We start from the raw sequence: 144,179 nt of genomic DNA on the forward strand, positions 1-144,179 counted from the left end.
TTGTGTACTGTCAGTGGTGTGCGGTGTGCTGGGTGTCTGATGGGGGTGTGGTACATTGTGAACTGTCAGTGGTGTGCGGTGTGCTGGGTGTCTGATGGGGATGTGGTACATTGTTTACTGTCAGTGGTGTGCGGTGTGCTGGGTGTCTGATGGGGGTGTGGTACATTGTGTACTGTCAGTGGTGTGCGGTGTGCTGGGTGTCTGATGGGGGTGTGGTACATTGTGTACTGTCAGTGGTGTGCGGTGTGCTGGGTGCCTGATGGGGCTGTGGTACATTGTGTACTGTCAGTGGTGTGCGGTGTGCTGGGTGCCTGATGGGGCTGTGGTACATTGTGTACTGTCAGTGGTGTGCGGTGTGCTGGATGCCTGATGGGGCTGTGGTACACTGTGTAATGTCAGTGGTGTGTGGTGTGCTGGGTGTCTGATGGGGCTGTGGTACATTGTGTAATGTCAGTGGTGTACGGTGTGCTGGGTGTCTGATGGGGGGTGGTACATTGTGTACTGTCAGTGGTGTGCGGTGTGCTGGGTGCCTGATGGGGCTGTGGTACACTGTGTAATGTCAGTGGTGTGTGGTGTGCTGGGTGTCTGATGGGGGTGTGGTACATTGTGTAATGTCAGTGGTGTGCGGTGTGCTGGGTGTCTGATGGGGATGTGGTACATTGTGTACTGTCAGTGGTGTGCGGTGTGCTGGGTGCCTGATGGGGGTGTGGTACATTGTGTACTGTCAGTGGTGTGTGGTGCACTGGGTGTCTGATGGGGGTGTGGAACATTGTGTACTGTCAGTGGTGTGCGGTGCGCTGGGTGTCTGATGGGGGTGTGGTACATTGTGTACTATCAGTGGTGTGCGGTGTGCTGGGTGTCTGATGGGGGTGTGGTACATTGTGTACTGTCAGTGGTGTGCGGTGTGCTGGGTGTCTGATGGGGGTGTGGTACATTGTTTACTGTCAGTGGTGTGCGGTGTGCTGGGTGTCTGATGGGGGTGTGGTACATTGTGTACTGTCAGTGGTGTGTGGTGTGCTGGGTGTCTGATGGGGGTGTGGTACATTGTGTACTGTCAGTGGTGTGTGGTGTGCTGGGTGTCTGATGGGGGTGTGGTACATTGTGCACTGTCAGTGGTGTGCGGTGTGCTGGGTGCCTGATGGGGGTGTGGTACATTGTGTACTGTCAGTGGTATGCGGTGTGCTGTGTGTCTGATGGGGGTGTGGTACATTGTGCACTGTCAGTGGTGTGCGGTGTGCTGGGTGCCTGATGGGGGTGTGGTACATTGTGTACTGTCAGTGGTGTGTGGTGTGCTGGGTGTCTGATGGGGCTGTGGTACATTGTGTACTGTCAGTGGTGTGCGGTGTGCTGGGTGCCTGACGGGACTGTGGTACATTGTGTACTGTCAGTGGTGTGCGGTGTGCTGGGTGTCTGATGGGGGGTGTGGTACATTGTGTACTGTCAGTGGTGTGCTGTGTGCTGGGTGTCTAATGGGGGTGTGGTACATTGTGTACTGTCAGTGGTGTACGGTGTGCTGGGTGTCCGATGGGGGTTGGTACATTGTGTACTGTCAGTGGTGTGCGGTGTGCTGGGTGTCTGATGGGGGTGTGGTACATTGTGTACTGTCAGTGGTGTGCGGTGTGCTGGGTGTCTGATGGGGTTGTGGTACATTGTGTAATGTCAGTGGTGTGTGGTGTGCTGGGTGTCTGATGGGGGTGTGGTACATTGTGTACTGTCAGTGGTGTGCGGTGTGCTGGGTGTCTGATGGGGCTGTGGTACATTGTGTAATATCAGTGGTGTGTGGTGTGCTGGGTGCCTGATGGGGGTGTGGTACATTGTGTACTGTCAGTGGTGTGTAGTGTGCTGGATGCCTGATGGGGGTGTGGTACATTGTGTACTGTCAGTGGTGTGAGGTGTGCTGGGTGTCTGATGGGGCTGTGGTACATTGTGTACTGTCAGTGGTGTGCGGTGTGCTGGGTGCCTGATGGGGGTGTGGTACATTGTGTACTGTCAGTGGTGTGTGGTGTGCTGGATGCCTGATGGGGGTGTGGTACATTGTGTACTGCCAGTGGTGTGCGGTGTGCTGGGTGTCTGATGGGGATGTGGTACATTGTGTACTGTCAGTGGGGTGCGGTGTGCTGGGTGCCTGATGGGGGTGTGGTACATTGTGTCCTGTCAGTGGTGTGTGGTGTGCTGGGTGTATGATGGGGCTGTGGTACATTGTGTCCTGTCAGTGGTGTGCGGTGTGCTGGGTGTCTGATGGGGGTGTGGTACATTGTGTACTGTCAGTGGTGTGTGGTGTGCTGGGTGTCTGATGGGGGTGTGGTACATTGTGTACTGTCAGTGGTGTGTGGTGTGCTGGCTGTCTGATGGGGGTGTGGTACATTGTGTACTGTCAGTGGTGTGCGGTGTGCTGGGTGCCCGATGGGGGTGTGGTACATTGTGTACTGTCAGTGGTGTGTGGTGTGCTGGGTGTCTGATGGGGGTGTGGTACATTGTGTACTGTCAGTGGTGTGTGGTGCGCTGTGTGTCTGATGGGGCTGTGGTACATTGTGTACTGTCAGTGGTGTGCGGTGTGCTGGGTGTCTGATGGGGGTGTGGTACATTGTATACTGTCAGTGGTGTGCGGTGTGCTGGGTGTCTGATGGGGGTGTGGTACATTGTGTACTGTCAGTGGTGTGCAGTGTGCTGTGTGCCTGATGGGGCTGTGGTACATTGTGTACTGTCAGTGATGTGCGGTGTGCTGGGTGCCTGATGGGGGTGTGGTACATTGTGTACTGTCAATGGTGTGCAGTGAGCTGGGTGCCTGATGGGGCTGTGGTACATTGTGTACTGTCAGTGGTGTGCGTTGAGCTGGGTGTCTGATGTGTCTGTGGTACATTGTGTACTGTCAGTGGTGTGTGGTGTGCTGTGTCCTGATGGGTCTGTGGTTCATTGTGTACTGTCAGTGGTGTGCGGTGTGCTGGGTGTCTGATGGGGGTTGTGGTACATTGTGTACTGTCAGTGGTGTGCAGTGTGCTGGGTTTCTGATGGGGGTGTGGTACATTGTGTACTGTCAGTGGTGTGTGGTGTGCTGGGTGTATGATGGGGGTGTGGTACATTGTGTACTGTCAGTGGTGTGCGGTGTGCTGGGTTTCTGATGGGGGTGTGGTACATTGTGTACTGTCAGTGGTGTGCGGTGTGCTGGGTGTATGATGGGGGTGTGGTACATTGTGTACTGTCAGTGGTGTGCGGTGTGCTGGGTGCCTGATGGGGGTGTGGTACATTGTGTACTGTCAGTGGTGTGTGGTGCGCTTGGTGCCTGATGAGGGTGTGGTACATTGTGTACTGTCAGTGGTGTGCGGTGTGCTGGGTGCCTGATGGGGGTGTGGTACATTGTGTACTGTCAGCGGTGTGTGGTGTGCTGGGTGTCTGATGGGGGTGTGGTAAATTGTGTACTGTCAGTGGTGTGTGGTGTGCTGGGTGTCTGATGTGGGTGTGGTACATTGTGGACTGTCAGTGGTGTGTGGTGTGCTGGGTGTCTGATGGGGGTGTGGTACATTGTGTACAGTCAGTGGTGTATGGTGTGCTGGGTGCCTGATGGGGGTGTGGTACATTGTGTACTGTCAGTGGTGTGCGGTGTGCTGGGTGTCTGATGGGGGTGTGGTACATTGTGTACTGTCAGTGGTGTGCGGTGCGCTGGGTGCCTGATGGGGGTGTGGTACATTGTGTACTGTCAGTGGTGTGCGGTGTGCTGGGTGTCTGATGGGTCTGTGGTACATTGTGTACTGTCAGTGGTGTGTGGTGTGCTGGGTGCCTGATGGGGGTGTGGTACATTGTGTACTGTCAGTGGTGTGCGGTGTGCTGGGTGTCTGATGGGGGTGAGGTACATTGTGTACTGTCAGTGGTGTGCGGTGTGCTGGGTGTCTGATGGGGGTGTGGTACATTGTATACTGTCAGTGGTGTGCGGTGTGCTGGGTGTCTGATGGGGGTGTGGTACATTGTGTACTGTCAGTGGTGTGCGGTGAGCTGGGTGTCTGATGGGGCTGTGGTACATTGTGTACTGTCAGTGGTGTGCGGTGTGCTGGGTGCCTGATGGGGGTGTGGTACATTGTGTACTGTCAGTGTTGTGCGGTGTGCTGGGTGTCTGATGGGGCTGTGGTACATTGTGAACTGTCAGTGGTGTGCGGTGTGCTCGGTGTCTGATGGGGGTGTGGTACATTGTGTACTGTCAGTGGTGTGCGGTGTGCTGGGTGTCTGATGGGGGTGTGGTACATTGTGTACTGTCAGTGGTGTGCGGTGTGCTGGGTGTCTGATGGGACGGTGGTACATTGTGTACTGTCAGTGGTGTGTGGTGTGCTGGGTGTCTGATGGGGGTGTGGTACATTGTGTACTGTCAGTGGTGTGCGGTGTGCTCGGTGTCTGATGGGGGTGTGGTACATTGTGTACTGTCAGTGGTGTGCCGTGTGCTGGGTGTCTGATGGGGGTGTGGTACATTGTGTACTGTCAGTGGTGTGCGGTGTGCTGGGTGTCTGATGGGGATGTGGTACATTGTTTACTGTCAGTGGTGTGCGGTGTGCTGGGTGTCTGATGGGGGTGTGGTACATTGTGTACTGTCAGTGGTGTGCGGTGTGCTGGGTGTCTGATGGGGGTGTGGTACATTGTGTACTGTCAGTGGTGTGCGGTGTGCTGGGTGCCTGATGGGGGTGTGGTACATTGTGTACTGTCAGTGGTGTGTGGTGTGCTGGGTGTCTGATGGGGATGTGGTACATTGTGTACTGTCAGTGGTGTGCAGTGTGCTGGGTGTCTGATGGGGGTGTGGTACATTGTGTACTGTCAGTGGTGTGCAGTGTGCTGGGTGTCTGATGGGGGTGTGGTACATTGTGTACTGTCAGCGGTGTGTGGTGTGCTGGGTGTCTGATGGGGGTGTGGTAAATTGTGTACTGTCAGTGGTGTGTGGTGTGCTGGGTGTCTGATGTGGGTGTGGTACATTGTGGACTGTCAGTGGTGTGTGGTGTGCTGGGTGTCTGATGGGGGTGTGGTACATTGTGTACAGTCAGTGGTGTGTGGTGTGCTGGGTGCCTGATGGGGGTGTGGTACATTGTGTACTGTCAGTGGTGTGCGGTGTGCTGGGTGTCTGATGGGGGTGTGGTACATTGTGTACTGTCAGTGGTGTGCGGTGCGCTGGGTGCCTGATGGGGGTGTGGTACATTGTGTACTGTCAGTGGTGTGCGGTGTGCTGGGTGTCTGATGGGTCTGTGGTACATTGTGTACTGTCAGTGGTGTGTGGTGTGCTGGGTGCCTGATGGGGGTGTGGTACATTGTGTACTGTCAGTGGTGTGCGGTGTGCTGGGTGTCTGATGGGGGTGTGGTACATTGTGTACTGTCAGTGGTGTGCGGTGTGCTGGGTGTCTGATGGGGGTGTGGTACATTGTATACTGTCAGTGGTGTGCGGTGTGCTGGGTGTCTGATGGGGGTGTGGTACATTGTGTACTGTCAGTGGTGTGCGGTGAGCTGGGTGTCTGATGGGGCTGTGGTACATTGTGTACTGTCAGTGGTGTGCGGTGTGCTGGGTGCCTGATGGGGGTGTGGTACATTGTGTACTGTCAGTGTTGTGCGGTGTGCTGGGTGTCTGATGGGACGGTGGTACATTGTGTACTGTCAGTGGTGTGTGGTGTGCTGGGTGTCTGATGGGGGTGTGGTACATTGTGTACTGTCAGTGGTGTGCGGTGTGCTGGGTGCCTGATGGGGGTGTGGTACATTGTGAACTGTCAGTGGTGTGCGGTGTGCTCGGTGTCTGATGGGGGTGTGGTACATTGTGTACTTTCAGTGGTGTGCGGTGTGCTGGGTGTCTGATGGGGGTGTGGTACATTGTGTACTGTCAGTGGTGTGCGGTGTGCTGGGTGTCTGATGGGACGGTGGTACATTGTGTACTGTCAGTGGTGTGTGGTGTGCTGGGTGTCTGATGGGGGTGTGGTACATTGTGTACTGTCAGTGGTGTGCGGTGTGCTGGGTGTCTGATGGGGTGTGGTACATTGTGTACTGTCAGTGGTGTGCCGTGTGCTGGGTGTCTGATGGGGGTGTGGTACATTGTGTACTGTCAGTGGTGTGCGGTGTGCTGGGTGTCTGATGGGGATGTGGTACATTGTTTACTGTCAGTGGTGTGCGCTGTGCTGGGTGTCTGATGGGGGTGTGGTACATTGTGTACTGTCAGTGGTGTGCGGTGTGCTGGGTGTCTGATGGGGGTGTGGTACATTGTGTACTGTCAGTGGTGTGCGGTGTGCTGGGTGCCTGATGGGGGTGTGGTACATTGTGTACTGTCAGTGGTGTGTGGTGTGCTGGGTGTCTGATGGGGATGTGGTACATTGTGTACTGTCAGTGGTGTGAAGTGTGCTGGGTGTCTGATGGGGGTGTGGTACATTGTGTACTGTCAGTGGTGTGCAGTGTGCTGGGTGTCTGATGGGGGTGTGGTACATTGTGTACTGTCAGTGGTGTGCGGTGTGCTGGGTGCCTGATGGGGCTGTGGTACACTGTGTAATGTCAGTGGTGTGTGGTGTGCTGGGTGTCTGATGGGGGTGTGGTACATTGTGTAATGTCAGTGGTGTGCGGTGTGCTGGGTGTCTGATGGGGGTGTGGTACATTGTGTACTGTCAGTGGTTTGCGGTGTGCTGGGTGCCTGATGGGGCTGTGGTACACTGTGTAATGTCAGTGGTGTGTGGTGTGCTGGGTGTCTGATGGGGGTGTGGTACATTGTGTAATGTCAGTGGTGTGTGGTGTGCTCGGTGTCTGATGGGGGTGTGGTACATTGTGTACTGTCAGTGGTGTGCGGTGTGCTGGGTGCCTGATGGGGGTGTGGTACATTGTTTACTGTCAGTGGTGTGCGGTGCACTGGGTGCCTGATGGGGGTGTGGAACATTGTGTACTGTCAGTGGTGTGCGGTGCGCTGGGTGTCTGATGGGGGTGTGGTCCATTGTGTACTGTCAGTGGTGTGCGGTGTGCTGGGTGCCTGATGGGGGTGTGGTACATTGTGTACTATCAGTGGTGTGCGGTGTGCTGGGTGTCTGATGGGGGTGTGGTACATTGTGTACTGTCAGTGGTGTGCGGTGTGCTGGGCGTCTGATGGGGGTGTGGTACATTGTGTACTGTCAGTGGTGTGCGGTGTGCTGGGTGCCTGATGGGGGTGTGGTACATTGTGTACTGTCAGTGGTCTGCGGTGTGCTGGGTGTCTGATGGGGGTGTGGTACATTGTGTACTGTCAGTTGTGTGTGGTGTGCTGGGTGCCTGATGGCGCTCTGGTAAATTGTGGACTGTCAGTGGTGTGCGGTGTGCTGGGTGCCTGATGGGGGTGTGGTACATTGTGTACTGTCAGTGGTGTGCGGTGTGCTGGGTGTCTGATGGGGGTGTGGTGCATTGTGAACTGTCAGTGGTCTGCGGTGTGCTGGGTGTCTGATGGGGCTGTGGTACATTGTGTACTGTCAGTGGTGTGTGGTGAGCTGGGTGTCTGATGGGGGTGTGGTACATTGTGTACTGTCAGTGGTGTGCGGTGAGCTTGGTGTCTGATGGGGCTGTGGAACATTGTGTACTGTCAGTGGTGTGTGGTGTGCTGTGTGTCTGATGGGGCTGTGGTACATTGTGTACTGTCAGTGGTGTGCCGTGTGCTGTGTGTCTGATGGGGCTGTGGTACATTGTGTACTGTCAGTGGTGTGTGGTGTGCTGTGTGTCTGATGGGGCTGTGGTACATTGTGTACTGTCAGTGGTGTGCCGTGTGCTGTGTGTCTGATGGGGCTGTGGTACATTGTGTACTGTCAGTGGTGTGCGGTGTGCTGGGTCCCTGAAGGGGGTGTGGTACATTGTGTACTGTCAGTGGTGTGCGGTGAGCTTGGTGTCTGATGGGGCTGTGGTACATTGTGTACTGTCAGTGGTGTGTGGTGTGCTGTGTGTCTGATGGGGCTGTGGTACATTGTGTACTGTCAGTGGTGTGCCGTGTGCTGTGTGTCTGATGGGGCTGTGGTACATTGTGTACTGTCAGTGGTGTGTGGTGTGCTGTGTGTCTGATGGGGCTGTGGTACATTGTGTACTGTCAGTGGTGTGCTGTGTGCTGTGTGTCTGATGGGGCTGTGGTACATTGTGTACTGTCAGTGGTGTGCGGTGAGCTTGGTGTCTGATGGGGCTGTGGTACATTGTGTACTCTCAGTGGTGTGTGGTGTGCTGTGTGTCTGATGGGGCTGTGGTACATTGTGTACTGTCAGTGGTGTGCGGTGTGCTGGGTGTCTGCTGGGGCTGTGGTACACTGTGTACTGTCAGTGGTGTGTGTTGTGCTGGGTGTCTGATGGGGGTGTGGTACATTGTGTACTGTCAGTGGTGTGCGGTGTGCTGGGTCCCTGATGGGGGTGTGGCACATTGTGTACTGTCAGTGGTGTGTGGTGTGCTGGGTGCCTGATGGGACTGTGGTACATTGTGTACTGTCAGTGGTGTGCGGTGTGCTGGGTGTCTGATGGGGATGTGGTACATTGTGTACTGTCAGTGGTGTGCGGTGAGCTGGGTTCCTGATGGGGCTGTGGTACATTGTGTACTGTCAGTGGTGTGCGGTGTGCTGGGTGTCAGATGGGGCTGTGGTACATTGTGTACTGTCAGTGGTGTGCGGTGTGCTGGGTGTCTGATGGGGGTGTGGTACATTGTGTACTGTCAGTGGTGTGTGGTGTGCTGGGTGTCTGATGGGGGTGTGGTACATTGTGTACTGTCAGTGGTGTGCGGTGTGCTGGGTGTCTGATGGGGGTGTGGTACATTGTGTACTGTCAGTGGTGTGTGGTGTGCTGGGTGTCTGATGGGGGTGTGGTACATTGTGTACTGTCAGTGGTGTGCGGTGTGCTGGGTGTCTGATGGGGCTGTGGTACATTGTGTACTGTCAGTGGTGTGCGGTGTGCTTGGTGTCTGATGGGGGTGTTGTACATTGTGTACTGTCAGTGGTGTGCGGTGTGCTGGGTGTCTGAAGGGGGTGTGGTACATTGTGTACTGTCAGTGGTGTGCAGTGTGCTGGGTGTCTGATGGGGGTGTGGTACATTGTGTACTGTCAGTGGTGTGCAGTGTGCTGGTTGCCTGATGGGGCTGTGGTACATTGTGTACTGTCAGTGGTGTGTGGTGTGCTGGGTGTCTGATGGGGGTGTGGTACATTGTGTACTGTCAGTGGTGTGCGGTGTGCTGGGTGTCTGATGGGGCTGTGGTACATTGTGTACTGTCAGTGGTGTGCGGTGTGCTGGGTGTCTGATGGGGGTGTGGTACATTGTGTACTGTCAGTGGTGTGCGGTGTGCTGGGTGTCTGATGGGGGTGTGGTACATTGTGTACTGTCAGTGGTGTGCGGTGTGCTGGGTGTCTGATGGGACGGTGGTACATTGTGTACTGTCAGTGGTGTGTGGTGTGCTGGGTGTCTGATGGGGGTGTGGTACATTGTGTACTGTCAGTGGTGTGCGGTGTGCTCGGTGTCTGATGGGGGTGTGGTACATTGTGTACTGTCAGTGGTGTGCCGTGTGCTGGGTGTCTGATGGGGGTGTGGTACATTGTGTACTGTCAGTGGTGTGCGGTGTGCTGGGTGTCTGATGGGGATGTGGTACATTGTTTACTGTCAGTGGTGTGCGGTGTGCTGGGTGTCTGATGGGGGTGTGGTACATTGTGTACTGTCAGTGGTGTGCGGTGTGCTGGGTGTCTGATGGGGGTGTGGTACATTGTGTACTGTCAGTGGTGTGCGGTGTGCTGGGTGCCTGATGGGGGTGTGGTACATTGTGTACTGTCAGTGGTGTGTGGTGTGCTGGGTGTCTGATGGGGATGTGGTACATTGTGTACTGTCAGTGGTGTGCAGTGTGCTGGGTGTCTGATGGGGGTGTGGTACATTGTGTACTGTCAGTGGTGTGCAGTGTGCTGGGTGTCTGATGGGGGTGTGGTACATTGTCTTGTACAAAATCTTTGGATTTCGGCGGCAGCGGTGCGCAGGGGCCTACTGGGAGGTGAGTAGTGTGTTTAAAAACCTTACCTTTACAGGAGCAGCCCTTTGGATTTCGGCGGGAGCCGGAAGTTCGACCTCTGGCAAGTTCCCCCCCGCCCAACCAATAAATTCTGGTGGAGAGGAAACCCGAGACATTACACGTGTAGTGTCTCCCACCCACCCTCCTCCTCTAACCTAATAATAAGACCCATTGGTGTAAGGTAAGTGCCATATTATATTATTATATTATTAGCATTGTGCAGGTCAAGGATTGGAGGTGGAGGAGCAGTCTCTGTCAGCGAGAGAACCTGAGAACATCTCAGAAGGTAAGCAAGTGATTTTTACTTTTATACCTTTTTTTTCAAATTGTGTGTGTCGGGGGGAAACTGAAGTGACATCACAGAAAAGCTGTGACCTGAGTGGCTGGTTGGGATTCGAACCTAAATTTTTTTGAGTATTTGGGAACTAATTAAACATAATAACTTAATTATAATTTAGAGGATATCTCAGCCAGAGATCGGAGAATATTATAGTTAGCTATCGCATTTCTATTAGAAATCTAGTGCTAGGAAACAGATAGTTGACAGTAACTTTGTAATTTAAAAAAAAAGTATTTAAAAAAAAAAGACAAATTTTAATTTTAATTAATTGACGCAATGTCAGTTAGAGGGGTGCTGTGCTCTGACTGTGAGATGTGGCAGGTCCGGGAGGCTTCCAGCGTCCCGGATGGCTTCATCTGCAGAAAGTGCACCCAACTGCAGCTCCTCACAGACCGCATGGTTCGGTTGGAGCAGCAATTGGATGCACTTAGGAGCATGCAGGTGGCGGAAAGCGTCATAGATCGCAGTTATGTAAGTGTGGTCACACCCAAGGTGCAGGCAGAGAAATGGGTGACCACCAGAAAGGGCAGGCAGTCAGTGCAGGAATCCCCTGTGGTTGTCCCCCTCTCGAACAGATATACCCCTTTGGATACTGTCGGGGGGGATAGCCTATCAGGGGAAAACAGCAGCAGCCAGAGCAGTGGCACCACGGCTGGCTCTGATGTTCAGAAGGGAGGGTCAAAGCGCAGAAGAGTAATAGTTATAGGGGACTCTATAGTCAGGGGGCACAGATAGGCGCTTCTGTGGACGTGAAAGAGACTCCAGGATGGTATGTTGCCTCCCTGGTGCCAGGGTCCAGGATGTCTCCGAACGGGTAGAGGGAATCCTGAAGGGGGAGGGCAAACAGGCAGAGGTCGTTGTACATATTGGTACTAACGACATAGGCAGGAAGGGGCATGAGGTCCTGCAGCAGGAGTTCAGGGAGCTAGGCAGAAAGTTAAAAGACAGGACCTCGAGGGTTGTAATCTCGGGATTACTCCCTGTGCCACGTGCCAGTGAGGCTAGAAATAGGAAGATAGAGCAGACAAACACGTGGCTAAACAGCTGGTGTAGGAGGGAGGGTTTCTGTTATCTGGACCACGGGGAGCTCTTCCGAGGCAGGTGTGACCTGTATAAGATGGACGGGTTGCATCTAAACCGGAGAGGCATAAATATCCTGGCCGCGAGATTTGCTAGTGTCACACGGGAGGGTTTAAACTAGTATGGCAGGGGGGTGGGCACGGGAGCAATAGGTCAGAAGGTGAGAGCATTGAGGGAGAACTAGGGAATAGGGACAGTGTGGCTCTGAGGCAGAGCAGACGGGGAGAAGTTGCTGAACACAGCGGGTCTGGTGGCCTGAAGTGCATATGTTTTAATGCAAGGAGCATTACGGGTAAGGCAGATGAACTTAGAGCTTGGATTACTACTTGGAACTATGATGTTGTTGCCATTACAGAGACCTGGTTGAGGGAAGGGCAGGATTGGCAGCTAAACGTTCCAGGATTTAGATGTTTCAGGCGGGATAGAGGGGGATGTAAAAGGGGAGGCGGAGTTGCGCTACTTGTTCAGGAGAGTATCACAGCTATACAGCGAGAGGACACCTCAGAGGGCAGTGAGGCTATATGGGTAGAGATCAGGAATAAGAAGGGTGCAGTCACAATGTTGGGGGTATACTACAGGCCTCCCAACAGCCAGCGGGAGATAGAGGAGCAGATAGGTAGACAGATTTTGGAAAAGAGTAAAAACAACAGGGTTGTGGTGATGGGAGACTTCAACTTCCCCAATATTGACTGGGACTCACTTAGTGCCAGGGGCTTAGACGGGGCAGAGTTTGTAAGGAGCATCCAGGAGGGCTTCTTAAAACAATATGTAAACAGTCCAACTAGGGAAGGGGCGGTACTGGACCTGGTATTGGGGAATGAGCCCGGCCAGGTGGTAGATGTTTCAGTAGGGGAGCATTTCGGTAACAGTGACCACAATTCAGTAAGTTTTAAAGTACTGGTGGACAAGGATAAGAGTGGTCCGAGGATGAATGTGCTAAATTGGGGGAAGGCTAATTATAACAATATTAGGCGGGAACTGAAGAACATAGATTGGGGGCGGATGTTTGAGGGCAAATCAACATCTGACATGTGGGAGGCTTTCAAGTGTCAGTTGAAAGGAATACAGGACAGGCATGTTCCTGTGAGGAAGAAAGATAAATACGGCAATTTTCGGGAACCTTGGATGACGAGTGATATTGTAGGCCTCGTCAAAAAGAAAAAGGAGGCATTTGTCAGGGCTAAAAGGCTGGGAACAGACGAAGCCTGTGGCATATAAGGAAAGTAGGAAGGAACTTAAGCAAGGAGTCAGGAGGGCTAGAAGGGGTCATGAAAAGTCATTGGCAAATAGGGTTAAGGAAAATCCCAAGGCTTTTTACACTTACATAAAAAGCAAGAGGGTAGCCAGGGAAAGGGTTGGCCCACTGAAGGATAGGCTAGGGAATCTATGTGTGGAGCCAGAGGAAATGGGCGAGGTACTAAATGAATACTTTGCATCAGTATTCACCAAAGAGAAGGAATTGGTAGATGTTGAGTCTGGAGAAGGGGGTGTAGATAGCCTGGGTCACATTGTGATCCAAAAAGACGAGGTGTTGGGTGTCTTAAAAAATATTAAGGTAGATAAGTCCCCAGGGCCAGATGGGATCTACCCCAGAATAATGAAGGAGGCTGGGGGGAAATTGCTGAGGCCTTGACAGAAATCTTTGGATCCTCGCTGTCTTCAGGGGATGTCCCGGAGGACTGGAGAATAGCCAATGTTGTTCCTCTGTTTAAGAAGGGTGGCAGGGATAATCCCGGGAACTACAGGCCGGTGAGCCTTACTTCAGTGGTAGGGAAATTACTGGAGAGAATTCTTCGAGACAGGATCTACTCCCATTTGGAAGCAAATGGACGTATTAGTGAGAGGCAGCACGGTTTTGTGAAGGGGAGGTCGTGTCTCACTAACTTGATAGAGTTTTTCGAGGAGGTCACTAAGATGATTGATGCAGGTAGGGCAGTAGATGTTGTCTATATGGACTTCAGTAAGGCCTTTGACAAGGTCCCTCATGGTAGACTAGTACAAAAGGTGAAGTCACACGGGATCAGGGGTGAACTGGCAAGGTGGATACAGAACTGGCTAGGCCATAGAAGGCAGAGGGTAGCAATGGAGGGATGCTTTTCTAATTGGAGGGCTGTGACCAGTGGTGTTCCGCAGGGATCAGTGCTGGGACCTTTGCTCTTTGTAGTATATATAAATGATTTGGAGGAAAATGTAACTGGTCTGATTAGTAAGTTTGCAGACGACACAAAGGTTGGTGGAATTGCGGATAGCGATGAGGACTGTCTGAGGATACAGCAGGATTTAGATTGTCTGGAGACTTGGGCGGAGAGATGGCAGATGGAGTTTAACCTGGACAAATGTGAGGTAATGCATTTTGGAAGGGCTAATGCAGGTAGGGAATATACAGTGAATGGTAGAACCCTCAAGAGTATTGAAAGTCAAAGAGATCTAGGAGTACAGGTCCACTGATCACTGAAAGGGGCTACACAGGTGGAGAAGGTAGTCAAGAAGGCATACGGCATGCTTGCCTTCATTGGCCGGGGCATTGAGTATAAGAATTGGCAAGTCATGTTGCAGCTGTATAGAACCTTAGTTAGGCCGCACTTGGAGTATGGTGTTCAATTCTGGTCGCCACACTGCCAGAAGGATGTGGAGGCTTTAGAGAGGGTGCAGAAGAGATTTACCAGAATGTTGCCTGGTATGGAGGGCATAAGCTATGAGGAGCGATTGAATAAACTCGGTTTGTTCTCACTGGAACGAAGGAGGTTGAGGGGCGACCTGATAGAGGTATACAAAATTATGAGGGGCATAGACAGAGTGGATAGTCAGAGGCTTTTCCCCAGGGTAGAGGGGTCAATTACTAGGGGGCATAGGTTAAAGGTGAGAGGGGCAAAGTTTAGAGTAGATGTACGAGGCAAGTTTTTTACGCAGAGGGTAGTGGGTGCCTGGAACTCACTACCGGAGGAGGTAGTGGAGGCAGGGACGATAGGGACATTTAAGGGGCATCTTGACAAATATATGAATAGGATGGGAATAGAAGGATACGGACCCAGGAAGTGTAGAAGATTGTAGTTTAGTCGGGCAGCATGGTCGGCACGGGCTTGGAGGGCCGAAGGGCCTGTTCCTGTGCTGTACATTTCTTTGTTGTTCTTTGTTTGTCAGTGGCGTGCTGGGTGTCTGATGGGGCTGTGGTACATTGTGTACTGTCAGTGGTGTGCGGTGAGCTGGGTGCCTGATGGGGGTGTGGTACATTGTGTACTGTCAGTGGTGTGCTGGGTGCCTGATGGGGGTGTAGTACATTGTGTACTGTTAGTGGTGTGTGGTGTGCTGGGTGTCTGATGGGGGTGTAGTACATTGTGTACTGTCAGTGGTGTGCAGTGTGCTGGGTGTCTGATGGGGCTGTGGTACATTGTGTACTGTCAGTGGTGTGCGGTGAGCTGGGTGCCTGATGGGGGTGTGGTACATTGTGTACTGTCAGTGGTGTGCTGGGTGCCTGATGGGGGTGTAGTACATTGTGTACTGTTAGTGGTGTGTGGTGTGCTGGGTGTCTGATGGGGGTGTAGTACATTGTGTACTGTTAGTTGTGTGTGGTGTGCTGGGTGTCTGATGGGGGTGTGGTACATTGTGTACTGTCAATGGTGTGCGGTGTGCTGGGTATCTGATGGGGGTGTGGTACATTGTGTACTGTCAGTGGTGTGCGGTGTGCTGGGTGCCTGATGGGACTATGGTACATTGTGTACTGTCAGTGGTGTGCGGTGTGCTGGGTGTCTGAGGGGGGTGTGGTACATTGTGTACTGTCAGTGGTGTGTGGTGTGCTGGGTGCCTGATGGGACTGTGGTACTTTGTGTACTGTCAGTTGTGTCTGGTGTGCTGGGTGTCTGATGGGGTAGTGGTACATTGTGTACTGTCAGTGGTGTGTGGTGTGCTGGGTGTCTGATGGGGCTGTGGTACATTGTGTACTGTCAGTGGTGTGCGGTGTGCTGGGTGCCTGATGGGGGTGTGGTACATTGTGTACTGTCAGTGGTCTGCGGTGAGCTGGGTGTCTGATGGGGCTGTGGAACATTGTGTACTGTCAGTGGTGTGTGGTGTGCTGTGTGTCTGATGGGGCTGTGGTACATTGTGTACTGTCAGTGGTGTGCGGTGTGCTGTGTGTCTGATGGGGGTGTGGTACATTGTGTACTGTCAGTGGTGTGCGGTGTGCTGGGTCCCTGATGGGGGTGTGGTATATTGTGTACTGTCAGTGGTGTGTGGTGTGCTGGGTGCCTGATGGGACTGTGGTACATTGTGTACTGTCAGTGGTGTGCTGGGTGTCTGATGGGGGTGTGGTACATTGTGTACTGTCAGTGGTGTGCGGTGTGATGGGTGTCTGATGGGGCTGTGGTACATTGTGTACTGTCAGTGGTGTGTGGTGTGCTGGGTGTCTGATGGGGGTGTGGTACATTGTGTACTGTCAGTGGTGTGCGGTGTGCTGGGTGTCTGATGGGGGTGTGGTACATTGTGTACTGTCAGTGGTGTGAGGTGTGCTGGGTGTCTGATGGGGCTGTGGTACATTGTGTACTGTCAGTGGTGTGCGGTGTGCTGGGTGTCTGATGGGGCTGTGATACATTGTGTACTGTCAGTGGTGTGCGGTGAGCTTGGTTCCTGATGGAGGTGTGGTACATTGTGTACTGTCAGTGGTGTGCGGTGTGCTGGGTGTCTGATGGGGGTGTGGTACATTGTGTACTGTCAGTGGTGTGCGGTTTGCTGGTTGTCTGATGGGGGTGTGGTACATTGTGTACTGTCAGTGGTGTGTGGTGTGCTGGTTGCCTGATGGGGCTGTGGTACATTGTGTACTGTCAGTGGTGTGTGATGAGCTGGGTGTCTGATGGGGCTGTGGTAAATTGTGTACTGTCAGTGGTGTGTGGTGTGCTGGGTGTCTGATGGGGGTGTGGTACATTGTGTACTGTCAGTGGTGTGTGGTGTGCTGGGTGTCTGATGGGGGGGTGGTACATTGTGTACTGTCAATGGTGTGCGGTGTGCTGGGTATCTGATGGGGGTGTGGTACATTGTGTACTGTCAGTGGTGTGCGGTGTGCTGGGTGCCTGATGGGACTGTGGTACATTGTGTACTGTCAGTGGTGTGCTGGGTGCCTGATGGGGGTGTGGTACATTGTGTACTGTCAGTGGTGTGCGGTGTGCTGGGTGCCTGATGGGACTGTGGTACATTGTGTACTGTCAGTGGTGTGCGGTGTGCTGTGTGTCTGATGGGGGTGTGGTACATTGTGTACTGTCAGTGGTGTGCGGTGTGCTGGGTGTCTGATGGGGGTGTGGTACATTGTGTACTGTCAGTGGTGTGCGGTGTGCTGTGTGTCTGATGGGGGTGTGGTACATTGTGTACTGTCAGTGGTGTGCGGTGTGCTGGGTGCCTGATGGGACTGTGGTACATTGTGTACTGTCAGTGGTGTGCGGTGTGCTGGGTGTCTGATGGGACTGTGGTACATTGTGTTTAGTCAGTTGTGTGTGGTGTGCTGGGTGCCTGATGGCGCTCTGGAAAATTGTGCACTGTCAGTGGTGTGCGGTGTGCTGGGTGTCTGATGGGGTAGTGGTACATTGTGTACTGTCAGTGGTGTGCGGTGTGCTGGGTGCCTGATGGGGGTGTGGTACATTGTGTACTGTCAATGGTCTGCGTGTGCTGGGTGTCTGATGGGGGTGTGGTACATTGTGTACTGTCAGTGGTGTGCGGTGAGCTGGGTGTCTGATGGGGCTGTGGAACATTGTGTACTGTCAGTGGTGTGTGGTGTGCTGTGTGTCTGATGGGGCTGTGGTACATTGTGTACTGTCAGTGGTGTGCGGTGTGCTGTGTGTCTGATGGGGCTGTTGTACATTGTGTACTGTCAGTGGTGTGCGGTGTGCTGGGTCCCTGATGGGGGTGTGGTACATTGTGTACTGTCAGTGGTGTGTGGTGTGCTGGGTGTCTGATGGGGGTATGGGACGTTGTGTACTGTCAGTGGTGTGCGGTGTGCTGGGTGTCTGATGGGGGTGTGGTACATTGTGTACTGTCAGTGGTGTGCGGTGTGCTGGGTGTCTGATGGGGGTGTGGTACATTGTGTACTGTCAGTGGTGTCCGGGGTGTCTGATGGGGGTGTGGTACATTGTGTACTGTCCGTGGTGTGTGGTGTGCTGGGTGTCTGATGGGGGTGTGGTACATTGTGTACTGTCAGTGGTGTGCGGTGTGCTGGGTGTCTGATGGGGGTGTGGTACATTGTGTACTGTCAGTGGTGTGCGGTGCGCTGGGTGTCTGATGGGGCTGTGGTACATTGTGTACTGTCAGTGGTGTGCGGTATGCTGGGTGTCTGATGGGGGTGTGGTACATTGTGTACTGTCAGTGGTGTGCGGTGCGCTGGGTTCCTGATGGGGCTGTGGTACATTGTGTACTGTCAGTGGTGTGCGGTGTGCTGGGTGTCTGATGGGGGTGTGGTACATTGTGTACTGTCAGTGGTGTGCGGTGTGCTGGGTGTCTGATGGGGGTGTGGTACATTGTGTACTGTCAGTGGTGTGCGGTGTGCTGGGTGTCTGATGGGGGTGTGGTACATTGTGTACTTTCAGTGGTGTGCGATGTGCTGGGTGTCTGATGGGGGTGTGGTACATTGAGTACTGTCAGTGGTGTGTGGTGTGCTGGGTGTCTAATGGGGCTGTGGTACATTGTGTACTGTCAGTGGTGTGCTGGGTGCCTGATGGGAATGTGGTACATTGTGTACTGTCAGTGGTGTGTGGTGTGCTGGATGCCTGATGGGACTGTGGTACATTGTGTAATGTCAGTGGTGTGTGGTGTGCTGTGTCCCTGATGGGGGGTGTGGTACATTGTGTACTGTCAGTGGTCTGCGTGTGCTGGGTGTCTGATGGGGGTGTGGTACATTGTGTACTGTCAGTGGTGTGCGGTGAGCTGGGTGTCTGATGGGGCTGTGGAACATTGTTTACTGTCAGTGGTCTGCGGTGTGCTGGGTATCTATTGGGGGTGTGGTACATTGTGTACTGTCAGTGGTGTGCGGTGTGCTGGGTGCCTGATGGGACTGTGGTACATTGTGTACTGTCAGTGGTGTGCGGTGTGCTGGGTGTCTGATGGGGGTGTGGTACATTGTGTACTGTCAGTGGTGTGTGGTGTGCTGGGTGCCTGATGGGACTGTGGTACATTGTGTACTGTCAGTTGTGTCTGGTGTGCTGGGTGTCTGATGGGGTAGTGGTACATTGTGTACTGTCAGTGGTGTGTGGTGTGCTGGGTGTCTGATGGGGCTGTGGTACATTGTGTACTGTCAGTGGTGTGCGGTGTGCTGGGTGCCTGATGGGGGTGTGGTACATTGTGTACTGTCAGTGGTCTGCGGTGAGCTGGGTGTCTGATGGGGCTGTGGAACATTGTGTACTGTCAGTGGTGTGTGGTGTGCTGTGTGTCTGATGGGGGTGTGGTACATTGTGTACTGTCAGTGGTGTGCGGTGTGCTGGGTGTCTGATGGGGGTGTGGTACATTGTGTACTGTCAGTGGTGTGCGGTGTGCTGGGTCCCTGATGGGGGTGTGGTATATTGTGTACTGTCAGTGGTGTGTGGTGTGCTGGGTGCCTGATGGGACTGTGGTACATTGTGTACTGTCAGTGGTGTGCTGGGTGTCTGATGGGGGTGTGGCACATTGTGTACTGTCAGTGGTGTGCGGTGTGCTGGGTGTCTGATGGGGCTGTGGTACATTGTGTACTGTCAGTGGTGTGTGGTGTGCTGGGTGTCTGATGGGGGTGTGGTACATTGTGTACTGTCAGTGGTGTGCGGTGTGCTGGGTGTCTGATGGGGGTGTGGTACATTGTGTACTGTCAGTGGTGTGCGGTGTGCTGGGTGTCTGATGGGGCTGTGGTACATTGTGTACTGTCAGTGGTGTGCGGTGTGCTGGGTGTCTGATGGGGGTGTGGTACATTGTGTACTGTCAGTGGTGTGCGGTTTGCTGGTTGTCTGATGGGGGTGTGGTACATTGTGTACTGTCAGTGGTGTGTGGTGTGCTGGTTGCCTGATGGGGCTGTGGTACATTGTGTACTGTCAGTGGTGTGTGATGAGCTGGGTGTCTGATGGGGCTGTGGTAAATTGTGTACTGTCAGTGGTGTGTGGTGTGCTGGGTGTCTGATGGGGGTGTGGTACATTGTGTACTGCCAGTGGTGTGCGGTGTGCTGGGTGTCTGATGGGGCTGTGGTACATTGTGTACTGTCAGTGGTGTGCGGTGTGCTGGGTGTCTGATGGGGGTGTGGTACATTGTGTACTGTCAGTGGTGTGCGGTGTGCTGGGTGTCTGATGGGGCTGTGGTACATTGTGTACTGTCAGTGGTGTGCGGTGTGCTGGGTGTCTGATGGGGGTGTGGGACATTGTGTACTGTCAGTGGTGTGCGGTGTGCTGGGTGCCTGATGGGGCTGTGGTACATTGTGTACTGTCAGTGGTGTGCGGTGAGCTGGGTGCCTGATGGGGGTGTGGTACATTGTGTACTGTCAGTGGTGTGCGGTGTGCTGGGTTTCAGATAGGGGTGTGGTACATTGTGTACTGTCAGTGGTGTGCGGTGTGCTGGGTGTCTGATGGGGGTGTGGTACATTGTGTACTGTCAGAGGTGTGCGGTGTGCTGGGTGTCTGATGGGGGTGTGGTACATTGTGTACTGTCAGTGGTGTGCGATGTGCTGGGTGTCTGATGGGACTGTGGTACATTGTGTACTGTCAGTGGTGTGTGGTGTGCTGGGTGTCTGATGGGGGTGTGGTACATTGCGTACTGTCAGTGGTGTGTGGTGTGCTGGGTGTCTGATGGGGGGGTGGTACATTGTGTACTGTCAATGGTGTGCGGTGTGCTGGGTATCTGATGGGGGTGTGGTACATTGTGTACTGTCAGTGGTGTGCGGTGTGCTGGGTGCCTGATGGGACTGTGGTACATTGTGTACTGTCAGTGGTGTGCGGTGTGCTGGGTGTCTGATGGGGGTGTGGTACATTGTGTACTGTCAGTGGTGTGCGGTGTGCTGTGTGTCTGATGGGGGTGTGGTACATTGTGTACTGTCAGTGGTGTGTGGTGTGCTGGGTGTCTGATGGGACTGTGGTACATTGTGTACTGTCAGTTGTGTGTGGTGTGCTGGGTGCCTGATGGCGCTCTGGAAAATTGTGCACTGTCAGTGGTGTGCGGTGTGCTGGGTGTCTGATGGGGTAGTGGTACATTGTGTACTGTCAGTGGTGTGCGGTGTGCTGGGTGTCTGATGGGGGTGTGGGACATTGTGTACTGTCAGTGGTGTGCGATGTGCTGGGTGTCTGATGGGACTGTGGTACATTGTGTACTGTCAGTGGTGTGTGGTGTGCTGTGTGTCTGATGGGGCTGTGGTACATTGTGTACTGTCAGTGGTGTGCGATGTGCTGGATGTCTGATGGGACTGTGGTACATTGTGTACTGTCAGTGGTGTGTGGTGTGCTGGGTGTCTGATGGGGGTGTGGTACATTGTGTACTGTCAATGGTGTGCGGTGTGCTGGGTATCTGATGGGGGTGTGGTACATTGTGTACTGTCAGTGGTGTGCGGTGTGCTGGGTGCCTGATGGGACTGTGGTACATTGTGTACTGTCAGTGGTGTGCTGGGTGCCTGATGGGGGTGTGGTACATTGTGTACTGTCAGTGGTGTGCGGTGTGCTGGGTGCCTGATGGGACTGTGGTACATTGTGTACTGTCAGTGGTGTGCGGTGTGCTGTGTGTCTGATGGGGGTGTGGTACATTGTGTACTGTCAGTGGTGTGCGGTTTGCTGGGTGTCTGATGGGGGTGTGGTACATTGTGTACTGTCAGTGGTGTGCGGTGTGCTGTGTGTCTGATGGGGGTGTGGTACATTGTGTACTGTCAGTGGTGTGCGGTGTGCTGGGTGCCTGATGGGACTGTGGTACATTGTGTACTGTCAGTGGTGTGCGGTGTGCTGGGTGTCTGATGGGACTGTGGTACATTGTGTACTGTCAGTTGTGTGTGGTGTGCTGGGTGCCTGATGGCGCTCTGGAAAATTGTGCACTGTCAGTGGTGTGCGGTGTGCTGGGTGTCTGATGGGGTAGTGGTACATTGTGTACTGTCAGTGGTGTGCGGTGTGCTGGGTGCCTGATGGGGGTGTGGTACATTGTGTACTGTCAGTGGTCTGCGTGTGCTGGGTGTCTGATGGGGGTGTGGTACATTGTGTACTGTCAGTGGTGTGCGGTGAGCTGGGTGTCTGATGGGGCTGTGGAACATTGTGTACTGTCAGTGGTGTGTGGTGTGCTGTGTGTCTGATGGGGCTGTGGTACATTGTGTACTGTCAGTGGTGTGCGGTGTGCTGTGTGTCTGATGGGGCTGTTGTACATTGTGTACTGTCAGTGGTGTGCGGTGTGCTGGGTCCCTGATGGGGGTGTGGTACATTGTGTACTGTCAGTGGTGTGTGGTGTGCTGGGTGTCTGATGGGGGTATGGTACATTGTGTACTGTCAGTGGTGTGCGGTGTGCTGGGTGTCTGATGGGGCTGTGGTACATTGTGTACTGTCAGTGGTGTGTGGTGTGCTGGGTGTCTGATCGGGTGTGGTACATTGTGTACTGTCAGTGGTGTGCGGTGTGCTGGGTGTCTGATGGGGGTGTGGTACATTGTGTACTGTCAGTGGTGTGCGGGGTGTCTGATGGGGGTGTGGTACATTGTGTACTGTCAGTGGTGTGTGGTGTGCTGGGTGTCTGATGGGGGTGTGGTACATTGTGTACTGTCAGTGGTGTGCGGTATGCTGGGTGTCTGATGGGGGTGTGGTACATTGTGTACTGTGAGTGGTGTGCGGTGCGCTGGGTGTCTGATGGGGCTGTGGTACATTGTGTACTGTCAGTGGTGTGCGGTGCGCTGGGTGTCTGATGGGGCTGTGGTACATTGTGTACTGTCAGTGGTGTGCGGTATGCTGCGTGTCTGATGGGGGTGTGGTACATTGTGTACTGTCAGTGGTGTGCGGTGCGCTGGGTTCCTGATGGGGCTGTGGTACATTGTGTACTGTCAGTGGTGTGCGGTGTGCTGGGTGTCTAATGGGGGTGTGGTACATTGTGTACTGTCAGTGGTGTGCGGTGTGCTGGGTGTCAGATGGGGCTGTGGAACATTGTGTACTGTCAGTGGTGTGCGGTGTGCTGGGTGTCTGATGGGGGTGTGGTACATTGTGTACTGTCAGTGGTGTGTGGTGTGCTGGGTGTCTGATGGGGGTGTGGTACATTGTGTACTGTCAGTGGTGTGCGGTGTGCTGGGTGTCTGATGGGGGTGTGGTACATTGTGTACTGTCAGTGGTGTGCGGTGTGCTGGGTGTCAGATGGGGCTGTGGAACATTGTGTACTGTCAGTGGTGTGCGGTATGCTGGGTGTCTGATGGGGGTGTGGTACATTGTGTACTGTCAGTGGTGTGCGATGCGCTGGGTGTCTGATGGGGCTGTGGTACATTGTGTACTGTCAGTGGTGTGCGGTGCGCTGGGTGTCTGATGGGGCTGTGGTACATTGTGTACTGTCAGTGGTGTGCGGTATGCTGGGTGTCTGATGGGGGTGTGGTACATTGTGTACTGTCAGTGGTGTGCGGTGCGCTGGGTTCCTGATGGGGCTGTGGTACATTGTGTACTGTCAGTGGTGTGCGGTGTGCTGGGTGTCAGATGGGGCTGTGGTACAATGTGTACTGTCAGTGGTGTGCGGTATGCTGGGTGTCTGATGGGGCTGTGGTACATTGTGTACAGTCAGTGGTGTGCGGTGTGCTGGGTGTCTGATGGGGGTGTGGTACATTGTGTACTGTCAGTGGTGTGCGGTGTGCTGGGTGTCTGATGGGGGTGTGGTACATTGTGTACTGTCAGTGGTGTGCGGTGTGCTGGGTGTCTGATGGGGGTGTGGTACATTGTGTACTTTCAGTGGTGTGCGATGTGCTGGGTGTCTGATGGGGGTGTGGTACATTGAGTACTGTCAGTGGTGTGTGGTGTGCTGGGTGTCTGATGGGGCTGTGGTACATTGTGTACTGTCAGTGGTGTGCGGTGTGCTGGGTGCCTGATGGGAATGTGGTACATTGTGTACTGTCAGTGGTGTGTGGTGTGCTGGATGCCTGATGGGACTGTGGTACATTGTGTAATGTCAGTGGTGTGTGGTGTGCTGTGTCCCTGATGGGGGGTGTGGTACATTGTGTACTGTCAGTGGTCTGCGTGTGCTGGGTGTCTGATGGGGGTGTGGTACATTGTGTACTGTCAGTGGTGTGCGGTGAGCTGGGTGTCTGATGGGGCTGTGGAACATTGTTTACTGTCAGTGGTCTGCGGTGTGCTGGGTGTCTGATGGGGGTGTGGTACATTGTGTACTGTCAGTGGTGTGCAGTGTGCTGGGTGTCTGATGGGGGTGTGGTACATTGTGTACTGTCAGTGGTGTGCGGTGCGCTGGGTACCTGATGGGGGTGTGGTACATTGTGTACTGTCAGTGGTGTGCGGTGTGCTGTGTGTCTGATGGGGGGTGTGGTACATTGTGTACTGTCAGTGGTGTGTGGTGTGCTGGGTGTCTGATGGGGGTGTGGTACATTGTGTACTGTCAGTGGTGTGCGGTGTGCTGGGTGTCTGATGGGGCTGTGGTAAATTGTGTACTGTCAGTGGTATGTGGTGTGCTGGGTGTCTGATGGGGGTGTGGTACATTGTGTACTGTCAGTGGTGTGCGGTGTGCTGGGTGTCTGATGGGGGTGTGGTACATTGTGTGCTGTCAGTGGTGTGCGGTGTGCTGGATGCCTGATGGGGGTGTGGTACATTGTGTACTGTCAGTGGTGTGCGGTGTGCTGGGTGTCTGATGGGGGTGTGGTACATTGTGTACTGTCAGTGGTGTGCGGTGTGCTGGGTGCCTGTTGGGGGTGTGGTACATTGTGTACTGTCAGTGGTGTGCGGTGTGCTGGGTGCCTGATGGGGCTGTGGTACATTGTGTACTGTCAGTGGTGTGCGGTTTGCTGAGTGTCTGATGGGGGTGTGGTACATTGTGTACTGTCAGTGGTGTGCCTTGAGCTGGGTGCCTGATGGGGGTGTGGTACATTGTCTTGTACAAAATCTTTGGATTTCGGCGGCAGCGGTGCGCATGGGCCTTCTGGGAGGTGAGTAGTGAGTTTAAAAACCTTACCTTTACAGGAGCAGCCCTTTGGATTTCGGCGGCAGCGGTGCGCAGGGGCCTTCTTGGAGGTGAGTAGTGTGTTTAAAAGCTCTTACCTTTACAGGAGCAGCCCTTTGGATTTCGGCGGCAGCGGTGCGCATGGGCCTTCTTGGAGGTGAGTAGTGTGTTTAAAAACCTTACCTTTACAGGAGCAGCCCTTTGGATTTCGGCGGCAGCAGTGCGCAGGGGCCTTCTTGGAGGTGAGTAGTGTGTTTAAAAACCTTACCTTTACTGGAGCAGCCCTTTGGATTTCGGCGGCAGCGGTGCGCAGGGGCCTTCTTGGAGGTGAGTAGTGAGTTTAAAACCACTTACCTTTACAGGAGCAGCCCTTTGGATTTCGGCGGGAACCGGAAGTTCGACCTCTGGCAAGTTTCCCCCCCCCCCCCCCCCAACCAATAAATTCTGGTGGAGAGGAAACCCGAGACACTACACGTGTAGTGTCTCCCACCCACCCTCCTCCTCTAACCTAATAATAAGACCCATTGGTGTAAGGTAAGTGCCATATTATATTATTATTATATTATTAGCATTGTGCAGGTCAAGGATTGGAGGTGGAGGAGCAGTCTCTGTCAGCGAGAGAACCTGAGAACATCTCAGAAGCTAAGCAAGTGATTTTTACTTTTATACCTTTTTTTTCAAATTGTGTGTGTCGGGGGGAAACTGAAGTGACATCACAGAAAAGCTGTGACCTGAGTGGCTGGTTGGGATTCGAACCTAAATTTTTTTGACTATTTGGGAACTAATTAAACATAATAACTTAATTATAATTTAGAGGATATCTAAGCCAGAGATCGGAGAATATTATAGTTAGCTATCGCATTTCTATTAGAAATCTAGTGCTAGGAAACAGATAGTTGACTTTAACTTTGTAATTTAAAAAAAAAGTATTTTTTAAAAAAAAGACAAATTTTAATTTTAATTAATTGACGCAATGTCAGTTAGAGGGGTGCTGTGCTCTGACTGTGAGATGTGGCAGGTCCGGGAGGCTTCCAGCATCCCGGATGGCTTCATCTGCAGAAAGTGCACCCAACTGCAGCTCCTCACAGACCGCATGGTTCGGTTGGAGCAGCAATTGGATGCACTTAGGAGCATGCAGGTGGCGGAAAGCGTCATAGATCGCAGTTATGTAAGTGTGGTCACACCCAAGGTGCAGGCAGAGAAATGGGTGACCACCAGAAAGGGCAGGCAGTCAGTGCAGGAATCCCCTGTGGTTGTCCCCCTCTCGAACAGATATACCCCTTTGGATACTGTCGGGGGGGATAGCCTATCAGGGGAAAACAGCAGCAGACAGAGCAGTGGCACCACGGCTGGCTCTGATGTTCAGAAGGGAGGGTCAAAGCGCAGAAGAGTAATAGTTATAGGGGACTCTATAGTCAGGGGGCACAGATAGGCGCTTCTGTGGACGTGAAAGAGACTCCAGGATGGTATGTTGCCTCCCTGGTGCCAGGGTCCAGGATGTCTCCGAACGGGTAGAGGGAATCCTGAAGGGGGAGGGCAAACAGGCAGAGGTCGTTGTACATATTGGTACTAACGACATAGGCAGGAAGGGGCATGAGGTCCTGCAGCAGGAGTTCAGGGAGCTAGGCAGAAAGTTAAAAGACAGGACCTCGAGGGTTGTAATCTCGTGATTACTCCCTGTGCCACGTGCCAGTGAGGCTAGAAATAGGAAGATAGAGCAGACAAACACGTGGCTAAACAGCTGGTGTAGGAGGGAGGGTTTCTGTTATCTGGACCACTGGGAGCTCTTCCGGGGCAGGTGTGACCTGTATAAGATGGACGGGTTGCATCTGAACCGGAGAGGCATAAATATCCTGGCCGCGAGATTTGCTCGTGTCACACGGGAGGGTTTAAACTAGTATGGCAGGGGGGTGGGCACGGGAGCAATAGGTCAGAAGGTGAGAGCATTGAGGTAGAACTAGGGAATAGGGACAGTGTGGCTCTGAGGCAGAGCAGACGGGGAGAAGTTGCTGAACACAGCGGGTCTGGTGGCCTGAAGTGCATATGTTTTAATGCAAGGAGCATTACGGGTAAGGCAGATGAACTTAGAGCTTGGATTACTACTTGGAACTATGATGTTGTTGCCATTACAGAGACCTGGTTGAGGGAAGGGCAGGATTGGCAGCTAAACGTTCCAGGATTTAGATGTTTCAGGCGGGATAGAGGGGGATGTAAAAGGGGAGGCGGAGTTGCGCTACTTGTTCAGGAGAGTATCACAGCTATACAGCGAGAGGACACCTCAGAGGGCAGTGAGGCTATATGGGTAGAGATCAGGAATAAGAAGGGTGCAGTCACAATGTTGGGGGTATACTACAGGCCTCCCAACAGCCAGCGGGAGATAGAGGAGCAGATAGGTAGACAGATTTTGGAAAAGAGTAAAAACAACAGGGTTGTGGTGATGGGAGACTTCAACTTCCCCAATATTGACTGGGACTCACTTAGTGCCAGGGGCTTAGACGGGGCAGAGTTTGTAAGGAGCATCCAGGAGGGCTTCTTAAAACAATATGTAAACAGTCCAACTAGGGAAGGGGCGGTACTGGACCTGGTATTGGGGAATGAGCCCGGCCAGGTGGTAGGTGTTTCAGTAGGGGAGCATTTCGGTAACAGTGACCACAATTCAGTAAGTTTTAAAGTACTGGTGGACAAGGATAAGAGTGGTCCGAGGATGAATGTGCTAAATTGGGGGAAGGCTAATTATAACAATATTAGGCGGGAACTGAAGAACATAGATCGGGGGTGGATGTTTGAGGGCAAATCAACATCTGACATGTGGGAGGCTTTCAAGTGTCAGTTGAAAGGAATACAGGACAGGCATGTTCCTGTGAGGAAGAAAGATAAATACGGCAATTTTCGGGAACCTTGGATGACGAGTGATATTGTAGGCCTCGTCAAAAAGAAAAAGGAGGCATTTGTCAGGGCTAAAAGGCTGGGAACAGACGAAGCCTGTGTGGCATATAAGGAAAGTAGGAAGGAACTTAAGCAAGGAGTCAGGAGGGCTAGAAGGGGTCATGAAAAGTCATTGGCAAATAGGGTTAAGGAAAATCCCAAGGCTTTTTACACTTACATAAAAAGCAAGAGGGTAGCCAGGGAAAGGGTTGGCCCACTGAAGGATAGGCAAGGGAATCTATGTGTGGAGCCAGAGGAAATGGGCGAGGTACTAAATGAATACTTTGCATCAGTATTCACCAAAGAGAAGGAATTGGTAGATGTTGAGTCTGGAGAAGGGGGTGTAGATAGCCTGGGTCACATTGTGATCCAAAAAGACGAGGTGTTGGGTGTCTTAAAAAATATTAAGGTAGATAAGTCCCCAGGGCCGGATGGGATCTACCCCAGAATACTGAAGGAGGCTGGAGAGGAAATTGCTGAGGCCTTGACAGAAATCTTTGGATCCTCGCTGTCTTCAGGGGATGTCCCGGAGGACTGGAGAATAGCCAATGTTGTTCCTCTGTTTAAGAAGGGTGGCAGGGATAATCCCGGGAACTACAGGCCGGTGAGCCTTACTTCAGTGGTAGGGAAATTACTGGAGAGAATTCTTCGAGACAGGATCTACTCCCATTTGGAAGCAAATGGACGTATTAGTGAGAGGCAGCACGGTTTTGTGAAGGGGAGGTCGTGTCTCACTAACTTGATAGAGTTTTTCGAGGAGGTCACTAAGATGATTGATGCAGGTAGGGCAGTAGATGTTGTCTATATGGACTTCAGTAAGGCCTTTGACAAGGTCCCTCATGGTAGACTAGTACAAAAGGTGAAGTCACACGGGATCAGGGGTGAACTGGCAAGGTGGATACAGAACTGGCTAGGCCATAGAAGGCAGAGGGTAGCAATGGAGGGATGCTTTTCTAATTGGAGGGCTGTGACCAGTGGTGTTCCACAGGGATCAGTGCTGGGACCTTTGCTCTTTGTAGTATATATAAATGATTTGGAGGAAAATGTAACTGGTCTGATTAGTAAGTTTGCAGACGACACAAAGGTTGGTGGAATTGCGGATAGCGATGAGGACTGTCTGAGGATACAGCAGGATTTAGATTGTCTGGAGACTTGGGCGGAGAGATGGCAGATGGAGTTTAACCTGGACAAATGTGAGGTAATGCATTTTGGAAGGGCTAATGCAGGTAGGGAATATACAGTGAATGGTAGAACCCTCAAGAGTATTGAAAGTCAAAGAGATCTAGGAGTACAGGTCCACAGATCACTGAAAGGGGCTACACAGGTGGAGAAGGTAGTCAAGAAGGCATACGGCATTCTTGCCTTCATTGGCCGGGTCATTGAGTATAAGAATTGGCAAGTCATGTTGCAGCTGTATAGAACCTTAGTTAGGCCACACTTGGAGTATAGTGTTCAATTCTGGTCGCCACACTACGAGAAGGATGTGGAGGCTTTAGAGAGGGTGCAGAAGAGATTTACCAGAATGTTGCCTGGTATGGAGCGCAAAAGCTATGAGGAGCGATTGAATAAACTCTTTTTGTTCTCACTGGAACGAAGGAGGTTGAGGGGCGACCTGATAGAGGTATACAAAATTATGAGGGGCATAGACAGAGTGGATAGTCAGAGGCTTTTCCCCAGGGTAGAGGGGTCAATTACTAGGGGGCATAGGTTTAAGGTGAGAGGGGCAAAGTTTAGAGTAGATGTACGAGGCAAGTTTTTTACGCAGAGGGTAGTGGGTGCCTGGAACTCACTACCGGAGGAGGTAGTGGAGGCAGGGACGATAGGGACATTTAAGGGGCATCTTGACAAATATAAAGGAATAGGATGGGAATAGAAGGATACGGACCCAGGAAGTGTAGAAGATTGTAGTTTAGTCGGGCAGTATGGTCGGCACGGGCTTGGAGGGCCGAAGGGCCTGTTCCTGTGCTGTACATTTCTTTGTTGTTCTTTGTTTGTCAGTGGCGTGCTGGGTGTCTGATGGGGCTGTGGTACATTGTGTACTGTCAGTGGTGTGCGGTGAGCTGGGTGCCTGATGGGGGTGTGGTACATTGTGTACTGTCAGTGGTGTGCGGTGAGCTGGGTGCCTGATGGGGGTGTGGTACATTGTGTACTGTCAGTGGTGTGCGGTGTGCTGGGTGCCTGATGGGGGTGTGGTACATTGTGTACTGTCAGCGGTGTGTGGTGTGCTGGGTGTCTGATGGGGGCGTGGTACATTGTGTACTGTCAGTGGTGTCAGCCAGCACTGTCAGTGCTCCCACCACACAGCCAGCACTGTCAGTGCTCCCACCACACAGCCACCACTGTCAGTGCTCCCCCTCAGAGGCAGCACTGTCAGTCCTCCCCCACACAGCCAGCCCTGTCAGTGCTCCCACCACACAGGCAGCACTGTCAGTGCTCCATCCACACAGCCAGCACTGTCAGTGCTTCCCCTCACAGGCAGCACTGTCAGTGCTCCCACCACACAGCCAGCACTATCACTGCTCCCAACACACAGCCAGCACTGTCAGTGCTCCCACCATACAGCCAACACTGTCAGTGCTCCCACCACAGAGACAGCACTGTCAGTGCTCCCACCACACAGCCAGCACTGCCAGCGCTCCCACCACACAGCCAGCCCTGCCAGTGCTCCCACCACACAGCCAGCACTGTCAGTGCTCCCCACAAAGCCAGCACTGTCAGTGCTCCCCCCACACAGCCAGCACTGTCAGTGCTTCCACCACACAGCCACCACTGTCAGTGCTCCCCCTCAGATGCAGCACTGTCAGTCCTCCCCCACACAGCCAGCCCTGTCAGTGCTCCCACCACACAGCCAGCACTGTCAGTGCTCCATCCACACAGCCAGCACTGACAGTGATCCCCACACAGCCAGCCCTGACAGTGCTCCCCCACACAGCCAGCACTGTCAGTGTTCCCACCACACAGTCAGCACTGTCAGTGCTCCCGCACACAGCCAGCACTGTCAGTGCTCCCCCATACAGCCAGCACTGCCAGTGCCCCCCTCACACAGCCAGCACTGTCAGTGCTCCCCCCGCACTGCCAGCACTGTCAGTGCTCCCCCCGCACTGCCAGCACTGTCAGTGCTAGCACCACACAGCGAGCACTGTCAGTGCTCCCACACACAGCCAGCAGTGTCAGTGCCACCCCCCCACACACAGCCAGCACTGTGAGTGCTCCACCCACACAGCCAGCACTGTCAGTGCTCCCCCACACAGCCAGAAATGTCAGTGCTGCCCCGCACAGCCAGCACTGTCAGCGCAACCCCCACAGAGCCAGCACTGTCAGTGCTCCCCCACACAGCCAGCACTGTCAGTGCTCCCCCACACAGCCAGCACTGTCAGTGCTCCCACACACAGGCAGCACTGTCAGTGCACCCCCCCCCCCACACAGCCATCACTGTCAGTGCTCCCCCCACACAGCCAGCACTGTCAGTGCTCCCCCCACACAGCCAGCACTGTCAGTGCACCCAAAAAACCAGCACTGTCAGTGCTCCCCCCACACAGCCAGCACTGTCAGTGCCCCCACCACACAGCCAGCACTGTCAGTGCCCCCACCACACAGCCAGCACTGTCAGTGCTCCCCACAGCCAACACTGCCAGTGCTTTCCTTGACTCAGCGAGCACTGCTAGTGCTCCCCCACAGCCAGAACTGTCTGTGCTCCCCCCACACAGCCAGCACTGTCAGTGCTCCCCCACACAGCCAGCACTGTCAGTGCTCCACCCACACATTCAGCACTGTCAGTGCTCCCCCACACAGCCAGCACGGACAGTGCTCCCCCACAGTCAGAATGCCTGCAATCCCCACAGCCACCACTGTCAGTGCTCCCCCACAGAGCCAGCATTGTCAGTGCTCCCCCCACACACCAGCACTGTCAGTGCTCCCACCACACAGCCAGCACTGTCAGTGCTCCCCCACACAGCCAGCACTGTCAGAGCTCCCCCCACACAGCCAGCCCTGCCAGTGCTCCCCTCACACAGCCAGCACTGTCAGTGCTCCCCCCGCACTGCCAGCACTGTCAGTGCTGGTACCACACAGCCAGCACTGCCATGCTCCCCACACAGCAAGCAGCGTCAGTGCTCCCCCACACAGCGAGCACAGTCACTGCTCCCACCACACAGCCAGCACTGTCAGTGCACCCCCCACACAGCAAGCACTGTCAGTGCTCCCCCCACACAGCCAGCACTGTCAGTGCTCCCCCACACAGGCAGCACTGTCAGTGCTCCCCCACACAGCCATCACTGTCAGTGCACTCCCACCCAAACAGCACTGTCAGTGCTCCCACCACACAGCCAGCACTGTCAGTGCTCCCACCATACAGCCAACACTGTCAGTGCTCCCACCACACAGCCAGCACTGTCAGTGCTCCCACCACACAGCCAGCACTGTCAGTGCTCCCACCACACAGCCAGCACTGTCAGTGCTCCCATCACACAGCCAGCACTGTCAGTGCTCCCACCACACAGCCAGCACTGTCAGTGCTCCCACCACACAGCCAGCATTGTCAGTGCTTCCCCTCACAGGCAGCACTGTCAGTGCTCCCACCACACAGCCAGCACTGTCACTGCTCCCAACACACAGCCAGCACTGTCAGTGCTCCCACCATACAGCCAACACTGTCAGTGCTCCCACCATACAGCCAGCACTGTCAGTGCTCCCACCACACAGCCAGCACTGTCAGTGCTCCCACCACACAGCCAGCACTGTCAGCGCTCCCACCACACAGCCAGCACTGTCAGTGCTCCCACCACACAGCCAGCACTGCCAGCGCTCCCACCACACAGCCAGCCCTGCCAGTGCTCCCACCACACAGCCAACACTGTCAGTGCTCCCCACACAGCCAGCACTGTCAGTGAACCCCAAAACCAGCCAGCACTGTCAGTGCTCCCCCCACACAGCCAGCACTGTCAGTGCTCCCACCACACAGCCACCACTGTCAGTGCTCCCCCACAGAGGCAGCACTGTCAGTCCTCCCCCACACAGCCAGCCCTGTCAGTGCTCCCACCACACAGCCAGCACTGTCAGTGCTCCATCCACACAGCCAGCACTGTCAGTGATCCCCACACAGCCAGCCCTGTCTGTGCTCCCCCACACAGCCAGCACTGTCAGTGTTCCCACCACACAGCCAGCACTGTCAGTGCTCCCGCACACAGCCAGCACTGTCAGTGCTCCCCCATACAGCCAGCACTGCCAGTGCCCCCCCCACACAGCCAGCACTGTCAGTGCTCCCACCACAGATCCAGCACTGTCAGTGCTCCATCCACACAACCAGCACGGTCAGTGCGCCCCCACACAGCCAGCCCTGTCAGTGCTCCCCCACACAGCCAGCACTGTCAGTGTTCCCACCTCACAGCCAGCACTGTCAGTGCTCCCGCACACAGCCAGCACTGTCAGTGCTGCCCCATACAGCCAGCACTGCCAGTGCTCCCCTCGCACAGCCAGCACTGTCAGTGCTCCCCCCGCACTGCCATCACTGTCAGTGCTAGCACCACACTGCGAGCACTGTCAGTGCTCCCACACACAGCCAGCAGTGTCAGTGCCCCCCCCACACACAGCCAGCACTGTCAGTGCCCCCCCACACAGCCAGAAATGTCAGTGCTCCCACGCACAGCCAGCACTGTCAGTGCTCCACCCACGCAGCCAGCACTGTCCGTGCTCCCCCACACAGCCAGAAATGTCAGTGCTCCCACGCACAGCCAGCACTGTCAGTGCTCCCCCCACGCAGCCAGCACTGTCAGTGCTCCCACCACACAGCCAGCACTGTCAGTGCTCCCAACACACAGCCAGCACTGTCAGTGCTCCCCCTCACTCAGCCAGCACTGTCAGTGCACCCCACACAGCCAGCACTTTCAGTGCTCCCACCACGCAGCCAGCACTGTCAGTGCTCCCACCACACAGCCAACACTGCCAGTGCTCCCACCACACAGCTAGCACTGTCAGTGCTCCCCCACGGAGCCAGCACTGTTGTGTTCCCCAAACAGCCAGCACTGTTAGTGCTCCCCACATACAGCCAGCACTGTCAGTGATCCCACCACACAGCCAGCACTGTCAGTTCTCCCACCACACAGCCAGCACTGTCAGTGCTCCCCCACAGAGCCAGCACTGTCAGTGCTCCCCCCACAGAGCCAGCACTGTCAGTGCTCCCCCCACACAGCCAGCACTGTCAGTGCTCCCCACACAGCCAGCACTGTCAGTGCTCCCCCCACACAGCCAGCACTGTCAGTGCTTCCACCACACAGCCAGCACTGTCAGTGCTCCCACCACACAGCCAGCACTGCCAGCGCTCCCACCACACAGACAGCACAGTAAGTGCTTCCCCACACAGCTAGCACTGTCGGTGCTCCCACCACACAGCCAGCATTGTCAGTGCTCCCCCTCACAGGCAGCACTGTCAGTGCTCCCACCACACAGCCAGCACTGTCAGTGCTCCCACCACACAGCCAGCACTGTCAGTGCTCCCCCACACAGCCAGCACTGTCAGTGGTACCCCACACAACCAGCACTGTCAGTGCTCCCCCACACAGCCAGCACTGTCAGTGCTCCCCCCACACAGCCAGCACTGTCAGTGCTCCCACCATACAGCCAGCACTGTCAGTGCTCTCCCCACAGAGCCAGCACTGTCAGTGCTCCCACCACACAGCCAGCACTGTCAGTGCTCCACCCAGACAGCCAGCACTGTCAGTGCTCCCCCTCACAGGCAGCACTGTCAGTGCTCCCACCACACAGCCAGCACTTTCAGCGCTCCCACCACACAGCCAGCATTGCCAATGCTCCCATCACACAGCCAGCACTGTCAGTGCTCCCCCACACAGCCAGCACTGTCAGTGCTCCCCCACACAGCCAGCACTGTCACTGCTCCCAACACACAGCCAGCACTGTCAGTGCTCCCACCATACAGCCAACACTGTCAGTGCTCCCACCACAGAGCCAGCACTGTCAGTGCTCCCACCCCACAGCCAGCACTGTCAGTGCTCCCACCACACAGCCAGCACTGTCAGTGCTCCCACCACACAGCCAGCACTGTCAGTGCTCCCACCACACAGCCAGCACTGCCAGCGCTCCCACCACACAGCCAGCCCTGCCAGTGCTCCCACCACACAGCCAGCACTGTCAGTGCTCCCCACACAGCCAGCACTGTCAGTGATCCCCAAAACCAGCCAGCACTGTCAGTGCTCCCCCCACACAGCCAGCACTGTCAGTGCTCCCCCCATACAGCCAGCACTGTCAGTGCTCCCACCACACAGCCAGCACTGTCAGTGCTCCCACCACACAGCCACCACTGTCAGTGCTCCCCCTCAGAGGCAGCACTGTCAGTCCTCCCCCACACAGCCAGCCCTGTCAGTGCTCCCACCACACAGGCAGCACTGTCAGTGCTCCATCCACACAGCCAGCACTGTCAGTGCTTCCCCTCACAGGCAGCACTGTCAGTGCTCCCACCACACAGCCAGCACTATCACTGCTCCCAACACACAGCCAGCACTGTCAGTGCTCCCACCATACAGCCAACACTGTCAGTGCTCCCACCACAGAGCCAGCACTGTCAGTGCTCCCACCACACATCCAGCACTGCCAGCGCTCCCACCACACAGCCAGCCCTGCCAGTGCTCCCACCACACAGCCAGCACTGTCAGTGCTCCCCACAAAGCCAGCACTGTCAGTGATCCCCAAAACCAGCCAGCACTGTCAGTGCTCCCCCCACACAGCCAGCACTGTCAGTGCTTCCACCACACAGCCACCACTGTCAGTGCTCCCCCACACAGCCAGCACTGTCAGTGTTCCCACCACACAGTCAGCACTGTCAGTGCTCCCGCACACAGCCAGCACTGTCAGTGCTCCCCCATACAGCCAGCACTGCCAGTGCCCCCCTCACACAGCCAGCACTGTCAGTGCTCCCCAAAACCAGCCAGCACTGTCAGTCCTCCCCCACACTGCCAGCCCTGTCAGTGCTCCCACCACACAGCCAGCACTGTCAGTGCTCCATCCACACAGCCAGCACTGACAGTGATCCCCACACAGCCAGCCCTGACAGTGCTCCCCCACACAGCCAGCACTGTCAGTGTTCCCACCACACAGTCAGCACTGTCAGTGCTCCCGCACACAGCCAGCACTGTCAGTGCTCCCCCATACAGCCAGCACTGCCAGTGCCCCCCTCACACAGCCAGCACTGTCAGTGCTCCCACCGCACTGCCAGCACTGTCAGTGCTCCCACCATACAGCCGGCACTGTCAGTGCTCTCCCCACAGAGCCAGCACTGTCAGTGCTCCCACCACACAGCCAGCACTGTCAGTGCTCCACCCAGACAGCCAGCACTGTCAGTGCTCCCCCTCACAGGCAGCACTGTCAGTGCTCCCACCACACAGCCAGCACTTTCAGCGCTCCCACCACACAGCCAGCATTGCCAATGCTCCCATCACACAGCCAGCACTGTCAGTGCTCCCCCACACAGCCAGCACTGTCAGTGCTCCCACAATACAGCCAGCACTGTCAGTGGTCTCCCCTCAGAGCCTGCACTGTCAGTGCTCCCACCACACAGCCAGCACTGTCAGTGCTCCACCCACACAGCCAGCACTGTCAGTGCTCCACCCACACAGCCAGCACTGTCAGTGCTCCCCCACACAGCCAGCACTGTCAGTGCTCCCCCCACACAGCCAGCACTGTCAGTGCTCCCACCATACAGCCAGCACTGTCAGTGCTGCCACGACACAGCCAGCACTGTCAGTGCTCCCACCACACAGCCAGCACTGTCAGTGCTCCCACCACACAGCCAGCATTGTCAGTGCTTCCCCTCACAGGCAGCACTGTCAGTGCTCCCACCACACAGCCAGCACTGTCACTGCTCCCAACACACAGCCAGCACTGTCAGTGCTCCCACCATACAGCCAACACTGTCAGTGCTCCCACCACAGAGCCAGCACTGTCAGTGCTCCCACCCCACAGCCAGCACTGTCAGTGCTCCCACCACACAGCCAGCACTGTCAGTGCTCCCACCACACAGCCAGCACTGTCAGTGCTCCCACCACACAGCCAGCACTGCCAGCGCTCCCACCACACAGCCAGCCCTGCCAGTGCTCCCACCACACAGCCAGCACTGTCAGTGCTCCCCACACAGCCAGCACTGTCAGTGATCCCCAAAACCAGCCAGCACTGTCAGTGCTCCCCCCACACAGCCAGCACTGGCAGTGCTCCCCCCATACAGCCAGCACTGTCAGTGCTCCCACCACACAGCCAGCACTGTCAGTGCTCCCACCACACAGCCACCACTGTCAGTGCTCCCCCTCAGAGGCAGCACTGTCAGTCCTCCCCCACACAGCCAGCCCTGTCAGTGCTCCCACCACACAGGCAGCACTGTCAGTGCTCCATCCACACAGCCAGCACTGTCAGTGCTTCCCCTCACAGGCAGCACTGTCAGTGCTCCCACCACAGAGCCAGCACTGTCAGTGCTCCCACCACACATCCAGCACTGCCAGCGCTCCCACCACACAGCCAGCCCTGCCAGTGCTCCCACCACACAGCCAGCACTGTCAGTGCTCCCCACAAAGCCAGCACTGTCAGTGATCCCCAAAACCAGCCAGCACTGTCAGTGCTCCCCCCACACAGCCAGCACTGTCAGTGCTTCCACCACACAGCCACCACTGTCAGTGCTCCCCCACACAGCCAGCACTGTCAGTGTTCCCACCACACAGTCAGCACTGTCAGTGCTCCCGCACACAGCCAGCACTGTCAGTGCTCCCCCATACAGCCAGCACTGCCAGTGCCCCCCTCACACAGCCAGCACTGTCAGTGCTCCCCAAAACCAGCCAGCACTGTCAGTCCTCCCCCACACAGCCAGCCCTGTCAGTGCTCCCACCACACAGCCAGCACTGTCAGTGCTCCATCCACACAGCCAGCACTGACAGTGATCCCCACACAGCCAGCCCTGACAGTGCTCCCCCACACAGCCAGCACTGTCAGTGTTCCCACCACACAGTCAGCACTGTCAGTGCTCCCGCACACAGCCAGCACTGTCAGTGCTCCCCCATACAGCCAGCACTGCCAGTGCCCCCCTCACACAGCCAGCACTGTCAGTGCTCCCACCGCACTGCCAGCACTGTCAGTGCTCCCCCGCACTGCCAGCACTGTCAGTGCTAGCACCACACAGCGAGCACTGTCAGTGCTCCCACACACAGCCAGCACTGTCAGTGCTCCCCCACACAGCCAGAAATGTCAGTGCTGCCCCGCACAGCCAGCACTGTCAGCGCAACCCCCACACAGCCAGCACTGTCAGTGCTCCCCCACACAGCCAGCACTGTCAGTGCTCCCCACACAGGCAGCACTGTCAGTGCTCCCCCGCACAGCCAGCCCTGTCAGTGCTCCCCCCCCCACACAGCCATCACTGTCAGTGCTCCCCCCACACAGCCAGCACTGTCAGTGCTCCCCCCACACAGCCAGCACTGTCAGTGCACCCAAAAAACCAGCACTGTTAGTGCCCCCACCACACAGCCAGCACTGTCAGTGCTCCCCACAGCCAACACTGCCAGTGCTTTCCTTGACTCAGCTAGCACTGCCAGTGCTCCCCCACAGCCAGAACTGTCTGTGCTCCCTCCACACAGCCAGCACTGTCAGTGCTCCCCCACACAGCCAGCACTGTCAGTGCTCCACACCCACATTCAGCACTGTCAGTGCTCCCTCACACAGCCAGCACGGACAGTGCTCCCCCACAGTCAGAATGCCTGCAATCCCCACAGCCACCACTGTCAGTGCTCCCCCACAGAGCCAGCATTGTCAGTGCTCCCCCCACACACCAGCACTGTCAGTGCTCCCACCACACAGCCAGCACTGTCAGTGCTCCCCCACACAGCCAGCACTGTCAGAGCTCCCCCCACACAGCCAGCCCTGCCAGTGCTCCCCTCACACAGCCAGCACTGTCAGTGCTCCCCCCGCACTGCCAGCACTGTCAGTGCTCCCACCACACAGCCAGCATTGTCAGTGCTTCCCCTCACAGGCAGCACTGTCAGTGCTCCCACCATACAGCCAACACTGTCAGTGCTCCCACCACACAGCCAGCACTGTCAGTGCTCCCACCACACAGCCGGCACTGTCAGTGCTCCCACCACACAGCCAGCACTGTCAGTGCTCCCACCACACAGCCAGCACTGTCAGTGCTCCCACCACACAGCCAGCATTGTCAGTGCTTCCCCTCACAGGCAGCACTGTCAGTGCTCCCACCACACAGCCAGCACTGTCACTGCTCCCAACACACAGCCAGCACTGTCAGTGCTCCCACCATACAGCCAACACTGTCAGTGCTCCCACCATACAGCCAGCACTGTCAGTGCTCCCACCACACAGCCAGCACTGTCAGCGCTCCCACCACACAGCCAGCACTGTCAGTGCTCCCACCACACAGCCAGCACTGCCAGCGCTCCCACCACACAGCCAGCCCTGCCAGTGCTCCCACCACACAGCCAACACTGTCAGTGCTCCCCACACAGCCAGCACTGTCAGTGAACCCCAAAACCAGCCAGCACTGTCAGTGCTCCCCCCACACAGCCAGCACTGTCAGTGCTCCCACCACACAGCCAGCACTGTCAGTGCTCCCCCACAGAGGCAGCACTGTCAGTCCTCCCCCACACAGCCAGCCCTGTCAGTGCTCCCACCACACAGCCAGCACTGTCAGTGCTCCATCCACACAGCCAGCACTGTCAGTGATCCCCACACAGCCAGCCCTGTCTGTGCTCCCCCACACAGCCAGCACTGTCAGTGTTCCCACCACACAGCCAGCACATTCAGTGCTCCCGCACACAGCCAGCACTGTCAGTGCTCCCCCATACAGCCAGCACTGCCAGTGCCCCCCTCATACAGCCAGCACTGTCAGTGCTCCCCCCGCACTGCCAGCACTGTCAGTGCTCCCCCGCACTGCCAGCACTGTCAGTGCTCCCCCACACAGCCAGCACTGTCAGTGCTCCCCCCACATAGCCAGCACTGTCAGTGCACCCCACACAGCCAGCACTGTCAGTGCCCCCACCACACAGCCAGCACTGTCAGTGCTCCCCACAGCCAACACTGCCAGTGCTTTCCTTGACTCAGCTAGCACTGCCAGTGCTCCCCCACAGCCAGAACTGTCTGTGCTCCCCCCACACAGCCAGCACTGTCAGTGCTCCCCCACACAGCCAGCCCTGTCAGTGCTCCCACCACACAGCCAGCACTGTCAGTGCTCCATCCACACCGCCAGCACTGTCAGTGCTCCCCCACACAGCCAGCATTGTCAGTGTTCCCCCCACACACCAGCACTTTCCGTGCTCCCACCACACAGCCAGCACTGTCAGTGCTCCCCCACACAGCCAGCACTGTCAGGGCTCCCCCCAAACAGCCAGCCCTGCCAGTGCTCCCCTCACACAACCAGCACTGTCAGTGCTCCCCCACACAGCAAGCAGTGTCAGTGCTCCCCCACACAGCGAGCTCAGTCAGTGCTCCCACCACACGGCCAGCACTGTCCGTGCACCCTCCACACAGCTAGCACTGTCAATGCTCCCCCCACACAGCCAGCACTATCAGTGCTCCCCCACACAGCCAGCACTGTCAGTGCTCCCCCACACAGCCATCACTGTCAGTGCTCCCCAGACCCAGCCATCACTGTCAGTGCTCCCCCGACCCAGCCAGCACTGTCAGTGCTCCCACCACACAGCCAGCACTGTCAGTGCTCCCACCACACAGCCAGCACTGTCAGTGCTCCCACCACACAGCCAGCACTGTCAGTGGTCCAAACACACAGCCAGGACTGTCAGTGCTCCCCCTCACACAGCCAGCACTGTCAGTGCACCCCGCACAGCCAGCACTGACAGTGCCCCCACCACACAGCCAGCACTGTCAGTGCTCCCCACAGCCAACACTGCCATTGCTCCCCTTGACTCAGCAAGCACTGTCAGTTCTCCCCGCACACAGCCAGCACTGTCAGCGCTCCCACCACACAGCCAGCACTGTCAGTGCTCCCACCACACAGCCAGCACTGCCAGCGCTCCCACCACACAGCCAGCCCTGCCAGTGCTCCCACCACACAGCCAACACTGTCAGTGCTCCCCACACAGCCAGCACTGTCAGTGAACCCCAAAACCAGCCAGCACTGTCAGTGCTCCCCCACACAGCCAGCACTGTCAGTGCTCCCACCACACAGCCACCACTGTCAGTGCTCCCCCACAGAGGCAGCACTGTCAGTCCTCCCCAACACAGCCAGCCCTGTCAGTGCTCCCACCACACAGCCAGCACTGTCAGTGCTCCATCCACACAGCCAGCACTGTCAGTGATCCCCACACAGCCAGCCCTGTCTGTGCTCCCCCACACAGCCAGCACTGTCAGTGTTCCCACCACACAGCCAGCACTGTCAGTGCTCCCGCACACAGCCAGCACTGTCAGTGCTCCCCCATACAGCCAGCACTGCCAGTGCCCCCCCCACACAGCCAGCACTGTCAGTGCTCCCACCACAGATCCAGCACTGTCAGTGCTCCATCCACACAACCAGCACGGTCAGTGCGCCCCCACACAGCCAGCCCTGTCAGTGCTCCCCCACACAGCCAGCACTGTCAGTGTTCCCACCTCACAGCCAGCACTGTCAGTGCTCCCGCACACAGCCAGCACTGTCAGTGCTGCCCCATACAGCCAGCACTGCCAGTGCTCCCCTCGCACAGCCAGCACTGTCAGTGCTCCCCCCGCACTGCCATCACTGTCAGTGCTAGCACCACACTGCGAGCACTGTCAGTGCTCCCACACACAGAAAGCAGTGTCAGTGCCCCCCCCACACACAGCCAGCACTGTCAGTGCTCCCCCACACAGCCAGAAATATCAGTGCTCCCACGCACAGCCAGCACTGTCAGTGCTCCACCCACACAGCCAGCACTGTCCGTGCTCCCCCACACAGCCAGAAATGTCAGTGCTCCCAACACACAGCCAGCACTGTCAGTGCTCCCCCTCACTCAGCCAGCACTGTCAGTGCACCCCACACAGCCAGCACTTTCAGTGCTCCCACCACACAGCCAGCACTGTCAGTGCTCCCCACAGCCAACACTGCCAGTGCTCCCACCACACAGCTAGCACTGTCAGTGCTCCCCCACGGAGCCAGCACTGTTGTGTTCCCCAAACAGCCAGCACTGTTAGTGCTCCCCACATACAGCCAGCACTGTCAGTGATCCCACCACACAGCCAGCACTGTCAGTTCTCCCACCACACAGCCAGCACTGTCAGTGCTCCCCCACAGAGCCAGCACTGTCAGTGCTCCCCCCACAGAGCCAGCACTGTCAGTGCTCCCCCCACACAGCCAGCACTGTCAGTGCTCCCCACACAGCCAGCACTGTCAGTGCTTCCACCACACAGCCAGCACTGTCAGTGCTTCCACCACACAGCCAGCACTGTCAGTGCTTCCACCACACAGCCAGCACTGTCAGTGCTCCCACCACACAGCCAGCACTGCCAGCGCTCCCACCACACAGACAGCACAGTCAGTGCTTCCCCACACAGCCAGCACTGTCAGTGCTCCCACCACACAGCCAGCATTGTCAGTGCTCCCCCTCACAGGCAGCACTGTCAGTGCTCCCACCACACAGCCAGCACTGTCAGTGCTCCCACCACACAGCCAGCACTGTCAGTGCTCCCCCACACAGCCAGCACTGTCAGTGGTACCCCACACAACCAGCACTGTCAGTGCTCCCCCACACAGCCAGCACTGTCAGTGCTCCCCCCACACAGCCAGCACTGTCAGTGCTCCCACCATACAGCCAGCACTGTCAGTGCTCTCCCCACAGAGCCAGCACTGTCAGTGCTCCCACCACACAGCCAGCACTGTCAGTGCTCCACCCAGACAGCCAGCACTGTCAGTGCTCCCCCTCACAGGCAGCACTGTCAGTGCTCCCACCACACAGCCAGCACTTTCAGCGCTCCCACCACACAGCCAGCATTGCCAATGCTCCCATCACACAGCCAGCACTGTCAGTGCTCCCCCACAGAGCCAGCACTGTCAGTGCTCCCCCCACACAGCCAGCACTGTCAGTGCTCCCACCATACAGCCAGCACTGTCAGTGGTCTCCCCTCAGAGCCTGCACTGTCAGTGCTCCCACCACACAGCCAGCACTGTCAGTGCTCCACCCACACAGCCAGCACTGTCAGTTCTCCACCCACACAGCCAGCACTGTCAGTGCTCCCCCACACAGCCAGCACTGTCAGTGCTCCCCCCACACAGCCAGCACTGTCAGTGCTCCCACCATACAGCCAGCACTGTCAGTGCTGCCACGACACAGCCAGCACTGTCAGTGCTCCCACCAAACAGCCAGCACTGTCAGTGCTCCCACCACACAGCCAGCATTGTCAGTGCTTCCCCTCACAGGCAGCACTGTCAGTGCTCCCACCACACAGCCAGCACTGTCACTGCTCCCAACACACAGCCAGCACTGTCAGTGCTCCCACCATACAGCCAACACTGTCAGTGCTCCCACCACAGAGCCAGCACTGTCAGTGCTCCCACCCCACAGCCAGCACTGTCAGTGCTCCCACCACACAGCCAGCACTGTCAGTGCTCCCACCACACAGCCAGCACTGTCAGTGCTCCCACCACAACAGCCAGCACTGCCAGCGCTCCCACCACACAGCCAGCCCTGCCAGTGCTCCCACCACACAGCCAGCACTGTCAGTGCTCCCCACACAGCCAGCACTGTCAGTGATCCCCAAAACCAGCCAGCACTGTCAGTGCTCCCCCCACACAGCCAGCACTGTCAGTGCTCCCCCCACACAGCCAGCACTGTCAGTGCTCCCACCACACAGCCAGCACTGTCAGTGCTCCCACCACACAGCCACCACTGTCAGTGCTCCCCCTCAGAGGCAGCACTGTCAGTCCTCCCCCACACAGCCAGCCCTGTCAGTGCTCCCACCACACAGGCAGCACTGTCAGTGCTCCATCCACACAGCCAGCACTGTCAGTGCTTCCCCTCACAGGCAGCACTGTCAGTGCTCCCACCACACAGCCAGCACTATCACTGCTCCCAACACACAGCCAGCACTGTCAGTGCTCCCACCATACAGCCAACACTGTCAGTGCTCCCACCACAGAGCCAGCACTGTCAGTGCTCCCACCACACAGCCAGCACTGCCAGCGCTCCCACCACACAGCCAGCCCTGCCAGTGCTCCCACCACACAGCCAGCACTGTCAGTGCTCCCCACAAAGCCAGCACTGTCAGTGATCCCCAAAACCAGCCAGCACTGTCAGTGCTCCCCCCACACAGCCAGCACTGTCAGTGCTTCCACCACACAGCCACCAGTGTCAGTGCTCCCCCTCAGAGGCAGCACTGTCAGTCCTCCCCCACACAGCCAGCCCTGTCAGTGCTCCCACCACACAGCCAGCACTGTCAGTGCTCCATCCACACAGCCAGCACTGACAGTGATCCCCACACAGCCAGCCCTGACAGTGCTCCCCACACAGCCAGCACTGTCAGTGTTCCCACCACACAGTCAGCACTGTCAGTGCCCCCGCACACAGCCAGCACTGTCAGTGCTCCCCATACAGCCAGCACTGCCAGTGCCCCCTCACACAGCCAGCACTGTCAGTGCTCCCCCCGCACTGCCAGCACTGTCAGTGCTCCCCCGCACTGCCAGCACTGTCAGTGCTAGCACAACACAGCGAGCACTGTCAGTGCTCCCACACACAGCCAGCAGTGTCAGTGCCACCCCCCACACACAGCCAGCACTGTGAGTGCTCCACCCACACAGCCAGCACTGTCAGTGCTCCCCCACACAGCCAGAAATGTCAGTGCTGCCCCGCACAGCCAGCACTGTCAGCGCAACCCCCACACAGCCAGCACTGTCAGTGCTCCCCCACACAGGCAGCACTGTCAGTGCACCCCCCCCCCCACACAGCCATCACTGTCAGTGCTCCCCCCACACAGCCAGCACTGTCAGTGCTCCCCCCACACAGCCAGCACTGTCAGTGCACCCAAAAAACCAGCACTGTTAGTGCCCCCACCACACAGCCAGCACTGTCAGTGCTCCCCACCAGACTGCATTGTCAGTGCTCCCCCCACACACCAGCACTGTCAGTGCTCCCACCACACAGCCAGCACTGTCAGTGCTCCCCCACACAGCCAGCACTGTCAGAGCACCCCCACACAGCCAGCCCTGCCAGTGCTCCCCTCACACAGCCAGCACTGTCAGTGCTCCCCCCGCACTGCCAGCACTGTCAGTGCTGGTACCACACAGCCAGCACTGCCAGTGCTCCCCACACAGCAAGCAGTGTCAGTGCTCCCCCACACAGCGAGCACAGTCACTGCTCCCACCACACAGCCAGCACTGTCAGTGCACCCCCCACACAGCTAGCACTGTCAGTGCTCCCCCCACACAGCCAGCACTGTCAGTGCTCCCCCACACAGGCAGCACTGTCAGTGCTCCCCCACACAGCCATCACTGTCAGTGCACTCCCACCCAAACAGCACTGTCAGTGCTCCCACCACACAGCCAGCACTGTCAGTGCTCCCAACACACAGCCAGCACTGTCAGTGCTCCCACCATACAGCCAACACTGTCAGTGCTCCCACCACACAGCCAGCACTGTCAGTGCTCCCACCACACAGCCAGCACTGTCAGTGCTCCCACCACACAGCCAGCACTGTCAGTGCTCCCATCACACAGCCAGCACTGTCAGTGCTCCCACCACACAGCCAGCACTGTCAGTGCTCCCACCACACAGCCAGCATTGTCAGTACTTCCCCTCACAGGCAGCACTGTCAGTGCTCCCACCACACAGCCAGCACTGTCACTGCTCCCAACACACAGCCAGCACTGTCAGTGCTCCCACCATACAGCCAACACTGTCAGTGCTCCCACCATACAGCCAGCACTGTCAGTGCTCCCACCACACAGCCAGCACTGTCAGTGCTCCCACCACACAGCCAGCACTGTCAGCGCTCCCACCACACAGCCAGCACTGTCAGTGCTCCCACCACACAGCCAGCACTGCCAGCGCTCCCACCACACAGCCAGCCCTGCCAGTGCTCCCACCACACAGCCAACACTGTCAGTGCTCCCCACACAGCCAGCACTGTCAGTGAACCCCAAAACCAGCCAGCACTGTCAGTGCTCCCCCCACACAGCCAGCACTGTCAGTGCTCCCACCACACAGCCACCACTGTCAGTGCTCCCCCACAGAGGCAGCACTGTCAGTCCTCCCCCACACAGCCAGCCCTGTCAGTGCTCCATCCACACAGCCAGCACTGTCAGTGCTCCATCCACACAGCCAGCACTGTCAGTGATCCCCACACAGCCAGCCCTGTCTGTGCTCCCCCACACAGCCAGCACTGTCAGTGTTCCCACCACACAGCCAGCACTGTCAGTGCTCCCGCACACAGCCAGCACTGTCAGTGCTCCCCCATACAGCCAGCACTGCCAGTGCCCCCCTCATACAGCCAGCACTGTCAGTGCTCCCCCCGCACTGCCAGCACTGTCAGTGCTCCCCCCGCACTGCCAGCACTGTCAGTGCTAGCACCACACAGCGAGCACTGTCAGTGCTCCCCCACACAGCCAGCACTGTCAGTGCTCCCCCCACATAGCCAGCACTGTCAGTGCACCCCACACAGCCAGCACTGTCAGTGCCCCCACCACACAGCCAGCACTGTCAGTGCTCCCCACAGCCAACACTGCCAGTGCTTTCCTTGACTCAGCTAGCACTGCCAGTGCTCCCCCACAGCCAGAACTGTCTGTGCTCTCCCCACACAGCCAGCACTGTCAGTGCTCCCCCACACAGCCAGCACTGTCAGTGCTCCACCCACACATTCAGCACTGTCAGTGCTCCCCCCACAGCCAGCACGGACAGTGCTCCCCCCACAGTCAGAATGCCTGCAATCACCACAGCCAGCACTGTCAGTGCTCCCCCACACAGCCAGCCCTGTCAGTGCTCCCACCACACAGCCAGCACTGTCAGTGCTCCATCCACACCGCCAGCACTGTCTGTGCTCCCCCACACAGCCAGCATTGTCAGTGTTCCCCCCACACAACAGGACTTTCCGTGCTCCCACCACACAGCCAGCACTGTCAGTGCTCCCCCACACAGCCAGCACTGTCAGGGCTCCCCCCAAACAGCCAGCCCTGCCAGTGCTCCCCTCACACAACCAGCACTGTCAGTGCTCCCCCCGCACTGCCAGCACTGTCAGTGCTAGTACCACACAGCCAGCACTGTCAGTGCACCCCCACACAGCAAGCAGTGTCAGTGCTCCCCCACACAGCGAGCTCAGTCAGTGCTCCCACCACACGGCCAGCACTGTCCGTGCACCCTCCACACAGCTAGCACTGTCAATGCTCCCCCCACACAGCCAGAACTGTCAGTGCTCCCCCACACAGCCAGCACTGTCAGTGCTCCCCCACACAGCCATCACTCTGAGTGCTCCCCAGACCCAGCCATCACTGTCAGTGCTCCCCCGACCCAGCCAGCACTGTCAGTGCTCCCACCACACAGCCAGCACTGTCAGTGCTCCCACCACACAGCCAGCACTGTCAGTGCTCCCACCACACAGCCAGCACTGTCAGTGCTCCAAACACACAGCCAGGACTGTCAGTGCTCCCCCTCACACAGCCAGCACTGTCAGTGCACCCCACACAGCCAGCACTGACAGTGCCCCCACCACACAGCCAGCACTGTCAGTGCTCCCCACAGCCAACACTGCCATTGCTCCCCTTGACTCAGCAAGCACTGTCAGTTCTCCCCGCACACAGCCAGCACTGTCAGCGCTCCCACCACACAGCCAGCACTGTCAGTGCTCCCACCACACAGCCAGCACTGCCAGCGCTCCCACCACACAGCCAGCCCTGCCAGTGCTCCCACCACACAGCCAACACTGTCAGTGCTCCCCACACAGCCAGCACTGTCAGTGAACCCCAAAACCAGCCAGCACTGTCAGTGCTCCCCCCACACAGCCAGCACTGTCAGTGCTCCCACCACACAGCCACCACTGTCAGTGCTCCCCCACAGAGGCAGCACTGTCAGTCCTCCCCAACACAGCCAGCCCTGTCAGTGCTCCCACCACACAGCCAGCACTGTCAGTGCTTCATCCACACAGCCAGCACTGTCAGTGATCCCCACACAGCCAGCCCTGTCTGTGCTCCCCCACACAGCCAGCACTGTCAGTGTTCCCACCACACAGCCAGCACTGTCAGTGCTCCCGCACACAGCCAGCACTGTCAATGCTCCCCCAAACAGCCAGCACTGTCAGTGTTCCCACCACACAGCCAGCACTGTCAGTGCTCCCCCACACAGCCAGCCCTGTCTGTGCTCCCCCACACAGCCAGCACTGTCAGTGTTCCCACCACACAGCCAGCACTGTCAGTGCTCCCCCACACAGCCAGCACTGTCAGTGCTCCCACCACACAGCCAGCACTGTCAGTGCTCCCACCACACAGCCAGCACTGTCAGTGCTCCCCCACACAGCCAGCACTGTCAGTGCTCCCCCACACAGCCAGCACTGTCAGTGTTCCCCACGCCCCAGACCCAGCTCCTGATTGGCTGAGAGGCTGTCAGTCAGCGGTTGGAGCTCCTGATTGGCTGAGAGACTGCCAGTCGGCGGCTGGAGCTCCTGATTGGCTGAGAGACTGTCAGTCAGCGGCTGGAGCTCCTGATTGGCTGAGAGACTGTCAGTCAGCGGCTAGAGCTTCTGATTGGCTGAGATTGTTTCAGTCAGCGGCTGGAGCTCCTGGTTGGCTGAGTGGCTGTCAGTCAGCGGCTGGAGCTCCTGATTGGCTGAGAGACTGTCAGTCAGCGGCTGGAGCTCCTGATTGGCTGAGAGGCTGTCAGTCAGCGGCTGGAGCTCGTGATTGGCAGAGAGGCTGTCAGTCAGCGGCTGGAGCTCCTGATTGGCTGAGAGACTGTCAGTCAGCGGCTGGAGCTCCTGATTGGCTGAGAGGCTGTCAGTCAGCGGCTGGAGCTCGTGATTGGCTGAGAGGCTGTCAGTCAGCGGTTGGGGCTCCTGATTGGCTGAGAGACTGTCAGTCAACGGCTGGAGCTCCTGATTGGCTGAGAGACTGTCAGTCAGCGGCTGGAGCTCCTGATTGGCTGAGAGGCTGTCAGTCAGCGGCTGGAGCTCCTGATTGGCTGAGAGGCTGTCAGTCAGCGGCTGGAGCTCCTGATTTGCTGATAGGCTGTCAGTCAGCGGCTGGAGCTCCTGATTGGCTGAGAGGCTGTCAGTCAGCGGCTGGACCTCCTGATTGGTTGAGAGGCTGTCAGTCAGCGGCTGGAGCACCTGATTGGCTGAGAGGCTGTCAGTCAGCGGCTGGAGCTCCTGATTTGCTGATAGGCTGTCAGTCAGCGGCTGGAGCTCCTGATTGGCTGAGAGGCTGTCAGTCAGCGGCTGGACCTCCTGATTGGTTGAGAGGCTGTCAGTCAGCGGCTGGAGCTCCTGATTGGCTGAGAGGCTGTCAGTTAGCGGCTGGAGCTCCTGATTGGCTGAGAGGCTTTCAGTCAGTTTTATTTTCTCATTAATTTAATAATTGATGTGACCGGATATTTCATCCCGACCTTGATCTGCTCCCTGAACCTGGACTGAGTCACCACATAAATAAATGTGTTTGTGCAGCAATTTAAATCCCGCAGCATCCATCCGACTGTTTGTAAATTATATTGAGGACGGGTGATGTAATATAATCCTCTCACATCCATATAGAAAAATTTAATAACAGACACGGTCCAGAGGAGGATGAACGTTCCGGAGATGCTGAAGAGTAAAATCATTGACTTCCTTCTGCTCTCCATCTCTGGGTCGCTGCGATTGTCTCCCTGGCTCTGAGTCCTCAGTGCCTTCCGGACCCGACTGCTGAGTAAAATGTGTCTGACTGTCAGAGCGTTGGTCAACAGGATTGAGAAGAACGGCACCAATGGGGTTACAACCTGAGCAAACCAGAGATACCCACCCCATCCCGGGTCAGTCCAAACGCTGCTCTTTGTGACGCAGTCCCACTGGACATTGTCGATTATCCTCCTAGGTTCCAATGTAAAGTACACGGGGATGTTTTTCACACAGAGCAGGAGGCCGCTTGTGGACAGAACCACAGCCGCAGTTTTCCCGGTGCAATATTTACTTTTCAGTTTCTGGCAGCGAATGGCCACAAATCGATCAAAGGAGAAAGTGAGGGTGAACCAGACAGAACAGTCCCTGGCTGCAGTGAGCAGGACACCGTTAACACTACACACAGGGGTGAGGGCCAGGAAACTCCAGGGGAAATAATAATAACTGATCTTTTTCAGTATGGGGTTAATGATAATAAACAGCAGATCCGCCGTTGCCATGGCCACCAGGTAGCGAGTGGTGCAGGTAGAGAGGCCACACTTCCCCCGACACAGAATCGCAATTCCCAGTATATTAACTGTCAGAGAGAGAAAGGAGAGACGCGGGACATTACTGGGTAATGAATCTCCCTGTCTGAAACAGGACACAATTGCAGCATCAATATAATGGACAGTGGGTGGGTGGGGGTGTGGGGAGAGGAGTGGGCACAGAGATTAACATTGCAGAGAGGGGAGTAGGAAATGTAACTCCAGTGTTAAAGGTGGGGAATGGGGGGGGGGGGGAAAGTGTGAATTGCAGCCCTGTCAGTTTGATGGCAGTGGTAGGAAAATGTTTATAATTCAGAGACCTTTGGGAGAGGTTACATTTCTCATTTAGTCTGATTTACAGGATTCACTCAGGCCGGACAGGTTTCCCAAACCGGATACAAACATACCAGAGATTGTCATCCCAGCTCAATTATTGGACCACACCCCGGATTGGACCATTCCCTGGACTGGATTTCTGATGGGGTTGGACCCCACTCCTGGTTTATTTGAATACTCCACGATCAATGGGAAAAATAAAACAAACGCGGGACCTTCCCACTTCATAACCATGGGAGGAATAGAAATATAGAATGTACAGTGCAAAAGGAGGCCATTCGGCCCATCGAGTCTGCACCGGCCCTTGGAAAGAGAAAACCAATTCAGCCCACCCCATCCCCATAACCCAGTGACCCCATTAAAATTGTCTGGAAACTAAACACAATTTATCTTGGCCAATCCACCTAACCCGCACATCTTTGGACTGTGGGAGGAAACCGGAGCACCCGGAGGAAACCCACGCAGATACGGGGAGGATGTGCAGACTCTGCACAGACAGTCACCCAAGCCGGGAATCGAACCTGGGACCCTGGAGCTGTGAATCAACTGTGCCAACCACTGTGCTACCGTGCAGCCCAGCCTGTCCAGAATAGAGTCTGTCCAGTCTCCAGAACATCCCGAGGGATCACCCCTCCCAGGTTTAGTCATTCGTACAGCACCCGCTCCCAGGAATCCCCCATTGCCATGTCTGGAACATCCCAACATCACTGTTCCCAGGAATCCATCCTCTCCCTGTTTGAAAACAATCCCTGCCAAGCTTTTGTCAGGAATATTCCCGCTCCGGCATTGGACATTCCCCAGGGTTCACTTGGCCGGAATAGACTCTCTCCAGATTCGGACTCATTGGATTCATCAAAAAAGTAGGAAAATTCCAAAACAAGAGCGTTAAGATGGAGGGGAAAGTTCCCAGAATAAAGTAGTTGAAATTAAAGTTACGTCCTGCGGGATGCGTCATCCTAATTGGATGATGAGATGTTGCTCCTCCAGCTTGCGTTGGGCTTCACTGCATTCTGGCAGCAGGCCAAGGACAGACATGTGGGCCCGAGAGCAAGGTGCTGAGTTAACATGGCCACAACAGGAAGGCTGGGGCCATGCTGTGGGCTGAGTGAAGGTGTTCCTCAAAGCAGTCTCCCAGTCTGCGTTTAGTCTCCCCAATGTAGAGGAGTCGGTATTGGCAGCAGCGAATCCAGGAGAACAAACTGAAGGCACAGAAGTGAAACGCTGCTTCCCCAGAAAGGAGAGTTTGCTGCTGAGAACCGGGAGACGGGAAGAGGTAAAGGGACAGTTGTTGCACCGTCTGTGATTGCAGGGGAAGGTGCTGGGGGAAGGGAAAGGGGTGTGGGGTGTGAGGGGGAAGTGGACAAGGGGGAGGGAGCCGTACCTGAGGAATGCAGAAATTGAGGGGGGTGGTTGGAGAGAGGTGAAGATGTGTTTGGTGGTGACATCATGCTGGAGTTGGCAGAAATGGAGGAGGATTTCCCATTCAATGGGGAGGCTGATGGTGTGGAAAGTGAGGAGAGGAACCCTATCATGTTTCCGGGAGGGAGGGGGCTGTGTGAGGACAGAGGTGTGAGAAATGAATTGAACACGATTGAGAGCCCTGTTAACAAAGGAAGGTGGTGGGGACGGCCCGGTGAAGGAAAAGACAGACATGCCAGGGGGGCTACTTTCGAAGACGCCAGCATCAGACCAGAGGCGATGGAGGCGGAGAAAGTGGGAGAATGAGATGCAGTCTTTACAGGAAGCAGGGTATGAGGATCTGAACACAACCCTCGTGTTGGGGAACGGAGGTGCAGAGGGATTGGACGTCCATTGTGAAGATTAGGCGGTTAGGGCCAGGGAAATGGACCTTGTTTGTATGACATACGACACCAGAGGAATCAGGAACCATAACATCCCCACAGTGCAGAAGGAGGCCATTCGGCCCATTAAGTCTGTACCAAACCTCTGAAAGAGTACCTCAACCAAGCTCACTCCCCCGCCTATCTCATTAACCCCTTAATCTAACCTACACATCTTTTTGGACACTACGGAGTAATTTAGCATGGCCAATCCACCTAACCTGCACATCTTTGGGTTATGGGAGGTAACCGGAGACCCGGAGGAAACCCACACAGACAGGGAGAGAAAGTGCAGTCTCCACACAGACAGTCACCCAAGGTGGGAATTGATTTCGGGATCCTGCTGCTGTGAGGCAGCAGTGCAAACCACTGTGTCACTGTGCCACCACTGTCTTTGGGAAGGGGCAGAACAGGGTAAAGCGGATGGAATCAAGATGGGAAGAAATGATCTTGGTGGGGCGGGAACAGGCCAAAATAATGGGTGCACTGGGACTTTCCTGTTTTTGGATTTTGGGAAGGAGGTAGAAGCGGGAGGTTGATGCAGGATGTGTGGGGTTGTGGGACTATGATGTCCAAGGCTGAGGACAGAAGATATCCAGAGTCAACGAGGTCAGTGAAAGCCCTGGAAACAATATCCTGATGTTTGGTGGTGTGCTGCTGGTCCAGGGGGAGGTACCAGGATGGGCCTCAGAGCGGACGGTCGGCTGTGAGGAAGAGGTCAGGACACCAGACAATAATGACACCACCTTTGTGAGCAGCTTAGATCACCAAGCCAGGGTTGGATATCAGAGAGAGGATTGGAGCAAGTTTAGAGTGAGTCAGGATAGAGTTGGTGAGAGGCACAGGGAAATTGAGATGGTCGATGTCGCACTGACAGACCTCAATGAAAAGATCAAGAGCTGATAGGAGGCCAGAGGGTGGGTCCAGGTAGAGGGAGATTACTGGAGGCGGATAGATTTCAACAACAAATATTTATTAAATAGACAGAAACAGCAGAGACAATATTATCTATTCACTGATCACCATCAGAATAATTACCAAAGAATTGAAAAGCAGGAGTCGGTCTCTGTTATTCTTGAATTTAGAACAGAATATAATCACATCTTCCAGTCACAATGTCAACAGTTGGAAGCATTGAATTAGAAGTCTGAGTTAAAAGAAATCCAGTAACACAGAGTATACTAAATAGCCGGCACATATTCCAAAGTCAACATTCTTCCTGACACATTTCATCCAATTATTTCAATAACTACCAGAAATAATAGATCTGAGTAGTATGATGGATGTTAAACAATTTGATTTTTCTGAAGGCCGTCAGTAAGATCCGACATAACAGACTGATGGGTAATCTCAGAGCCAGTGGAGTTAGGGGACACAGCAGCAGGATGGACACATGCTGGCGACACACAGAGAAAACAGGGAGAGGAGTTAAAGGGATTTAGGCTGATTGGTGGAAGGTGGGAAGTGGTGTTCCACAAGGATCAGCACTGGGATCACTCTCCTTCACCATTCCCATCAACAGTATGGGATCGGGAAGCAGAATGATAATTACACAATTTACAGACAGAATCAAATTGAGAGTGATAGTGAATACAGAGGCAGAATACAACTAATTACAGGCACACATTTATCATTAATTATGAATTTGCAAAGTGGGTATTTCGATGGGACATTAATGTCCCGACAGATCAGTGTCCGCTGCTGCATTTTGATCAGAACAATAAGTCCCCCAATCACTCCTTGGAAAACAAGTGTGTGAATGGACTGGAGGGGTTTCTGGCTTCAGGTGAATAGATTCACAAATCGTGTGAAGCAGAAAGACAGTTTAAAAACACCCATAAAAATTGATCAAACATGTGAGTTCATTTCAGGATGAATAGGAATGAGAAAATATCACAAAACCTAGTGGAATACTGCACTGTTGTGGGTTTTATGAAACATTAGAGTGTGGGTGATATCTGTTCCTGTTAGAGTAGATCAATAGAAAACAGAGATAGAGACATTGCACTTCATACAATAAATATCAAACATCTTCAAAACACAGCCAAACTCTTCCTGTTTTCAACCTATTCCAAAGTTAAAACACACAGAGAGAGCTGCACAGAATGGAGCGACCCCTCACCAATAAAATACATCATTTCAAAATAGAACCAACTAATTTCAGTCCAGTTACTGACTCACACACAATACAATTCTACACGGACAGATAGTCCCAGTAATAGAGAGATAATTGGATCAGATATCCCACTCTGGTGAGAGACCCACAGTCAGTACAATTCTACACTGACAGAAATTTCCAGTAATCCTTCTTCACTGCTGTCAGATATTCCACACTGGTGTGGGACCCACAGTCAGTACAATTCTACACTGACAGATACTTCCAGTAATCCTTGTTCACCGCTGTCAGATATTCCACTCTGGTTAGTGATCCACACTCAGTACAATTCCACACTGACAGATACTTCCAGTAATCCTTGTTCACCGCTGTCAGATATTCCACTCTGATAGTGACCCACACTCAGTACAATTCTACACTGACAGATACTTCCAGTAATCCTTGTTCACCGCTGTCAGATATTCCACTCTGATAGTGACCCACAGTCAGTACAATTCTACACTGACAGACACTTCCAGTAATCCTTGTTCACCGCCGTCAGATATTCCACTCTGATAGTGACCCACAGTCAGTACAATTCCACACTGACAGATACCCACACTCAGTGTGATTTAATTCTTTCTCCTCCTAAACCTCCGTTCAGAGAGATTGCCTTTACTGAGATCCAATCTAACATTATACAAGATTCCACTCAATATAATAACTTCCCCGGTCAGAGATCCAGTGAGTTACAAACAGAGGTTTATTGTGAGTTGATGAAAGGGATTCAAACCATTGACAGGCTTGAATACATTTGACAATTATATCGTTGACCAGGTGTCTATTTCACAGTGAGCACGAGATCAGGATCAGATATTTTCAGTCCCAGTTTAAAATCAGAGAGCCGCTCACACACAGATTTACACAACTTCAATGGTGATGGTCACTTACCAGGAACACCAACAATAGCCAGGATTGGGTAGAATACTTTCTCAACCATATCAATTGGACGATGCATTTTCAGTGTGAAGTGATGTGTCCCTTCCTGCGATTGGCAATCTCTCTGTCTAAAACTCTGAGGTTATATATTCTCCAAGCTTTTAATTAATACACTGTGGAACCACACAAGGGAAATTGAGGTTGTGACATCGTTTAACTTATTTTTCAAGATGTGAACAAACAGATTACGATATTGTGTTCAGTGAAAGAAAATATTATTTTATTGAGTGAGTGACCTCTTTGCAAACACCGGACGGTGTTGATCACATTGTTCAACTAACATTAACAGAAAGGATGCTGTCCACTCAGACAACATCAGTCCCATCTCTACATCTCAGATTGTTTCAGTGATATCCCTCACTCCACTGTGACCATTCAGTGATTCAGTTCCAATTGTCAGTGTGTTTCTCTGGGTGGGTCCACTGCACTCTGGGGCGTAGCTGCCTCTGTAACTGTGACCATTCAGTGATTCAGTTCCAATTGTCAGTGTGTTTCTCTGGGTGGTTCCAATGCACTCTGGGTTGTAGCTGTCTCTCTAACTGTGACCATTCAGAGATTCAGTTCCAATTGCAAGTGTGTTTCTCTGGGTGGTTCCACTGCTCTCTGGGATGTAGCTGCCTCTGTAACTGTGACCATTCAGTGATTCAGTTCCAATTTTCAGTCTGTTTCTCTGGGTGGTTCCACTGCACTCTGGGGTGTAGTTGTCTCTGTGACGGTGACCATTCAGTGATTCAGTTCCAATTGTCAGTGTTTTTCTCAGGGTGGTTCCACTGCACCCTGGGGTGTAGCTGTCTCTATAACTGTGACCATTCAATGATTCAGTTCCAATTGTCAGTGTGTTTCTCTGGGTGGTTCCACTGCACCCTGGGGTGTAGCTGTCTCTGTAACTGTGACCATTCAGTGATTCAGTTCCAATTGTCAGTGTGTTTCTCTGTGTGGTTCCACTGCACTCTGGGGTGTAGTTGTCTCTGTGACGGTGACCATTCAGTGATTCCGTTCCAATTGTCAGTGTGTTTCTCTGGGTGGTTACACTGCACTCTAGGGTGTAGCTGCCTCTGTAACTGTGACCATTCAGTGATTCAGTTCCAATTGTCAGTGTGTTTCTCTGGGTGGGTCCACTGCACTCTCGGCTGTAGCTGCCTCTGTAACTGTGACCATTCAGTGATTCCGTTCCAATTGTCAGTGTGTTTCTCTGGGTGGTTCTACTGCACTCTGGGATGTAGCTGCCTCTGTAACTGGGACCACTCAGTGATTCAGTTCCAATTGTCAGTGTGTTTCTCTGGGTGGGTCCACTGCACTCTGGGGCGTAGCTGTCTCTATAACTGTGACCATTCAATGATTCAGTTCCAATTGTCAGTGTGTTTCTCTGGGTGGTTCCACTGCACTCTGGGGTGTAGCTGTCTCTGTAACTGTGACCATTCCTTTATTTTATTTCAGTAGTTTCTGTTTGAGCATAAGTAGAACATTTCAATGTCTCCAAAATCTGGAACTATTTAAAGCGCAAAGTATGTGATCCCAAATCTAAATCTGATTCAGCCCCTCAAACTAAGAAAATATGTAGCATCATTGGAACCTCAGAAAACTCAGAGGCTGCAGCAGCAACAAACTCATCACCTCAGAGAGCAGCATTAAAACATAGTCAGCAGTGAAAACTAGTACCCCGTCTCTAACTGACACCGGCCTCCATCTGATACACCCTTCAACTGGGAGAGAGGCGGGGTGAGATGTGGAGGAAGAGAGAACTGGTGTGTGAGATGTGCTGATAGAAGACAGGGTGAGAGAGAAAGAGGGTGTGAGGAGAGATATTGGGAGAGAAAGAGGGTGGAGAAATAAAGGATAAAACGGGAGAAAGAGGTGGATTGTCTGAGAGAAAGGGAAGCAGAGAGTGGAGAGGGTGAGTGGCTGACGGAGGCAGTTTGGGTGAGAAGGATGGTGTATTAAATACTCACATAATCTTAGACATAAGTACAGGAGAGAGCGACTGAGTGACTGAGGGAGCGGGAGAGGGAACGATAGTGAGGGAAAGTGTGAGAGAGGGAAAGAGAGTGAGAGAAAGTGTGATAGAGGGAAAGAGTGTGAGAGAAAGTGTGAGAGAGGGAAAGAGTGTGAGAGAAAGTGTGATAGAGGGAAAGAGTATGAGCGAAAGTGTGAGAGAGGGAAAGAGTGTGAGAGAAAGTGTGAGAGAGGGAAAGAGAGTGAGAGAAAGTGTGATAGAGGGAAAGAGTGTGAGAGAAAGTGTGAGAGAGGGAAAGAGTGTGAGAGAAAGTGTGATAGAGGGAAAGAGTGTGAGAGAAAGTGTGAGAGAGGGAAAGAGTGTGAGAGAAAGTGTGAGAGAGGGAAAGTGTGAGAGAAAGTGTGAGAGACGGAAAGTGTGAGAGAGGGAAAGAGTATGAGAGAAAGTGTGAGAGTGGGAAAGAGTTTAAGACAAAGTGTGAGAGAGTGAAATAGAGTCAGAGACATTGTGAGAGAGGGAAAGAGAGTGAGAAAAAGTGTGAGAGAGGGAAAGAATGTGAGAGAACATGTGAGAGAGAGAAAGAGTGTGAGAGAAATTGTGAGAGAGGGAAAGAGAGTGAGAGAAATTGTGAGAGAGGGAATGAGAGTGAGAAAAAGTGTGAGAGAGGGAAAGTGTGAGAGAGGGAAAGATTGTGAGAGAAATTGTGAGAGAGAGAAAGAGAGTGAGAGAAATTGTGAGAGAGGGAAAGAGAGTGAGAAAAACTGTGAGAGAGGGAAAGAGAGTGAGAGAAAGTGTGGGAGAGGGAAAGTGTGTGAGAGAAAGTGTGAGAGAGGGATAGAGAGTGAGAGAAAGTGTGAGAGAGGGAAAGAGTGTTAGAGAAATTGTGAGAGAGGGATAGAGAGTGAGAGAAAGTGTGAGAGAGGGACAAAGTGTGAGAGAGAGAAAGAGTGTGAGAGAAAGTGTCATTGAGGGAGTTTTGTGAGAGGGAGGGAGGCATGGAGGGAGAGAGATATAGGGATGGAGAGAGAGCGGGACAGAGTGTGAAAGTGTCTAACGGATATGTGAGAGAGGGAGGGAGGGAGGCATGATGCAGAGAGAGAGAGGGGGGGAGAGTGAGAGAGAGGGACATAATGTGAGAGAGGGGTAAGTGTGAGACAAGGGAAATCTGCTAGAGAGAGTGGGAGAGTGGGAGTGAGTATCTATGAAGAAGAAAGTATGTGAGAGGCAGGAATTTGAGAGAGGGAGTGTGAGAGATGGAGGGATTGTGAGAGATGGAGGGTGAGAGAGGGAGAGAGTGTGAGGAAGGGAGAGTGAGTGAGACAGGTAGATTGTGTTAGACCGGGAGAGAGTGTGAGAGAGGGAGAGAGTCTGACAGGAGACAAAGTGGGAGACAGTGGGAGATAGGGAGGGTGACTGAGGTAGAGAATGTGTCAGAGGGAGAGAAAGTGAGGGGGTGAGTGTGAGAGAGGGTGAGAGTGCTCGAGAGGGAGGGAGTACAAAAGGGAGAATGCGAAAGGGGAGAGGGGGAGAGAGTGTGAGAGAGGGAGAAAGTGTGAGAGAGGGAGGGTGAGAGAGGGAGGGTGAGAGAGTGAGAGAGTGTGAGAGAGTGAGGCACTGCGAGAGAGGGAGGGAGTGTGAGAGGGGGACAGAATGTGATAGAGGGAGAGAGTGTCAGAGAGGGAGACAGTTTGAGAGAGGGAGAGAGTGCCAGAGAGGGAGACAGTGTGGGAGAGGGAGAGAGTGTGAGAGAGGGAGAGAGGGAGAGAGTGTAAGAGAGGGAGAGAGTGTGAGAGAGGGAGACAGTGTGGAAGAGGGAGAGAGTGGGAGAGAGGGAGAGAGTGTGAGGGAGGGAGAGAGTGTGAGAGAGGGAGAGAGTGACACACTGTGAGAGAGGGAGGGAGTGTGAGAGGGGGACAGAATGTGATAGAGGGAGAAAGTTTCAGAGAGGGAGACAGTGTGAGAGAGGGAGAGACTGTGAGAGAGGGAGACAGTGTGGGAGAGGGAGAGAGTGTGAGAGAGGGAGAGAGTGTGAGAGAGGGAGACAGTGTGGGAGAGGGAGAGAGTGTGAGAGAGGGAGAGAGTGTGAGAGTGGGAGGCAGTGTGGGAGAGGGAGAGAGTGTGAGGGATTGTTGAGAGGGAGAGAGTGTGAGCGAGGGAGAGAGTGTGAGAGAGGGAGACAGTGTGGGAGAGGGAGAGAGTGTGAGAGAGGGAGAGACTGTGAGAGTGGTAGGTAGTGTGGGAGAGGGATAGATTGTGCGAGGGGGACAGAGTGTGAGAGAGGGAGACAGTGTGGGAGAGGGAGAGAGTGTCAGAGAGGGAGACAGTGTGAGAGAGGGAGACAGTGTGGGAGAGGGAGAGAGTGTGAGAGAGGGAGAGACTGAGAGTGGGAGGTAGTGTGGGGGAGGGAGAGAGTGTGAGAGGGGGACAGTGTGAGAGAGGGAGACAGTGTGGGAGAGGGAGAGAGTGTCAGAGAGGGAGACAGTGTGAGAGTGGGTGGCAGTGTGGGAGAGGGAGAGAGTGTGAGAGTGGGTGACAGTGTGGGAGAGGGAGAGAGTGTGACAGAGGGTGACAGTGTGGGAGAGGGAGAGAGTGTGAGAGAGGGAGAGAGTGTGAGAGTGGGTGACAGTGTGGGAGAGGGATAGAGTGTGAGAGTGGGTGACTGTGTGGGAGAGGGAGAGAGTGTGAGAGTGGGTGACTGTGTGGGAGAGGGCGAGAGTGTGAGAGAGGGACAGAGTGTGAGAGAGGGAGACTGTGTGGGAGAGGGAGACAGTGTCAGAGAGGGAGACAGTGTGAGAGAGGGAGAGAGTGTGAGAGAGGGAGACAGTCTGGGAGAGAGAGAGTTTGTGAGAGAGGGAGACAGTGTGAGAGTGGGAGGCAGTGTGGGAGAGGGAGAGAGTGTGAGAGTGGGAGGCAGTGTGGGAGAGGGAGAGAGTGTGAGAGTGGGTGACAGTGTGGGGGAGGGAGAGAGTGTGAGAGTGGGTGACATTGTGGGAGAGGAAGACAGTGTGAGAGTGGGTGACAGTGTGAGAGTGGGTGACAGTGTGGGAGAGGGAGAGAGTGTGAGAGTGGTTGACAGTGTGGGAGAGGGAGAGAGTGTGAGAGAGGGAGACAGTGTGAGAGTGGGAGAGAGTGTGAGAGTGGGTGACAGTGTGGGAGAGGGAGAGAGTGTGAGAGTGGGAGGCAGTGTGGGAGACGGAGCGAGTGTGAGAGTGGGAGACAGTGTGGGAGAGGGAGAGAGTGTGGGAGTGGGTGACAGTGTGGGAGAGGGAGAGAGTGTGAGAGAGGGAGACAGTGTGAGAGTGGGTGACAGTGTGGGAGAGGGAGAGAGTGTGAGAGTGGGTGACAGTGTGGGAGAGGGAGACAGTGTGAGAGGGGGTGACAGTGTGGGAGAGGGAGAGAGTGTGAGAGAGGGAGACAGTGTGAGAGAGGGAGACAGTGTGAGAGAGGGAGAGAGTGTGAGAGAGGGAGACAGTATGAGAGTGGGAGACAGTGTGAGAGTGGGTGACAGTGTGGGAGAGGGAGAGAGTGTGAGAGAGGGAGAGAGTGAGACACTGTGAGAGAGGAAGGGAGTGTGTGAGAGAGAGAGAGTGAGAGAGGGAGACAGTGTGGGAGAGGGAGAGGGAGAGAGTGGGAGGCAGTGTGGGAGAGGGAGAGAGTGTGAGAGTGGGAGGCAGTGTGGGAGAGGGAGAGAGTGTGAGAGTGGGAGGCAGTGTGGGAGAGGGAGAGAGTGTGAGAGTGGGAGGCAGTGTGGGAGAGGGAGACAGTGTGAGAGTGGGTGACAGTGTGGGAGAGGGAGACAGTGTGAGAGTGGGTGACAGTGTGGGAGAGGGAGACAGTGTGGGAGAGGGAGGCAGTGTGAGAGAAGGAGACAGTGTGAGAGAGGGAGAGAGTGTGAGAGAGGGAGAGAGTGTGAGAGAGGGAGAGAGTGTGAGAGAGGGAGAGAGTGTGAGAGAGGGAGAGAGTGTGAGAGAGGGAGAGAGTGTGAGAGAGGGAGACAGTGTGAGAGTGGGTGACAGTGTGGGAGAGGGAGAGAGTGTGAGAGAGGGAGAGAGTGAGACACTGTGAGAGAGGAAGGGAGTGTGTGTGAGAGAGAGAGAGAGTGAGAGAGGGAGAGAGTGTGAGACTGGGTGACAGTGTGAGAGAGGGAGGCAGTGTGGGAGAGGGAGACAGTGTGAGAGAGGGAGAGAGTGAGACACTGTGAGAGAGGAAGGGAGTGTGTGTGAGAGAGAGAGAGAGTGAGAGAGTGAGAGAGGGAGAGAGTGTGAGACTGGGTGACAGTGTGAGAGAGGGAGGCAGTGTGGGAGAGGGAGACAGTGTGAGAGAGGGAGACAGTGTGAGAGTGGGAGGCAGTGTGGGAGAGGGAGAGAGTGTGAGAGTGGGAGGCAGTGTGGGAGAGGGAGAGAGTGTGAGAGTGGGTGACAGTGTGGGGGAGGGAGAGAGTGTGAGAGTGGGGGACAGTGTGGGAGAGGAAGACAGTGTGAGAGTGGGTGACAGTGTGAGAGTGGGTGACAGTGTGGGAGAGGGAGAGAGTGTGAGAGTGGTTGACAGTGTGGGAGAGGGAGAGAGTGTGAGAGAGGGAGACAGTGTGAGAGTGGGAGAGAGTGTGAGAGTGGGTGACAGTGTGGGAGAGGGAGAGAGTGTGAGAGTGGGAGGCAGTGTGGGAGAGGGAGAGAGTGTGAGAGTGGGAGACAGTGTGGGAGAGGGAGAGAGTGTGGGAGTGGGTGACAGTGTGGGAGAGGGAGACAGTGTGAGAGTGGGAGACAGTGTGAGAGAGGGCGAGAGTGTGAGAGAGGGAGACAGTGTGAGAGTGGGTGACAGTGTGGGAGAGGGAGAGAGTGTGAGAGTGGGTGACAGTGTGGGAGAGGGAGACAGTGTGAGAGGGGGTGACAGTGTGGGAGAGGGAGAGAGTGTGAGAGAGGGAGACAGTGTGAGAGAGGGAGACAGTGTGAGAGAGGGAGAGAGTGTGAGAGAGGGAGACAGTATGAGAGTGGGAGACAGTGTGAGAGTGGGTGACAGTGTGGGAGAGGGAGAGAGTGTGAGAGAGGGAGAGAGTGAGACACTGTGAGAGAGGAAGGGAGTGTGTGAGAGAGAGAGAGTGAGAGAGGGAGACAGTGTGGGAGAGGGAGAGGGAGAGAGTGGGAGGCAGTGTGGGAGAGGGAGAGAGTGTGAGAGTGGGAGGCAGTGTGGGAGAGGGAGAGAGTGTGAGAGTGGGAGGCAGTGTGGGAGAGGGAGAGAGTGTGAGAGTGGGAGGCAGTGTGGGAGAGGGAGAGAGTGTGAGAGTGGGAGGCAGTGTGGGAGAGGAAGACAGTGTGAGAGTGGGTGACAGTGTGGGAGAGGGAGAGAGTGTGAGAGTGGGTGACAGTGTGGGAGAGGGAGACAGTGTGGGAGAGGGAGGCAGTGTGAGAGAAGGAGACAGTGTGAGAGAGGGAGAGAGTGTGAGAGAGGGAGAGAGTGTGAGAGAGGGAGAGAGTGTGAGAGAGGGAGAGAGTGTGAGAGAGGGAGAGAGTGAGAGAGAGGGAGAGAGTGTGAGAGAGGGAGACAGTGTGAGAGTGGGTGACAGTGTGGGAGAGGGAGAGAGTGTGAGAGAGGGAGAGAGTGAGACACTGTGAGAGAGGAAGGGAGTGTGTGTGAGAGAGAGAGAAAGTGAGAGAGTGAGAGAGGGAGAGAGTGTGAGACTGGGTGACAGTGTGAGAGAGGGAGGCAGTGTGGGAGAGGGAGACAGTGTGAGAGAGGGAGACAGTGTGAGAGTGGGAGACAGTGTGAGAGAGGGAGACAGTGTGAGAGTGGGAGATGGTGTGGGAGAGGGAGAGAGTGTGAGAGTGGGAGGCAGCGTGGGAGAGGGAGAGAGTGGGAGAGAGGGAGAGAGTGTGAGAGTGGGTGAGAGTGTGGGAGAGGGAGAGAGTGTGAGAGTGGCTAGGCAGCGTGGCAGAGGGAGAGAGTGTGAGAGTGGGAGGCAGTGTGGGAAAGGGAGAGAGTGTGAGAGTGGGTGACAGTGTGGGAGAGGGAGAGAGTGTGAGAGAGGGAGAGAGTGAGACACTGTGAGAGAGGAAGGGAGTGTGTGAGAGAGAGAGAGAGAGAGTGAGAGAGGGAGACAGTGTGGGAGAGGGAGAGAGTGTGAGAGAGGGAGAGAGTGTGAGAGAGGGAGGGAGTGTGGGAGAGGGAGAGAGTGTGAGAGAGGGAGAGAGTGTGAGCGAGGGAGGGAGTGTGAGAGAGGGAGAGACTGTGAGAGTGGGTGACAGTGTGGGAGAGGGAGAGAGTGTGAGAGTGGGAGGGATTGTTGAGAGGGAGAGAGTGTTAGAGAGGGAGAGAGTGTGAGAGTGGGAGACAGTGTGGGAGAGGGAGAGAGTGTGAGAGAGGGAGGGATTGTTGAGAGGGAGAGAGTGTGAGCGAGGGAGAGAGTGTGAGAGTGGGTGACAGTGTGGGAGAGGAGAGAGTGTGAGAGAGGGAGACAGTGTGAGAGAGGGAGAGAGTGTGAGAGAAGGCGACAGTGTGAGAGAGGGAGACAGTGTGGGAGAGGGAGAGAGTGTGAGCGTGGGAGGGATTGTTGAGAGGGAGAGAGTGTGAGCGAGGGAGAGAGTGTGAGAGAGGGATAGTGTGAGAGATTGAGGGTGAGGGAGGGCGAGAGTGCAAGTGAGAGCTGGAGTGTGAGGGAGTGCTCTTGGAGATACAAAGAACAAAGAACAAAGAAATGTACAGCACAGGAACAGGCCCTTCGGCCCTCCAAGCCCGTGCCGACCATGTTGCCCGACTAAACTACAATCTTCTACACTTACGGCGTACGTATCCCTCTATTCCCATCCTATTCATGTATTTGTCAAGATGCCCCTTAAATGTCACTATCGTAAAGATATGTGGAACTGGGTATCAGGGGGAAACACAATCCGGATTCATACATTTGCTGAGGAAACAAACTTGTTCCTAAATTATAAAATCAGATCCTGGATGAAGTAAATGTCCTCCATGCAGTATTGCACCATTTAAGTTGTGAATAACTGACAGAGTGTGATAGGTCAGTTATTGTGCAGAGCTGGAATAGAACTTGTCTTTCCCCAGTCAGAGGCCAGAAAGCAAACACGTGGCACAGCCGCTTTTAAAAATAATTGTAAAGCAACCTGAAAAAAGATAGACCTCCCTCGAATGATTAAATGTGCGTCTGCTTTTATTGGGAGCAACACAGATGTTTTCAATATTAAAGCACAGGCAGCGCCCAGGGTCAGACAGATTGGAACTTACAATGAAGTTGATGCTGTGAAGTAAGCAGTGAGCTAAAGCGGACGCTGGGTTCGCACACGGACACAGTGAATAGAAAGGATTACAGTGAGAATACTCGCGGTGCTGGGGAACTTGGAGGGAACCTGCAGGTGCTGGTCCCATCATCTCACAGCCAGACCACATCCAAAGCCTTTAAAATGCGTGAAGTGCCGAAGGAGGACATTCATTCCTGGGGCTGGTTTAGCACACTGGGATAAATCGCTGGCATTTAAAGCAGACCAAGGCAGGCCAGCTGCACGGTTCAATTCCTGTACCAGCCTCCCCGAACAGGCGCCGGAATGTGGCGACTAGGGGCTTTTCGCTGTAACTTCATTTGAAGCCTACTTGTGACAATAAGCGATTTTCATTTCATTTCATTCCGTTTCATTTCATTCCGTTTGACCTCAGCGGCTCTGTAGATGAGCAGATGATTCAATCCCACTGCACCGCCCTTTCCCTGGAGACGTACATTTGATTTCTGTCGCTCCTACCATTCCCTGTGAAACCATTGTTGTATCTGCCGGCACCAGTGTCCCAGGCCGTGCAGACCAGATCAGAACCACTCGCTGTGTGGATCGTTTAGAAGCAGTTTTCCCTTCGGGATGATTGGATTGGCTGGGGCTGGGTTATTGGGAATAAAAGACGATGATGTGAGATTCGATCCACACATTTAAGATGATAACGTTTTGGATAATCTGGATGTAAATGAACTGTTTCCATGAACAATATAAATATCTGTGGGAAAGATGTAACTGAAATATATGATCATGCAGCTACATTCATCAGGAGTAATGCAGAGCCGGAGTTGATAACAAATGGCAACATGGGGAGACTACACGGTCACTCACACCTCCTCCACCATTCAATTTAATCACTGCTCAGCTTCTGCCTCAATGTCATTTCCCGCTTGTTCCTCACATCCTTTCATTACCTCATTTTCTGTAAGAATAATGGAGGCTGACACCCAAAGCCATATTTCAAACCGAGTTGGACATTTACGGCCGTAAGACCATAAGACACAGGAGCTGAACTTGGTCACTCGGCCCAGCGAGCCTGATCCGCCAGTCAATCATGGCTGATATGTTTCTCACCCTCATTCTCCTACCTTCTCACCTTCTCCCCATAACCCCTGATCTCCTCATTAACCAAGAACCTATCTGTCTCTGTCTTAAAGACACTCAGTGATTTGGCCTCCACAGCCTCTGTGACAGAGAGTTCCACAGATTCAGTACCGTCTGGCTGAATAAATTCCTCCACATCTCTGTTTTAAAGGATCGTGCCTTTAGTCTGAGACAGTGTCCTCTGCTTCTAGTTTTTCATATAAGTGGAAACATCCTCTCCACATCCACTCTGTCCAGGCCTCACAGTATCCTGGAAGTTTCAATAAGATACCCCTCATCCTTCTTAACTCCAACGAGTGCAGACCCAGAGTCCTCAACCATTCCTCATACGACAAGCTCTTCATTCCTGGATCGTTCCAGTGAACCTCCTCTGGACCCTTTCCAAGGGAAGCATGTCCTTCTTCAGATACGGGGCCCAGAACTGCTCACAATACTCCAAATGGGTCTGACCAGAGACTTATACAGCCTCAGAAATACATCCCTGCTCTTGTCCTCTCGCCCTCTCGACATGAATGCTAACATTGCAATTGCCTTCCTAACTGCCGACTGAACCTGCCCGTTAACCTGAAGAGAATCGTGAACAAGGACTCCCAAGTCCCTTTGTGCTTCTCATTTCCGAAGCATTTCCACTTTTAGAGAATAGTCAATTCCTCCATTCCTCCTTCCAAAGCGCATTACCTCACACTTTTCCACATTATATTCCATCTTCCACTTGTTTGTACAATCTCCCAGCCTCTGAGTCCTTCTGCAGCCACCCCCACCCCCCTCCCTCCCCCCACCGCTTCCTCAATACCACCTGTCCAGATCTTTGTGTCATCTGCAAACTCAGCAACAGTGCCTTCAGTTCCTTCTTCCAGATCATTAATGTATATTGTGGAAAGTTGTGGTCCCAGCACAGACCCCTGAGGCACACCACTAGACACGGCTGCCATCCTGAAAAATACCCCTTTATGCCGCTCTCTGCCTCTGCCAGTCAGCCAATTCTTTTTCCATCCCAGGATCTTGCCCTGAACACCATGGGCTCTTAACCAATTTAACAGACTGGAATGCGGCACTATGTCAAAGGCCCTCTGGAAATCTACATAAATCGCATCCACTGGTTCTCCCTTGTCTAACTTCCTTGTTATTTCCTCAAAGAACTCTAACAGATTTGTCAGGCATGACCTCCCCTTGACGAATCTGTGCTGACTCAGTCCTATTTTATCCTGCACTTCCAAGTACTCCGCAATCTCATCTTTAATAATGGATCTAAAATCTTACCAATGACCGAAGTCAGGCTAACCGGCCGATAATTTCCCGTCTTCTGCCTCCCTCCCTTCTTAACCAGCGGTGCTACATTAGCCACTTTCCAGTCCTCTGGGACCCTTTCTGCCTCCAGTGATTCCTGAAAGATTCCCGCCACTCCCTCCACAATCTCCTCAGCTATCTCTTTTAGAACCCTGGGATGTAGTCCATCCGTCCAGGTCATTCATCCACCTTCAGACCTTTCAGTTTCCCCAGAACCTTCTCCTTAGTGATGGCCACGGCCCTCCCCTCTGCCCCCTGGCTCTCCTGGAGCTCTGGCATCCCACTGGTGTCTTCCACCGTGAAGACTGATGCAAAGTAACTATACAGTTCGTCTGCCATTTCTTTGTTACCTATTGTTACTTCTCCAGTCACATTTTCCAGTGGTCCAATGTCTTTTTTTGTCTCTCTCTTACCTTTTATATATTGAAAAGAACATCTCCCTATCTTCTTTTACATTACTAGCTAGCTTGTCCTCAAATTTCATCTGCTCCTCCTTTATTGCTGTTTCAGTTTTCCTCTGCTCACTATTAAAGGCTTCCCGATTTTCTGGCATCCCACTATTCCGCGCCACATTGTATGTTTTTTATTTTGATTTACTGCTCTCCTTGACTTCCCTCGTGAGCCATGGACTCCTTGTCCTCCCCTTGGCATGTTTCCTCCTCCTTGGGATGAAATTCTGTTGTTCCTCCCGAATAACCCCCCAAAACTGCTGCCATTGCTGTTCCACTGTCCTCCCTGCTCGTCTCCTTTTCCAATCAACTCTGGCCAGCTCCTCCCATGCCTTTGTAGTTACCCCTATTTAATTGTAATACTGTTACATCTGACTCCAGCTTCTCCCTCTCAAACTGCAGGGTAAATTCTATCATATTGTGGTCACTGCTCCCTTCGGGTTCCTTCACCTTAAGTTCCCTAATCAAGTCTGCTTCATTACACATCACCAAATCCAGAATTGCCTGTTCCCCAGTCGGCTCTGTCACAGACTGCTCCAAAAAAACATCTCATTCCACAAATTCCATTTCTTGGGATCCACGATCAACCTGATTTTCCTGCATGTTGAAGTCCCCCATGATTATTGTAATATTTCCTTTTTTACATGCCTTTTCTATCTCCTGATTTATTTTTTGCTCCACCTCTTGATTACTGCTCCGAGTCCTGCAAATAAGTCCGATCAGAGTCTTTTTATCGATTCGATTCCTCAACTCTGTCCATAGGGAATCTCTGCCTTCTGATCCTATATCGCTCCTTGCTATCGATTTAACTTCATTCCTTACTCACAATGGAGCCCCGCCTCCTTTACCCATCTGCCTGTCCTTTCGATAGAACACTTGCACATTTTGATCCCAGCCCTGATCACCTTGCAGCCACGTCTCTGTGATTCCAACAACATCGTACCAGCCAATTTCAATGTGCGCAACATGCAAATTTACCTTGTTCCGTACACTGCGCACATTTAGGTCCACCACCCTCAATGCTGCATTGAGCACCTCCCTTCTCACCCTCGGCACCTTTTTTGCTCTGCCTGAGGGTAATGTTGTTCAGGTATTTGTGTTCTCCGTTTCCCCTTCAGTTATTACACCTGCTGAGCTACCTCTCTGGTTCCCACTCCCTTTCATATTAGTTTCAATTCTCCCGGGTGACACTAACAAGCCTCCCAGCGAGGATAGTGATGTCCCTCCAGTTTAGAAGCTGCCCGCCCTTCTTGTCCAGGTCCCACATTTCCCGGAATATCGCCCAATGGCCCAGAAATCTGAAACCCTCCCTCCTACACCATCAGTTTAGCCACGAGTTTAGCTGTACTATCCTCTTGTTTCTAGCCTCACTCTCACGTGGCACAGGGAGTAATCCTGAGATTCCAACCCGAGAGGTCCTGCTTTTTAGCTTACTGTCTAACTTCCTGAACTCCTTCTGCAGGGCCTCATCGCTCTTCCTGCCGATGTCGTTAGTACCGATGTGAACTAAGACCTCTGGCTGTTCACCCTCCCTCTTCAGGACGTCCTGTGTTCGTTCAGAGACAACCTTGACCCTGGCACCAGGCAGACAACATACCAACCTGGAGTCTCTTTCCTGTCCACAGAAGCGCCGATCTGTGCCCCTTTCTATAGAGTCCCTGTAACTATCGCTTTCCTGCACTTTACCCTCCCCTGCTGAGTAACAGAGCCAGCTGTGGTGCCACTGTTCTGGCTGCTGTTGTTTTCCCCTGAGATGCTATCCCCCAACTGTATCCAACACAGTATACCTATTAGAGAGGGGGACAGCCACAGGGGATTCCAGCGCTGACTGCCTGCCCGTTCCAGCAGTCATCCACCGAACTATCTGCCTGCACCTTAGGTGTGACCACGCCTCCAGAACGTCTACCTATGATGCTTTCCGCCACCTGTATGCTCCTCAGTGCATCCAATTGCTGCTCGAACCGAACCACGCGGTCTGTGTGGAGCTGCCATTGGCTACATCTGCTGCAGACGCAGTTGACCGGAACACTGGAAGCGTCACGGTTCTCCCACATCTCACAGTTAGAGCACTGCACCCTCTAAGTGACATTTATGCACTAGTTAATTCATTCAAAATAATCACTTAAATTATTATCAGATTAAGTTACAATTAACTATATGGTCCTGCGCTGGATTTTTACTGTAAATAAATGTTAAATTCTAATCCCTGCTCTCAGGTTTACTTACTCCTCTGCCCATTTAATGAATTAGTTACTGCAGTTGTATAGAACCTGAATTACATGAGTAACGCATGAACAGAATGGGAATACAGGGATACGGACCACAGGAAGCGCAGAAGATTATAGGTCAGATGGGCAGCAAGTTCAGCACAGGCTTGAGGGCCGAAGGGCCAATATAGAATCATAGAATCATAGAAGTTTACAGCATGGAAACAGGCCCTTCGGCCCAACCAGTCCATGCCGCCCAGTTTTTACCATTAAGCTAGTCCCAGTTGCCCGCATTTGGCCCATAACCCTCTATACCCATCTTACCCATGTAACTATCTAAATGCTTTTTAAAAGACACAATTGTACCCGCCTCTACTACTACCTCTGGCAGCACATTCCAGACACTCACTACCCTCTGAGTGAAGAAATTACCCTTCTGAATCTCTCCCTGCTCACCTTAAACCTATGCCCTCTAGTTTTAGACTCCCCTACCTTTGGGAAAAGATGTTGACTATCTACCTTATCTATGCCCCTCATTATTTTATAGACCTCTATAAGATCACCCCTAAGCCTCCTACGCTCCAAGGAAAAAAGTCCCAGTCTATCCAGCCTCTCCTTATAACTCAAACCATCAAGTCCCGGCAACATCCTAGTAAATATTTTCTGCACTCTTTCTAGTTTAATAATATCCTTTCTATAATAGGGTGACCAGAACTGCACACAGTATTCCAAGTGTGGCCGTACCAATGTCTTGTACAACTTCAACAAGACGTCCCAACTCCTGTATTCAATGTTCTGACCAATGAAACCAAGCATGCCGAATGCCTTCTTCACCACCCTGTCCACCTGCGACTCCACCTTCAAGGAGCTATGAACCTGTACTCCTAGATCTCTTTGTTCTATAACTCTCCCCAACGCCATACCATTAACTGTGTAGGTCCTGGCCTGATTCGATCTGCCAAAATGCATCACCTCACATTTATCTAAATTAAACTCCATCTGCCATTCGTCGGCCCACTGGCCTAATTGATCAAGATCCCATTGCAACCCTAGATAACCTTCTTCACTATCCACTGTGCTACCAATCTTGGTGTCATCTGCAAACTTACTAACCATGCCTCCTAAATTCTCATCCAAATCATTAATATAAATCACAAATAACAGTGGACCCAGCACCGATCCGTGAGGCACACCACTGGTCACAAGCCTCCAGTTTGAAAAACAACCCTCTACAACCACCCTCTGTCTTCTGTCGTCCAGCCAATTTTGAATCCAATTGGCAACCTCACCCTGGATCCCGTGAGCTTTCACATTCTGCAACAACTTACCATGCGGTACCTTGTCAAAGGCTTTGCTAAAGTCCATTTAGACAACGTCTACTGCACTGCCCTCATCTACCTTCTTGGTCACCCCCTCAAAAAACTCAATCAAATTTGTGAGACATGATTTTCCACGCACAAAGCCATGCTGACTGCCCCGAATCAGTCCTTGCCTCTCTAAATGCTTGTAGATCCTGTCTCTCAGAAGACCTTCTAGCAACTTACCTACTACAGACGTTAGGCTCACCGGTCTGTAGTTCCAAGGCTTTTCCCTGCTGCCCTTCTTAAACAAGGGCACAACGTTCGCTACTCTCCAATCTTCAGGCACCTCACCTGTGGCTGCTGATGAGTCAAATATCTCTGTTAGGGGACCCGCAATTTCCCCCCTAGCCTCCCACAACATCCTGGGTTACATTTCATCAGGTCCCGGGGATTTATCTAACTTGATGCGCTTTAAGACGTCCAGCACCTCCTCCTCTGTAATATGCACACTTCTCAAGACATCACTATTTATTTCCCTTAGTTTCCTAACATCCATGCCTTTCTCCACCGTGAATACCGATGAGAAATATTCATTCAGGATCTCACCCAACTCTTGTGGTTCTGCACATAGATGTCCTTGTTGATCCTTAAGAGGCCCTACTCTGTCCCTAGTTACTCTTTTTCCCTTTATGTATCTGTAGAAGCTCTTTGGATTCTCCTTTGCATTATTTGCCAAAGCAATTTCATGTCCCCTTTTTGCCCTCCTGATTTCCCTCTTAACTCTATTTCGACAATCTTTATACTCTTCAAGGGATCCACTTGATCCCAGTTGCTTATGTACGTCATATGCCTCCTTCTTCTTTTTGACCAGAGTCTCAATATCTGGAGTCATCCAGGGTTCCCTACTTCTACCAGCCTTGCCCTTCACTCTAAAGGGAATGTGCTTACCCTGAACCCTGGTTAACACATTTTTAAAAGCCTCCCATTTACCAGTCGTCCCTTTGCCTGCCAACAGTCTCCCCCAATCTACCTCTGAAAGTTCCTGTCTGATACCATCAAAATTGGCCTTGCCCCAATTAAGAATTTTAACTCTTGGGCCAGACCTATCATTCTCCATAGCTATCTTAAACTAATGGAGCTATGGTCACTTGTCCCAAAGTGATCCCTCACTAACACTTCTGTCACTTGCCCTTCCTTATTTCCCAAGACGAGGTCAAGTTTTGCCCCCTCTCTAGTCGGTCCATCCACATACTGAATGAGAAATTCCTCCTGAATACACTCAACAAATTTCCTTCCATCCAAGCCCCTAATGCTATGGCTGTCCCAGTCAATGTTGGGAAAGTTAAAGTCCCCTACTACTACCACCCTATTATTCTTGCAGCTATCTGTAATCTCCTTACATATTTGCTCCTCAATTTCCCGCTGACTATTTGGGGGCCTGTAGTACAGTCCTACCAAGGTGATCTCTCCCTTCTTATTTTTCAGTTCCACCCATATAGACTCAGTGGGCGAACCCTCGGATATATCCCCTCTAAGTACTGCCGTGATGTTCTCCCTAATCAAAAACGCCACTCCCCCTCCTCTCTTATCTATGTTGTACTTTTATTTGTGCCTTGTTCCTTGTTCTAACTATTTGTATCAGGTATTGCTGAGTCTGGAGACCAAAATCGCAATCAATAGTCTATGTTACAAGTGTTTGTCTTGAACAACGAACACGAGGTAATGGGACTGAGAGACTGGAGGAGATAATCCCACACCTTCCGGGCCAGACAGCGGAAGAGAAGGCATCATGTGTTCAACTATTAATATGATAATAATAATCTTTATTAATAATAATAATCTTTATTGTCACAAGTAGTCCCACATTAACACTACAATGAAGTTACTGTGAAAATCCCCTAGTCGCCACACTCCGGCACCTGTTCGGATACACAGAGGGAGATTTTAGAATGTCCAACTCACCTCACAACAGGTCTTTCGGGACTTGTGGAAGGAAACCGGATCACCCGGAGGAAACCCACGCAGACACGGGGGGAACGTGCAGACGCCACACAGACAGTGACACAAGCCGGGAATCGAACCTGGGACCCCGGAGCTGTGAAGCCAGTGTGCTAACCACTGTGCTATCATGCCGGCCTTCAAATCAGGAATCCTGAAGAATTGGGATAGTGTCGGTATCACGGAGAGCTATGGATCTGCTGTGTAATACTGATAAATAAATCACCAAGGCCATGGCAGGGTTTGATTCTCCTCCAATCCGCCAGCTCCAATCTTAACCATTGCATTAGACCTCGGCATCGATCAGTCCATTAAACCTGGGGAACAGACTCTAATTGAGAAATAATGAATGGAAACAATGGTTGATCACTCTCTTATTGTGAAACAGTCAGTATTTTCCCGAGGAGAAACACTAGAGGATACAGAAGGGAACCAAAAGGACCAGTCTCCCCAACAACACCAGCGGGAGTTTGTAGTTATCCAGTTCCAGCAGTCAGATAGCCTCAATAATTTAAATAAATAAGTGACACAATATATAATAGTTTCTCAGCCCATTACTTCCCGGCTTCCATCATTCAAATTGCTGAGACGTCTTCAGTAGAAACATGCAGAGATGTCACATGGAATTCCACCACATAGCAGCGATATTTCTAGTAATTAATGGAATTAAAACGTGAAAGATAATTTCTGATATTCATAGAAATTTTCAAATGCATATTATTGTGAAAAGTACAAAGATTTCTAGATATATTCACTAATCATTGGACTGAAAATAATCATATTCCTGGCATGATGATTCTATAGAACGTTAATCACAGTTTAGTTAATTGTGAGCAGAAATGTGCCTGTTCAATTTATTGTGTTATTATAGGATGGTCAGGAATTACTGACTCTATTTGAAAGAACAATCCTATTTTGATTATTGTCTGAACAATATTAATTTACGCCTCTGATTACTGGAATAATCAATCCTTCAATACTCACATTCAAAGTTGCAATTAAATGTTTTTCGTTGTTTACTGTTCAATGGACTGAAAACGAACGTGATGCTTTCTATCAATGTTGTGCAAACATGATGGTGTAATATATGTCATCCTGCCTTCCATCATTGGATTTCAGAGATCATAGAATTTACAGTGCAGAAGGAGGCCATTCGGCCCATCGGGTCTGCACGGGCTCTTGGAAAGAGCACCCTACCCAAGCCCACACCTCCACCTTATCCACATAACCCAGTAACCGCACCTAACCTGAGGGCAATTTATCATAGCCAATCCACCTAACCTGCACATCTTTGGACTGTGGGAGACAATCAGAGCACCCGGAGGAAGCCCACGCAGACACGGGGAGAACGTGCAGACTCCGCACAGACAGTGACCCAGCCGGGGAATCGAACCTGGGACCCTGGCACTGTGACGTCATAGTGGTAACCACTGTGCTACCGTGCTGCCCGATTTGCTCAGTTTTCTTTGGTAGAAACAGACAGAGAAAATTCTCACACTATTCAGTCATGGCACAACTATGATTAATGGAATTAAATCCTGAGATATAATTGCTGGTATCATGGACATGGGAAATATTTCCCAATACATATTATTGTGGGAAGTTAAAAGATTCATTCATACCGTTAGTGGTCAATGGATTAATCAGTTTCTTGCCATGATAATTCTCTTGGAAAATGACCATCGGTTTAATGTCCTGTACCCGGTTCTCCGTCCCGCCAGCCCCGTTATCTGTCACGGCGCTCCACCGCCACAACGGGATTCTCCGTTCCCGCAGCCAGTCAATGAGGTTTCCCATTGTGACCACCCCACGCCATCGAGAAACCCGCCGACATTGGGGCGCTGCCGGCGGGAATGGAGGATGCTGCCGAGGGAGAATCCCATTGATTGGGATTGTGACCTGAGCAAATGCATTTTTAATTGATGCTATTATTGTTGTGTCGTCAGGAATTACAGATTCTATTCCACTGATTAACAATCTTCATTTGATTATGGTCTGAACAGTAATTAGAAACCGCCTTTGATTATTGCAATGAACAATCCTTTGACAATCACAGTGAAAGATGCAATGCAATGTTTTTAGTTATTTGCTGTGTTTAATGGACTGAAAACTTATTTGGTATTTTCTATCAATGTTGCACAAATAATAATTGGTTGTGTAATGTTTGTTTTAGCTACTCTTGTCCAGCACCTTGGGTATGGCTACCTCCCTGTAACAGGCTAGATTGTAAACAACGATATACTAGGCAGCGACCAGTGTAAATCAAGATATACTACCCAGGACCACGGTAAATAATGTTATAAAGCCAAGGGAACACTGTGAATAACGATACACTATAGAGGGACCACTGTAAATATTGATATACTGCCCAGGGGCACCGTACATAATGATATACTACCCAGGATTCCATGTATATACCACACAGGGACCACTGTAAATAATGATACAAAACTCAGGAAGCACTGTAAACAATGATATACTACCCAGAGCCCATTATAAATAATGATATACTATCCAGGAACCGCTGTAAATAATGATCTTCTACATAGAGACCAATGTAAATAATGATATGCGACATAGGAACCAATGTAAATAACGATATACTACCCAGGGCCACTGGAAATAACGATATACTACGCAGAGACCACTCTAAATAATGGTATACTAACCAGGAACCACTGTAAATCACGATATACCACCAAGGGTCACGGTAAAGAATGTGATTATGCACAGTGATCACTGTAAATAATTACATACTACACAGGGGACCTGTAAATAATGATATACTGCCCAGGGACCAGTGTATTTTAATGATGTACTGCACAGGAACCACTGTAAATAATTACAGACTACATAGGGAACACTGTAACTAATGATATTGCTATGGTCAGGGATTAGGGAACCCCAGAGTGTATCATGGAGTTCACCTGATCCACAAGTTTAGTAGATTGTGGTATATAGAGCACTAGGCCTAGTCTACAGATGTGGTAGAGCAGAAATGGAAAAGTATTTTTAAAAGCAAAACAATGTTTATTCTATGAACTCAAGTTGACCTCTTTGAAACAAACAGTGAACAAGTTAGTAACCATTAATTCAAATACAACCCCCAAAGATAACAACACTGAGTCATCCGTAAGCTGTCCTTTTAACATCCAGAAGACTTAAAACACCTTTTACCTGAAGCACATTAGGTTTACATTCACTACTGAGAACATTTATAATTCTGAATTCACCAAATGATCCAGAGATCGTTTTTTAATGGCAGAGAGAACAGCAGTACACCTGCTTGGCCTGTCTTCAGCTCCAACACTGAAAACGAAACTAAAACACCGTGCAGCAAACAGCCTAAAACGAAAGTAAAACGCTGAGAGACAGCCCATTTCCACCCACTCTCTGACATCACTGCATTAGTAAACACCCATTTCTTAAATGTACTCTCAGTACAAATATTTATATACATACTCATTTATAAACACCCATTTCTTAAAGGGACTCTCATATGACACCTCCCCCCCAAGAAAAAAAAATCATCAACTTCAAGATGGTTTCATTGCTCACCTTTTCACTATACTTAAAGAAATGCACACAGTAAATATGCTTTTGTGTTTCAAAAAATCAACACGTGCAAACAGGTACAGTAATATCGTCAATTTTTGTTCTTCTTTCTGCAACTGAAATCCTTCCTGATTGACAGTCTCTTTGAACAAGTAGGTCCCTGCACGATCCGTCCGTTTCTCTACGTCTCGGCATTTCTCTTTAAAGTCAGATACTTTATTTCAATCTGATCACAGAGTCCCTTGTAATTCTCCAACACAGGAGCATTGGTTATCACAGCTTTCAGGCAGTCAAATGCCTGTTAACACTCCGCTGTCCATTGGAATTTGTTACTTTTCTTGAGAAAGTCCATCAGCGGAGCCACAACACTGCAAAAATGTTGCAGAAATGTTCGATCAAATCCATTCATGGCAAGAAATCGCATTATGTCGCTTCGCCTTGAGGGTATCGGAAACTCCTCAAGGAAAGTGACTTGCGTTTTTCCAAATTCACTTTTGGCTAAGTTTATCGCCAAACCTGCCTCCTGAAGTCGATCGAGTAACTCCATCAGATGTTTTAAATGCTCTTTCCATGACTGGCTGAAAATTACCAGATCATCGATGTATACCGCACAATCGGGTAATCCTGAAACAACTTTGTTAGTTAACCGTTGAAATGTGGCTGCGGCGTTTTTCATGCCAAATGGCATAACTTTGAATTGGTGTATACCATCTGGACTCACAAAAGCTGAAATCTCCATCACCCTTTCGGATAAATGTACCTGCCAGTAACCTTTTAGCAAATCCAATTTGGAAATAAAAGCTGATTGTCTCACTTTCTCAATGCAATCCTCGAAATTTGGGATGGGATAAGAGTCCGCTCTTGTAACTGCATTTACCTTTCTATAGTCCACAAACAACCGTTAGGTACCGTCTGGTTTAGGTACCATCACTGTGGGTGAGCTCCATTGGCTGCAACCCACTTCAATTATGCCATTTTTAAGCACACTCTCAATCCCTTTTTTACCCTGTGCCAATTTTAAAGGTTTACGTCTGGATGGATGTTGTTTGATTGGAACAGGCTTTCCCACATCTACATCATGTATAGCCATTTTAGTACTTCCCAATTTATCTCCACAAATATGCCCATGTGATATCAATAACTCTCTTAGGCCAGTTCATTTTCCGCTAGAAGGTAACTCAACAATTTACCCAATTTTTAAGAACATCCTCGTTTTCCAATTAAATTTGAGGTATATCACATTCACAGTCATCTGGATTTGGTTCATCACTTTGAGTTAGAATCATTAAAACCTCCCTTTTCTCTCCTTCCCTTTCAAAGTACCTTTAAGCATATTCGCATGACACACTCGGTGAGTCTTCCTTCTATCTGGTGTGTTTACCACATAATTCACCTCACTTAATTTCCTTTCAATCTGATACGGTCCACAAAACCTAGCTTTTAAAGGTTCACCTACCACTGGTAACAACACTAAAACTTTATCTCCACTGGCAAAACTACGAAGTTTGAATTTCTATTCTGCTACCCGTTTCATCACATTTTGTGCAAGTTCTTAATGTTGTCCAGCCAATTAACCTGCTCTATTAAATCCTTCCCTAAAATTTGACACGTAATCCAATCATATAATTTCCGATTTCTCACTCAACAATTTATCGATAATGAATTTAAGTGGTCCTATTACCTCATGACCAAAAATTAATTCAAAAGGACTGAATTTGGTAGACTCATTAGGTGCATCCCTAATTGCAAACAGCACGAATGGAATTCCTTTCTCCCAATCCTCTGGATGATCTTGACAATACACCCGCAACATTGTCTTTAATGTCTGATGCCACCTTTCTAACGCTCCCTGCGATTCTGGATGGTACGCAGTTGATTTAAATTGTTTTATTCCTGAACCATCCATAACTTGTTTGTATAACCTTGAGGTAAAATTTGATCCTTGATCCGATAGTATTTCTGTGGGTAGTCCATATCCAGTAAAGAATTTAAGTAACTCCTCCACAATCTTTTTAGCTATAATAGTACGTAGTGGAATGGCCGCTGGAAACATAATAGATACATCCATTATAGTCAAAAGATAATGATTCCCACTTTTTGTTTTAGGATGCGATCCTACGCAATCAATTAGGATCCTTGTCAAAGGTTCCTCAAATGCTGGTATGGGTATTAAGGACGCTGATTTTATCACTGCTTGAGGTTTCCCTATCACTTGACTTGTGTGACTTGATTGACAACATTTAACTACATTTTTATGTAGTCCAGGCCAATAAAAATGTTTTTATATTTTAGCTTGAGTTTTCCTTATTCCCAAATGCCATCCCACTGGTACCTCATGTGCAACTCGCAAAACCTCCTTTCGGTACCCTACCGGCAATACTACTTGATGAACCTGCCCATTTTCTCATTTTGCGGTAATAACACTCTGGTATACACGCAGATTCCTCTTCCCTGTATGCTTTCTGATACACCCGTTATTTTTCTGTGTCTTTCTGTTGTAACTCCGCCAATTTTCCTGAACTAAAAATACCCGTCTCATCCTCCACCTGTTCTTGGTCATTTTCAACAATCTGATCAAAAATTGTTTCTGCTAATTGTGCTTCACTCTTTGATTTCACCTCTTGTTTTAACCTGTGACTTTGCGACCTTGTTACTACACAATACGGTAAAATCCAAGGATATTCGTCCTTCAACATTTCAGTTGTCTGGTTTTTAACTGGCTTGTCAACCACAGTAGGCATCACTCTCACCTGCGATATAGCTAGGTCATTACCCAAGATAAACTGTATTCCTGGACAAGATCGTTTCTCTATTACTCCTACTACCAATTCAGCACTCTTCACTGGACTTTCCAAGCTTACCTTATAAAATTGAACTCTACTCCTCTCACACTGAATTCCACATATTACCACCTTTACTGGCAACATTGTTCCCAAACTACATGCGTATCTCCCGTATCTCTGAAAATTGTGACTTCTTTACCTACTCCTCCTGATACACATGAGTAAACTGTACCCATCTCTGTTTACAGAGATCTGGCACCTTCTTATCAATCACCTTTGATCAGTCTGCACAATCTTTTGCACCTCCTTCGCTTCACTTGGGCTTTCCTTTACCACATTAACACACCCCACTGTCTTATCCTGTTTTACCACATCAGCCTTCCTAGTGCTTTTCTTCAACCACCAACACTGTGACTTTACATGGCTAGTTTATTACAGTGAAAACATATGAATATTTTCATTTCTTTTCCACCCTCCTGGATTTCTTTCTTAAATCTGAAGTACACTCTCCTTATTATCTCCCATCAGATCACCTTTACCTTTACCACTTGAGTGTTTCTCATGTCCCCAGTTTCTATCCCTCACCGGCTGAAACTGATGTCGGAAACAAAGCTTTGATTTATGAACTAATTCAAAATCATCTGCCATTTCTGCTGCTAAGCTCGCAGTTTTAAACCTCTGTTCTTCCACGTGAGTTCTCATGACATCAGGAATTGAATTTTGAAACACCTCCAAAAGTATAATTTCTCTGAGAGCTTCATACGTTTGGTCTATTTTCAAAGCCCTTATCCACCTATCAAAATTACTCTGTTTGAGCCTTTCAAACTCCATGCATGTTTGACCAAATTCTTTCCTTAAATTTCGAAACCTTTGTCTGTCGGCTTCAGGCACTAGCTCATATGCACCGAAGATGGATTTTTTCACCTCCTCATACGTCCCAGATACCTCCTCCGGGAGTGATGCAAACACTTCACCAGCTCTACCTACCAGCTTTGTTTGAATCAGTAACACCCACATGTTCTGTGGCTATTTCATTTGTTTAACCACCTTCTCAAATTAACTGAAAAAGGCTTCTACCTCCTTCTCCTCAAGCCTTGGCAATGCTTGGACATATTTAAATATATCCCCACCAAGCCTTCGACTATGACGCTCTTTCTCACTATCCTCATCACTATCATTCAACTGTTCGTTTCCCTTTGCGGCTGCCAATTTTAACTGACTGTCATGTTTCATGGCCATTTTCTGAAGTTCAAACACTCTCTCTTTATCTTTTTCCCTGATCTGTATCTCCCTTTCTCTTTCATTTTCCTCTCTATCTCTTTCGTATTCAAGCTGTTTTAATTCTTTCTCATGTTCCATTTGTTTAAGTTGTAACTGAATATTTGCCATTTCCAATGAATGAAACTGTATCTCAGGCAACTTTAAATGCTCAGCCACCGCCATAAGTACCTCAGCTTTTCGCATTTTGTCAGGAATGTTTTCTGCAATGTTTTTTCCAAATCTAACAGTCTGCTTTTAGTCTGTGTCCGTAAGGTACGGCGTGTGACCGTCGCCACCCCCAAAAACCTCAGAGCCTCTTAAAGAGCCATTGTCCACAACAAGCTCCCCACTTAGACTAGCAAAACACACCTGATAAGCAACCCCAATATTCTCACCCCTCACTGTGTTTAAGTTCACTAAGCCAATAAAATAGATGGACGTTTTTCCAGGACGAGCCCCCGATTTGTTCTGTGCCAGGGTATAGAGAAGCCTAAAGTTTATCATGGAGTTCACCTGACCCACAACGTTTACTAGATTGTGGTATGGGGAGCACACGGCCCCCTCTACAAGTGTGGACAGCAGAAATTCAAAAGTATTCAAAGAATCCTTAAGCTGTCCTTTTAACATCCAGAAGACTTAAGCCAACTTTTACGAGAAGTACATTAGGTTTACATTCACTACTGAGAACATTTATAATTCTGAATTCACCAAATGATCAAGAGATAGTCTTTTGATGGCAGAGACAACAGCAGGTCACCTGCACTGTCTGGCTTCAGCTCCAACACTCAAAACAAAGCTAAAACCCATCGTGCAGCAAACAGCCTAAAATGAAAGTAAAACGCTGACAGATAGCCCAGCTCCACCCACTCTCTGACATCACTGCAGTATTAAACACCCATTTCTTAAAGATACTCTCACTACAGATATTATATACAAACCCATTTATGAATACCCATTTCTTAAAGGTGCTCTCACAAGACAATATACTGCCCAGGGACCAGTGTATTATAATAATATAATACCAGGAACCACAGTAAAAAAGTTTTACTACAAAGGGACAAGCAGAAATAATGGTATACTGCTCAGGGACGTGTATTATAATAATATACTACCGAGGAACCACTGTAAAAATGATATGCGACAGAGGGACAACTGGAAATAATGGTATACTGCCCAGGGACTACAGTAAATAATGATATTCTATCGAGGGAACATTGTAAATAATGATATACGATCCAGGACCACTATAACAAGTAATATACTGCCTAGGCACCCCTGTAAATACTCATATACAATCCAGGAACCACTGTGAATAATGATATACTACGAGGGACCACTGTAAATAATGATTTACTACAGAGGGAACACTGTAAATAAGGATTACACTAGACAGAGACCATTGAAAATGATGCTATACAGTTTAGGAACCACTGTAAATAAATATCCATTGCCCAGGCACTACTGTAAGTAATGAAATAGTACCAAGGAAACACTATAAATAATGATATACTGCAAAGGAACCACTGTAAATAACGATATACTATCCTGGGACCACTGTAAATAATGATATTCTATCCAGGACCACGGTAAATAATGATATACAACACATGGACTAATGTAAATAATAATATAACATAAAAGACCCACTGTAAGTAATGATATACTACACAGGGAATGTTGCACATTATGAGAGACGACCCAGGAAGACTGTAAGTAATGATGTACTGCTCAGGGACTACTGTAAATAATGAAATACTACCCAGGGACCTCTGTAAATAATGATAAGCGACAAAGGAACAAAGTACATAATGAATTACTACCCAGGAACCATTGTAAATAATCATACACTACACATGAACCACAGTAAATAACGATATTCTACCCAGGGACCACTGTAAATAATGATATTCTACTCAGGGACCACTGTAAATAATGATATACTACCCAGGGACCACTGTGAATAAAGATATACTACCTATGGACCATGGGACCGTTGTAAACAATGATGCACGACACAGGGACCACTGTAAATCATGATATATTGACCAGGGATCACTGTAAATAATGATATACTACCCAGGGTCCACTGTAAATAATGATATTCTACCCACGGACCACTGTAAATAATGATATACCGGACAGGGACCACTGTAAATAATTATATACTGCCCAGGGACCACTGAAAATAATGATATACTACCCAGGGACCACTGTAAATAATCATATACTCCCCAGGAACCACTGTAAAAAATGATATACTAATCAGGAACCACTGTTAGTAATTATATACTACCCAGGGACCACTGTAAATAACGATATTCTACATAGGGACCACTGTAAATAATAATATTATAACCAGGGACCATTGTAAATAATGAAATACTATCCAGTGACCATTGTAAATGATGATATACTACCCAGGGACCACGGTAAACAATGATGTACTACCCAGTGACCACTGTAAATAATGATATACTACCCAGGGACCACTGTAAATAATGAGATACTATCCAGAGACTACTGTAAATAATGTGATACCACCCAGGGACCATTTAACTACGGATATACTTCCCATGGACCACTGTAAATAATGTGATACTATCCAGTGACCATTGTAGATACGGATATACTGCACAGGAACCACTGTAAACAATGAGATACTACTTAGGGACCACTGTAAATAATGAGATACTACTTAGGGACCACTGTAAATAATGACATACAACCCCGGGTCCACAGTAAATAATGATAATCGACCCAGGGACCATTGTAGATACGGATATACTACGCAGGAGCCACTGTGAATAATGATATTCTGCCCAGGAACCACAGGAAATAATGTGACACTGCCCATGGATCACTGCAAATAATGATATACCAGACAGAGACCGCCGTATATAATGATAAAATACCCAGGGACAAGTGTGAATAATGATATACTGCCCAGGGACAACTGGATATCATGATATACTACCCAGGGAGGACTGCAAATAACGACATACTATCCAGGGACCACTGTAAATAATGAAAGTTCACCCAGGAATCGTTGTAGATAACGATGTACTACACAGGGGCCACTATACTTAATGATATACTGCCCAAGGACCACAGTAAATGATGATATACTACCCAGGGACCACGGTGAATAATGATATACTGCCCAGGGACCACTGTAAATAATGATATAATGCCCAGGGACCACTGTAAATAATGATATACTGCCCAGGGACCACGGTGAATAATGATACACTGCCCAGGGACCACTGTAAATAATGATATATTGCACAAGGGCCACTGTAAATAATGATTTTCTACCCAGGAACCACTGTAAATAATGATATGTTACCTAAGGACCATTGTAAATAATGACATACTATCCAGGGACCACTGTGAATAAAGATATACTACCCAGGAACCACTGTAAATAATGATATACTACCTCGAGACGACAGTAAATAATGATATACTAACCAGGGACCATGGGCATAATGACATTCCAACCTGGGACCGTTGTAAACAATGATGGACTACACAGGGACCACTGCAAATAATGCTAGACTACACCGCGACCACTGTAAATCATGATATATTGCTCAGAGACAACTGTAAATTTTGATATACTACCCAGGGACCATGTAAATTATGATGTACCACACAGAGATTACTGTAAATAATGATATACGACCAACGAACGAGTGTAAATAATGATATTCCACACAGGGACACCTGTAAATAATGATATACTTACCAGGAACCGATGGAAAGAATGATATACTATCAAGGGACCACTGTAAATAATGACATTCCACGCTGGAACCGTTGTAAATAATGAAGTACTCCATAGGGACCACTGCAAATAATAATGTACTACAGAGATACCAATATAAATAATGACATTCTGCCCAGGGACCACTGTGAATAATGATATACTGCCCAGGGACCTCTGTAAATAATGATATACTGCACAAGGACCACTGTAAATATTGATATAGTAACCAGTGACCACTGGAAATAATGATGTACTGCACAGAAACCACAGTAAATAATGATATACTGCCCAGGGACCACTGAAAATAATGACATACTACCCAGGGCCCACTCTAAATAATGATATCCTACCCAGGGCCCACTCTAAATAATGATATACTGCCCAGGGTCCACTCTAAATAATGATATCCTACCCAGGGTCCACAGTAAATAATGATATACTGCCCAGGGTCCACTCTAAATAATGATATCCTACCCAGGGTCCACTCTAAATAATGATATACTTTCAAGGGACCTCTGTGAATAATGAACTTCCACATTGGGACAGTTGTAAATAAAGATGTACTACACAGGGACCACTGCAAATAATGATATACTATCCCTGTGTGATATGGTACGAATTAAGTAATGGCATGATGGGAAAACAGGTCAATGGGAAGACTGGTCAAAAGGTTTGAGACAATACCAGATAGACTGAAACTACTCATTCCAGCTCCCCAGGCCCAGGTAAAGAATGCCGCCCTAACCATTTTCAAAGCTGTATGGCCATGGGCCAACTCTGCATAACTTGAAGTCTGAAAAGATCAGCGAAGGTCGAGCCATTCCAAAACACCGGACCTCGGCAACTCCTGATAAAACTAACTCGTCAGAACCCAGGGCCGTAGGAATTTAAAACAAAGATAAGTTCAGGAAGAAACAAGTCTATTCTGACCTTTCAATGTTCCCTCCGAGGACTAAATAATGGTTTGAGTGATATGACCAAACATGGTCTGGTCTTTGCTTCCGTTTGTATTTCCGATTAAAATACTGACCATACTGTTGTCACATAATCTTGATAAAGTTAATGTATACATCTGAACTTAAATCTCCACAAAGCACGGAACTTGTGACAGACTGAGCAGTTTTGTTGACTGCTCTCTTGCTTCAAATTTCAGCCATTACTGCAAGCAGTTGTTTTCGAAAATAAAGCTTGTTATTCTGTCTTAACGAGTGTGTTGAATTTTTCTCTCACAGAAGCGAAAATATTGACTTTCACAATTTGGCGCAAGCGAGCAGTTACCAATATCCTGAGTGAATTCCTTGGGGGACTGAAGAAGTGATCGAGCCACACCCGGAGGAAAGAGACAGACGCTGACACAAGGTAAGATTAACCTTGGTCTCTCTCTCTCTCTCTCGGATTAGTGGTTCGACCCCTCATCCCTGATGGAAGTAACTAAACAGGTGACGGTACTCGAATTTAAATTGTACTTATTAAATTGTTAGTAGAGTACAGCGGGTCAGGGACCCCAATTAGGTCAGGGACCTCTTGCTTGTTTTACAGGTTTAAATTTGGGTCAGGAACCTCTATACAATTTGGGGCAGGGACCCTGAAATCTGATTTGGTACCAGGGATTTTTTTTGATTGCCAGGGGCCCATTTTATTGACATTATGGGACAGAGTTTAGTCAAAACCAGGGGCAAGTCCCTCTATTTTGCATGTGTTCTGACAACCCTTCCCATGAACGTAATTTCCGAAAATGATCTGCAGCGCTGGACAATAAATTGGGTAACGATATTTGGCCACCATGGGGTACCTGGAACTACGATAATTGCATTTATGCTGAGAAAATCATTTGGCAGAGTAATGCAGGTTTTAAGTGGAAGTTTAAAATCTCAGAGTGGAGGAAGCAGTCCACTGAGCTCCACGAACAATCACTATTAATGAGTTGGAGAGATAATGCCCGTAGAAAAGGGATTGATAATTGTGTGGATGGTAAAGCAAAGAATTGGGAGACTTTAAAATTGGAATGTGAACTTTGGGATAGAAAGCATAAACAACAAGGCGAAAATAAACAATATTCTCCAACCAATAGGCAGAGAGGACTAGCCAAGCAGATTAAACGAAAGGAGGATCCTCCCAGTTGCTCTGGCATGCCGATGTTTCCCTATTCAGGCGATACGAAAGAGGAGGAGGATTTAACCCCTGGACCCCTCCCTCATCCTGCACACCCTGCCCCTACAATATGGAACAACCCTTCACCCCTGTTAATCAGGCTTTTCTTGATTTATCACTCCAACCTAAGGAGGAGGAAACTTTTACGCCACCACCACCCCTCGCAAATTATCCCATTAGGAGTGTTATTAATCCCCACGCTGGTGATAATGACGACCCATTCATTGAGGTGTGGGTGGTACCTGCATATTCATTGAGGCTTTTAAACCCCATGAGCTATGTTTGATCATGGCCCAATGGCCCTCCTGCAACGATGACCCAGACGGGTTCACTGAGTTTTTGAGGGGAACTGCGACCAGGTATGGTGCTACCGCACGTGATCAATATTCTCTGATTCATTCATCCCTTCCCCAGAATTAGGGGGAAAATGGAAAAATGAATTAAGACTTCATGGGACACGTGGACGGCCTTCAGCGCGGCACACCAAACGGAGGACGATCAGCGTACGTTAATGTTCCCCGCACTAAAACGGGCTCTCCGTAAACCCGTTGACATCGCCAATCTCCTTAAATGTACCCCCACTTCGAAGGAAGATGGTATAGAATTTTTTGATCGCTTTTGTGGCGTGTACACTCCGGGGACATTGCTTTCAATGCAGGCACACAGTCTCCCCAATTTAATGCACTATTAATGCAGGTTTTGCCTGACCGTGTAGCATCCAGTATTAAAACTAATAACATGGACTGGTCTGACAATTCTAAACATCAAATGAAACGGCTGTGTCTTATTATTTGAGCAATGGCCGCAACCGTGAGACCTGTTACAAAGACACTTCGCCCAGAATTAAATCCGAATCCATCCAACGTCCCTCTCAAAGAAGAGTTCCTAAAGGTCAGAACTCTCAGACAGATTCACGTTACTATCGCCCAGATTGCACGGACCCTCCTGAATTTGGTTACCGCTCACAGGCTGCTTACCCCTTCACTCCACACATGGAGGATTTTGACAGCGCTCCTCCGCGTCGTCCTCCTGCCAAGTATAATGTCACTTGCTTCAACTGTCAATGGACAGGGCACTACGCTAGCGATTGTCCAGCACCCCGACGACAAGGTAGATTTCAACGCCTTCGGCTGACACCCTTTACTACCTCTAACCCCTACTGACTAGCCCGATCGAACTTTCCGGCCCTCTTAACAGACCACTCTGACTAGCCAAACACTGCGATGTACACAGATGGCGTGTCTATCCCCTTCCTGATTGACACCGGCGCGACGCATTCTATGCTAGACTGGACATTAATTCAGAAACACTGCTTTCCCCTTTCTGATAAGCATGTGGAACTTGCTTGTTTCATGAGGGAAGGTTTTGTTTATCCGCTTATGAAGCCGCTCTCTGTTCAATTTGAGGGGTGGGAATGTTGCATCCCTTTCACAGTTACCCGCGTCCTCAGCGTCAACCTGGCCGGATGTGACTTGCTGTGTCCCTTGCAGGTGGAAACTGTTTGCCTTGATAACGGCATTACTATATCAGCTATCCCGCAGGCCCAGCATCGAAATCTTCCCCTTTTCACTACTCCACAGTGGTGGTCTGTTGATTTTGATCCCTCACACTTTTCACCTTTGTTAGTGTCGCTAAGGAAAAAGAAGGGTCTGCCTCCCTTGTCAATTTACCCCATGGCCTCTGGCGTCAGTCGGGACTTGTGTCACCCCACGTGACCCTTTTCGTCAACGAAGGCTACAGTGCCAAGTCCTTGGGATTTCTGGCAGCTGCACTGCGAGGACAAGCTGATCCTTTCTTTAATGGAAGTCAAATCCTACCCGCAGGCACTTTAGAATATTTTCAACGCCCATTTGTCCTTATTGGCACACTGCAACACCGTCGTTCAGTCCAATCAACGACTTCTGAACTACCCGCAGATTTATGGGCGGCCTCCAAACACGAGGTTGGTCTCACTAATGTCCATCCCGTTGTTATTAATGTTAAACCTAACATGCCCTTGCCCTCGATTTCACAGTACCCTTTGCACCCCGAGGCTGAACATAGAACCTAGAACATAGAACTATACAGCGTAGTACAGGCCCTTCGGCCCACGATGTTGCACCGAAACAAAAGCCATCTAACCTACACTATGTCATTATCATCCATATGTTTATCCAATAAACTTTTAAATGCCCTCAATGTTGGCGAGTTCACTACTGTAGCAGGTAGGGCATTCCACGGCCTCACTACTCTTTGCGTAAAGAACCTACCTCTGACCTCTGTCCTATATCTATTACCCCTCAGTTTAAAGCTATGTCCCCTCGTGCCAGCCATTTCCATCCGCGGGAGAAGGCTCTCACTGTCCACCCTATCCAACCCCCTGATCATTTTGTATGCCTCTATTAAGTCTCCTCTTAACCTTCTTCTCTCCAACGAAAACAACCTCAAGTCCATCAGCCTTTCCTCATAAGACTTTCCCTCCATACCAGGCAACATCCTGGTAAATCTCCTCTGCACCCGCTCCAAAGCCTCCACATCCTTCCTATAATGCGGTGACCAGAACTGTACGCAATACTCCAAATGCGGCCGTACCAGAGTTCTGTTCAGCTGCAACATGACCTCCTGACTCCGGAACTCAATCCCTCTACCAATAAAGGCCAACACTCCATAGGCCTTCTTCACAACCCTATCAACCTGGGTGGCAACTTTCAGGGATCTATGTACATGGACACCTAGATCCCTCTGCTCATCCACACTTTCAAGAACTTTACCATTAGCCAAATATTCCGCATTCCTGTTATTCCTTCCAAAGTGAATCACCTCACACTTCTCTACATTAAACTCCATTTGGCACCTCTCAGCCCAGCACTGCAGCTTATCTATATCCCTCTGTAACCTGCTACATCCTTCCACACTATCGACAACACCACTGACTTTAGTATCGTCTGCAAATTTACTCACCCACCCTTCTGCGCCTTCCTCTAGGTCATTGATAAAGAAGGAGGAAGCTGAAGAAGGAGTCTCGGTCATGTTTCAATCGTTCCTTCAACAGGGAATTGTGGTACCATGCCAATCGCCCTGTAAAACCCCGATTCTTCCAGTTTCTAAGATAGGAAAACCATCCGAATGGCGTTTGGTCCAAGACCTCCGACGTATTAATCATATAGTGGAACCCTTACATCCTATTGCCCCAAACCCGGCGACAATCCTTAGTAATGTCCCACCGGAAGCGACTGTTTTCACCCTTGTTGATTTACAACATGCCTTTTTTGCGATACCCCTCGCCCCTGAATCACAGTATTTGTTTGCCTTTACATTTAAGTGCAACCAATACACTTGGACTAGGCTCCCACAGAGCTTCATTCATTCTCCAACCCTTTTCTCACAAGCAGTGCACGCCCAGTTAGCAACATTATCAACTCCTGGTGGCTCCACCATCATCCAATATGTTGATGACTTACTCCTTGCCAGCCCTGACTTCATCGCTAACCAGCGTGACACCGTTTACCTGCTCATCCGTCTCCATTCATGGGGATATGTGATCCCGTCCACTAAAGTTCACAAAGGTCAATGGCAGGTCAAATTGTTTGGTGTCCTGATAAGTGTTATGGATCGCTCCCTTACTCAGGAACGCATTACTCCGATACCGCAGACTCCATTTCCGACATCGCCCAAGCAGGTGCGAGCCTTTTTAGGATTGGTAAACTTTTGCAGACAATGGATTCCGAATGTTACTGTCCATACTCAAGATTTAACTCCGTACTCCTCTCAAAATGCTCCTCCTAAGTTTGAACTTCCTGATTCAGCAAAATAATTTTTTGTTACTCTCAAAAACGCCCTGGCTACCGCCCCAAGCGTTTGGACGACCTATGTATGACAGACCCTTTCAGTTGTACGTTAATGTTCTTGATGAATGTGCCACTCGTGTTCTTATACAAGAGCACAGTGACCGGCGTCGCCCGGTCGCCTACTATTCTACAAAATTGGATCCTGTATTGGATCCTGTATGACTTCCGTTTGCGGTCTACCTCCCTGCACCCACATTCTTACAGCTGTCCATTTGTTAGTGCAGGCAGCCTCTAATCTGACCCTTCACCAGCCAGTACAAGTGCATACCTCGCACTCTATTGTGGCTCTCCTAACGTCTCAGCAAACCCAGCATCTGACTCAAGCCCGCTTGAGCCGCTGTGAGGTTTTACTATTGCAAAACCCCTACCTCTCTTTTCATTACTGTTCTACCTTAAATCCTGCTGTGTTCCTCGAGCAGCCCCCCCCCCCCCCCCCCCGATAACCTTGCGGACCCGCCACACGATTGTTTGCTTCGGAATCACTTCCGTACCGCGCCTCGCCCGGATTTAACGGACCGGCCTATTGATAATCCAGGTCTAATTTTTCATGTTGATGGCAGTTCCTCCATTTCTCTCACTGGCATCCCACGGTCGGGATATACCGTGGTAACAGACACTGACGTGCAGGAAGCAGCAGCCTCCGAGACCCCTGTCTGCACAAAAAGCCGAGCTATTTGCCCTTACTCAAGCATGTATTTTGGCCACAGACAAAAGTACTAATGTTTACACTGATTCTAGGTATGCCTTTGGCGTGACCCACGATTTCGGTCGCCTCTGGCAACAGCGAGGCTTTCTCACCTCTGCGGGAGTTCCCATTCAAAATGTTCTTTGGGTTAAAAATCTCCTCGATGCTATTCAGCTTCCCCATCAATTGGCAATTATTAAATGTGCTGCGCACACAAAGGGGGACATTCCTGTTCAATTAGGGAATGCCCGTGCTGATTGGGCTGCTAAGGCTGCGGCTATATCAGCCTCTCTGATTGTTCCCAGTGGGGCTAATCAGGCTCTAAACCAGGTACCTGCATTCGGAACGAAGGGCATGCCAGACATAACTGAAGTTCATAATTTACAGAGGGACGCCTCTGATTCGGAGCGCACACTATGGAAGTCAATGGGGTGTTCACACTCCTTGACACGAGACCTCTGGCTTACCCCCGTTGGTCAAGTTTGTATTCCGAATTCTTTATTGCCGGTTCTTATTGATTATTTGCATTCTTGGACCCATCTTGGCAAGGAGGTAATAGCACAGCTACTCCTGAAAACTTGGTGACACCCAGATTTGAATACAGCAGCACAAACGCGGCTGGATCGATGCGTCATTTGCATGAAACATAATAAGGGTAAAGGCATTAAATGCCCTCCAGGAACCACTCCCTTGCCAGGTGGCCCTTTTGCCTGTGTACAGCTTGATTCTATCGAATTGCCAAAAGCACAGTGCTATAAATATTGTTTAGTAATAATCGATGTGTTTAGTAAATGGATTGAAGCCTTCCCCACCACTAATTGTACGGCACATACAGTGGTGAAGTTGTTGTTAACGGAAGTCATTCCTCGTTTTGGGGTACCCAAAATGGTGAGCTCAGACAATGGACCACATTGTGTAGCTCGGATCAATGCTGAATTGTGCGAAGCACTCGTAATTAAACAGCAACTGCACTGCGCATATCACCCGCAGGCTGCAGGAATTGTGGAAAGAGCCAATGGGACTTTACAAGAAAAATTATCTAAATTAACTGAAGACACTGGGTTAAATTGGCTAAAAGTATTACCCTTGGCACTGTTTCACATGCGAGTGACTCCACATTCGCGGACCGGACTGTCAGCTGCCGAGATAGTCTATGGTCGGCCAATGAGGACACCCTGGGATGCCCATGAAAACCCCCTGGAGGAGTAGACCTCCACGTGATGGGGGAACAAATGCAGAACTATTTGAAGCAATTAACACTTTCTCGGAAGTTTCTCCACTCACAGGTAAAACAGGCACACCTCCCTGTAACGGCAGGGACAGCCGTCCCTCTATATCCAGTGATCAAACCCGGAGACCACGTGTTGGTGAAAAACTGGGACAGAAAGAAACTAGGACAACGCTGGAGCGTACTGCTGACTACACCAACTTCCATCAAACTTGAAGGACGTTCAAGTTGGATACATCTATCCGATTGCAAGAAGATAGTCTCCTCCCCAGACCAGATCACAGGATGAAGATCTTCATTATAATTTTTGGACACTCTGGACTATTTAGCCTTAATGGCCACTCGGTAGTAAAAAAACGACCTAAACGAGACCTGCCTTCCAATACCTATTTATATATGTCATATCTTTATGCCGACAAATTGAACGTAAGCAAGTGTTGGGTCACAGACCGAGCTACACAGAGAGCGCGAGGGACACAGAGAGAGCGAGGGACACAGAGAGTGTGGGACACAGAGAGCGAGAGACACAGAGAGTGAGGGACACAGAGAGTGAGGGACACAGAGCACGAGGGACACAGAGAGCGAGGGACACAGAGAGTGTGGGACACAGAGAGCGAGGGACACAGAGAGCGAGTAGCACAGAGCATGAGGGACACAAAGAGTGAGGGACACAGAGAGCGAGGGACACAGAGAGTGTGGGACACAGAGAGCAAGGGACACAGAGAGCAGAGAGAGAGCGAGGGACACAGAGAGCCAGGGACACAGAGGGAGCGAGGGACACACAGAAAGGGAGGGACACAGACAGAGCGAGGGTCACAGACCGAGCTACACAGAGAGCGCGAGGGACACAGAGAGAGCGAGGGACACAAAGAGCGAGGGACACAGAGCACGAGGGACACAGAGAGCGAGTGACACAGAGAGTGTGGGACACAGAGAGCGAGGGACACAGAGAGTGAGGGACACAGAGAGTGAGGGACTCACAGAGCGAGGGACACAGAGAGTGTGGGACACAGAGAGCGAGGGACACAGAGAGCGAGCAGCACAGAGCATGAGGGACACAAAGAGTGAGGGACACAGAGAGCGAGGGACACAAAGGGCAAGGGACACGGAGAGAGTGTGGGACACAGAGAGTGTGGGACACAGAGAGCGAGGGACACAGAGAGCGAGGGACACAGAGAGTGAGGGGCACAGAGAGCGTGAGGGACACAGTGAGCGCGAGGGACACAGAGAGCGAGGGACACAGAGTGTGGGACACAGAGAGCGAGGGACACAGAGCGAGAGAGGGACACAGAGATTGAGGGACACAGAGAGCGAGGGACACAGAGAACGAGGGACACAGAGAGCGCGACGGACACAGAGAGCGCGAGGGACACAGAGAGCGCGAGGGACACAGAGAGCGCGAGGGACACAGAGAGCGAGGGTCACAGAGAGAGCGAGGGACACAGAGAGAGCGAGGGACAAACAGAGAGCGAGGGACACAGTGAGCGAGGGACACAGAGAGCACGAGCGACACAGAGAGCGCGAGGGACACAGAGATCGGGGGACACAGAAAGAGCGAGGGACACACAGAGAGCGAGGGACACAGAGAGAGCGAGGGACACAGAGAGAGCGAGGGACACAGAGAGCGAGGGACAGAGAGAGCGAGGGACACAGAGAGCGAGGGACACAGAGAGAGTGAGTGATACAGAGAGTGAGGGACACAGAGAGAGTGAGGGACGCAGAGCGCGAGGGACAATGCGAGCGCGAGGGACACACAGAAAGGGAGTGACATCGGCAGAGCGAGGGACACAAAACCAGGGACACAGGGAGAGCGAGGGACACAGAGTGAGCGAGGGACACAGAGAGAGCAAGGGACACAGAGAGAGTGAGGGACACAGAGAGAGCGAGGGACACAGAGAGAGCGAGGGACACACAGAGAGAGCGAGGGACACAGAGTGAGCGAGGGACACAGAGAGAGCGAGGGACACAGAGAGAGCGAGGGACACAGAGAGCGAGGGACCCAGAGAGCGATTAACACAGAGAACGAGGGACACAGAGAGTGAGGGACACAGTGCACGAGGGACACAGAGAGCGCGAGGGACACAGAGAGCCCGAGGGACACACAGAAAGGGAGGGACACAGAGAGAGCGAGGGTCACAGACCGAGGGACACTGAGAGAGCGAGGGACACAGAGAGAGCAAGGGACACAGAGAGCAAGGGACACAGCGAGAGCGAGGGAAACAGAGAGAGCGAGGGACACAGAGAGAGCGAGGGACACAGCGAGAGCGAGGGACACATGGAGGAAGAGGGACACAGAGAGAGCGAGGGATACAGAGAGAGCGAGGGACACAGAGAGAGCGAGGGACACATGGAGGAAGAGGGACACAGAGGGAGTGAGGGACACAGAGAGAGCGAGGGACACAGAGAGTGAGGGACACAGAGAGCAAGGGACACAGCGAGAGAGAGAGAGGGACACAGAGAGTGAGAAACAGAGAGCGCGAGGGACACAGAGAGAGCGAGGGACACAGAACGCGAGGGATACAGAGAGTGAGGGACACAGAGAGAGAGAGTGAGGGACACAGCAAGAGAGAGTGAGGGGCACAGCGAGAGAGAGTGAGGGACACAGCGAGAGAGGGTGAGGGACACAGAGAGAGAGTGAGGGACGCAGCGAGAGAGAGTGAGGGACACAGCGAGAGAGAGTGAGAGACACAGCGAGAGAGAGTGAGGGACACAGCGAGAGCGAGAGTGAGGGACACAGCGATAGAGCGTGAGGGACACAGCGACAGAGAGTGAGAGACACAGCGAGAGAGAGTGAGGGACACAGCGAGAGCGAGAGTGAGGGACACAGCGAGAGAGCGTGAGGGACACAGCGACAGAGAGTGAGGGACACAGAGAGAGAAAGTGAGGGACACAGCAAGAAAGAATGAGGGGCACAGCGAGAGAGAGTGAGGGACACAGAGAGAGTGAGGGACACAGCGAGAGAGAGTGAGGGACACAGCGAGAGAGAGTGAGGGACGCAGCGAGAGAGTGAGGGACACAGCGAGAGAGGGTGAGGGACGCAGAGAGAGAGAGAGTGAGGGGCGCAGCGAGAGAGAGTGAGGGACAGAGAGAGAGAGAGTGAGGATCACAGCGAGAGAGAGTGAGGGACAGAGAGAGAGAGAGAGAGTGAGGGGCGCAGCGAGAGAGAGTGAGGGACACAGCGAGAGAGAGTGAGGGACACAGCGAGAGAGAGTGAGGGACACAACTAGAGAGAGAGTGAGGGACTCAGCGAGAGAGAGTGAGGGACGCAGAGAGAGAGAGAGTGAGGGGCGCAGCGAGAGAGAGTGAGGGACACAGCGAGAGAGAGTGAGGGTCGCAGCGAGAGAAAGTGAGGGGCGCAGCGAGAGAGAGTGAGGGACACAGCGAGAGAGAGTGAGGGACACAGCGAGAGAGAGTGAGGGATGCAGCGAGAGAGAGTGAGGGACACAGCGAGAGAGAGTGAGGGTCGCAGCGAGAGAAAGTGAGGGGCGCAGCGAGAGAGAGTGAGGGACACAGCGAGAGAGAGTGAGGGACACAGCGAGAGAGAGTGAGGGTCGCAGCGAGAGAGAGTGAGGGACGCAGCGAGAGAGAGTGAGGGACGCAGCGAGAGAGAGTGAGGGGCACAGCGAGAGAGAGTGAGGGACGCAGCGAGAGAGAGTGAGGGGCACAGCGAGAGAGAGTGAGGGTCGCAGCGAGAGAGAGTGAGGGACGCAGCGAGAGAGAGTGAGGGACGCAGCGAGAGAGAGTGAGGGACGCAGCGAGAGAGAGTGAGGGGCACAGCGAGAGAGAGTGAGAGACACAGCGAGAGAGAGTGATGGACACAGCGAGAGAGAGTGAGGGACACAGCGAGAGAGAATGAGGGACGCAGCGAGAGAGAGTGAGGGGCACAGCGAGAGAGAGTGAGAGACACAGCGAGAGAGAGTGATGGACACAGCGAGAGAGAGTAAGGGACGCAGCGAGAGAGAGTGAGGGACGCAGCGAGAGAGAGTGAGGGGCACAGCGAGAGAGAGTGAGAGACACAGCGAGAGAGAGTGAGGGACACAGAGAGAGAGAGTGAGGGACGCAGCGAGAGAGAGTGAGGGATGCAGCGAGAGAGAGTGAGGGACACAGCGAGAGAGAGTGAGGGACACAGCGAGAGAGAGTGAGGGACACAGAGAGAGAGAGTGAGGGACACAGCGAGAAAAAGTGAGGGACGCAGCGAGAGAAAGTGAGGGACACAGCGAGAGAGAGTGAGGGACACAGCGAGAGAGAGTGAGGGACACAGCGAGAGAGAGTGAGGGACACAGCGAGAGAGAGTGAGGGACGCAGCGAGAGATAGTGAGGGGCACAGCGAGAGAGAGTGAGGGACACAGCGAGAGAGAGTGAGGGACACAGAGAGAGAGAGTGAGGGGCACAGCGAGAGAGAGTGAGGGACGCAGCGAGAGAGAGTGAGGGGCACAGCGAGAGAGAGTGAGGGACACAGCGAGAGAGACAGAGAGAGCGAGGGACACAAAGAGCGAGGGACACAGAGCACGAGGGACACAGAGAGCGAGGGACACAGAGAGTGAGGGAAACAGAGAGTGAGGGACACAGAGAGAACGAGGGACACAGAGAGTGAGGGACACAGAGAGCGAGGGACACTGAGCGATTAACACAGAGCACGAGGGACACAGAGAACGCGAGGGACACAGCGAGAGCGAGGGACACACAGAAAGGGAGGGACACAGACAGAGCGAGGGTCACAGACCGAGCTACACAGAGAGCGCGAGGGACACAGAGAGAGCGAGGGACACAAAGAGCGAGGGACACAGAGCACGAGGGACACAGAGCACGAGGGACACAGAGAGCGAGGGACACAGAGAGCGATTAACACAGAGAATGAGGGACACAGAGAGTGAGGGACACAGTGCACGAGGGACACAGAGAGTGTGAGGGACACAGAGAGCCCGAGGGACACACAGAAAGGGAGGGACACAGACAGAGCGAGGGTCACAGACCGAGGGACACAGACAGAGCGAGGGACACAGAGAGAGCGAGGGAAACAGAGAGTGAGGGTCACAGAGAGAGTGAGGGACACAGAGAGCGAGGGACACAGAGAGCGAGGGACACAGAGAGAGCCAGGGACACAGAGAGAGCGAGGGACAGAGAGAGAGCGAGGGACGCAGAGAGAGCGAGGGACAAACTGAGAGCGAGGGACACAGAGAGCGAGGGACACAGAGAGAGCGAGGGACACAGAGAGAGTGAGCGACACAGGGAGATCGAGGGACACAGAGAGAGTGAGGGACACAGAGAGAGTGAGGGACACAGAGAGAGCGAGGGACACAAAGAGCGAGGGACACAGAGCACCAGGGACACAGAGAGGAGGGTCACAGAGAGTGTGGGACACAGAGAGTGAGGGACACAGAGAGTGAGGGACACAGAGAGAGTGAGGGACACAGAGAGAGCGAGGGACACAGAGAGCGCGAGGGACACAGCGAGAGCGAGGGACACACAGAAAGGGAGGGACACAGACAGAGCGAGGGTCACAGACTGAGCTACACAGAAAGCGCGAGGGAGACAGCGAGAGCGAGGGACACACAGAAAGGGAGGGACACAGACAGAGCGAGGGTCACAGACCGAGCTACACAGAGAGCGCGAGGGACACAGAGAGAGCGAGGGACACAAAGAACGAGGGACACAGAGCACGAGGGACACAGAGAGCGAGGGACACAGAGAGCGATTAACACAGAGAACGAGGGACACAGAGAGTGAGGGACACAGTGCACGAGGGACACAGAGAGTGTGAGGGACACAGAGAGCCCGAGGGACCCACAGAAAGGGAGGGACACAGACAGAGCGAGGGTCACAGAGAGAGCGAGGGACACACAGAAAGGGAGGGACACAGAGAGCGAGGGACACAGAGAGAGTGAGGGACACAGACAAAGCCAGGGACACAGAGAGAGCGAGGGACACACAGAAAGAGAGGGACACAGAGAGAGTGAGGGACACAGAGAGAGCGAGGGACACAGAGAGAGCGAGGGGCACAGAGAGCGTGGGACACACAGAGAGAGCGAGTGACACACACAAAGCCAGGGACACAGAGAGAGCGAGGGGCACAGAGAGCAAGGGGCACAGAGAGTGAGGGACACAGAGAGAGCAAGGGACACAGAGAGCGAGGGACACAGAGAGAGCGAGGGACACAGAGAGAGAGCGAGTGACACAGACAAAGCCAGGGACACAGAGAGAGCGAGGGACACAGAGAGAGCGAGGGGCACAGAGAGTGAGGGACACAGAGAGAGCGAGGGACACAGAGAGAGCGAGGGACACAGACTGAGGGGCACAGAGAGAGCGAGGGACACAGAGAGAGTGAGGGACACACAGAAAGGGAGGGACACAGAGAGAGTGAGGGACACAGCGAGAGCGAGGGACACAGAGAGAGCGAGGACACAGAGAGAGCGAGGGGCACAGAGAGTGAGGGACACAGAGAGAGCGAGGGACACAGAGAGCGAGGGGCACAGAGAGCGAGGGACACAGAGAGCGAGGGACACAGAGACCGAGGGGCACAGAGAGCGAGGGACACACAGAGAGAGCGAGTGACACAGAGAGAGCGAGGGGCACAGAGAGTGAGGGACACAGAGAGAGCGAGGGACACAGAGAGAGCGAGGGGCACAGAGAGTGAGGGACACAGAGAGCGAGGGAAACAGAGAGAGCGAGGGACACACAGAAAGGGAGGGACACAGAGAGAGTGAGGGACACAGAGAGAGCGAGGGACACAGAGAGAACGAGGGACACAGAGAGCGCGAGGGACACAGAGAGCACGAGGGACACAGAGAGCGATGGACAGAGAGAGAGGGACACAGAGAGAGAGGGGCACTGAGAGAGAGACAGAGAGACAGGAACACAGAGAAAGAGAGACACATGGAGAGCGAGGGACACAGAGAGAGCGATGGACAGAGAGAGAGAGCGAGGGACACAGAGAGCAAGGGACACAGAGAGAGCGAGGGACACAGAGAGAGCGAGGGACACAGACTGAGGGGCACAGAGAGAGCGAGGGACACAGAGAGAGTGAGGGACACACAGAAAGGGAGGGACACAGAGTGAGTGAGGGACACAGCGAGAGCGAGGGACACAGAGAGAGCGAGGACACAGAGAGAGCGAGGGGCACAGAGAGTGAGGGACACAGAGAGAGCGAGGGACACAGAGAGCGAGGGGCACAGAGAGCGTGGGACACAGAGAGCGAGGGACACAGAGAGCGAGGGGCACAGAGAGCGAGGGACACACAGAGAGAGCGAGTGACACAGAGAGAGCGAGGGGCACAGAGAGTGAGGGACACAGAGAGAGCGAGGGACACAGAGAGAGCGAGGGGCACAGAGAGTGAGGGACACAGAGAGCGAGGGAAACAGAGAGAGCGAGGGACACACAGAAAGGGAGGGACACAGAGAGAGTGAGGGACACAGAGAGAGCGAGGGACACAGAGAGAACGAGGGACACAGAGAGCGCGAGGGACACAGAGAGCACGAGGGACACAGAGAGCGATGGACAGAGAGAGAGGGACACAGAGAGAGAGGGGCACTGAGAGAGAGACAGAGAGACAGGAACACAGAGAAAGAGAGACACATGGAGAGCGAGGGACACAGAGAGAGCGATGGACAGAGAGAGAGCGAGGGACACAGAGAGCAAGGGACACAGAGAGCAAGGGACACAGCGAGAGCGAGGGACACAGAGAGAGCGAGGGACACAGGGAGAGCGAGGGTACAGCGAGAGCGAGGGACACAGCTAGAGCGAGGGATACAGAGAGTGCGAAGGACAAATGGAGGAAGAGGGACACAGAGAGAGCGAGGGACACAGAGAGAGCGAGGGACACAGAGAGAGCGAGGGACACAGAGAGTGAGAGGCACAGAGAGCAAGGGACACAGCGAGAGAGAGAGAGGGACACAACGGGAGAGAGGCGGACACACAGAGAGCAAAGGACACAGAGAGCAAGGGACACAGAGAGCAAGGGACACAGCGAGAGAGAAAGGGACACAACGAGAGAGAGGGGGACACAGCGAGAGGGACGGGTACACGGTGAGAGAGTGAGGGACACAGCGAGAGAGAGAGGGACACAGCGAGTGAGAGAGGGGCACAGCGAGTGAGAGAGGGACACAGCGAGTGAGAGAGGACCACAGCGAGAGAGAGAGGGGCACAGCGAGAGAGAGAGGAGCACACCGAGTGAGGGAGGGACACAGCGAGAGAGAGAGGGATGCAGCGAGTGAGAGAGGACCGCAGCGAGAGAGAGAGGGGCACAGCGAGAGAGAGAGGAGCACACCGAGTGAGGGAGGGACACAGCGAGAGAGAGTGGGACAGCACGGTAGCCTTGTGGATAGCACAATTGTTTCACAGCTCCAGGGTCCCGGGTTCGATTCCGGCTTGGGTCACTCTCTGTGCGGAGTCTGCACGTCCTCCCCGTGTCTGCGTGGGTTTCCTCCGGGTGCTCCGGTTTCCTCCCACAGTCCAAAGGTGTGCAGGTTAGGTGGATTGGCCATGATAAATTGCCCTTAGTGTCCAAAATTGCCCTTAGCGTTGTGGGGTTACTGGGTTATGGGGATAGGGTGGCGGTGTTGACCTTGGGTGGCGTGCTCTTTCCAAGAGCCGGTGCAGACTCGATGGGCCGAATGGCCACCTTCTGCACTGTAAATTCTATGATAATCTATGACACAGCGAAAGAGAGAGAGGGACACAGCGAGAGAGCGGGGAACACAGCGAGAGAGAGGGGTACACAGCGAGAGGGACGGGTACACAGCGAGAGAGAGAGAGGGGGACACAGCGAGAGAGAGAGAGGGGGACACAGCGAGAGAGAGAGGGACGCAGCGAGAGAGAGAGGGGGACACAGCGAGAGAGCGGGGAACACAGCGAGAGAGAGAGGGGGACACAGCGAGAGGGACGGGTACACAGCGAGAGGGACGGGTACACAGCGAGAGAGAGAGGGACACAGCGAGTGAGCGAGGAACACAGCGAGAGAGAGAGAGGGGGACACAGCGAGAGGGACGGGTACACAGCGAGAGAGAGAGGGACACAGCGAGAGAGCGAGGAACACAGCGAGAGAGAGGGGGACACAGCGAGAGAGAGAGGGACGCAGCGAGAGAGAGTGAGGGACGCAGCGAGAGAGAGAGGGACGCAGCGAGAGAGAGTGAGGGACGCAGCGAGAGAGAGAGGGGGACACATCGAGAGGGACGGGTACACAGCTAGAGAGAGAGGGACACAGCGAGAGAGCGAGGAACACAGCGAGAGAGACAGAGAGAGCGAGGGACACAACGAGCGAGGGACACAGAGCACGAGGGACACAGAGAGCGAGGGACACAGAGAACGAGGGACACAGAGAGTGAGGGACACAGTGCACGAGGGACACAGAGAGCGCGAGGGACACAGAGAGCCCGAGGGACACACAGAAAGGGAGGGACACAGACAGAGCGAGGGTCACAGACCGAGGGACACTGAGAGAGCGGGGGACACAGAGAGAGCGATGGACACAGAGAGAGCAAGGGACACAGAGAGCAAGGGACACAGAGAGAGCGAGGGACACAGCTAGAGCGAGGGACACAGAGAGAGCGAGGGACACATGGAGGAAGAGGGACACAGAGAGAGCGAGGGACACAGAGAGTGAGGGACACAGAGATCAAGGGACACAGCGAGAGAGAGAGAGGGACACAACGAGAGGGAGGGGGACACAGAGAGAGCAAGGGACGCAGAGAGCAATGGACACAGAGAGCAAGGGACACAGCGAGCGAGAGAGGGACACAACGAGAGAGAGGGGGACGCAGCGAGAGAGAGTGGGACGCAGCGAGAGAGAGTGAGGGACGCAGCGAGAGAGAGAGGGGGACACATCGAAAGGGACGGGTACACAGCGAGAGAGAGCGAGGAACACAGCGAGAGAGCGAGGAACACAGCGAGAGAGACAGAGAGAGCGAGGGACACAAAGAGCGAGGGACACAGAGAGTGAGGGAAACAGAGAGTACGAGGGACACAGAGAGTGAGGGACACAGAGAGTGAGGGACACAGAGAGTGAGGGACACAGAGAGCGAGGGACACAGAGAGCGATTAACACAGAGAACGAGGGACACAGAGAGTGAGGGACGCAGTGCACGAGGGACACAGAGAGCGCGAGGGACACAGAGAGCCCGAGGGACACACAGAAAGGGAGGGACACAGACAGAGCGAGGGTCACAGACCGAGGGACACTGAGAGAGCGAGGGACACAGAGAGAGCGAGGGACACACAGAAAGGGAGGGACACAGAGAGAGTGAGGGACACAGACAAAGCCAGGGACACAGAGAGAGCGAGGGACACACAGAAAGAGAGGGACACAGAGAGAGTGAGGGACACAGAGAGAGCGAGGGACACAGAGAGAGCGAGGGGCACAGAGAGCGTGGGACACACAGAGAGAGCGAGTGACACACACAAAGCCAGGGACACAGAGAGAGCGAGGGGCACAGAGAGCAAGGGGCACAGAGAGTGAGGGACACAGAGAGAGCAAGGGACACAGAGAGCGAGGGACACAGAGAGAGCGAGGGACACAGAGAGAGAGCGAGTGACACAGACAAAGCCAGGGACACAGAGAGAGCGAGGGACACAGAGAGAGCGAGGGGCACAGAGAGTGAGGGACACAGAGAGAGCGAGGGACACAGAGAGAGCGAGGGACACAGACTGAGGGGCACAGAGAGAGCGAGGGACACAGAGAGAGTGAGGGACACACAGAAAGGGAGGGACACAGAGAGAGTGAGGGACACAGCGAGAGCGAGGGACACAGAGAGAGCGAGGACACAGAGAGAGCGAGGGGCACAGAGAGTGAGGGACACAGAGAGAGCGAGGGACACAGAGAGCGAGGGGCACAGAGAGCGAGGGACACAGAGAGCGAGGGACACAGAGACCGAGGGGCACAGAGAGCGAGGGACACACAGAGAGAGCGAGTGACACAGAGAGAGCGAGGGGCACAGAGAGTGAGGGACACAGAGAGAGCGAGGGACACAGAGAGAGCGAGGGGCACAGAGAGTGAGGGACACAGAGAGTGAGGGAAACAGAGAGTACGAGGGACACAGAGAGTGAGGGACACAGAGAGTGAGGGACACAGAGAGTGAGGGACACAGAGAGCGAGGGACACAGAGAGCGATTAACACAGAGAACGAGGGACACAGAGAGTGAGGGACGCAGTGCACGAGGGACACAGAGAGCGCGAGGGACACAGAGAGCCCGAGGGACACACAGAAAGGGAGGGACACAGACAGAGCGAGGGTCACAGACCGAGGGACACTGAGAGAGCGAGGGACACAGAGAGAGCGAGGGACACACAGAAAGGGAGGGACACAGAGAGAGTGAGGGACACAGACAAAGCCAGGGACACAGAGAGAGCGAGGGACACACAGAAAGAGAGGGACACAGAGAGAGTGAGGGACACAGAGAGAGCGAGGGACACAGAGAGAGCGAGGGGCACAGAGAGCGTGGGACACACAGAGAGAGCGAGTGACACACACAAAGCCAGGGACACAGAGAGAGCGAGGGGCACAGAGAGCAAGGGGCACAGAGAGTGAGGGACACAGAGAGAGCAAGGGACACAGAGAGCGAGGGACACAGAGAGAGCGAGGGACACAGAGAGAGAGCGAGTAACACAGACAAAGCCAGGGACACAGAGAGAGCGAGGGACACAGAGAGAGCGAGGGGCACAGAGAGTGAGGGACACAGAGAGAGCGAGGGACACAGAGAGAGCGAGGGACACAGACTGAGGGGCACAGAGAGAGCGAGGGACACAGAGAGAGTGAGGGACACACAGAAAGGGAGGGACACAGAGAGAGTGAGGGACACAGCGAGAGCGAGGGACACAGAGAGAGCGAGGACACAGAGAGAGCGAGGGGCACAGAGAGTGAGGGACACAGAGAGAGCGAGGGACACAGAGAGCGAGGGGCACAGAGAGCGAGGGACACAGAGAGCGAGGGACACAGAGACCGAGGGGCACAGAGAGCGAGGGACACACAGAGAGAGCGAGTGACACAGAGAGAGCGAGGGGCACAGAGAGTGAGGGACACAGAGAGAGCGAGGGACACAGAGAGAGCGAGGGGCACAGAGAGTGAGGGACACAGAGAGCGAGGGAAACAGAGAGAGCGAGGGACACACAGAAAGGGAGGGACACAGAGAGAGTGAGGGACACAGAGAGAGCGAGGGACACAGAGAGAACGAGGGACACAGAGAGCGCGAGGGACACAGAGAGCACGAGGGACACAGAGAGCGATGGACAGAGAGAGAGGGACACAGAGAGAGAGGGGCACTGAGAGAGAGACAGAGAGACAGGAACACAGAGAAAGAGAGACACATGGAGAGCGAGGGACACAGAGAGAGCGATGGACAGAGAGAGAGAGCGAGGGACACAGAGAGCAAGGGACACAGAGAGAGCGAGGGACACAGAGAGAGCGAGGGACACAGACTGAGGGGCACAGAGAGAGCGAGGGACACAGAGAGAGTGAGGGACACACAGAAAGGGAGGGACACAGAGTGAGTGAGGGACACAGCGAGAGCGAGGGACACAGAGAGAGCGAGGACACAGAGAGAGCGAGGGGCACAGAGAGTGAGGGACACAGAGAGAGCGAGGGACACAGAGAGCGAGGGGCACAGAGAGCGAGGGAAACAGAGAGAGCGAGGGACACAGAGAGCGAGGGACACACAGAGAGAGCGAGTGACACAGAGAGAGCGAGGGGCACAGAGAGTGAGGGACACACATAGAGTGAGGGACACAGAGAGCGAGGGACACAGAGAGCGAGGGGCACAGAGAGCGAGGGACACACAGAGAGAGCGAGTGACACAGAGAGAGCGAGGGGCACAGAGAGTGAGGGACACAGAGAGAGCGAGGGACACAGAGAGAGCGAGGGGCACAGAGAGTGAGGGACACAGAGAGCGAGGGAAACAGAGAGAGCGAGGGACACACAGAAAGGGAGGGACACAGAGAGAGTGAGGGACACAGAGAGAGCGAGGGACACAGAGAGAACGAGGGACACAGAGAGCGCGAGGGACACAGAGAGCACGAGGGACACAGAGAGCGATGGACAGAGAGAGAGGGACACAGAGAGAGAGGGGCACTGAGAGAGAGACAGAGAGACAGGAACACAGAGAAAGAGAGACACATGGAGAGCGAGGGACACAGAGAGAGCGATGGACAGAGAGAGAGCGAGGGACACAGAGAGCAAGGGACACAGAGAGCAAGGGACACAGCGAGAGCGAGGGACACAGAGAGAGCGAGGGACACAGGGAGAGCGAGGGTACAGCGAGAGCGAGGGACACAGCTAGAGCGAGGGATACAGAGAGTGCGAAGGACAAATGGAGGAAGAGGGACACAGAGAGAGCGAGGGACACAGAGAGAGCGAGGGACACAGAGAGAGCGAGGGACACAGAGAGTGAGAGGCACAGAGAGCAAGGGACACAGCGAGAGAGAGAGAGGGACACAACGGGAGAGAGGCGGACACACAGAGAGCAAAGGACACAGAGAGCAAGGGACACAGAGAGCAAGGGACACAGCGAGAGAGAAAGGGACACAACGAGAGAGAGGGGGACACAGCGAGAGGGACGGGTACACGGTGAGAGAGTGAGGGACACAGCGAGAGAGAGAGGGACACAGCGAGTGAGAGAGGGGCACAGCGAGTGAGAGAGGGACACAGCGAGTGAGAGAGGACCACAGCGAGAGAGAGAGGGGCACAGCGAGAGAGAGAGGAGCACACCGAGTGAGGGAGGGACACAGCGAGAGAGAGAGGGATGCAGCGAGTGAGAGAGGACCGCAGCGAGAGAGAGAGGGGCACAGCGAGAGAGAGAGGAGCACACCGAGTGAGGGAGGGACACAGCGAGAGAGAGTGGGACAGCACGGTAGCCTTGTGGATAGCACAATTGTTTCACAGCTCCAGGGTCCCGGGTTCGATTCCGGCTTGGGTCACTCTCTGTGCGGAGTCTGCACGTCCTCCCCGTGTCTGCGTGGGTTTCCTCCGGGTGCTCCGGTTTCCTCCCACAGTCCAAAGGTGTGCAGGTTAGGTGGATTGGCCATGATAAATTGCCCTTAGTGTCCAAAATTGCCCTTAGCGTTGTGGGGTTACTGGGTTATGGGGATAGGGTGGCGGTGTTGACCTTGGGTGGCGTGCTCTTTCCAAGAGCCGGTGCAGACTCGATGGGCCGAATGGCCACCTTCTGCACTGTAAATTCTATGATAATCTATGACACAGCGAAAGAGAGAGAGGGACACAGCGAGAGAGCGGGGAACACAGCGAGAGAGAGGGGTACACAGCGAGAGGGACGGGTACACAGCGAGAGAGAGAGAGGGGGACACAGCGAGAGAGAGAGAGGGGGACACAGCGAGAGAGAGAGGGACGCAGCGAGAGAGAGAGGGGGACACAGCGAGAGAGCGGGGAACACAGCGAGAGAGAGAGGGGGACACAGCGAGAGGGACGGGTACACAGCGAGAGGGACGGGTACACAGCGAGAGAGAGAGGGACACAGCGAGTGAGCGAGGAACACAGCGAGAGAGAGAGAGGGGGACACAGCGAGAGGGACGGGTACACAGCGAGAGAGAGAGGGACACAGCGAGAGAGCGAGGAACACAGCGAGAGAGAGGGGGACACAGCGAGAGAGAGAGGGACGCAGCGAGAGAGAGTGAGGGACGCAGCGAGAGAGAGAGGGACGCAGCGAGAGAGAGTGAGGGACGCAGCGAGAGAGAGAGGGGGACACATCGAGAGGGACGGGTACACAGCTAGAGAGAGAGGGACACAGCGAGAGAGCGAGGAACACAGCGAGAGAGACAGAGAGAGCGAGGGACACAACGAGCGAGGGACACAGAGCACGAGGGACACAGAGAGCGAGGGACACAGAGAACGAGGGACACAGAGAGTGAGGGACACAGTGCACGAGGGACACAGAGAGCGCGAGGGACACAGAGAGCCCGAGGGACACACAGAAAGGGAGGGACACAGACAGAGCGAGGGTCACAGACCGAGGGACACTGAGAGAGCGGGGGACACAGAGAGAGCGATGGACACAGAGAGAGCAAGGGACACAGAGAGCAAGGGACACAGAGAGAGCGAGGGACACAGCTAGAGCGAGGGACACAGAGAGAGCGAGGGACACATGGAGGAAGAGGGACACAGAGAGAGCGAGGGACACAGAGAGTGAGGGACACAGAGATCAAGGGACACAGCGAGAGAGAGAGAGGGACACAACGAGAGGGAGGGGGACACAGAGAGAGCAAGGGACGCAGAGAGCAATGGACACAGAGAGCAAGGGACACAGCGAGCGAGAGAGGGACACAACGAGAGAGAGGGGGACGCAGCGAGAGAGAGTGGGACGCAGCGAGAGAGAGTGAGGGACGCAGCGAGAGAGAGAGGGGGACACATCGAAAGGGACGGGTACACAGCGAGAGAGAGCGAGGAACACAGCGAGAGAGCGAGGAACACAGCGAGAGAGACAGAGAGAGCGAGGGACACAAAGAGCGAGGGACACAGAGAGTGAGGGAAACAGAGAGTACGAGGGACACAGAGAGTGAGGGACACAGAGAGTGAGGGACACAGAGAGTGAGGGACACAGAGAGCGAGGGACACAGAGAGCGATTAACACAGAGAACGAGGGACACAGAGAGTGAGGGACGCAGTGCACGAGGGACACAGAGAGCGCGAGGGACACAGAGAGCCCGAGGGACACACAGAAAGGGAGGGACACAGACAGAGCGAGGGTCACAGACCGAGGGACACTGAGAGAGCGAGGGACACAGAGAGAGCGAGGGACACACAGAAAGGGAGGGACACAGAGAGAGTGAGGGACACAGAGAGAGCGAGGGACACAGAGAGCGAGGGACACAGAGAGCAAGGGACACACAGAGAGAGCAAGGGACACAGACAGAGCCAGGGACACAGAGAGAGCAATGGACATAGAGAGCGAGGGACACACAGAGAGAGCGAGGAACACAGAGAGTGAGGAACACTGAGAGCGAGGGAAACAGAGAGAGCGAGGGACACAGAGAGAGTGAGGTACACCGAGAGTGAGCGACACAGCGAGAGCGAGGGACACAGAGAGAGGGAGGGACACAGAGAGAGCGAGGGACACAGAGAGAGCGAGGGACACAGAGAGAGCAAGGGACACAGAGAGAGTGAGCGACTCAGGGAGAGCGAGGGACACAGAGAGAGTGAGGGACACAGAGAGAGCGAGTGACACAGAGAGCGCGAGGGACACAGAGAGTGCGAGCGACACAGACACCGGGAGGGACACAGAGACCGCGAGGGACAGAGAGAGAGTGGGGGACACAGAGAGAGCGAGGGTCACAGAGAGCAAGGGACACAGAGAGCGAGGGACACTTAGAGAGTGAAGGATACAGAGAGTGAGGGACACACTGAGAGAGTGTGGGACACAGAGAATGCGAGGGACACAGAGAGCGAGGGACACAGAGAGCGCGAGGGACACAGAGAGAGCGAGGGACACAGAGAGCGAGGGACACTGAGAGAGCGAGGGACACAGAGAGCGAGGGACACAGAGAGCGAGGGACACTGAGAGCGAGGGACACACAGAGAGAGCGAGGGACACAGACAGAGCAAGGGACACAGAGAGAGCGAGGGACATAGAGAGCGAGGGACGCACAGAGAGAACGAGGGACACAGAGAGCGAGGGACACAGAGAGCGAGGGAAACACAGAGAGAGTGAGAGACACAGAGAGTGAGGAACACAGAGAGCGAGGGAAACAGAGAGAGCGAGGGACACAGTAAGCGAGGGACACAGAAAGAGTGAGGGACACAGGGAGAGTGAGGGACACAGAGCGAGGGACACACACAGAGCGAGGGACACAGAGAGAGCGAGGGACACAGAGAGAGCGAGGGACACAGAGAGAGTGAGGGACACAGAGAGAGGGACACAGACAGAGCGAGGGACACAGACAGAGCGAGGGGCACAAAGAGCGAGCGACACAGAGCACGAGGGACACAGAGAGCGAGGGACACAGAGAGTGAGGGAAACAGAGAGTGAGGGACACAGAGAGAACGAGGGACACAGAGAGTGATTAACACAGAGAACGAGGGACACAGAGAGTGAGGGACACAGTGCACGAGGGACACAGAGAGCGCGAGGGACACAGAGAGCCCGAGGGACACACAGAAAGGGAGGGACACAGAGAGAGCGAGGGTCACAGACCGAGGGACACTGAGAGAGCGAGGGACACAGAGAGAGCGATGGACACAGAGAGAGCGAGGGACACAGAGAGCAAGGGACACTGAGAGAGCGAGGGACACAGAGAGAGCGATGGACACAGAGAGAGGGAGGGACACAGAGAGAGCGAGGGACACAGCGAGAGCGAGGGACACAGAGAGGACGAGGGACACATGGAGGAAGAGGGACACAGAGAGAGCGAGGGACACAGAGAGAGCGAGGGACACATGGAGGAAGAGGGACACAGAGGGAGTGAGGGACACAGAGAGAGCGAGGGACACAGAGAGTGAGGGACACAGAGAGCAAGGGACACAGCGAGAGAGCGAGGGACACAGACAGAGCGAGGGACACAGAACACGAGGGATACAGAGAGTGAGGGACACAGAGAGCGAGGGACACAGAGAGCGAATAACACAGAGCACGAGGGACACAGAGAGAGCGAGGGACACAGAGAGAGCGAGGGACACAGAGAGAGCGAGGGACACAGAGAGTGAGGGACACAGAGAGAGTGAGGGGCACAGAGAGTGAGGGACACAGAGAGCGAGGGACACAAAGAGAGAGTGAGGGACACAGAGAGTGAGGGTCACAGAGAGAGTGAGGGACACAGAGAGCGAGGGATACAGAGAGCGAGGGACACAGAGAGCGAGGGACACAGAGAGAGCCAGGGACACAGAGAGTGCGAGGGACACAGAGAGAGCGAGGGACACAGAGAGAGCGAGGGACAAACTGAGAGCGAGGGACACAGAGAGCGAGGGACACAGAGAGAGGGAGGGACACAGAGGGAGTGAGCGACACAGAGAGCGCGAGTGACACAGAGAGAGCGAGGGACACAAAGAGCGAGGGACACAGAGCACCAGGGACACAGAGAGGGAGGGTCACAGAGAGAGCGAGGGACACAGAACACGAGGGATACAGAGAGTGAGGGACACAGAGAGCGCGAGTGACACAGAGAGAGCGAGGACACAGAGAGCGAGGGACACAGAGAGCGAGGGACACACAGAGATAGCGAGGGACACAGAGAGTGAGGGACACACAGAGAGAGTGTGGGACACAGAGAGAGTGAGTGACACAGAGAGAGAGTGTTGGACACAGAGAGTGCGGGACACACAGACAGAGCCATGGACACAGAGAGAGCGAGGGACACAGAGAGCGAGGGACACACAGAGAGAGTGTGGGACACAGAGAGAGTGAGAGACACAGAGAGACTGAGGGACACAAGGAGAGCCAGGAACACAGAGAGAGCGAATGACACAGAGAGCGAGGGACACAGAGAGCAAGTGACACAGAAAGTGAGGGGCACAGAGAGAGTGAGGGACCCAGAGGGAGCGAGGGACCCAGAGAGAGTGAGGGACACAGAGAGCGAGGGACACAGAGAGCGAGGGACACACAGAGAGAGTGTGGGACACAGAGAGAGTGTGAGACACAGAGAGACTGAGGGACACAAGGAGAGCGAGGAACACAGAGAGAGCGAATGACACAGAGAGCGAGGGACACAGAGAGCAAGGGACACAGAGAGTGAGGGACACAGAGAGAGTGAGGGACCCAGAGGGAGCGAGGGACCCAGAGAGAGTGAGTGACACAGAGAGCGCGAGGGACACACAGAGAGCGAGGGACACACAGAGAGCGAGGGACACAGAGAGAGCGAGGGACACACAGAGAGCGAGGGACACAGAGAGAGCGAGGGGCAGAGAGAGAGCGAGGGACACAGAGAGCCAGGGACACAGAGAGAGCGAGGGACACACAGCGAGCGAGGGACACAGAGAGAGCGAGGGGCAGAGAGAGAGCGAGGGACACAGAGAGGGAGGGACACAGAGAGAGCGAGGGACACAGAGAGCGAGTGACACAGAGAGCGAAGGACACAGAGAGCACGAGTGACACAGAGAGCGCGAGGGACACAGAGAGCGCGAGCGACACAGACACCGGGAGGGACACAGAGACCGCGAGGGACAGAGAGAGAGTGGGGGACACAGAGAGAGCGAGGGTGACAGAGAGCAAGGGACACAGAGAGCGAGGGACACTTAGAGAGTGAAGGATACAGAGAGTGAGGGACACACTGAGAGAGTTTGGGACACAGAGAGCGAGTGACACAGAGAGCGCGAGGGACACAGAGAGCGCGAGGGACACAGAGAGCGAGGGGCACAGAGAGTGTGGGACACAGAGAGAGTGAGGGACACAGAGAGAGCGAGGGACACAGAGAGCGCGAGGGACACAGAGAGCGCGAGGGGCACAGAGAGCGAGGGACACAGAGAGCGAGGGACACAGAGAGTGTGGAACACAGTGAGTGAGGGACACAGAGAGAGCGAGGGACACAGAGAGATAGCGAGGGACACAGAGGGCGAGGGACACAGAGAGAGCCAGGGACACAGAGAGTGCGAGCGACACAGAGAGAGCGAGGGACACAGAGAGAGCGAGGGACAAACTGAGAGCGAGGGACACAGAGAGCGAGGGACACAGAGAGAGGGAGGGACACAGAGGGAGTGAGCGACACAGAGAGCGCGAGTGACACAGAGAGAGCGAGGGACACAAAGAGCGAGGGACACAGAGCACCAGGGACACAGAGAGGGAGGGTCACAGAGAGAGCGAGGGACACAGAACACGAGGGATACAGAGAGTGAGGGACACAGAGAGCGCGAGTGACACAGAGAGAGCGAGGACACAGAGAGCGAGGGACACAGAGAGCGAGGGACACACAGAGATAGCGAGGGACACAGAGAGTGAGGGACACACAGAGAGAGTGTGGGACACAGAGAGAGTGAGTGACACAGAGAGAGAGTGTTGGACACAGAGAGTGCGGGACACACAGACAGAGCCATGGACACAGAGAGAGCGAGGGACACAGAGAGCGAGGGACACACAGAGAGAGTGTGGGACACAGAGAGAGTGAGAGACACAGAGAGACTGAGGGACACAAGGAGAGCCAGGAACACAGAGAGAGCGAATGACACAGAGAGCGAGGGACACAGAGAGCAAGTGACACAGAAAGTGAGGGGCACAGAGAGAGTGAGGGACCCAGAGGGAGCGAGGGACCCAGAGAGAGTGAGGGACACAGAGAGCGAGGGACACAGAGAGCGAGGGACACACAGAGAGAGTGTGGGACACAGAGAGAGTGTGAGACACAGAGAGACTGAGGGACACAAGGAGAGCGAGGAACACAGAGAGAGCGAATGACACAGAGAGCGAGGGACACAGAGAGCAAGGGACACAGAGAGTGAGGGACACAGAGAGAGTGAGGGACCCAGAGGGAGCGAGGGACCCAGAGAGAGTGAGTGACACAGAGAGCGCGAGGGACACACAGAGAGCGAGGGACACACAGAGAGCGAGGGACACAGAGAGAGCGAGGGACACACAGAGAGCGAGGGACACAGAGAGAGCGAGGGGCAGAGAGAGAGCGAGGGACACAGAGAGCCAGGGACACAGAGAGAGCGAGGGACACACAGCGAGCGAGGGACACAGAGAGAGCGAGGGGCAGAGAGAGAGCGAGGGACACAGAGAGGGAGGGACACAGAGAGAGCGAGGGACACAGAGAGCGAGTGACACAGAGAGCGAAGGACACAGAGAGCACGAGTGACACAGAGAGCGCGAGGGACACAGAGAGCGCGAGCGACACAGACACCGGGAGGGACACAGAGACCGCGAGGGACAGAGAGAGAGTGGGGGACACAGAGAGAGCGAGGGTGACAGAGAGCAAGGGACACAGAGAGCGAGGGACACTTAGAGAGTGAAGGATACAGAGAGTGAGGGACACACTGAGAGAGTTTGGGACACAGAGAGCGAGTGACACAGAGAGCGCGAGGGACACAGAGAGCGCGAGGGACACAGAGAGCGAGGGGCACAGAGAGTGTGGGACACAGAGAGAGTGAGGGACACAGAGAGAGCGAGGGACACAGAGAGCGCGAGGGACACAGAGAGCGCGAGGGGCACAGAGAGCGAGGGACACAGAGAGCGAGGGACACAGAGAGTGTGGAACACAGTGAGTGAGGGACACAGAGAGAGCGAGGGACACAGAGAGATAGCGAGGGACACAGAGGGCGAGGGACACAGAGAGCGAGGGACACACAGAGAGAGCGAGGGGCACAGACAGAGCAAGGGACACAGAGAGAGCGAGGGACATAGAGAGCGAGGGACGCACAGAGAGAACGAGGGACACAGAGAGCGAGGGACACAGAGAGCGAGGGAAACACAGAGAGAGTGAGGGACACAGAGAGTGAGGTACACAGAAAGCGAGGGAAACAGAGAGAGCGAGGGACACAGAGAGCGAGGGACACACAGAGAGACTGAGGGACACAGAGAGTGTGGAACACAGAGAGCCAGGGACACAGAGAGAGCGAGGGACACAGAGAGAGCGAGGGACACAGAGAGAGTGAGGGACACAGAGAGAGTGAGGGACACAGAGCGAGGGACACAGACAGAGCGAGGGACACAGACAGAGCGAGGGACACAGAGAGAGCGAGGGACACACAGAAAGGGAGGGACACAGAGAGAGCGAGGACACAGAGAGCGAGGGACACAGAGAGCGAGGGACACAGAGAGCGAGGGACACACAGAGATAGCGAGGGACACAGAGAGTGAGGGACACACAGAGAGAGTGTGGGACACAGAGAGAGTGAGTGACACAGAGAGAGAGTGTTGGACACAGAGAGTGAGGGACACACAGACAGAGCCATGGACACAGAGAGAGCGAGGGACACAGAGAGCGAAGGACACACAGAGAGAGTGAGGGACACAGAGAGCGAGGGTCACAGAGAGCAAGGGACACAGAGTGCGAGGGACACTTAGAGAGTGAAGGATACAGAGAGTGAGGGACACACTGAGAGAGTGTGGGACACAGAGAGCGAGTGACACAGAGAGCGCGAGGGGCACAGAGAGCGCGAGGGACACAGAGAGCGAGGGACACACTGAGAGAGTGTGGGACACAGAGAGCGAGTGACACAGAGAGCGCGAGGGGCACAGAGAGCGCAAGGGACACAGAGAGCGAGGGACACAGAGAGAGAGCGAGGGACACAGAGAGAGAGCGAGGGACACAGAGAGCGAGGGACACAGAGAGTGAGGAACACAGAGAGCGAGGGAAACAGAGAGAGCGAGGGACACAGAGAGCGAGGGACACACAGAGAGAGTGAGGGACACAGAGAGTGTGGAACACAGAGAGCGAGGGACACAGAGAGAGCGAGGGACACAGAGAGAGCGAGGGACACAGAGAGAGTGAGGGACACAGAGAGAGTGGGGGACACAGAGCGAGGGACACAGACAGAGCGAGGGTCACAGAGAGCAAGGGACACAGAGAGTGAGGGACACAGAGAGCGAGGGTCACAGAGAGCAAGGGACACAGAGAGTGAGGGACACTTAGAGAGTGAAGGATACAGAGAGTGAGGGACACAGTGAGAGAGTGTGGGACACCGAGAGCGAGTGACACAGAGAGCGCGAGGGGCACAGAGAGCGCGAGGGGCACAGAGAGCGAGTGACACAGAGAGAGAGCGAGGGACACAGAGAGAGAGCGAGGGACACAGAGAGCAAGGGACACAGAGAGAGTGAGGGACACAGAGAGAGCGAGGGTCACAGAGAGCAAGGGACACAGACACCGGGAGGGACACAGAGACCGCGAGGGACAGAGAGAGAGTGGGGGACACAGAGAGAGCGAGGGTCACAGAGAGCAAGGGACACAGAGAGCGAGGGACACTTAGAGAGTGAGGGACACAGAGAGAGCGAGGGACACAGTGAGAGCGAGGGGCAGAGAGAGAGCGAGGGACACAGAGAGCGAGGGACACAGAGAGAGCGAGGGACACTGAGAGAGCGAGGGGCAGAGAGAGAGCGAGGGACACAGAGAGCGAGGGACACAGAGAGAGCGAGGGACACAGAGAGCGAGGGACATAGAGAGCGAAGGATACAGAGAGCACGAGTGACACAGAGAGCGCGAGGGACACAGAGAGCGCGAGCGACACAGACACCGGGAGGGACACAGAGACCGCGAGGGACAGAGAGAGAGTGGGGGACACAGAGAGAGCGAGGGTCACAGAGAGCAAGGGACACAGAGAGTGAGGGACACTTAGAGAGTGAAGGATACAGAGAGTGAGGGACACACTGAGAGAGTGTGGGACACAGAGAGCGAGTGACACAGAGAGTGTGGAACACAGTGAGTGAGGGACACAGAGAGAGCGAGGGACACAGAGAGATAGCGAGGGACACAGAGAGCGAGGGACACACAGAGAGAGCGAGGGGCACAGACAGAGCAAGGGACACAGAGAGAGCGAGGGACATAGAGAGTGAGGGACGCACAGAGAGAACGAGGGACACAGAGAGTGAGGGACACAGAGAGCGAGGGAAACACAGAGAGAGTGAGGGACACAGAGAGTGAGGTACACAGAGAGCGAGGGAAACAGAGAGAGCGAGGGACACAGAGAGCGAGGGACACACAGAGAGACTGAGGGACACAGAGAGTGTGGAACACAGAGAGCGAGGGACACAGAGAGAGCGAGGGACACAGAGAGATCGAGGGACACAGAGAGAGTGAGGGACACAGGGAGAGTGAGGGACACAGAGCGAGGGACACAGACAGAGCGAGGGACACAGAGAGAGCGAGGGACACACAGAAAGGGAGGGACACAGAGAGAGTGAGGGACACAGAGAGCGCGAGTGACACAGAGAGAGCGAGGACACAGAGAGCGAGGGACACAGAGAGCGAGGGACACACAGAGATAGCGAGGGACACAGAGAGTGAGGGACACACAGAGAGAGTGTGGGACACAGAGAGAGTGAGTGACACAGAGAGAGAGTGTTGGACACAGAGAGTGCGGGACACACAGACAGAGCCATGGACACAGAGAGAGCGAGGGACACAGAGAGCGAGGGACACACAGAGAGAGTGTGGGACACAGAGAGAGTGAGAGACACAGAGAGACTGAGGGACACAAGGAGAGCGAGGAACACAGAGAGAGCGAATGACACAGAGAGCGAGGGACACAGAGAGCAAGGGACACAGAGAGAGTGAGAGACACAGAGAGCGAGGGACCCAGAGGGAGCGAGGGACCCAGAGAGAGTGAGTGACACAGAGAGCGCGAGGGACACAGAGAGTGAGGGACACAGAGAGAGTGAGGGGCAAAGAGAGTGAGGGACACAGAGAGCGAGGGACACACAGAGAGAGCGAGGAACACACAGAGAGTGAGGGACACAGAGAGAGTGAGGGACACAGAGAGTGAGGGACACAGAGAGAGTGAGGGGCACAGAGAGTGAGGGACACAGAGAGCGAGGGACACACAGAGAGAGCGAGGGACAGAGAGAGAGTGAGGGACACAGAGAGTGAGGGACAGAGAGAGAGTGAGGGACACAGAGAGTGAGGGTCACAGAGAGCAAGGGACACAGAGAGCGAGGGACACAGAGAGAGTGAGGGACCCAGAGGGAGCGAGGGACCCAGAGAGAGCGAGGGACGCAGAGAGCGCGAGGGACACAGAGAGTGAGGGACACAGAGAGAGTGAAGGATACAGAGAGTGAGGGACACACAGAGAGTGTGGGACACAGAGAGCGAGTGACATAGAGAGCGAGGGACACACAGAGAGCGAGGGACACAGAGAGAGTGAGGGACACAGAGAGCGAGTGACACAGAGAGCGCGAGGGGCACAGAGAGCGCGAGGGACACAGAGAGCGAGGGACACAGAGAGAGAGCGAGGGACACAGAGAGAGCGAGGGACACAGAGAGCGAGGGACACACAGAGAGAGCGAGGGAAACAGAGAGAGCGAGGGACACAGACAGAGCAAGGGACACAGAGAGAGTGAGGGACACAGAGAGTGAGGAACACAGAGAGCGAGGGAAACAGAGAGAGCGAGGGACACAGAGAGCGAGGGACACAGAGAGCGAGGGACACAGAGAGTGTGGAACACAGTGAGTGAGGGACACAGAGAGAGCGAGGGACACAGAGAGATAGCGAGGGACACAGAGGGCGAGGGACACAGAGAGCGAGGGACACACAGAGAGAGCGAGGGGCACAGACAGAGCAAGGGACACAGAGAGAGCGAGGGACATAGAGAGCGAGGGACGCACAGAGAGAACGAGGGACACAGAGAGCGAGGGACACAGAGAGCGAGGGAAACACAGAGAGAGTGAGGGACACAGAGAGTGAGGTACACAGAAAGCGAGGGAAACAGAGAGAGCGAGGGACACAGAGAGCGAGGGACACACAGAGAGACTGAGGGACACAGAGAGTGTGGAACACAGAGAGCCAGGGACACAGAGAGAGCGAGGGACACAGAGAGAGCGAGGGACACAGAGAGAGTGAGGGACACAGAGAGAGTGAGGGACACAGAGCGAGGGACACAGACAGAGCGAGGGACACAGACAGAGCGAGGGACACAGAGAGAGCGAGGGACACACAGAAAGGGAGGGACACAGAGAGAGCGAGGACACAGAGAGCGAGGGACACAGAGAGCGAGGGACACAGAGAGCGAGGGACACACAGAGATAGCGAGGGACACAGAGAGTGAGGGACACACAGAGAGAGTGTGGGACACAGAGAGAGTGAGTGACACAGAGAGAGAGTGTTGGACACAGAGAGTGAGGGACACACAGACAGAGCCATGGACACAGAGAGAGCGAGGGACACAGAGAGCGAAGGACACACAGAGAGAGTGAGGGACACAGAGAGCGAGGGTCACAGAGAGCAAGGGACACAGAGTGCGAGGGACACTTAGAGAGTGAAGGATACAGAGAGTGAGGGACACACTGAGAGAGTGTGGGACACAGAGAGCGAGTGACACAGAGAGCGCGAGGGGCACAGAGAGCGCGAGGGACACAGAGAGCGAGGGACACACTGAGAGAGTGTGGGACACAGAGAGCGAGTGACACAGAGAGCGCGAGGGGCACAGAGAGCGCAAGGGACACAGAGAGCGAGGGACACAGAGAGAGAGCGAGGGACACAGAGAGAGAGCGAGGGACACAGAGAGCGAGGGACACAGAGAGTGAGGAACACAGAGAGCGAGGGAAACAGAGAGAGCGAGGGACACAGAGAGCGAGGGACACACAGAGAGAGTGAGGGACACAGAGAGTGTGGAACACAGAGAGCGAGGGACACAGAGAGAGCGAGGGACACAGAGAGAGCGAGGGACACAGAGAGAGTGAGGGACACAGAGAGAGTGGGGGACACAGAGCGAGGGACACAGACAGAGCGAGGGTCACAGAGAGCAAGGGACACAGAGAGTGAGGGACACAGAGAGCGAGGGTCACAGAGAGCAAGGGACACAGAGAGTGAGGGACACTTAGAGAGTGAAGGATACAGAGAGTGAGGGACACAGTGAGAGAGTGTGGGACACCGAGAGCGAGTGACACAGAGAGCGCGAGGGGCACAGAGAGCGCGAGGGGCACAGAGAGCGAGTGACACAGAGAGAGAGCGAGGGACACAGAGAGAGAGCGAGGGACACAGAGAGCAAGGGACACAGAGAGAGTGAGGGACACAGAGAGAGCGAGGGTCACAGAGAGCAAGGGACACAGACACCGGGAGGGACACAGAGACCGCGAGGGACAGAAAGAGAGTGGGGGACACAGAGAGAGCGAGGGTCACAGAGAGCAAGGGACACAGAGAGCGAGGGACACTTAGAGAGTGAGGGACACAGAGAGAGCGAGGGACACAGTGAGAGCGAGGGGCAGAGAGAGAGCGAGGGACACAGAGAGCGAGGGACACAGAGAGAGCGAGGGACACTGAGAGAGCGAGGGGCAGAGAGAGAGCGAGGGACACAGAGAGCGAGGGACACAGAGAGAGCGAGGGACACAGAGAGCGAGGGACATAGAGAGCGAAGGATACAGAGAGCACGAGTGACACAGAGAGCGCGAGGGACACAGAGAGCGCGAGCGACACAGACACCGGGAGGGACACAGAGACCGCGAGGGACAGAGAGAGAGTGGGGGACACAGAGAGAGCGAGGGTCACAGAGAGCAAGGGACACAGAGAGTGAGGGACACTTAGAGAGTGAAGGATACAGAGAGTGAGGGACACACAGAGAGTGTGGGACACAGAGAGCGAGTGACACAGAGAGTGTGGAACACAGTGAGTGAGGGACACAGAGAGAGCGAGGGACACAGAGATATAGCGAGGGACACAGAGAGCGAGGGACACACAGAGAGAGCGAGGGGCACAGACAGAGCAAGGGACACAGAGAGAGCGAGGGACATAGAGAGTGAGGGACGCACAGAGAGAACGAGGGACACAGAGAGCGAGGGACACAGAGAGCGAGGGAAACACAGAGAGAGTGAGGGATGTGGTGTTGGGTGTTCTAACACACAGAAGAGCCAACACAGTTGCATATGGTACAACACTTGTTTATTTAAACTCACTATTTACAACTTGGTCTTTGCACTCTGCACGTGGGGGGCTCCCTGCTTGTGGTGTTTCAACAGCTCTTTCATGCTTCCTTCTCCCCAGACCTACTGACCTCCAGGTGTCGTGCTCGTGCTTTTTATGTGGTTGGTGTTCTTGTCTGTGATTGGTTGTGGTGTTGTGTACTCTGATTTGCCTGTTAGTGTGTCCATCATGATGTGTGTGTTTGAATATCATGACATCCCCCCTTTTTACAAAGATATGTGCCTACGTGGTAATAAATATGATCGTGACGTGAGTGCATCTAAGAGTGTGTGTGTGTCGTGTGCAGCATGTGTCTATGACGGAACTATGTACATGGGGCGATGTCGAGTGCGTCACATGAATCCAGTTGTACCATAACATAACAGAAATTCGAACGAGAGAAGAAGAAAAAAAATTTTGAACAGTTGTCCAGTCAGACGACATCTGGAACGATAAACAACAACAGGTTATCATGTAAAATTGTCCAACTTATTAAACATATGAACTGTATTATAAGTCCATTCTAATGGGTTTGCGACGAATTCGGGTTGACCGCCTTAAGGGTGGATCAAGAACCACCGGCTGCTGTGCAGGCATGGCCATGGGTGGCGATGGAAAGGGCGTGATGTGCGGCAGCTCCACAAAGTCATCCTCGGAAGCCTGTTGAGGATCTGGCGTGTTGTGTGGCTGTGAACGTGGAAGTCGGCGAAGGGCGCGCCGATTGCGGCGACGCACGGAACCATCCGGCATGCGAACCAGGAACGAGCGGGGAGCCACTTGTCGGAGGACTTCGGCCGGTGCTGACCAGCCACCATACGGTTGATGGACGCGTACTTTGTCTCCGGAGGACAGGGGGGGCAGGTCCGTCGCTCGTGTGTCGTACCGACCTTTCTGGCGATCACGCTGCAGTTGCATGTCCCGAAGAACCGCCTCATGGTCTGTTGTCGGTGCCAGGACGGAAGGTACCGTCGTCCTGAGGGAGCGACCCATTAGTAGCTGCGCTGGCGAGAGGCCCGTGGATAACGGGGCCGATCGATAGGCCAGCAAGGCAAGGTTAAAGTCCGATCCGGCATCAGCCGCCTTGCACAGGAGCCGCTTTGCAATGTGGACACCCTTTTCAGCCTTCCCGTTCGATTGTGGATGCAGAGGGCTGGATGTCACATGAGTGAAACCATATGCTGCGGCAAAGGACGACCATTCACGGCTGGCAAAACAAGGTCCATTGTCTGACATGACAGTCCTTGGAATGCCATGGCGAGCAAACGTTTCCTTGCAGGCCCCAATGACTGCGGACGACGTCAGATCATGGAGAGGCATGACTTCCGGGTAGTTTGAGAAGTAGTCTATAATAACAATGTAATCTCTGCCGAGCGCGTGAAATAGGTCAACACCCACCTTCGCCCAGGGGGACGTCACCATCTCGTGTGGTAGAAGTGTTTCCGGAGGTTGCGCCGGCTGAAACCTCTGACAGGTTGTGCAGTTGAGCACCATGTTGGCTATGTCTTCATTAATACCCGGCCAATATACCGCCGCCCGGGCCCTTCGTCTGCATTTTTCGACACCCAGGTGGCCTTCGTGTAGTTGACGAAGAATCATCTGGCGCACACTGTGTGGAATGACGATCCTATGCGATTTCATAAGGACCCCGTCTATATTGGTGAGATCATCTCGCACATTGTAAAACTGGGGGCACTGCCCTTTTAGCCACCCTTCCGTCATGTGGCGCATCACTCGCTGCAGCAGAGGGTCAGTCGCCGTCTCTGCGCGTATGTGGGCCAGACAAGGATCATCAGCTGGCATATTTGCTGCTGTCAGAGTCACGTGTGCCTCAATTTGACGCACGAACCCCTCCGCATCTGGTGGTGTGCTCACTGCTCGGGAAAGAGTGTCCGCCACTATGAGTTCCTTCCCCGGAGTGTAGATCAGTTCAAAATCGTACCTCCTGAGTTTGAGTAAGATGCGCTGGAGGCGAGGAGTCATGTCGTTCAGGTCTTTGTTAATGATGTTGACCAGGGGGCGGTGGTCAGTTTCGACCGTGAATCGTGGCAGGCCATACACATAGTCGTGGAACTTGTCCAGTCCAGTTAACAAGCCCAGGCATTCTTTTTCGATTTGCGCGTAGCGCTGTTCGGTAGGGGTCATGGCTCGTGAGGCATACGCAACCGGGGCCCATGATGACGTGCTGTCTTTTTGCAGGAGTACCGCTCCAATACCAGATTGGCTGGCGTCTGTTGAGATCTTTGTAGGGCGAGTCGCGTCAAAGAAGGCCAGCACTGGTGCCGTGACCAGTTTGTGCTTGAGCTCCTCCCATTCCTGCTGATGCGACTGGTGCCAGTTGAATTCCGTCGATTTTTTTACGAGATGGCGCATGTTTGTTGTATGAGAAGCCAGGTTGGGAATGAACTTCCCAAGGAAGTTGACCATGCCCAGGAATCTTAAGACAGCCTTCTTGTCAGCCGGTCGTGGCATGGCTGTGATGGCGCTAACCTTGTCTGCATCGGGACGGACCCCGGACCTTGAGATGTGGTCCCCGAGGAATTTCAGCTCCGTCTGGCCGAAAGCACACTTCGCACGGTTGAGACGCAGGCCATTTTGCCGTATGCGGGTGAAGACACGTCGAAGACGATGCATGTGTTCCTGCGGAGTGGTGGACCAAATGATGATATCGTCCACATATACACGTACCCCTTCGATGCCTTCCATCATCTGCTCCATAATGCGGTGGAATACTTCAGATGCCGAAATGATGCCGAATGGCATCCGGTTGTAGCAGAATCTGCCAAAAGGGGTGTTGAATGTGCATAGTCTTCGGCTGGCCGGGTCCAGTTGGATCTGCCAGAATCCTTTGGACGCATCCAATTTAGTGAATATGTTGGCTCGCGCCATCTCGCTGGTGAGGTCTTCTCGTTTTGGGATGGGATAGTGTTCCCGCATGATGTTGTTGTTCAGATCTTTTGGATCTATACATATACGGAGCTCGCCAGAGGGCTTCTTTACACAGACCATGGAGCTGACCCATGGCGTGGGCTCCGTGACCTTGGATAGGACCCCTTGGTCCTGAAGAATCTGCAGTTGTGCCTTGAGGCGGTCTTTGAGAGGCGCAGGAACCCTGCGAGGTGCGTGAACGACAGGGATGGCGTCCGGTCTGAGTCGAATCTTGTACGTGTGTGGCAATGTCCCCATGCCTTCAAAAACCTCCTGGTTGTGAGCGAGGAGGGAATGGAGATTCGCGTGGAACTCAGCATCCGGGAAGTCGGATATCTCATCTGGAGAGAGAGACATGATGCGCTGTACCAGGTGAAGGACCTTACACGCTTGTGCGCCCAGTAACGAGTCCTTTGATGAGCCCACAACTTCGAAGGGGAGTGTGGCCGTGTACCCCTTGTGAGTCACCTGTAGCTGGCAAGATCCTACGGACGGGATAACGTTCCCGTTATAGTCAACCATCGTAAGCCGGGATGGTGTGATGAGTGGTTTGACCTTCATGGCCTGGACTGCAGAGTAAGCAATCAGGTTGGCGGATGCGCCGGTGTCCAGACGGAAGGCGACGCGCGATCGGTTGACCGTCAGGGTGGCACACCACTCATCGTCTGGATTGATGGCATTGACCTTGTTGACATCAATGACGGCAACTCTGAAGTCATCCTGGTCATCTGCATCACTTAACTGGAAGTCTTGATGCGTGGGCTGGACGGTCCTGACTCGTGTGCGAGGTTGTCGAGGATGCGCCGGATCCATGGGTTGAGCCGCACGACAGCGGGCTGCGTAGTGGCCTATCATGGCACATCTGTTGCACTGTTGGTATTTTGCAGGACATTGCCCTTTTAAGTGTAGACCTCCACACTTGCTGCACGTCATGACGTCACGGCGTTCGTTGCGCCACTGCGCATGCGCAGTGCGATCTTGCGGTGGGCGCGCCTGCGCAGTGCGTCCCTCGTTGTGGCCGTTATTCTTGGCGCGCACCTGCGCGGGAGACCGCGAAAAGCGCGGGAAGCGGCCGCTGTCGTCCGGGCCGTGGGGCGGGAAGAAATCGACGGCCTGGATGCGTTCAACGTCGTGGGCGGCCTGGCTTGCCGATTCGACGGCTGGGGACCCCCTCCGTGCCAACTCGGACGCCTGAAATCGGGCAAAACGGCAGGTCGCATTTTCATGGAGGACACAGGCTTCCACAGCAGACGCTAAGGTGAGGCTCTTTATTTTAAGAAGCTGCTGGCGTAGGCCACTGGAGGCAACGCCAAAAACAATCTGGTCCCTGATCATGGACTCTGTGGTGGTGCCGTAACCGCAGGACTGCGCTAGAATCCGGAGGTGCGTCAAAAAGGGTTGAAAAAGCTCCTCCTTACCTTGCAGGCGTTGCTGAAAGATGTATCTTTCGAAAGTTTCGTTTACTTCAGTTTGAAAGTGCTGGTCCATTTTGAGGATGACCGTGTCATATTTGGCCTGGTTTTCGCCTTCCTCGAACACCAGTGAATTAAAGACATCATTTGGGTGGGGGCCTGCGTAGAAGAGGAGCATTGCAATCTTCGAATCATCCGAGACATTCTGTTTTTCGGTGGCACGGATGTACAGGTCAAATCGCTGCCTGTAGAGCTTCCAGTTGGTGCCTAGGTTCCCCGTGACTTGCATCGGCTGCGGTTTGCCGGTGTGGTCCATGTCCAGAATGGCAGGTTGGTAGGCAGGTATCGATCCACTCCTGTACCATGTGGTGTTGGGTGTTCTAACACACAGAAGAGCCAACACAGTTGCATATGGTACAACACTTGTTTATTTAAACTCACTATTTACAACTTGGTCTTTGCACTCTGCACGTGGGGGGCTCCCTGCTTGTGGTGTTTCAACAGCTCTTTCATGCTTCCTTCTCCCCAGACCTACTGACCTCCAGGTGTCGTGCTCGTGCTTTTTATGTGGTTGGTGTTCTTGTCTGTGATTGGTTGTGGTGTTGTGTACTCTGATTTGCCTGTTAGTGTGTCCATCATGATGTGTGTGTTTGAATATCATGACAAGGGACACAGAGAGTGAGGTACACAGAGAGCGAGGGAAACAGATAGAGCGAGGGACACAGAGAGCGAGGGACACACAGAGAGACTGAGGGACACAGAGAGTGTGGAACACAGAGAGCGAGGGACACAGAGAGAGCGAGGGACACAGAGAGATCGAGGGACACAGAGAGAGTGAGGGACACAGGGAGAGTGAGGGACACAGAGCGAGGGACACAGACAGAGCGAGGGACACAGAGAGAGCGAGGGACACACAGAAAGGGAGGGACACAGAGAGAGTGAGGGACACAGAGAGCGCGAGTGACACAGAGAGAGCGAGGACACAGAGAGCGAGGGACACAGAGAGCGAGGGACACACAGAGATAGCGAGGGACACAGAGAGTGAGGGACACACAGAGAGAGTGTGGGACACAGAGAGAGTGAGTGACACAGAGAGAGAGTGTTGGACACAGAGAGTGCGGGACACACAGACAGAGCCATGGACACAGAGAGAGCGAGGGACACAGAGAGCGAGGGACACACAGAGAGAGTGTGGGACACAGAGAGAGTGAGAGACACAGAGAGACTGAGGGACACAAGGAGAGCGAGGAACACAGAGAGAGCGAATGACACAGAGAGCGAGGGACACAGAGAGCAAGGGACACAGAGAGTGAGGGACACAGAGAGAGTGAGGGACCCAGAGGGAGCGAGGGACCCAGAGAGAGTGAGTGACACAGAGAGCGCGAGGGACACAGAGAGTGAGGGACACAGAGAGAGTGAGGGGCACAGAGAGTGAGGGACACAGAGAGCGAGGGACACACAGAGAGAGCGAGGAACACACAGAGAGTGAGGGACACAGAGAGAGTGAGGGACACAGAGAGTGAGGGACACAGAGAGTGAGGGACACAGAGAGAGTGAGGGGCACAGAGAGTGAGGGACACAGAGAGCGAGGGACACACAGAGAGAGTGAGGGACACAGAGAGTGAGGGACACAGAGAGAGTGAGGGGCACAGAGAGTGAGGGACACAGAGAGCGAGGGACACACAGAGAGAGCGAGGGACAGAGAGAGAGTGAGGGACACAGAGAGTGAGGGACAGAGAGAGAGTGAGGGACACAGAGAGTGAGGGTCACAGAGAGCAAGGGACACAGAGAGCGAGGGACACAGAGAGAGTGAGGGACCCAGAGGGAGCGAGGGACCCAGAGAGAGCGAGGGACGCAGAGAGCGCGAGGGACACAGAGAGTGAGGGACACAGAGAGAGTGAAGGATACAGAGAGTGAGGGACACACTGAGAGAGTGTGGGACACAGAGAGCGAGTGACATAGAGAGCGAGGGACACACAGAGAGCGAGGGACACAGAGAGAGTGAGGGACACAGAGAGCGAGTGACACAGAGAGCGCGAGGGGCACAGAGAGCGCGAGGGACACAGAGAGCGAGGGACACAGAGAGAGAGCGAGGGACACAGAGAGAGCGAGGGACACAGAGAGCGAGGGACACACAGAGAGAGCGAGGGAAACAGAGAGAGCGAGGGACACAGACAGAGCAAGGGACACAGAGAGAGTGAGGGACACAGAGAGTGAGGAACACAGAGAGCGAGGGACACAGAGAGTGTGGAACACAGAGAGCGAGGGACACAGAGAGAGCGAGGGACACAGAGAGATCGAGGGACACAGAGAGAGTGAGGGACACAGGGAGAGTGAGGGACACAGAGCGAGGGACACAGACAGAGCGAGGGACACAGAGAGAGCGAGGGACACACAGAAAGGGAGGGACACAGAGAGAGTGAGGGACACAGAGAGCGCGAGTGACACAGAGAGAGCGAGGACACAGAGAGCGAGGGACACAGAGAGCGAGGGACACACAGAGATAGCGAGGGACACAGAGAGTGAGGGACACACAGAGAGAGTGTGGGACACAGAGAGAGTGAGTGACACAGAGAGAGAGTGTTGGACACAGAGAGTGCGGGACACACAGACAGAGCCATGGACACAGAGAGAGCGAGGGACACAGAGAGCGAGGGACACACAGAGAGAGTGTGGGACACAGAGAGAGTGAGAGACACAGAGAGACTGAGGGACACAAGGAGAGCGAGGAACACAGAGAGAGCGAATGACACAGAGAGCGAGGGACACAGAGAGCAAGGGACACAGAGAGTGAGGGACACAGAGAGAGTGAGGGACCCAGAGGGAGCGAGGGACCCAGAGAGAGTGAGTGACACAGAGAGCGCGAGGGACACAGAGAGTGAGGGACACAGAGAGAGTGAGGGGCACAGAGAGTGAGGGACACAGAGAGCGAGGGACACACAGAGAGAGCGAGGAACACACAGAGAGTGAGGGACACAGAGAGAGTGAGGGACACAGAGAGTGAGGGACACAGAGAGTGAGGGACACAGAGAGAGTGAGGGGCACAGAGAGTGAGGGACACAGAGAGCGAGGGACACACAGAGAGAGTGAGGGACACAGAGAGTGAGGGACACAGAGAGAGTGAGGGGCACAGAGAGTGAGGGACACAGAGAGCGAGGGACACACAGAGAGAGCGAGGGACAGAGAGAGAGTGAGGGACACAGAGAGTGAGGGACAGAGAGAGAGTGAGGGACACAGAGAGTGAGGGTCACAGAGAGCAAGGGACACAGAGAGCGAGGGACACAGAGAGAGTGAGGGACCCAGAGGGAGCGAGGGACCCAGAGAGAGCGAGGGACGCAGAGAGCGCGAGGGACACAGAGAGTGAGGGACACAGAGAGAGTGAAGGATACAGAGAGTGAGGGACACACTGAGAGAGTGTGGGACACAGAGAGCGAGTGACATAGAGAGCGAGGGACACACAGAGAGCGAGGGACACAGAGAGAGTGAGGGACACAGAGAGCGAGTGACACAGAGAGCGCGAGGGGCACAGAGAGCGCGAGGGACACAGAGAGCGAGGGACACAGAGAGAGAGCGAGGGACACAGAGAGAGCGAGGGACACAGAGAGCGAGGGACACACAGAGAGAGCGAGGGAAACAGAGAGAGCGAGGGACACAGACAGAGCAAGGGACACAGAGAGAGTGAGGGACACAGAGAGTGAGGAACACAGAGAGCGAGGGAAACAGAGAGAGCGAGGGACACAGAGAGCGAGGGACACAGAGAGAGTGAGGGACACAGAGAGAGTGGGGGACAAAGAGCGAGGGACACAGACAGAGCGAGGGTCACAGAGAGCAAGGGACACAGAGAGTGAGGGACACAGAGAGTGAGGGACACAGAGAGAGTGAGGGACCCTGAGGGAGCGAGGGACCCAGAGAGAGCGAGGGACGCAGAGAGCGCGAGGGACACAGAGAGTGAGGGACACAGAGAGAGTGAGGGGCACAAAGAGTGAGGGACACAGAGAGCGAGGGACACACAGAGAGAGCGAGAGACACAGAGAGTGAGGGACACAGAGAGAGTGAGGGACACAGAGAGCGAGGGTCACAGAGAGCAAGGGACACAGAGAGTGAGGGACACTTAGAGAGTGAAGGATACAGAGAGTGAGGGACACACTGAGAGAGTGTGGGACACAGAGAGCGAGTGACACAGAGAGCGCGAGGGACACAGAGAGCGCGAGGAACACAGAGAGCGCGAGGGACACAGAGAGCGAGGGACACAGAGAGAGAGCGAGTGACACAGAGAGCGAGGGACACACAGAGAGAGCGAGGGTCACAGACAGAGCAAGGGACACAGTGAGAGTGAGGGACACAGAGAGTGAGGAACACAGAGAGCGAGGGACACACAGAGAGAGCGAGGGACACAGAGAGCGAGGGACACACAGAGAGAGTGAGGGAAACAGAGAGAGCAAGGGACACAGAGAGAGCGAGGGACACAGAGAGCGAGGGACACAGAGAGCGAGGGACACAGAGAATGTGGAACACAGAGAGAGCGAGGGACACAGAGAGAGCGAGGGACACAGAGAGAGCGAGGGACACAGAGAGAGTGGGGGACACAGAGCGAGGGACACAGACAGAGCGAGGGACACAGACAGAGCGAGGGACACAGAGAGAGCGAGGGACACAGAGAGAGTGAGGGACACAGAGAGAGTGGGGGACACAGAGCGAGGGACACAGACAGAGCGAGGGACACAGACAGAGCGAGGGACACAGACAGAGCGAGGGACACAGAGAGAGCGAGGGACACACAGAAAGGGAGGGACACAGAGAGAGTGAGGGACACAGAGAGCGCGAGTGACACAGAGAGAGCGAGGACACAGAGAGCGAGGGACACAGAGAGCGAGGGACACACAGAGATAGCGAGGGACACAGAGAGTGAGGGACACACAGAGAGAGTGTGGGACACAGAGAGAGTGAATGACACAGAGAGAGAGTGTGGGACACAGAGAATGAGGGACACACAGAGAGAGCGAGGGACACAGACAGAGCGAGGGACACAGAGAGTGAGGAACACAGAGAGCGAGGGAAACAGAGAGTGCGAGGGACACAGAGAGCGAGGGACACAGAGAGAGAGCGAGGGACACAGAGAGAGAGCGAGGGACACAGAGAGCGAGGGACACACAGAGAGAGCGAGGGACACAGACAGAGCAAGGGACACAGAGAGAGTGAGGGACACAGAGAGTGAGGAACACAGAGAGCGAGGGAAACAGAGAGTGCGAGGGACACAGAGAGCGAGGGACACACAGAGAGAGTGAGGGACACAGAGAATGTGGAACACAGAGAGAGCGAGGGACACAGAGAGAGCGAGGGACACAGAGAGAGTGAGGGACACAGAGAGAGTGGGGGACACAGAGCGAGGGACACAGACAGAGCGAGGGACAGACAGAGCGAGGGACACAGAGAGAGCGAGGGACACACAGAAAGGGAGGGACACAGAGAGAGTGAGGGACACAGAGAGAGGGGGACACAGAGAGCGCGAGTGACATAGAGTGAGCGAGGACACAGAGAGCGAGGGACACAGAGAGCGAGGGACACACAGAGAGAGTGAGGGACACAGAGAATGTGGAACACAGAGAGAGCGAGGGAGACAGAGAGTGTGGGACACAGAGAGCGAGAGACACAGAGAGTGAGGGACACAGAGAGTGAGGGACACACAGAGCGAGGGACACAGAGAGTGAGGGACACAGAGAGCGAGGGATACAAAGGGCAAGGGACACAGAGAGTGTGGGACACAGAGAGTGTGGGACACAGAGAGCGAGGGACACACAGAAAGGGAGGGACACAGACATAGCGAGGGTCACAGACCGAGCTACACAGAGAGCACGAGGGACACAGAGAGAGCGAGGGACACAAAGAGCGAGGGACACAGAGCACGAGGGACACAGAGAGCGAGGGACACAGAGAATGTGGGACACAGAGAGCGAGGGACACAGAGAGTGAGGGAAACAGAGAGTGAGGGAAACACAGAGCGAGGGACACAGAGAGTGTGGGACACAGAGAGCGAGGGACACAGAGAGCGAGTAGCACAGAGCATGAGGGACACAAAGAGTGAGGGACACAAAGGGCAAGGGACACAGAGAGCGAGGGACACAGAGAGCGAGGGACACAGAGAGAGCGAGGGACACACAGCGAGCGAGGGACACTGAGAGAGCGAGGGGCAGAGAGAGAGCGAGGGACACAGAGAGGGAGGGACACAGAGAGAGCGAGGGACACAGAGAGCGAGGGACACAGAGAGCGAAGGACACAGAGAGCACGAGTGACACAGAGAGAGCGAGGGACACAGAGAGCGCGAGCGACACAGACACCGGGAGGGACACAGAGACCGCGAGGGACAGAGAGAGAGTGGGGGACACAGAGAGAGCGAGGGTCACAGAGAGCAAGGGACACAAAGAGCGAGGGACACTTAGAGAGTGAAGGATACAGAGAGTGAGGGACACACTGAGAGAGTGTGGGACACCGAGAGCGAGTGACACAGAGAGCGCGAGGGGCACAGAGAGCGCGAGGGGCACAGAGAGCGAGTGACACAGAGAGAGAGCGAGGGACACAGAGAGAGAGCGAGGGACACAGAGAGCAAGGGACACAGAGAGAGTGAGGGACACAGAGAGAGCGAGGGTCACAGAGAGCAAGGGACACAGACACCGGGAGGGACACAGAGACCGCGAGGGACAGAGAGAGAGTGGGGGACACAGAGAGAGCGAGGGTCACAGAGAGCAAGGGACACAGAGAGCGAGGGACACTTAGAGAGTGAGGGACACAGAGAGAGCGAGGGACACAGTGAGAGCGAGGGGCAGAGAGAGAGCGAGGGACACAGAGAGCGAGGGACACAGAGAGAGCGAGGGACACTGAGAGAGCGAGGGGCAGAGAGAGAGCGAGGGACACAGAGAGCGAGGGACACAGAGAGAGCGAGGGACACAGAGAGCGAGGGACATAGAGAGCGAAGGACACAGAGAGCACGAGTGACACAGAGAGCGCGAGGGACACAGAGAGCGCGAGCGACACAGACACCGGGAGGGACACAGAGACCGCGAGGGACAGAGAGAGAGTGGGGGACACAGAGAGAGCGAGGGTCACAGAGAGCAAGGGACACAGAGAGCGAGGGACACTTAGAGAGTGCAGGATACAGAGAGTGAGGGACACACTGAGAGAGTGTGGGACACAGAGAGCGAGTGACACAGAGAGCGCGAGGGACACAGAGAGCGCGAGGGACACAGAGAGCGCGAGGGGCACAGAGAGCGCGAGGAACACAGAGAGCGCGAGGGACACAGAGAGCGAGGGACACAGAGAGTGAGGGACACTTAGCGAGTGAAGGATACAGAGAGTGAGGGACACACTGAGAGAGTGTGGGACACAGAGAGCGAGTGACACAGAGAGCGCGAGGGACACAGAGAGCGCGAGGGACACAGAGAGCGCGAGGGGCACAGAGAGCGCGAGGAACACAGAGAGCGCGAGGGACACAGAGAGCGAGGGACACAGAGAGAGAGCGAGGGACACAGAGAGCTAGGGACACACAGAGAGAGCGAGGGACACAGACAGAGCAAGGGACACAGAGAGAGTGAGGGACACAGAGAGTGAGGAACACAGAGAGCGAGGGACACACAGAGAGAGCGAGGGACACAGACAGAGCAAGGGACACAGAGAGAGTGAGGGACACAGAGAGTGAGGAACACAGAGAGCGAGGGAAACAGAGAGAGCAAGGGACACAGAGAGAGCGAGGGACACAGAGAGCGAGGGACACAGAGAGCGAGGGACACAGAGAGCGAGGGACACACAGAGAGAGTGAGGGACACAGAGAATGTGGAACACAGAGAGAGCGAGGGACACAGAGAGAGCGAGGGACACAGAGAGAGTGAGGGACACAGAGAGAGTGGGGGACACAGAGCGAGGGACACAGACAGAGCGAGGGACACAGACAGAGCGAGGGACACAGACAGAGCGAGGGACACACAGAAAGGGAGGGACACAGAGAGAGTGAGGGACACAGAGAGCACGAGTGACACAGAGAGAGCGAGGACACAGAGAGCGAGGGACACAGAGAGCGAGGGACACACAGAGATAGCGAGGGACACAGAGAGTGAGGGACACACAGAGAGAGTGTGGGACACAGAGAGAGTGAATGACACAGAGAGAGAGTGTGGGACACAGAGAATGAGGGACACACAGACAGAGCCATGGACACAGAGAGAGCGAGGGACACAGAGAGCGAAGGACACACAGAGAGAGCGAGGGACATAGAGAGCGAGGGACACACAGAGAGAGTGTGGGACACAGAGAGAGTGAGAGACACAGAGAGAGTGAGGGACACAGAGAGCGAGGGACACAGAGAGCGAGGGACACAGAGAGTGAGGGACACAGAGAGAGTGAGGGACCCAGAGGGAGCGAGGGACACAGAGAGAGCGAGGGACGCAGAGAGTGCGAGGGACACAGAGAGTGAGGGACACAGAGAGAGTGAGGGGCACAGAGAGTGAGGGACACAGAGAGAGTGAGGGGCACAGAGAGCGAGGGACACACAGAGAGAGCGAGAGACACAGAGAGTGAGGGACACAGAGAGAGTGAGGGACACAGAGAGCGAGGGACACAGAAAGAGTCAGGGACACAGAGAGTGAGGGCCACAGAGAGAGTGAGGGACAGAGAGTGAGTGAGGGACACACAGAGAGAGTGAGGAACACAGTAGCGAGGGACACAGAGAGTGTGGGACACATAGATCGAGGGACACCGAGAGTGTGGGACACATAGATCGAGGGACACAGAGAGTGAGGGACACAGAGAGTGAGGGACACACTGATCGAGGGACACAGAGAGTGAGGGACACAGAGAGTGAGGGACACACAGAGCGAGGGACACAGAGAGTGTGGGACACAGAGAGCGAGGGACACAGAGAGCGAGTAGCACAGAGCATGAGGGACACAAAGAGTGAGGGACACAGAGAGCGAGGGACACACGGAGAGAGCCAGGGACACAGAGAGCGCGAGGGACACAGAGAGCCAGGGACACAGAGAGAGCGAGGGACACACAGCGAGCGAGGGACACAGAGAGAGCGAGGGGCAGAGAGGGAGCGAGGGACACAGAGAGCGAGAGACACAGAGAGAGCGAGGGACACAGAGTGCGAAGGACACAGAGAGCACGAGTGACACAGACACCGGGAGGGACACAGAGACCGCGAGGGACAGAGAGAGAGTGGGGGACACAGAGAGAGCGAGGGTCACAGAGAGAGCAAGGGACACAGAAAGGGAGGGACACAGGGAGAGCGAGGGACACAGAGTGAGCGAGGGACACAGAGAGAGTGAGGGACACAGATAGCGAGGGACACAGAGAGCGAGGGACACAGAGAGAGCGAGGGACTCAGAGAGAGCCAGGGACACAGAGAGCGCGAGGGACACAGAGAGAGCGAGGGACACACAGCGAGCGAGGGACACAGAGAGAGCCAGGGACACAGAGAGCCAGGGACACAGAGAGAGCGAGGGACACACAGCGAGCGAGGGACACAGAGAGAGCGAGGGGCAGAGAGAGAGCGAGGGAAACAGAGAGCGAGAGACACAGAGAGAGCGAGGGACACAGAGTGCGAAGGACACTGAGAGCACGAGTGACACAGAGAGCGCGAGGGACACAGAGAGAGTGAGGGACACAGAGAGCGAGGGACACAGAGAGAGCAAGGGACACAGAGAGCGAGGGACTCAGAGAGAGCGAGGGGCACAGAGAGAGTGAGGGACACAGAGAGAGCGAGGGACACAGAGAGAGCGAGGGGCACAGAGAGAGTGAGGGACACAGAGAGAGTGAGGGACACAGAGAGCGAGGGACACAGAGAGCGAGGGACTCAGAGAGAGTGAGGGACACAGAGAGAGTGAGGGACACAGAGAGAGCGAGGGGCACAGAGAGAGTGAGGGACACAGAGAGCGAGGGACACAGAGAGCGAGGGACTCAGAGAGAGTGAGGGACACAGAGAGAATGAGGGACACAGAGAGCGAGGGACACAGTGAGCGAGGGACACAGTGAGCGAGGGACACAGAGAGAACAAGGGACACAGAAAGGGAGGGACACAGGGAGAGCGAGGGACACAGAGTGAGCGAGGGACACAGAGAGAGTGAGGGACACAGAGAGCGAGGGACACAGAGAGCGAGGGACACAGACAGAGCCAGGGACACAGAGAGCGCGAGGGACTCAGAGAGAGCCAGGGACACAGAGAGCACGAGGGATACACAGCGAGCGAGGGACACAGAGAGAGCGAGGGGCAGAGAGAGAGCGAGGGATACAGAGAGCGAGAGACACAGAGAGAGCGAGGGACACAGAGTGCGAAGGACACTGAGAGCACGAGTGACACAGAGAGCGAGGGACACAGAGAGCGCGAGGGACACAGAGAGCGCGAGCGAGACAGACACCGGGAGGGACACAGAGACCGCGAGGGACAGAGAGAGAGTGGGGGACACAGAGAGATCGAGGGTCACAGAGAGCAAGGGACACAGAGAGCGAGGGACACTTAGAGAGTGAAGGATACAGAGAGTGAGGGACACACTGAGAGAGTGTGGGACACAGAGAGAGTGTGGGACACAGAGAGCGAGTGACACAGAGAGAGCGAGGGACACAGAGAGCGCGAGGGACACAGAGAGCGAGGGACACAGAGAGTGTGGGACACAGAGAGTGTGGAACACAGTGAGTGAGGGACACAGAGAGTGTGGGACACAGAGAGAGTGAGGGACACAGAGAGAGCGAGGGACACAGAGAGAGCGAGGGACACAGAGAGCGAGGGACACACAGAGAGAGCGAGGGACACAGAGTGAGGGACACAGAGAGTGAGGGACACAGAGAGTGTGGGACACAGAGAGAGCGAGGGACACACAGAGAGAGCGAGGGACACAGAGAGCGAGGGACACAGAGAGAGCGAGGGACACAGAGAGTGAGGGACACAGAGAGTGTGGGACACAGAGAGAGTGAGGGACACAGAGAGAGCGAGGGACACAGAGAGAGCGAGGGACACAGAGAGCGAGGGACACACAGAGAGCGAGGGACACAGACAGAGCCAGGGACACAGAGAGAGCGAGGGACATAGAGAGCGAGGGTCACACAGAGAGAGTGAGGGACACAGAGAGCGAGGGACACAGAGAGCGAGGGAAACAGAGAGAGCGAGGGAAACAGAGAGCGAGGGACACAGAGAGAGTGAGGGACACAGAGAGTGAGGGACACCGAGAGTGTGGGACACATAGATCGATGGACACAGAGAGTGAGGGACACAGAGAGTGAGGGACCCACAGAGCGAGGGACACAGAGAGTGTGGGACACATAGATCGAGGGACACAGAGAGCGAGGGACACATGGAGAGAGCGAGGGACACAGAGAGAGTCACCGACACAGAGAGTGAGGGCCAGAGAGAGAGTGAGGGACAGAGAGAGAGTGAGGGACACAGAGAGAGTGAGGGTCACAGAGAGTGAGGGGCACAGAGAGAGTGAGGGACACAGAGAGAGTCACCGACACAGAGAGTGAGGGCCAGAGAGAGAGTGAGGGACAGAGAGAGAGTGAGGGACACAGAGAGAGTGAGGGTCACAGAGAGTGAGGGGCACAGAGAGCGAGGGACACAGAGAGCGAGGGACACAGAGAGAGTCACCGACACAGAGAGTGAGGGCCAGAGAGAGAGTGAGGGACAGAGAGAGAGTGAGGGACACAGAGAGAGTGAGGGTCACAGAGAGTGAGGGGCACAGAGAGAGTGAGGGACACAGAGAGTGAGGAACACAGAGAGGGAGGGACACAGAGAGAGCGAGGGACACAGAGAGCGAGGGACACAGAGAGAGCAAGGGACACAGAGAGAGTGAGCGACTCAGGGAGAGCGAGGGACACAGAGAGAGTGAGCGACTCAGGGAGAGCGAGGGTCACACAGAGAGAGTGAGGGACAGAGAGAGAGCGAGGGACAGAGAGAGAGCGAGGGACACAGAGAGCGCGAGGGACACAGCGAGAGCGAGGGACACAAAGAGAGTGAGCGACTCAGGGAGAGCGAGGGACACAGAGAGAGTGAGGGACAGAGAGAGAGCGAGGGACACAGAGAGCGCGAGGGACACAGCGAGAGCGAGGGACACACAGAAAGGGAGGGACACAGACAGAGCCACACACAGACACAAATTCAAGACAGGCTGCGTCAATACATCTTTCAAATGGAGCGAGATCCATTCTCCACCTTTAACTTGGAGAGGTGTATCTGGCCTGTGTGTGACCCAAGTCACACACTGACTCTGAACATCCTCACAGCAGCTTGGGGACAGACTTTTCTAAAGCACTTTTCATAACCTTTGGGTATCACAAACTGCTTCACAGGCAATGGAGCCCTTTTGAAATCTAGTCAGGAGTAATTTAGGAAATGGACCAGCTAATTTCAGAGAGAGACACAGAAACAGGATGAGATTGTGCTGTACATGTTTCAGAGCTGTCACTGAGACACACACGAGATGTACAATATCAATTATTATTCTGAAGCATGTGATTAAATCAGCCCTGAGACTGAATTCCAGTGTTTCAGAGTAAAGCTCCATCTACACTGCCCATCAAACACTCACAACGCAAATACTATCTGTGCTTAAATACAGAGTCAAAATCCCTCTGTCCTATCCAAAGAATTTTTCATTGCAGATAGTTATATTTATTTTATGGAAAAGCAGAACTCAAATTGCACCGAATCCCAGGGTGGACTCTCGTTTATTTCAGCCCTTCACATTCAAACGTGAAGTTTAAGCTCCGATTACAGGTGTCTGCTTGTCTCTGTTTGTATATTCTCTGTTACTGTTGTTTTGTCACTTGTCTGAAGTATTTGAATAATAGGCCTTGGTTAATCAATCCTTCCTCACAGCACATGGAAGTTGTGAATCTTCAAGGCTCTCAGTCTGATATAGATAACAAAAAAATACATCCTTTGATCAATCCATTCCCCAACCCTAAATAGATCTTACACATTTCCATAATGCAGGAATATCTCCATCAAAACTTCCAATCCGTTCCCAATACTCTTGTTAACATTTGCCTGTATAACCTAAATTCCACTGACAGATACCGAAAGCTGCACAGAAAAATGACTGGGTATTTTAAACTTTGAAACAAAACTATTTGAACTTGTGCTTCAATCCGATTGTACAGAAATGTTGTCCGGTGGGCTGACAGTTTCTCAGTAAGACTGAAACATTGAGGTACGCCTCGCACTGCACTTGACAACATTTGTGGCACTTCAGGCAAGAGAGAGAGAGTGAGGGACGCAGCGAGAGAGTGAGGGACACAGCGAGAGAGAGTGAGGGACACAGCGAGAGAAAGTGAGGGACACAGCGAGAGAGAGTGAGGGACACAGCGAGAGAGAGTGAGGGACACAGCGAGAGAGAGAGTGAGGGATACAGCGAGAGAGTGATGGACACAACGAGAGAGAGTGAGGGACACAGCGAGAGAATGAGGGACACAGCGAGAGAGAGTGAGGGACACAGCGAGAGAGAGTGAGGGACAGAGAGAGAGTGTGAGGGGCGCAGCGAGAGAGGGACACAGAGAGCGAGGGACACAGAGAGCGAGGGACACACAGAGAGAGCGAGGGACACAGACAGAGCAAGGGACACAGAGAGAGCGAGGGACATAGAGAGCGAGGGACATAGGGAGCAAGGGACGCACAGAGAGAACGAGGGACACAGAGAGAGTGAGGGACACAGAGAGAGTGAGTGACACAGAGCGAGGGACACAGGCAGAGCGAGGAACACAGACAGAGCGAGGGACACAGAGAGAGCGAGGGACACACAAAGGGAGGGACACAGAGAGAGTGAGGGACACAGAGAGCGCGAGTGACACAGAAAGAGCGAGGACACAGAGAGCGAGGGACACAGAGAGCGAGGGACACACAGAGATAGCGAGGGACACAGAGAGTGAGGGACACACAGAGAGAGTGTGGGAAACAGAGAGAGTGAGTGACACAGTGAGAGAGTGTGGGACACAGAGAGTGAGGGACACAGAGAGAGAGTGTGGGACACAGAGAGTGAGGGACACACAGACAGAGCCAGGGACACAGAGAGAGCGAGGGACACAGAGAGCGAGGGACACAGAGAGAGAGTGTGGGACACAGAGAGTGAGGGACACACAGACAGAGCCATGGACACAGAGAGAGCGAGGGACACAGAGAGCGAAGGACACACAGAGAGAGCGAGGGACACAGAGAGCGAGGGACACAGAGAGAGAGTGTGGGACACAGAGAGTGAGGGACACACAGACAGAGCCATGGACACAGAGAGAGTGAGGAACACAGAGAGCAAGGGACACACAGAGAGAGCGAGGGACACAGAGAGCGAGGGACACACAGAGAGAGTGTGGGACACAGAGAGTGAGGGACACACAGACAGAGCCATGGACACAGAGAGAGCGAGGGACACAGAGAGCGAAGGACACACAGAGAGAGCGAGGGACACAGTGAGCGAGGGACACAGAGAGAGTGAGAGACACAGAGAGAGTGAGGGACACACAGAGAGCGAGGAACACAGAGAGAGCGAATGACACAGAGAGCGAGGGACACAAAGACCGAGGGACACAGAGAGTGAGGGACACAGAGAGAGTGAGGGACCAGAGGGAGCGAGGGACCCAGAGAGAGCGAGGGACGCAGAGAGCGCGAAGGACACAGAGAGTGAGGGACACACAGAGAGTGAGGGGCACAGAGAGTGAGGGACACAGAGAGCGAGGGACACAGAGAGCGAGGGACACACAGAGAGAGCGAGAGACACAGAGAATGCGGGACACAGAGAGAGTGAGGGACACAGAGAGCGAGGGACACAGAGAGCGAGGGACACAGAGAAAGTCAGGGACACAGAGAGTGTGGGACAGAGAGTGAGTGAGGGACACAGAGAGAGTGAGGGTCACAGAGAGTGAGGGGCACAGAGAGAGTGAGGGACACAGAGAGTGAGGAACACAGAGAGTGAGGGACACAGAGAGAGTGAGGTACACCGAGAGTGAGCGACACAGCGAGAGCGAGGGACACAGAGAGAGGGAGGGACACAGAGAGAGCGAGGGACACAGAGAGAGCGAGGGACACACAGAGCGAGGGACACAGAGAGAGCAAGAGGAACAGAGAGAGTGAGCTACTCAGGGAGAGCGAGGGACACAGAGAGAGTGAGGGACACAGAGAGAGCGAGGGACACAGAGAGCGCGAGGGACACAGCGAGAGCGAGGGACACACAGAAAGGGAGGGACACAGACAGAGCGAGGGTCACAGACCGAGCTACACAGAGAGCGCGAGGGACACAGAGAGAGCGAGGGACACAAAGAGCGAGGGACACAGAGCACGAGGGACACAGAGAGCGAGGGACACAGAGCACGAGGGACACAGAGAGCGAGGGACACAGGGAGCGAGGGACACAGAGAGAGCGAGGGACACAGAGAGTGTGGGACACAGAGAGCGAGAGACACAGAGAGTGAGGGACACAGAGAGTGAGGGACACAGAGAGTGAGGGACACACAGAGCGAGGGACACAGAGAGTGTGGGATACAGAGAGCGAGGGACACAGAGAGCGAGTAGCACAGAGCATGAGGGACACAAAGAGTGAGGGACACAGAGAGCGAGGGACACAAAGGGCAAGGGACACAGAGAGTGTGGGACACAGAGAGTGTGGGACACAGAGAGCGAGGGACACAGAGAGTGAGGGACACAGAGAGTGAGGGGCACAGAGAGAGCGAGGGACACAGAGAGCCAGGGACACAGAGGGAGCGAGGGACACACAGAAAGGGAGGGACACAGACAGAGCGAGGGTCACAGACCGAGCTACACAGAGAGCGCGAGGGACACAGAGAGAGCGAGGGACACAAAGAGCGAGGGACACAGAGCACGAGGGACACAGAGAGCGAGGGACACAGAGCACGAGGGACACAGAGAGTGTGGGACACAGAGAGCGAGGGACACAGAGAGTGAGGGAAACAGAGAGTGAGGGAAACACAGAGCGAGGGACACAGAGAGCGCGTAGCACAGAGCATGAGGGACACAAAGAGTGAGGGGCACAGAGAGCGAGGGACACAAAGGGCAAGGGACACAGAGAGTGTGGGACACAGAGTGTGGGACACAGAGAGCGAGGGACACAGAGAGCGAGGGACACAGAGAGTGAGGGGCACAGAGAGCGAGGGACACAGAGAGAGCGAGGGACACACAGAGAGCGAGGGACACAGCGAGAGCGAGGGGCAGAGAGAGAGCGAGGGACACAGAGAGCCAGGGACACAGAGAGAGCGAGGGACACACAGCGAGCGAGGGACACAGAGAGAGCGAGGGGCAGAGAGAGAGCGAGGGACACAGAGAGGGAGGGACACAGAGAGAGCGAGGGACACAGAGAGTGAGGGACACAGAGAGCGAAGGACACAGAGAGCACGAGTGACACAGAGAGCACGAGGGACACAGAGAGCGCGAGCGACACAGACACCGGGAGGGACACAGAGACCGCGAGGGACAGAGAGAGAGTGGGGGACACAGAGAGAGCGAGGGTCACAGAGAGCAAGGGACACAGAGAGCGAGGGACACTTAGAGAGCGAGGGACACAGAGAGTGAGGGACACACTGAGAGAGTGTGGGACACAGAGAGTGAGGTACACAGAGAGCGAGGGAAACAGAGAGAGCGAGGGACACAGAGAGCGAGGGACACACAGAGAGACTGAGGGACACAGAGAGTGTGGAACACAGAGAGCGAGGGACACAGAGAGAGCGAGGGACACAGAGAGAGCCAGGGACACAGAGAGAGTGAGGGACACAGAGAGAGTGAGGGACACAGAGAGAGTGAGGGACACAGAGAGAGTGAGGGACACAGAGCGAGGGACACAGACAGAGCGAGGGACACAGACAGAGCGAGGGACACAGAGAGAGCGAGCGACACACAGAAAGGGAGGGACACAGAGAGAGTGAGGGACACAGAGAGCGCGAGTGACACAGAGAGAGCGAGGACACAGAGAGCGAGGGACACAGAGAGCGAGGGACACACAGAGATAGCGAGGGACACAGAGAGTGAGGGACACACAGAGAGAGTGTGGGACACAGAGAGAGTGAGTGACACAGAGAGAGAGTGTGGGACACAGAGAGTGAGGGACTGACAGACAGAGCCATGGACACAGAGAGAGCGAGGGACACAGAGAGCGAGGGACACACAGAGAGAGCGAGGGACACAGAGAGCGAGGGACACACAGAGAGAGTGTGGGACACAGAGAGAGTGAGAGACACAGAGAGAGCGAGGGACACAGAGAGCGAGGGACACAGAGAGCGAGGGACACACAGAGAGAGCGAGGGACACAGAGAGCGAGGGACACAGAGAGCGAGGGACACACAGAGAGAGCGAGGGACACAGAGAGCGAGGGACACAGAGAGCGAGGGACACACAGAGAGAGCGAGGGACACAGAGAGCGAGGGACACACAGAGAGAGTGTGGGACACAGAGAGAGTGAGAGACACAGAGAGACTGAGGGACACAAGGAGAGCGAGGAACACAGAGAGAGCGAATGACACAGAGAGCGAGGGACACAGAGAGCGAGGGACACAGAGAGCGAGGAACACAGAGAGAGCGAATGACACAGAGAGCGAGGGACACAGAGAGCAAGGGACACAGAGAGTGAGGGACACAGAGAGAGTGAGGGACCCAGAGGGAGTGAGGGACCCAGAGAGAGCGAGGGTCGCAGAGAGCGCGAGGGACACAGAGAGTGAGGGACACAGAGAGAGTGAGGGGCACAGAGAGTGAGGGACACAGAGAGTGAGGGACACACTGAGAGAGTGTGGGACACAGAGAGCGAGTGACACAGAGAGCGCGAGGGGCACAGAGAGCGCGAGGGACACAGAGAGCGAGGGACACAGAGAGCGAGGGACACACAGAGAGTGTGGAACACAGAGAGAGAGCGAGGGACACAGAGAGCGCGAGGGGCACAGAGAGCGCGAGGGACACAGAGAGCGAGGGACACAGAGAGCGAGGGACACACAGAGCGAGGGACACACAGAGAGAGCGAGGGACACAGAGAGAGAGCGAGGGACACAGAGAGAGAGCGAGGGACACAGAGAGAGAGCGAGGGACACAGAGAGAGCGAGGGACACAGAGAGCGAGGGACACACAGAGAGAGCGAGGGACACAGAGAGTGAGGAACACAGAGAGCGAGGGACACAGAGAGAGCGAGGGACACAGAGAGAGCGAGGGACACAGAGAGAGTGGGGGACACAGAGCGAGGGACACAGAGAGTGAGGGACACAGAGAGTGAGGGACACAGAGAGAGTGAGGGACCCAGAGGGAGCGAGGGACCCAGAGAGAGCGAGGGACGCAGAGAGTGCGAGGGACACAGAGAGTGAGGGACACAGAGAGAGTGAGGGGCACAGAGAGTGAGGGACACAGAGAGCGAGGGACACACAGAGATAGCGAGAGACACAGAGAGTGAGGGACAGAGAGAGAGTGAGGGACACAGAGAGCGAGGGTCACAGAGAGCAAGGGACACAGAGAGTGAGGGACACTTAGAGAGTGAAGGATACAGAGAGTGAGGGACACACTGAGAGAGTGTGGGACACAGAGAGCGAGTGACACAGAGAGAGCGAGGGGCACAGAGAGCGCGAGGGACACAGAGAGCGAGGGACACAGAGAGCGCGAGGGACACAGAGAGCGAGGGACACAGAGAGCGAGGGACACACAGAGAGAGTGAGGGACACAGAGAATGTGGAACACAGAGAGAGCGAGGGACACAGACAGAGTGAGGGACACAGAGAGTGAGGAACACAGAGAGCGAGGGACACAGAGAGAGCGAGGGACACAGAGAGAGTGAGGGACACAGAGAGAGTGGGGGACACAGAGCGAGGGACACAGAGCGAGGGACACAGACAGAGCGAGGGACACAGACAGAGCGAGGGACACAGAGAGAGCGAGGGACACACAGAAAGGGAGGGACACAAAGAGAGTGAGGGACACAGAGAGCGCGAGTGACACAGAGAGAGCGAGGACACAGAGAGCGAGGGACACAGAGCGAGGGACACACAGAGATAGCGAGGGACACAGAGAGTGAGGGACACACAGAGAGAGTGTGGGACACAGAGAGAGTGAGAGACACAGAGAGAGTGAGGGACACAGAGAGCGAGGGACACAGAGAGCGAGGGACACAGAGAGTGAGGGACACAGAGAGAGTGAGGGACCCAGAGGGAACGAGGGACACAGAGAGAGCGAGGGACGCAGAGAGTGCGAGGGACACAGAGAGTGAGGGACACAGAGAGAGTGAGGGGCACAGAGAGTGAGGGACACAGAGAGCGAGGGACACACAGAGAGAGCGAGAGACACAGAGAGTGAGGGACACAGAGAGAGTGAGGGACACAGAGAGCGAGGGACACAGAGAGCGAGGGACACAGAAAGAGTCAGGGACACAGAGAGTGAGGGCCACAGAGAGAGTGAGGGACAGAGAGTGAGTGAGGGACACACAGAGAGAGTGAGGGACACAGAGAGCGAGGGACACAGAGAGTGTGGGACACATAGATCGAGGGACACCGAGAGTGTGGGACACATAGATCGAGGGACACAGAGAGTGAGGGACACAGAGAGTGAGGGACACACAGATCGAGGGACACAGGGAGTGAGGGACACAGAGAGTGAGGGACACACAGAGCGAGGGACACAGAGAGTGTGGGACACAGAGAGCGAGGGACACAGAGAGCGAGTAGCACAGAGCATGAGGGACACAAAGAGTGAGGGACACAGAGAGCGAGGGACAAACGGAGAGAGCGAGGGACACAGACAGTGTGGGACACAGAGAGAGTGAGGGACACAGAGAGCGAGGGACACAGAGAGCGAGGGACACAGAGAGAGTCACCGACACAGAGAGTGAGGGCCAGAGAGAGAGTGAGGGACAGAGAGAGAGTGAGGGACACAGAGAGAGTGAGGGTCACAGAGAGTGAGGGGCACAGAGAGAGTGAGGAACACAGAGAGTGAGGAACACAGAGAGGGAGGGACACAGAGAGAGCGAGGGACACAGAGAGCGAGGGACACAGAGAGAGCAAGGGACACAGAGAGAGTGAGCGACTCAGGGAGAGCGAGGGACACAGAGAGAGTGAGGGACAGAGAGAGAGCGAGGGACACAGAGAGCGAGCGACACAGAGAGAGCGAGGGACACAGAGAGTGAGGGGCACAGAGAGAGTGAGGGACACATAGAGTGAGGGACACAGAGAGAGCGAGGGACACAGAGAGCGCGAGGGACACAGCGAGAGCGAGGGACACAGAGAGAGTGAGCGACTCAGGGAGAGCGAGGGACACAGCGAGAGCGAGGGACACACAGAAAGGGAGGGACACAGACAGAGCCACACACAGACACAAACTCAGACAGGCTGCGTCAATACATCTTTCAAATGGAGCGAGATCCATTCTCCACCTTTAACTTGGAGAGGTGTATCTGGCCTGTGTGTGACCCAAGTCACACACTGACTCTGAACATCCTCACAGCAGCTTGGGGACAGACTTTTCTAAAGCACTTTTCATAACCTTTGGGTATCACAAACTGCTTCACAGGCAATGGAGCCCTTTTGAAATCTAGTCAGGAGTAA

This window comes from Scyliorhinus torazame, unplaced genomic scaffold (assembly GCF_047496885.1).
Source record: "Scyliorhinus torazame isolate Kashiwa2021f unplaced genomic scaffold, sScyTor2.1 scaffold_106, whole genome shotgun sequence".
In the NCBI taxonomy this organism is placed as follows: Eukaryota; Metazoa; Chordata; class Chondrichthyes; order Carcharhiniformes; family Scyliorhinidae; genus Scyliorhinus; species Scyliorhinus torazame.